This window comes from Apium graveolens, chromosome 9 (genome assembly GCF_009905375.1).
Source record: "Apium graveolens cultivar Ventura chromosome 9, ASM990537v1, whole genome shotgun sequence".
Lineage (NCBI taxonomy): Eukaryota > Viridiplantae > Streptophyta > Magnoliopsida > Apiales > Apiaceae > Apium > Apium graveolens.
In genome coordinates, this window is record NC_133655.1 from 11,772,767 (window position 1) to 11,916,945 (window position 144,179).

General features: G+C 34.5%; 2 protein-coding genes, 2 long non-coding RNA genes and 2 pseudogenes across 4 annotated transcripts; 2 read left to right on the forward strand and 4 right to left on the reverse strand.

Moving 5' to 3' along the window:
* Positions 1-23,007: 23,007 nt before the first annotated feature.
* Positions 23,008-24,761, reverse strand: LOC141682904 (diaboline synthase-like). The gene has a single exon (XM_074487590.1). The coding sequence runs from the start codon at positions 24,537-24,539 to the stop codon at positions 23,175-23,177; it is 1,365 nt and encodes a 454-aa protein (XP_074343691.1). The 5' UTR covers positions 24,540-24,761; the 3' UTR covers positions 23,008-23,174.
* A 4,553-nt stretch (positions 24,762-29,314) lies between these two features.
* LOC141685016 (flotillin-like protein 4) lies at positions 29,315-30,792 on the reverse strand (annotated as a pseudogene).
* A 1,276-nt stretch (positions 30,793-32,068) lies between these two features.
* Positions 32,069-32,697, forward strand: LOC141683704 (uncharacterized). Its single transcript, XR_012560412.1, has 3 exons — positions 32,069-32,136; positions 32,233-32,489; positions 32,575-32,697. It is a non-coding gene; the product is annotated as an uncharacterized LOC141683704 (long non-coding RNA).
* Positions 32,698-33,568: 871 nt separating this feature from the next.
* Positions 33,569-34,869, forward strand: LOC141683236 (uncharacterized). The gene is made up of 5 exons (XR_012560196.1): positions 33,569-33,954; positions 34,033-34,230; positions 34,303-34,401; positions 34,543-34,631; positions 34,737-34,869. It is a non-coding gene; the product is annotated as an uncharacterized LOC141683236 (long non-coding RNA).
* Positions 34,870-38,451: 3,582 nt separating this feature from the next.
* Positions 38,452-41,601, reverse strand: LOC141685017 (protein FAR1-RELATED SEQUENCE 5-like). The gene is made up of 7 exons (XM_074490142.1): positions 41,562-41,601; positions 41,013-41,095; positions 40,700-40,902; positions 39,886-40,162; positions 39,200-39,763; positions 38,903-39,056; positions 38,452-38,678 (listed from the first exon to the last, which is right to left on the reverse strand). The coding sequence occupies exons 1-7, from the start codon at positions 41,599-41,601 to the stop codon at positions 38,452-38,454; spliced, it is 1,548 nt and encodes a 515-aa protein (XP_074346243.1).
* An 11,772-nt stretch (positions 41,602-53,373) lies between these two features.
* Positions 53,374-83,834, reverse strand: LOC141685018 (gamma-glutamyl peptidase 5-like; annotated as a pseudogene).
* Between the last annotated feature and the right edge of the window lie 60,345 nt (positions 83,835-144,179).

Sequence of the window (144,179 nt, forward strand, 5' to 3'; positions counted from 1 at the left end):
TATAACTCTACTGACAAAACCATCACTCTAACCATCAAAGGTAATAATTTCTGTATCAATAGTGATGTCATAAAAGCATGTTTCAAGATTCCTGATGATAATGTAACTGCACCACACACTGACACTGATATTGTCAATATGCTCAATTCCATTCATTATGCACTTCCTACTGCAAAACTAAGTGAAATTAGAAGACTAGGTCTTAGGAAGGAATGGAGTTACTTGTGTGATGTAGTAACTAAAGTCTTTTCTGGAAAAATCAGTAATTTTGATTCTGTGAACATTTCCATGCTTAACATGATATACATGCTAGTTACAGATAAATATTACAATTTCAGTGACCTTGTTGTGTATGAGTTAGGTTTTAAACTAGGTGACTTAGCCAAAAGAGGAAAGAATATTTACTATGCTAGATTTTTTATGCTTTTGGCTAACCGTCTTTGTCAAGAGATTGAACTTGAGAACCCAAACAACAAATTAGCTTGTTGGTTTCAAGAGAGAAGAATCATTGCAGACTTGAACAGAGCCAACCATCACAAGGATGTGCCAATGTTCTATTTTCCTGTAATGCTGACACCTCAGGTAAGTGAGGTAAGTTCATCCAGACCCTCAACTATTCCAATCTCTTCTATTTCTTTGACTTCAGGCATAGCTATGGCAACTGTGACAATGACCAAACAGTTGCCTACCAAAGCTGCCAAAACAACTACAATTTCTAAATCCAAATCAAAGAAAACCCCCTCTGGTATCTCTCAAAAGGTACCAGTTCAAAAATCTACCAAAACCAAAGAGGGGAGTGTGAATGAGGGTAAGATAGGTGAGGGAAGGGGTGAACATCAAAGAAACCCCAAGGATAAGGTTGGAGAGTTGAGTGAATCCCAGCCTAGCCACACTGCAGTTTCCCAACAAACTGTAGTGCTTAAAAAGGACAAAAACTCACTTCTAGCTGCATCCTCCCAAAAGGATGTGGCTATTGAACAAAGCTCTCATCCAAGAGCACAGGCCAAGAGGGTTAGGGACACAAGCTCACACCAAACTTACACTAGAAAGAAGAAATCCAAAACAACTGGGGATGCACAGGGCACACACTTAGTGCAAACTGGTGCTAAAGACACAGTCCCTGCACCTTCTCAAATTCAGATTGATGTGGCTCCAATAAATGTGGAGTCACAGCCAAAATCTCTCATTTTAGAAGCCACTGAAACACAATACTCACCAACTAAGTCACTGGAAGTGGACATGATAAACACTTCAATTCCTGATTCCCCTTCTTTAACTCTGTTGGGGAAGCCAAAATCCAGTGCAAGTGAGCATCATCTTTTAGATAATTTGTTGGCTCACTTGCCGATTCTTTCTGATTCTATTGTGACATCTATGCCTCAAATAACTTCAATCAACACAGAGTCAACAATAGTTTCTCTTCCCACCTCATTAATTTTTACTCTCTCGATGGATATTGCTCATCCGTCGAGTAGTGATTGTATCCCGACGGATAAGCTTAACAGCAATTATCCGTCGGATAGCTTTACTACTCACCCGACGGATATCACTTATCCGTCGAGTGTCTCTGCACAACTTCAAACTTCAATAATTTCAAGTGCAGAAGATTTGGTGATGATACAATCACTCTTAGGACTGAGAGAGGAGAGTGCATTGAGTGAGAGGCTGGGTTGCTCCCAGGCAAAAGGAGAGGAAAAGAGTGAATCTCAGCAATCCATTCATTCAGGATTGGCAAAAGTGAGTGAGTGAGTGGCTCTACTTCTTCAAAATCAACAGACTCAGACAAATCTTCTTATGCAACTGGCTAAAACACAAGGCCTAACTCCTCCACTTGATGATAACAAAAAGGGGGAGAGAGAATCAAGTAAGGGGGAGAAAGGACCAACTGAGGGGGAGAAACTTCAAGTTCAAATCAGCAATGTAATTGTACCTTCAATTACTATCTCCAAGCCACCAGTTGCAGATGGTATAGATCTTATAAATGCAGCAGCAGCAAATTTGAAAGATGCTGATAAAGAAGAGTTGACTCTGATCAACTGGAAAAAGATTGATGAGGAAATACAGAAAAAGTTTCAATTAGTCAAGGAACCAGATCAGTCAGCCATCCATCACTCTCATGTCAAGCCAATCAATGTGAATGAGATGAGCATGAACAATCTGGAGAAAGGACAATCTTCCTGCATCAAGACTACAAAGGCTGAGATAATTCTTAAACCAAGGGCAAACTATCCAAAGTTATCTTTGAAGAACCCTATGGATTCTGTGTATGAGACACCCAAGCCTGATGAAAAGAAGCTTCTGTCAAGATCTATTCTCCTCTACAAAGATCCAGCTGATTCAGCCTCAAGAAAGAGAATTGCAAAGATATTCAGAAATGGGAAGGAAATTTGTGTGGTAGCTGGACATCCACAATTTGCTCATGCAAAGGAAGAAGAAAAAGCCAGATTGAAGTAGGAAAAGAGGCAAGCTGCTCTAGATGCAAAGAAGTCTAAATAAAAGAAAGAACAGTTTGCTATCTTGGCCAAGCTACAGGCTGTGAATTCTTCTCAACAAATTTCCTCTCAACCATCTCAAGCTACTGAATCAGAGAAGAAGATTGAAAAACAGAAGAAATCCCCAAGAAAGAAAGAACTGGCTAAAAGAACAAAAAGAAAGTTGGATGTTGTTGACAAGGAATTGGAAGATCAATTTCCAAAGGAATCCACTCAAGCTGAAACTCAAGCATCAAAGCCCTCTGTGGTGTTTGAAGACATAAGGGTGGTGGACCCCTACAGGAACATACATGGAGAGCCTATTGTGCCAAAGGATGAGCCAATAGAGTGGGATAAATTACCAATTCCTGACTTCAACTTGCCAATTCTTACTAAGCCAAGAAGGAAAAAATCAAGGGCAGTCAAGAAAGTGAAGCTGTCACCTCTCAAATCCAAGTTAATAGTCAAAGCTCAACCCAAGGTCAACAGGGGAGACTACTTGTACTTGTGTGACATCAAAGAATTCTCATATCTAAACCTCTATCTGGAGGAGCTAGATGAGGTAAAGGCAATTGATGCATACAGAAACCTACCTGAAAGGTTGGTGTTCAAGTACAAAGGGGGAAGGGAGATTCAGTGGCCTCTTCATAGGATACTTCAAGAAAGCCAAGTTATGTTGATCAAAGTCTACTCATCCTTCAAGAAAAACTTTGGGTTCAATGTAACTGCAAGAAGATTAGTATTGAAGAAGATTGAAGAGCTAAGGAGTGTTAGAGCCAAAGATGCACTACCCAAAACTCTTATCATCCCATACACAGGGAGAAGAGTGCATCTAAGGCCCTACTGGCTGATGGAATTCAAGGATGATAAGGGTGTGAGAAGATTCTTCAGATTAGAAGACCAATTGAGTATCTCTAGCAATGAGACTCTCTTGGAAATGCAAGAAATGTTAGATCTCTTAGAATCTGATGAATTAGAATTCCACAGACAGCTCCAGAATCAAATTGAAGAAAACAACAGAAAGCTTGGAAGAAGATCCAGACCTTCAAGAATCTAGAAAAATCTGCTCAGACTAGAGGAGCATCTTGAACTGACTGTGAGCCAAACCTTGTACATTTTTGTTTAAATTGAAGCACTTTCAGTTTTATCTGCTTATCTTTAAAGATATATGTTTAGGATGTTTTGTTATCATCAAGTATCTCTTAATTTATGGCTACAATTCCAGTAGACATAAATTGGGGGAGATTGTTGTGAATATGTTGTGTACTTGATGATTACCTAAACAAAACATCTAAGTAGATTTTACTTTGTGAAATAAAGTAGCACTCGACGGATAAGAATTATAGTCCCGACGGATAACTCATTATAGTCCCGACGGATGATTAACTTATTATCCATCGAGTGAGTAGCTTATGTAATAATAAGTTTGTAGCACAGTGTTGTATGCACCTTTGTATAGAATCTGAAGTAGCATATAAGTCATGTTGACTTTAACTAAATATGCAGAATAGGTTGATTAACTGTACATAAGCAATGTCTTGTAATTCTGTATAAGTGAAATGAAGTCAAGTGCCAAAATAGCTACCAACAGATGATTAACAAAGCTTCGACGGATGATCAAATGACTATCAACGGATGTTTAACATAGCAGTCGACGGATGATCAATCAAGTCATCGACGGATGATCTGAAAGTCGACGGATGATCATATCAAGAATTCAAACATCAGTTGAACAGTGAAAGCTGACACACAGCCGTTGAGTTGGATACAAACACACTGTGGAAGCCCATTAACTGGGTAATAGATGACGAAAATCAGCAAAGATCAAGACTGTTAGATTTTATATTTGTTCAGTCTTTTTGACTTTGTAATCTTGGTAATATATAAACCAAGAGAGTAGCAAATAGAAAAACAACTGAGATAGCTAAGAAACAACAACAGAGAAATCTTTGTAAGCACTATCTTTAGCATTTCCTGTGTTCTTAGCAGTTCTATTTTGTGTAAGCAGCTGTGAGCATTTTTGCACACAGAGTCCTCTCGATATATTAAATATATCTCTGGTGGAATTGTTTAAATCCACCAGAAAGTTTTTAAAGACTCTTGTTTTTAATTACTTATGTTTTGATTCATTCAAGTTTACATTCCGCATTGTGCTAATCAAAACAAATATATCCATAATCGAGTTGAACATTTTTATTTCAAGAAAAAGGTTCAAGAATTCCATTCAACCCCCCTTCTGTAATTCTTGCTATATTGTTAAGGGACTAACACACAGCAATCCTTTTCTCCAAATTAATGTCAATTTTCATAACCACCGCCCTAATGAAGTTGATGTTCTTGGCCAATGCTCCTTTTTAGGTGATGTAGTTATTTTGAAGAGACATCCTCAGGACTGCAAGAAGTTCACTGAATTCTTGATCTTAATTTGGTCCTTCTACAACCTTGTTGAGTCTGTTTTCCCCACATCTTTGAAAGAATGAGCTTGGGAAGAACTTTGGCCATGCTGAGTTGATGTGATAGGCTCCTTAGATTTACCAGCATCCTTGGATTGTTGAATCCTAGGTTCTATCTCCCCCTTAGTCTTGGAAACAGGCATGAGTAAGGGAGTTGGTACTTCTGGCCTTACAGCTTTCAGAAAATGAGGGCAATGGTATATTGAGCTTCCCCATGATGGCTCCCAAAGCCACAAAATTTTGTATTTGGAGGTGCTTATGAGAGTCCTCCAGGGTTTGGATGTCTGTTTGTTGACTCTGTACCAAGGATGTGAGAGCATATACTTGTGCACTAAGTGAGTGATTTGAAGTTTGGAGAGAAGACACTTGTTGAAGTTCTTGAATTTGCATGTTAGATGAAGATTGAGATGTGGAGGAAGTAGAGACCACAAAAGTATCCTGCACAACCTTCTTAATTTCTTCCATGAGCAAGGCTGAAGGTGTGTATCTGCTAGAGTGCATCTGATCCAGCTTCAGTCTTGAGTCATTGGAGTGAGTGATATGGTTTTGAAATTGGTCATACAGGGCTACACATGAGGTTCTTAGATTCTTGACACTAGATTCCACTCCACTTATATTAAACCTTGCCATTTGATCAGCGAATATTGTGAATTTATTCTTAATCTCTATCTGTGAGGGAATGATTTGGTCCATATTTTCTCTAACCATCTTCATTATCTTATCCTGATGCCCAGTTAAAGTAATTTGAAGTGCTTTTCCAAAGTTGTGGAAAGCTTTGATTTGAGATTTGTATACTTCATTTACTGCATCATAGATTTCCTGTGGAGATAATGATCTGGCATTGCTTCCCAAGATGGTTAGATACTCCTCCTTGAATTGAGCTAACATAACATCCATTTCAATTGAAAATTCCTTGTCCAGCCATGCATCACAGTTTACATCCTGATTAGCTTCATCAACAATTTTAGCATGTTGTTCTTCAACATCTGGCTGGTAGGATAGCATGATGGTCTGGTAGTCTTGATTTAACATGTTGGATGTGAGAAGCTGCTGTGATATTTGTGCAAGGCCACCAAGTTGGTCAACCATTAGATCATCAACTGTTGAAGGTTGAGATGCAACTTCTTATAACCATTGGAATATGAGGTAAGGTTCTTGTGATTGAGAGGTAGAAGGTTGATTGGTTGGGTGTGAAGGAGATATGGTAACAGAACTACCTGTGACATGAGTCACAATTTGACTCACAGTTTGCACTATGGTTATGACAGGGTGTTGTTCTCCACTTATGGTGGGAACCTCCAATTGAATTAGAGGGGATTTGACTGGGTTACTGTCATGTGGACCAACCTCAAATCTTTGTGCTTCTTGCAGAGCGCTGTCACATAAATGTGATGTTCTTGCCTCTCCCATAACAGGGTCATTGGAAATTGAACTCCTAGCTTCAATTGTTAATATAATTTCAGCTAGGGTTGTGAGGGGAGTTGTTCATGTAACAGGAACCTCCAATGAAATTGGATAGGATTTAGATAGCTCCCCCTCAGGAGTACTACCCTCAAACCTAACAGCCTGTGAAGGCTGATTTGCATATTAAGGTGCATTAGTAACCACCATGGGGTCTTCAGTGAAAACTGATAAATCCCCCATATTTGTGATGGTGTCATCAAGGTCTACCCCATCTAGTAGCCTCTCACCATCTAAATTTGGTGCCTGGGTGGTGAGCAAGGTTTCTTGAATCAAGTCACTTGAGTGGGATTGCACTTAAGAGTTAGATTCAAGTGTTGTGTAAGAAGAAGAAAATTTAGAGATAATAATTTGTTGATCATAAATGCATCTCCCCCTGAATAGATGGGGAGCTTCAAGGTATGTGCTCTCCTTGTGTGTGTCATCCTTGTTTCTCCTTCCATACACTTGAATTACTTCAAGAGATTATTGTACAGACTCATTACATGGTGCACTAGGGAGAGTGCTCTTTTTAATAGAGACACCCTGTTGAGAGGATGCCTCTAGAGTCTGTTTAAGTCCTTGTGTTACAACTACATTATTAGTTTTTAGCCTTCTTTGGTTTCCTTTTAACCAAGGGTGACTCAGGTTCTGTCTGTTCCTCACCACTCTCATTTATAATTGGTAGGTGCCTGCTTTCTCTTCTTTTTACTCAGTTAACCCTTTTAAAAGGATAAAGTGGTTGGCTTCCTAGCAGCTACTGATATAGAAGAAGGGGTCTCAGCATTGGAAGGTCCCTGTTAGTGTTCCTGTGTTTGTACTTCCACATGTTCAGGGACCATTACTATACTGGAATGACTTGTACTAGACCTCATGTCAGGCATATGATAGGGATAAGTCCTAAATTTCTCTAACATGAATGGAGTTAATTTAAGACCAACTTGCACCCTATTCTTTATAGATAGTGATCCAAATAGAATTTTGGACACTTGTTTACAATTTCCTATTAATGATCTATATACACCATCTATCATATGTATGTCATTTACTTTATAGTTTAAAGTAAATATAATGAATCTAGGAAGAAATATTTCCTTACCTCTTGATGCTAATGGCATTGTTAGCCTGGTGCTCAATTCCTCCAAGATGTAGTGTCCTACATTGATCTGTTTGTTGTGAGCCATTGAGTAGACCAGCTTCTGGACAACACTTAAAATGTTATCAAACCCTGACTTTCTGCAAGTGAAATCCCTGATTACTGAATCAATGAGAAAAGACCATTCCCTCCTCAAGTTCTTTTTGTTCATACTTGCCATATTAATCTTTTCAGAATAATTGACGAAGTCCATGAATTCATAAAGTTCATCCTGAGTTGGAACCTCCACAAGTTTGTCAGTAGGTATGCCCAAAGCCATATTGACATCATTCTCAGAGATCTCCACCTGTTGGCTCTTGATTGTATAATTTATCACTATTGATACTGCCTGATTCTCATGCAACACTGTTCTTGTCACTGCTGTATTCCAGAAATCCCCTAGCATATCCAAGTAGAGTATAGGATTAGCAGTAAGAGCTCCCATAAAGTATGTTTCAGACAGAAATTTCACAAAGCTTTTGAAAGCTTCAGGAGCTTGATTTGCATCCAGAAATGCAAGAAAGTTGGTTTCTTTTGGGATAAAGGATACAATAATGTTTGCTGCCATTGAGGAAAGTATGAAGTTTAGTGGGTAAGAAAAATTGAAGAGAAAGAGTTCGAAACGAGAGAGAAATCGGTTTTGATTTGAAAAATTCTAGGTCACTTAGAGTTCTCGAAGGCGTAAGTATGTGTATGTCGAGATGTCTGAGTATTTATAGTAAAAGCAAATGACTTATCGAGAACTCAAAGATAAACGTTTGGAATTTGCTTATCGAGAAGTCATTTTGAAAAGAGAGTACATATCGAGAAGTCATTTTAATTTACTCTTTTAGAGAACTAAAACTGACTTGTCGAGATGTCAAATAAATACCCAGTTTGTCCTAAATGGACTGATTTGTTTCTAATTTTTATTTGAATAAATCAAAATAAAATCAGAATTATTTTGTCAAAAGTATTTTGCCAAGATAATTTATTAAATTAAATTATCTCAGTTATGAGTTATTTATAATTCTAAAATTATACTTGTAGAGAACTCTGTGAGTTAACACTTATAGAGAACTCTACAAGGACTTATCGATAAGTCATAATAAAGCTTATCGAGAAGGCCCTCGAGAAGTCAGAAAATTGACTTGTCGCGAACTCACTCGAGAAGTCTTAAAATGACTTGTCGATAAGTCAATTAGACTCAGTTCTCTATATACTTTTGATCACTTTGATTCTGCCTTATGCTAATTTCACATATTGAAAATGCAAATCAACATTTAGACAGTTTTCTTAGAATTGAAAATTCCAATCTAAATTTTAAATTTTGAAAAATAAATATGCAGAGATTTCTGAAATATTTATAATTCATATTCCAGTCAATTTCCAATTAAATCAAATTAATTTTGATTAACTAGAAACTAATCTGCTACAAAATATTAGCTGAGTTCTTGCCTTAGGATGAAGAATTTAACATTCCAGTTTCACCTACAAGTCTAGTGAAAGTTGCTTCATCCAAAGGTTTAGTAAAAATGTCAGCTAATTGTTTTTCTGTTGGAACAAAAATGAGCTCAATGGTACCATTTGCAGCATGTTCTCTAATAAAATGGTACCTTACATCAATATGCTTTGTTCTAGAATGATTAAATGGATTAACCACAATAGATATAGCACTAGTATTGTCACACATAATTGGAATTTTGTGTAACACTAGGTCATAATCCATTAGCTAATTTCTAATCCAAAGCCCTTGAGCACATCAACTTCCAGCAACTATGTATTCAGCCTCAGTTGTGGAAGTTGACATAGATTGTTATTTCTTGCTATACCAGGATACAAGTCTTTGTCCAAGAAACTGACAGCTTCCACTAGTACTCTTTCTGTCAACCCTGCATCTAGCAAAATCTGCATTTGTGTATCCAACAGCTTCAAAACCAATTCCCTTAGGATACCATAGTCCCAAATTTGGAGTCCCCTTCAAGTATCTGAAAATCCTCTTCATAGCCATCAAATGTGATTCTTTTGGATTGACTTGAAATCTTGCACACAGACATGTTGCAAATATGATGTCTAGTCTACTTGCAGTCAAGTACAGCAATGATCCAATCATTCCTCTATAGCTTAAAATATCTACACATTTGCTCTTTTTATCTTCATCCAACTTTGTAGTTGTAGACACAGGTGTAGATGCAGGTGAACAATCAACCATACCAAACTTTTTCAATAAATCTTTGACATACTTAATTTGGCTGATGAAGATTCCATCACTTCTTTGACTGACTTGAAGTCCAAGATATTAACTTAGTTCCCCCATCATACTCATTTCATATTCACTTTGCATAAGCTTGGAGAATCTTTGACAAAGCTTTTCATTTGTAGAACCAAAAATGATATCATCCACATAAATCTGAACTAGAATCATATCACAACCATGCAGCTTGTAGAAGAGTGTCTTGTCTATTGTTCCTCTAGTGAATCTATGTTTAAGTAGAAAATCTGGAAATGTGTCATACTAGGCTCTAGGTGCTTGTTTTAGTCCATAGATAGCCTTGAGCAACTTGTATACAAATTTTGGAAATTCTGGATCTTCAAATCCAGGTGGCTGTTGTACATAAACTTCTTCTTCCAACTCACCATTAAGGAAAACACTCTTGACTTCCATTTGATATACTTTAAAATTTGAATGTGCAGCAAATGCAAGAAAAATCCTTATTGCTTTAAGTCTTACAACTGGAGCAAAAGTTTCATCATAGTCAATTCATTCCTCCCGTGAGTAGCCTTTTGTAACCAACCTTGCTTTGTTTCTGGTGACAATTCCATTTTCATCCATCTTGTTCCTGTACACCCACTTTGTTCCAATTATACTTTTGTTCCTTGGTGTAGGAACCAACTCCCAAACTTTATTTCTTTTAAACTGATTTAGCTCTTCTTGCATAGCAGATATCCAATCAGAATCAAGTAGAGCTTCTTCAGTTTTCTTTGGCTCAACTTGTGAAAGAAAACATGCATGAAGGCATTCATTTGCCGTTGCACTTCTAGTCCTCACTCCAGCAGTTGGATCACCAATAATTGCTTCTCTAGTGTGACTTCTATCCTATTTTCTGGTGTGAGTTTGTTGACTTGAGTTTTCTGTATTTTCTTCACCATTGGAATGACTTGCAGAACCTTCCTCTCTTTCTTCCCCTAAGTTTGTGCTATCAAATTCAGGTACATGAGATGAGCTTCCATTCTCATGATTCACTTGTTCACTTGACTCTTCATTTATTCTGTGATTTGTGTTGACTTCAGCTTCATCATCAGAATCACTATCAATATTGAGATTTTCCAACTTTAGGGCTTCAACTTCATTTTCACTAAGAATTTACAAGCCCGGACATTTATCATCATCAAAAGTAACATATGTGCTTTCCATGATCTTTTTTTGTTCAATCACATAGACTTTGTATGCAGTTCTTTACAATGAATATCCCAAAAAAATTGTCTCAAAAACCTTGGAGTCAAATTTTCCCACATATTCCGAGTTGTCCTTCAAAATATAGCACTTATTCCCAACACATGAAGATGCTTCACAGTAGGCTTTCTTTTAGACAGGATTGAGTAGGTTGACTTACCAAGATTCTTGTTAATGAGATATCTGTTTTGAGTGTAGCATGCAGTGTTCATAGCTTCTTCCCAAAAACTTGTTGGCAGTTTTGCATCTTGCAGTATTATTCTAGCAGCCTCTACCAGTGCTCTGTTCTTTCTTTCAACTACCCCATTTTGCTGAGGTGTTCTAGCAGCTGAGAATTCTTGAACAATGCCCTTGTCTTTGCAGAATTTAGTTAAGGTTGCATTTCTGAATTCTGTTCCATTAACACTCCTCAATCTTTTCACACAGTTCTGATCTTCAGCCTGCTTTTCAACCTTCTTGATGTGTGGAGTTTTATCTTTAGAGTGCATAAATTCTACACATATATATCTTTAGTAGTCATCCACCATAATAAGTGCATATCTTTTTCTTGAAATTGATTGGACATTAACTGGTCCAAATAAATCCATGTGAATAAATTGCCAAGGTGCACTTATAGAATTCACAGTTTTACTCTTGTGACTTGATCTTTTTATTTTTCCTTTTTGACAAACATCACAGACTTCATCTTGAGCAAATTCCAGATTAGGCATGTCTCTTACTAACTCCTTTTTTATTAGAGTATTGATTGCCTTGAAATTCAAGTGAGATAGCTTCTTATGCCATAGCTTGCTTTGCTCTACAGATGCCTTGGTGTAGAAGCAACAAATTCCATCCTCATTTGCTGAGTCCAAGTCTTCAAAAAAAAGCTTCCTTTCCTTGCTCCTTTCAGAGCAACTCCACCAGTCTTTTTGCTCATAAAAATGCATTCTCCTTTGTCAAATGAGACCTTGAATCCTTTGTCTGCAAATTGACTAACACTAAGAAGATTCACTTCAAGACCAGCTACTAGTGCTACATCTTCAATGACAACATTTTTATAAATCAATTTTCCATATCCCGTTGTGAAACCTTTGCTGTTGTCTCCAAAAGTCACTAATGGGCCAGTCTTCTCCTCAAACTGCGATAGCAAGGCCATATCACCTGTCACATGTCTTGAGCATCCACTATCTATGATCCATATTACTTTCTTTCCTGATCCCTGTACACAATGAGTTTAGGTGTGTTTAGTAACCCCAAGCAGTATTGGGTACTATTCTCTTGTTAACAGATTTGATAGAGGTAGAGTTTGATGATTCAGAAAGAATATAATTCATTGAATGATGTGCATTGTCCTTTTTAGCTCAAGACTCAATATTGATTTCTTTAAGATCAACTCTCAACTTATGGCATCTTGTCATTACTTTCATGTTGCAAGGTATGCAATCAAACTTGTCACATAATGAGCATGTATCTTCAGTTTTTGCTTCATTATACTTGCATGCTCCCACTCCTGGTTTATAAACAACCTTTTTGCAAAGGTGAGTTAGATGATTCACAGAGCCACATTTTTGACATTATTTTCTTGGAGCATCTGCAACATAAGCAAAATTGTTGCTCTTATTTATCCCAATCTTTCCATTTCTATTCTTCTTCTTCTTTCTTGCATCTTCAGTTTTTACTTCCTTGACAGGTGTCTTGGAATCTTGGTAGACCATGGGCTTCTTTTCAGCTTTGGAAGTTGGAGTTGTTTATTCATTTTTCTTCTCATTGTCTTCATAAAAAATTTCTTGCTTTACGATCAACTCTTCTTTACTGAAATCTACTTCACATGCTTTGAACATAGGTGAACCAACCTTTCTTAGCATAGCTGGGACATCTTCATTTTTAGTTGCTTTTCCTTTACCACCTACAGCTTTCTTGTTGCTATTCAAAGCATCATAATCAAGACCAATAGCTATGTTAGCACATGGCTTGTTCTTCTCATGGTATTGACCAACCAACTCAGATGCATTCCTGAATGATTTCAGTTTCACCTCATTTTTTTCAATCTTCTCTTTTAACACAGCTTCAATCTCATTGGCACACTTTAGCTTATTTTTCAAATATTCATTTTCTTGCTTGACTGAATCAAGCTCCACAAGCAGTCGATCCATCTTTTGCTTCTCACTCTCAAGCTTCTCATTAGCTTTTGTTAGTCTACTGACTTTTTTAGTTGCTACTACCAAGCTAGTGTGTATATGAAACATCTCCACACTCATCTTTTCCATAGTCTCCTTATATTGACTAGCATTTAAATCAATAGTGGTTAGAGTTGGTACCTTTGATTTTGAAGTGGATGCTTCTCCATGCTCAAAAGCCATTAGTGCATAGTTTCCAACTTCTTCATCCTCATCATCAACATCAGTATCATCCCAACTATTTCCTTATGCAATATAAGCTTTTCTAGACTATTTTTTCAAGAGAGCTTCATACTTTGCTTCTAGTTCCAAGTAAGCTTTATCCTTCTTCACCTTTTTAGGCTTTCTACATTCAGTAGCAAAGTGACCTAACTCATCACAATTGAAGCACCTTATCTTTGATCTGTCCACAGATCCAGTTTTGTAGCCACCTTTGCTAGCTGAATTGTACTGAGCTTTTGGTTTCCAATTATTACTGTTAGAAGATTATCCCTTGCTTTTGAAAAACCTTGGCTTCTTGACTCTTAATATGGAAAATTTTCTAGCCAAGAAAGCCATGGATTGATCCATTTCATCTAGCTCATCCAAGGTGTAATATTCATCTTCATCCAGCTCCAATACAAATTGCTTCTGAGGTCCTTTGTTCTTTTGTTCCATAGTTTGAACAAGTGGAACTTGATCATCTTGCTCATCTTCACTTTCTTCTCTATCATTCACAATCAAAGCACTTGATCCATCAACAACATGACCATGGTGTGCTTTCACTGACTTTCTTTGAAGCATTTCAAGTTCATAAGTTTTCAAGATTCCATATAGAACTTCCAAAGTCATTCTGCTTAAATCTCTTCCTTCTCTAATAGATGATATTTTCTGTTCAAGATGATCATGAAGAGTGTTATTCCCAAACAATCTAACAAAGAATTACAGAAGGGGGGTTGAATGTAATTATGGTTTCTTTTTTATTTTAAGAACTGTTCTATCTTTAATATAAAACTATGTTTTATTTAGCTAAGGTGCGGAATAAAAATATTGAAGAAATTAAACACAAAGTAATCAAATAAAAGTATTTAAAAACTTTCTGGTGGATTGAACTTTTCCACCAGAGATATATATAAAATCGAGAACTATGTGGTGCAAGATTTGCACACAGCTGCTTACAAGTAGAACTTACAAAGAACAAAGAAATTCTTCACAAATACAGCTCTATCTATTTCTCTGGTAAATTGCTTGCTGACTCTACTCTGTTCTACTTGCTACATTTGGTTTATATATCACCAAGTTACATGATAAAAAACAAACAAATAAGACAAAAATGTTTCTTAGTCTAATTACATGCTTCTTCATTTCTCTATCCAGCATCTTTGAATATCTTCAGGTTAGCATGGAAATGGAAATGCTTCTTTGTTCTCTAAAACCTGTAAGTAGGCTGCCACATTCCATTTGCATCTAATCAACCCATGTGACTGTCAAGTCACTATCAACTGCTATTTGAATTTAAACATCTGTTGAAACCTCATTGAATCATCTGTTGAAACTGTGTTAAATCATCCGTCGAAGCTTCACTAGATCATCCGTTGAATGTGACTTGGGTCATCCATCGAAGCCTTGTAGAATCATCCGTTGAAAGTCTTCTATAGTAGTTAACTCTATTTCACTTATGCAAAATTACAAGGCATCTAATATTTATAATTAACCAACCTATTTTACATATTAATCTAGTAGTCAACATGACTTGAATATCTACAACTTCTAGACTCTTTAAGGCATTATAGTATGCAGAAATGTGTTACAAGACTTATTAATATATAAGCTACTCTTTCAACGGATGTTAGAGTGATCATCCGTTGAAAGCTACAAATTCACTAAATTAAATCTACTAAGGTGTTTTATTTAACTTATCATCAAGTACACAACATATTCCTAACAATCTCCCCCAGTTTAGGTCTACTGGAATTGTAGGCATAAATTAAGAGAAACTTGACGATAACAAAATACCTTATGAATACAGACTGATTTATATTAGATAAAATTAACAAGTGCTGCAATTTATTGAAAATTATATAGAGGAAGGTTTACTGGGAGAATCTCAAAAGCCATTTTCAAGGTGCTCCTCTAGACTGAGCAAATTTAGCTTATTTCCTTAACTGTCTGAACTTCTTTCCCAATTTCTTATTGTTTTCTTCAATCTGGTGTTGAAGTTGCCTGTAGAATTCAGATTCATCTTCATTTGTCTGATCCAGCATTTCTTGCATCTCCATGAGAGTTTCATTACTTGAAATTTTTAGTTGATCTTCTAATATGAAGAATCTTTTGGTGCATTTCTCATCCTTGAACTCCATCAACCAATATGGCCTCAAATGCACTCTATTTCCTGTGTATGGAATTGTTAAGACTCTTGGGAGTGCATTTGGGCCTCTCCAGCTTTTCCTTATCTTCTCAATTTTATTCAGTAGCATCTTTTTGACAAAAATATTGAATCCAAAATTCTTCTTTATTGAGGAGAAAATCTTTACCAGAATAAAATAGCCTTCATTGAGAATTCTGTGAAGAGGCCAAGTTAGCTCTCTTCCACCCTTATACCTGAAGACCAATCTCTCTGGAAGATGCTTGTAAGCATCAATAGCTCTTACTTCTTCTAGCTCATCCAGATATTAGATTTATGTCTGAAAATTCCTTGATGTCACAGATGAAGAGTTGATCTCCCTTGTTTACAGTTGGTTTGGGTTTGGCTAAGGCTTTGGATTGAAGTTTGACAGGTTTGGCCTTTTCTATTGCTCTTGACTTTCTTTTCTTTAGTTTGGTTAGGATTGGGATGTTTAGATCAGGAAGTGGTAGGCTATCCCAATCTATAGGTTCATCTTTAGGAATTATGGGTTCACCATGGAAATTTATGTCAGAATAAACCTTGAATTCAGCTTGCTCCATTGTGGGCATGGCTGGTTGACTTGAGGTGGTAGATTGGGTTGGCATGTTTTCTTCCTTGTCTTCATCAAAATCCAGCTTCCTCTTTGGTCTGAATTTCAGTCTTGGTTTCTTTGTCTGCTTTGGTTCTTCTTGCTTTTCTTCAATCAGAGTCTCAGCTATCATAGCAGGCATTATAGATTTTATGGTTGCAAGCTTCTTAGCTTGGTTTTTGGCATCTAAGGCATCTTTCCTTTGTTGTTGTTTGGGCCTCACTTTTTCTTCTTTCTTAGCTTCTGCAAACTGTGGATATCCAGCCACCACACCGATCAATTTGCCATTCCTGTAGATTTTAGAAATTCTCTTCTTCAAGACTGAATCTCTGGGATCTTTGAGATAGGCAATAGATGTTCCAAACAGCTTCTTCTCATCAGGATTGGGAGTTTCATAGATCAGGTCCAATGGATTTTTGTCTGTTTTTTTGGATAGTTTCTCTTTGGCTAAAAAATCACATTGGCCTTTGGAGATTTTATTGCTGAGGGTTGACCCATTTTCATATTCCCTAAGCTTATTTTATTTACTGAAATTGGTCTCAGTTGAGAGAAATGAGAGAAAACTTTGTCTTGTTTCTCAATTGTACCAAAATTCTTCTCAATCTTCTCTTCAAGCTTCTTCCATTTTTCTTTCAGCTCTAGTTCAGTTGCTGCTATTTTGATGAAGTCAATGCTGTCAAGAATTGGTGGCTTAGAGAAAGTAATTGCTGGAACAATCACTTTACTGACTTGAATGTTGTGCACTTTCTCCCCCTCACTAGCTGACTCTCCCTTGCTAACTGGAATAATTGCAGCTTCACTAACTGAGACAAGTAAATCTTCTCCCCCTTTTTGTTAGCATCAAGTTGAGCAGGGTTGGAGGTTTGTGCAACCACCAATTTCTGAAGAAGGAGTGTATGTTGAGCTTGATGGAGTTGGATTTGAGTGTTGGAAGTTTCTAGAGTCTTCAGCCTAGTGTCCAAAGAATCCACATTGCTACTAAGATCATAGTCTTTCCTGAGTTGCCAGTTAATATCTCATATTGTAGTGTCAGGAAGAATATTCTCCAATCTTTCATTAATGTCCTTCTTGACTTGTCCAATTTCTGTCTTGATCTCTGACACATCTTGATTTTGCTTGAGAGATTAGATTTTTTGCAAGTGAAGAAACTCAAGGTGTGCTTGGAGAAGACTCTTAGTGTTGCCATCTGTAGTAGCTTGAAGAGCTGTCTTTTGTGCATCTGTAGTAACCCCTCATACTGAGAAACCAGAATCCTCCTTTGGTTTGATCTAACTTCCTATATTCCTTTATATAAGATCTCTATTTTCTGCCAGATCTGTTTGGCTGTGTCACAATTGACAATGTTATTGTACATTACAGTGTCAAGTGACTCTATCAAGATCAGCTACAAGATCAGCTGAAAAATACTCCAGTCTAATCTATTTACACTTTTACAGACTTAAGTGATACGATACAAAATGCAAACTTAGATTATCATACAACTTACTTAGGGTTGTCAATTTGACTTAGTCTTGTTATAGTACATGCATGTCTTGCACAACATATGGTATACATATATAGTACTGAACCCACGCACTATCTTTGTTATAACTAGTTTATTAAGCCGCGCTTCACAGCGGCCTTATAAACGTATTTTAATAAAATATATAAAAAATTTATTTGGATTTCTGATTTAGTGTTGGTCACTCTGAAATTTTGAATAATAACTTTAGAGAAGAAATCGCCTTTTTCTAAACTCTTCTTCATTTTTTTTGTGATAGGAACTAAACTGTGTTTTGCGGCAGCCTTATAAACTTCGAATTTTAGCGTCATACTACAATCATCCATCAATTTTACTGACATGCGTGTTAAATGCGTGTTTATAATCACTATAAACAATGAATATAAGAATAAATCTAAAAATAGAATAATAAATCTACTTTACCGAACAAAAGTACCTTAATATAAACTCTAAAATCAGACCCCTGAACTTGCAAGCTGAAATACAAATCACTAAATACAAATATTAGTACATTCACAATATTAAAAAAATACCTGAATATACAAATAAGTCAAAAAGTACTAATCTCGTAAGTGACCGAACCCCGAAAATTACAGTAGCAATATTTTAATCAAAATGATAATCAAATATAAATCTCAAATCACATATTACACTGGCTCCGATTTTACAAATAAAATCGATCCAAACATTAATAAATATTAACATGTTCAGATATACAACCATATAATAATTAAAACATGGACCTGTACAAGTTACAACATACATGCATAATGCACGTATTGATACTTAACTAAAACACTTGCAGTAACTATTTTAAATTATGTACTCACAATTATAATTAACATATTAAATTATAAAAGATATTTTTTTCACATTTTAGTCGCTAACACAAACCTATACATAGCTCATTTGCCAAACCTACACATGTGAGAATTTATATAACTATTTTCCCAACTAAGTCTACAACTCTTGACTAACATGATTTTAATTAATTGTGCAAGTGTCATGTATAAGAACCAAACAAAAAGGATAGTTCAACACATACATAAATAAATAAAATAAAACTTTAAATTGCATAACATGATTTTTAACCAACCAAAACATGTATATTAATCATATACCACCTGTCACACATGGACAAACGAATATTAAAAATCGAAGAAAAAAGAAAAAAGAAAAAGAAGAGAACGCACCTCGTTGAACTCCTGTATGTGTTTTTTCCGATAATTGAATGATTGCATGATTCTTATATATATACTCTAATCCTAATTTTAATTAGGTAATTCTATAAAATTTGCTCCTAAACTTTCTACAACCTTTTTAATTAATACCTTTTTTTCAAAAATATTCAGTGAGCATTAACTTAAATAAAAAGATATCGATCTTCAAAATTATTTACAAAAATTTAAATAAAATATGTTATGGAAAATATATGAGAATAATACGAACGATGATAATATATTTAGAAGAATATAATGTAATTGTAATTTTTGATATTTATTAACTCAAAAAATTGAGAAAATTAGAAAATAGAATAAGATAATTTGAGAGATGTCACATACACGCCCCGTCTTCTCCTTTATATAAGTATATTGATGATTTTAGAAAATTCTGGAAAAAAACCACACATTTCAAAGTTTCAGGACGGTAGGAAAAAGGATTAATGGAGCTTCTGTATTTTGTTTGATCCCCCGCCATAATTCCACAATTTTTGAGAAAGTTAAAAAGTTAGAAGGTAGGATTGAAATGAAGGAAAGATTTTTCTACATGATTTTTGTTGTGTGATGTTTTTTTAAATAATGTTGATATGGATTTTACATATTTACTTATATTAGCTTTACGACCCGTGCCATGCACATATCCTCATTAATATTTTATAGATTTTAATATTTATATTATTTAAAATTATAATAAAATCATATTTTATTTAAGATTATATAGTGTATGATTAATGAGATTTGAACTACCAATGTTAATAGTATGTTTATAAATAATAATATAAAAGTTTGTTGTTAGCGAAATTCCAAACTGTGAATTTGAGTTGTGTATAAATAACAATATTAATATTTGCTGTTGGCGGGATTTCAACCTGGTAAATTGAGTTATGTATAAATATTAATATAAATATTTGTTGTTGGCGGGATTCGAACTTGTGAACTTGAATATTGTATATTTTTTATTATTCGAATCTAACGGTCCTGATTATTTGATTAAGAAGATCTGACAGTCATTAATGGGGATGACCAAACCAACCAAAAAAAGCATACCAAATTATATCACATTTCGGTTATTATAGTTTAATATTAGTATATATGTGTTGTGTACGTGTAAATTTCTGTACCCCTCACTTAAAATAAATCTAATGGCTAATGTTGAGTTACTCACTTACCTCTATAAAATACTATAATTCCATCCCTCCTGTGTGTTTACGAGTAAAGTATATGGAATTCACCTTTTGGTTGTATTCCTCGAAGTCTATCTATATTTTGTAAATAAAATATATTTTAAAACGTGTTATCTTACAAAATATGTTTCACAAATATCATTAATTCAATAAAATCATGCAAATCTCATACATTTACAAGTGCAATATGTATGTTCCGCAATGTTCAACAACATGAACATTTATGTTCTGCAAATTAAGTATATTTTTTATAATAATATATTTTACAATGTCCTCCTTGTAAAATGTATGCAATTTGCAAGATTTTCAATAAAATAGTGATGTTTGTAGAAAATCATTCGAAAAATAATATATTTAGTAATATTTTAAGCTATATTTTACTTGCAGAACATATATGGACTCCGAGGACTCCAATGAAATAGTGAATTTCATCGAACTTAACTATATATATATTAGATGATTTCAGTTTCATGTTTATTATTCTTTTGCATTGATGTGAAAATTTGTTCGATTAATTTTAATATTTTATTGTAGAAAATAAAAAATCATAATTTTGGAAGGATTTTAGCATATATAGCTTATTGAAGCTAAAATACATAAAAATTCAATTTATTCGGCTACACGGAATGCATATATTGCTTAGACCTGTCCCGATTTGGATGATGTTACATTATGAAATAAGTTTATAGAATTATTTTTACGAAATCAAAGTGAAATGGCCTAAAAACAGGAGTCAAAAGTCATGGGTTCAATTACATTCAAGGACAACATTTTTAATAAATTAAATTTTCTATAACAGTAAATTAAATGGCAGAAAATGTCTTGTTGGCCCATAACATATATAATAGATATACAGATAAGTATTTATTAATTTTTGAAATTTAATGGATAATATATTCATTTTAATATTAGTTTGGTTCAATTTTTTTTCCGATTTGGTTGGAAACTATTACCAGAACTGAACCACTCAAATTAATTTAATTTTTAATTTGTTGATTTCAGTTACGGGTTCTAGTTAAGTTTTAGTTTTTTACTCAAGCCTATTTGAACTAGGCCAAAAGCACATTTGACTCGTCTTATTTCAAGAATGAAACAAGATCAGCTGAGATTCTTTACATGCTTTCTTTTACAAGAAATGTATCACATGCAAAGATCTCATTATCCAAATAATGCATTTTAAATAGCTGACCTTGGAAGCAGTTAGGATATTGGAATGTATTATGCCACATTTTGACATATCCTAATTATCTCTAAATTTGCAATATTATTAATTATTAATTTCGATTAATAATTATCATTTAATGCTAAAATTTTATCATCTATCAGAAACGAGGAAAAAATCAATCACAATGAATAAATAACGGAAAATATCTCGGAACGATATCTTTTAAATCAAGGAAGGTATCCCATCACCAAGATTAAATCAAATAAAATCGGTAATTAGCACATTAACGAAACTTATCCCTAAAGTCTCTCAGGGATAAGACCAAATTTTATAGAACCTCGTAGGTTTGATCAAATATAAATTGGTACGCAGGAATCTTGCCAAATGGATCCGATACAACGAGAAAATTTGAGACACCTCCCAAGTCCAGCCACCCTATTTTTTATAAACCATAATCCCTAAAAGCAATCACAAATCGCTCTAATATTCCAGCATCCATCTGATTTCGTGTTGTTACGAAATTACTCCAACAACATTTGGCATTAGAAGGAGGGGGTTAATTATGCAACGGAGAACGGATAATTTTATTAATCATGAGGATTTTGGGTTTTTAATGAAGAGGGGCTAACACCGGTATCTTTGTACGATCATACGACTGTGAAGCCGGTGACCGTACGCAGAACACAGGTGGTTTTAAAGATCAAGAAGTGGTGTCCAACACGATTCGGACGATTGAAAATTTCTCAACATGCGAGGCCACGCGCGCCTATATTTACCGAAGAGAAGACAAAACACCGGCGGTGAAATAAATTTCCAGTACTTCAAACTCCGAACACATAAAATCTCACGGGATTAACACCAAAAACAAAAGGAAACAAAAGGCATCGACAAAGGAAAAAAGTAGAGCCTGCGAAAATCAATTGCCCGCCAGTTTATCGCGAAGCAGGAATTCATTCCGTGAAATCAAAGATAAGTTTTTCACTTATTTTTTGGTAATTACATTGCTAATTACATACACGATGCCATGAACGCATAATATTCATATTTTTTTAATTTAAAAAAACAAATATATGATATATGCGAATGATATACATTGTGCTTGTAAAATTATTGAACGATTTAAACATTAAATAACGCATATATTTTAAAAATATCGTATAAGATATTTATTTTAAAGAATTGTGTATTTTTAGAAGATCGTACGAGTTGCATCTCCCTAAAAAATAAAATATATTTATGCGAGGCACATAATTTTGAATAAAGTGTTTTACAGAAAAACATTATTTTAGGAAAAAAAATATTGCGACATATTTTAAATGCCATATTTATTATAGCATTTGAATTGCGTTCAAAATATTTTTCATATAATGTCGCGATAATACGTATATGTCCATAAATATTTCAAACTTGCGCACTGAAATAGTGAAGTAGGGTAGTCTGACAAACTATAAGTCCTACAACACTTAAGTAAAAAAGTCAGCGACCCACTGGATTTTTAATGTCATGCTCTCCTCTCAAGAGAGTACAGGAACAAACTTATATTTTCAAATGCCCTGCTCCCTCCCTGGTAAAATCTACATTATTAAAAGGTCCAACTCTCGAAAAGGGAGTGTAGGATAGTTTACTTCATTGAAGCCCCCACTAACCAAATTGGGGATTCGGGATTTGACGAAGATATCCTTAGGAGGAATCAACAACTCTTGAAGAGTGTGTACGCCAATTTGGGCTATATACAAAACGCCAATTTGGGCTATATACAAAACGCCAAGGTTCTAACTTGACAATAAAGACCGCAATGGATTTCAAAAAAGATATTACCTATACTCGCACTTTTGAAACCTTGGCAAATTAGTTCTCGCATGATTTCATACCGTCGCTCGTATATGAATTATGAGCACTGTATATAGTTCTTGCAAGAGAATATTTAGATAACAATCAAAGTAACAAGGCTACTGCGATTTGTATACGAATATTTTAATTTAGATAATGGATGAAAACAATGATCCCTATTTGAAAGAACAAAAATACAAAGATTTTGATGATAAGTTTTAACATAAAAGTATCAGAAAGAAGCATGAGCAAGGAGCTCTTTGTTAGCTAGGAAATTTTTCATGTCCTGCTCCTCCAGACTTACAGTGGCCGTTATACCATCTCTACTTGGAGTGTCCATCATCAAAATAGAATTAACAAACGGTGTGTCCACAACAGCGGCTTTAACAGGCCTTCCCCACCCGAAATCCGTCTCATCATAAAATGGGAATTTACAAATGCTGCTAATAGCATAAGCCTTGTAATTAAGTTTTGCATACTTGTCTATCAATGGGAAGGCTTCTTTTCCGACCATACTCTTTGATCCTCTAAGCTGCATCATCCCTTTCCGCATTTGGCCTACCAATGTGTTTAACTTTGTCTCATTCATCGTATCTGTCGGAATGTGATTCCATGTAACGAGATTTCCAACACTTGTTTTTGGCAGTGGAGGATCAATCACAGGGCGCATGTTTACGGCCTGCAACAAAACAGATTTGGTATAGGTCCCAGAGTTTGATGCAGTTGCGGCATTTACAGCACATCTGTAAAGGAGTGCAGTCACAAGTTCGTTCCGTGTGTAAATGTTATTTTTTATCATGCCTTGTTGTTTGTCTTGCATTTCCAGCTCGGCCTTCAATTTGTCTACCTTTGAGTTGGGAAACATTATCTCGGTAGCGATCCAGTTCTTTTCCGGAGTCACAAACTGAGTCGCAGTTAAATCATCAACACTTGATTGTGGTAGCAGCAGCTCGTGCACGAAACAGGGACTACGGTGCACAAGTTTTTCTTGATCGTTAAGGTTGCGGGACGACAGTCTTGCCCAGTAACTTACCATTGTTATAAAACTAAGACCATCAGCAACACGGTGTGAAAGGATCACAGCTATAGCTAGTCCTCCGCAAGAGAAATGATTTAGTTGAACAGCCATTAAATGACGAGAGTGCGGTATATTATGCCATATCGAATCCGGTGGAAAGAGACGACCATAACCTTCCTTTTCATCCTTGACAGGAGGTTTTTCTAAAATTTCAGATAAATTGCATGCTATCCGGGCCTCAAGAAAATGTATGCCTTCGTCATTGCAATCAACATAGGATCCTGATGAACTTAGCTTTCCTGCAAACGGGTAGTACTCAGAAAGTGTTTTTGATAAAGAATTTTTAAGTATCGCGGTTTTACTAGCCAGTGGAGTGGATATTTGTGGATTGGCATAGAAGAGAATGAGTGGCATGTAAAGATCAGGCATCAGGAGATCATGTGAAGGAAGATTGTAATGTTTGAGCTTGAGAGGTGTGGGAGAAGCTGGTTTAACGTTGGTTGTTGATCTGGAGACGACATGCAGTTGCCTTGTCGAGATTAGTGGTGCCTGAAGAATCAGCCCCCTACTAATCTTCATGCCTACTGGCCACTGTTGATGTACGTTGCAAACTGGCGACTGTGGATATGCTAAGTAATTGATTTTGAGATAATAATGAAGCTAGCTGCCTTTAAATAAGTGCCTGATTGTCATCTTGCTGAGGAGAAAATAAGCTCCAATTGGACCTACTAATTATTGATAAGAAGGTCCTTTCTTTGATTCTATTATTATCATACAATTTCAACTGCCCAAAATACGTGTTCTACTTAGATTCGGTCCAAAATACCCAATGACTATTCATCAAAAATTCCGAAATTTCGAAGAGTGCAGTGGTGGAGAACCAAGACTAAAAATGCAACATAAATGCTGCAAACATAACTCTGGTAGCCCACTGTTAGCTGTTTTAGGTTGTCCTCTGGATGGTTTTCTTAGCCGGTTAAAAGAGAAAGTTTACAAAGATATGCTTCTAGAATCTACAATCTAGAAACTAGAATCTGACTCAACTTTTTTGTCCAGCCATTCAAAGTCAGAATGAGTTATTATGACTGCAAATTCATATACATTAATTAATCCGATTGCATTCGTATAATTCACCAATTAAATTTCAACACCCCTGCTCCTAGGTTATTTTATAATTATTTTGTTACAAATTTTAAGTTAATTAGCATTAATTTTTTATAAAAAATAGTATCAAATAGTTTTTAACGTGTTAATATTACAATTTTAAATATTTATGGGAATAATAGATCTATTTCATTCAGATTTTAATGGATAAATAATAATTTATATATTTCTATAAGATTGTTGCTTATATGCGATTTTGTAAAGTTGATATAGAAAATTTAAAGTTGATGTAATATCTGAAATAATTAGAAACATTTCTGACAAACATATCAAAATGCATCCTCCCCGAAAGCAACATCAGAACTTGTAAAGTACACCAGTAAATTCTTAAATTCCATCATTTTATTAAATTAAAAAAAAATCATGAGTTTTTAATTACCACTATTTTAATCAATTTTTCGACATTCAAATTTGACTAGGCCTCAATTTTAAAAGTTATATTTGAATTTAAATAGATTACATCCAAGTTTTAGAAACTTTCAAAAATTAAATTAATTATTCATATTTTCATTAATTCTTTTAGATTGAAAATATATACCTCTACATTAGTTAAAATCCAAATATATCTAATTGAATACATTCCTTTTAAAATTTTAATAAAATTTTAGCGTGAAAAACCCAACAATGTTTTGTTAGAGGTGAACTTTATCCCCTCATATCCTACATCTTAATTCACATAAGTTGAAAATGTAAAAAAGATGGAATGAAAATCACGTTAAAACGAAGTTAAATGAATTTGTGGCTGACAAATGAAAATACTCGCATATATGGTACTCCCTCTGTCCCTAAAAACGTTTCCCATTTGTGTTGGACACGTTTGTCAATGCACACTTTTAATTGTTAATATCTTTAATTTCGTAATAGTATTAAATATAAAAATTTCACTATATTAAAGTATTCAATAATACGAATCCAACAAGATCACTCATAACTATATTTGCTTTTATAGATTAGATATAAATTAATAATCAATCACTTAACATGAACAGTATAAAAAGTCAAAATGGGAAACGTATTAAGGGACGGAGGGAGTAAGATTCAAGAAGTACATTAAGAGGAACGTGCGTGGCTGATGATATTAGAAGAATAGCTTCTAGATGGACCGTAAATGAGTTGATAAATAAAATTTGGGAATAACTCGTTTAAATGAATTTGGCTCGATTTATTTTATTAAATGAGCCGATCTTAAATATGAAAATGAGAATTGAAAGACTTACAATAACTTCTTGATAGGATTAAATAAAATTTTGGTCACTTAACTGTACTACAAGAAAATAAGGGTAAATACAACTAAATAAATACAATTAGATCAAATACAACCATATCTGGTTAAATTTAAGAGGCGGGACTAAATTCAACCGTTTTCGGTTGTAATTGAATTCGGTTGTATGTAGTCGGTTACTTAATTCAACTGAATTCGGTCTATTTTAGCCCTGTCTATATATAATCGAATAATTACAACCGACATCTATTACAACTCTAAATGGTTGTATTTAGCCGCCCCTCCTAAATTCAACTGCCTAAATACAACCGTTTTTAAATATAACTGATTTCAGTTGAATTTAGCCACGCCAAAAAAATTGGAGGGAGTTTTCTCGCCAATGAAATTTTCCTGCCAAAAAAATAGAGTGGAAAATTGGACCCAAATATGAGCTCAAAATTTTAAAAAATAATTTTGTAAAATAATTTTTTGAAAAAAATCAGAAAAATAATATTTTTAGAAAAAAATAAATGTATTTGATTTCCTATTTTAACAGTCAACCAGTAGTTTGACAAGTACTTCTTACTAGTGTTTGGTCCTATACTGATGTTTCAATTTTTTTTAAAATGTCTATGAATGATCTAACCGTAATGATGTTAAGATCTATATATTTTAGTGATATGATAAAAAAATTAGAAAAAAATAAATGTATTTGGTTTGCTATTTTAACAGTTAACTAGTAGTTTGACAAGTATTTCTTACTAATGTTTAGTCCTATACTGATGTTTCAATTTTTTTAAAAAAGTTTTTGAATGTTCCAACCGTAATGATGTCAAGATCTATATATTTTAGTGATATGATAAAAATTTTAGAAAAAAATAAATATATTTGGTTCGGTATTTTAACAGTCAACTAGTAGTTTGACCAGTAGTTATTACTAGTGTTTAGTCCTATACTGATGTTTCAATTTTTTTAAAAATATTTATGAATGATCCAACCGTAAGGATGTCAATATCTATATATCTTATTTCTAGGATAAAAAATTTAGAAAAAATAAATATGGTATTTATGATAAAATTGATCCAAATCATGAATTAAATTTTTTCTTAAAACAATAAGTTCTCAAAAATAAATTTTAAAATTTAAAATATAATAATCTTTGTGAGTTCTCAAATCATGAATATAAGATAATAATCTTTGTAAAAGTTATCAAATTATATAATAATAATAATAATAATAATAATAATAATAATAATAATAATAATAATAATAATAAATTGACACTCCTATATTTAACCGGATGCGGTTGTATTTAGAGCCACATCAGCGATCCGTGTGAATTATATCTAACGTACCAAAATCAACTAGTATCACAACAATCCAACGGTTGGAGTTACATTTTATAACAAATATTTATAAACCAAAACAAGACCAAATTATATAGGGTCGCGCTCCGTTGAGAACCTTTTTTTGGTGAGATATGAGATCTCATCACAGCCGTCCATCTGAGCAAAAAATGCAGTACAAATTTGGTGGTTTTTTTGTAAATAAATCAAAAATCAGTGGCAGTTTCTAACATTTACATTTAAAACAGCGCGCCTATATACACACTTGAACACACGCATTTACTGCCTAACAAACTGATACACAATACACACCATTAACGGCATCTCTCACTAAATCTCTCTCTCTCTCTCCCTCTCACTCTCTCCCCTCTTCTCTTTGTTAAATCATCGATGATGCACTCCGAATAAAGGTAAGAATCGACACATTTTAAGTGATTTTCTGATTTTCCTTCAAGTTTAATAGTCTAATTCGGTACTTATACTCTTTATTTTAAAAAATCGACCCGTTTCTAAGTAATTTTTAGAAAATTATGGATGAATTTCCTGGAGGTATGTAAAAATTAACTTTAACTTATTTTTTTTATTATTAAACCTGTTTTTCAATATGCATGTTGATATTTTTGATTTTTAAAGTAGAGTACTTATTTTTGTTGATTTTTTGTGATATTGTCACTCTTATGATGATTATCCCGGCTTATAGATGCTTTTTTCCAGATTTATTGGTGATTTTATTATTTAGAATTACAAATATTATTTAAGAGTAATGCCTTGATTTTTTGTTTGACTGACACTTGTATGATGATTAGATCTGATTATAGATTATTTTTTGCTTATAATATAGGCTTACACAGTGTTGTGGAGATTTAGTAGTGATTTTGTTAGTATATAATTACGCAGGAGATTATTAGATTAATGTTGTGATTTTTTGTTATATTGACAATCATATAATCAGGTTTGTGGTGATTTAGGATGTTTAAAAAATTCAGGATGTTTCTTATTAAATTTTTGTTTTGTTTTATGGAGCAGCTGTAATAGGGCTTATTTAACAAAGAATTAGGAATAGATTTTTGCAGATAGTGTAATGAGTCCTGAGAGTTGTGAGTCTACAAATTGGATTCCAGAAAAGCTGTATTATGTTTAGTTTGGTATTTAAAAACACTTTCTGTTCTATTTTTCGCATGTATTATGATGAATTGTTGTGTAATTTCTAGTATGGATCATGTATGTACCGCATGATTAAAGTGAATATAAAGGACATCTTCATTTTCTGATTCTTGCTCTTATGTACTTAAACCGATAATTGTAGCCGCTTTAACCTTTTATAGCATTTCTAAAAATACAGATTTATATGGTTAATTTACATTTTGCATTTAACATGAACTTTGAATGTGCTCTGTATTTTACGGGTCGAGATCAGCTTCTTTGTTTGCAATGTCACCTCTATAGCACATCATATGGTCTTGGCTGAACTATCTGATTTGGTTTTAATATTTGTTATGGACCAAATTCATTGACTAATTTTAAATTAATGTGGTGATTTTTTGTTGTATATGATTATGCAGAAGATTTTTAGATTAATGTGGTAATTTTTTGTTGTGTGACAGTCATATAATCAGGTTTGTGGTGATTTATATTGTTGTAATTTATTCTTGTGGTGATTTATTGATGATTTTGTTAGTATGAGTAGTTACGGTTTTAAGAATGATGTGGTGATTATGCAGATGATTTTTATAATAATATTGTTCATGAACCGTTTTAAACAAAGGTGGCAGCATCTTATAAACTTCCCCAATTCCTTTTATACTATTCCCATCTCCTCTATTTTCTCCATTAGACCAAATGCTAATCTTAGGCTGCAATCCTCTCACTGCTTCGCTGTTAACCTTTGCGATTTCTTGGTACATTCCTCCATTAATCATCAAGTAATCTCTTAATTTACTGTAATTGCCTCCCACGGCTTTCAAAAGTATGCTTACATATGTGCCTTGTGCTTGTGATAGCGCGACTAGTCCTTGGGCTTCCTTTTGTTTTGCATATAATTCGCAACTTGTTGTCGGGTATAAAATGTTGCATCGGCTATGGCTTTTTGAACTTCTGCTTCCTTTTCCTTTTGGTATAGAATTGCTTCTGCCTCCTTTTGTTTCTTGTACAACTCCCAGTTTGCTTCTTGTACCTGTGTTTTAATTAAATGGCAAGTGGAAATTACAGTGATAAATATCTAATTATAGATTGAGAGTGATACTACTGAAAATCGATCACTAATTTGTTCTTTTGCAGAAAGAAAATGTAAAAAAAATGTATGATAAGGAATTGTGAATGTAATCATCAAGTAATCCTCTCACTGCTTCGCTGTTAACCTTTGCGATTTCTTGGTACATTCCGCCATTAATCATCAAGTAATCTCTTAATTCACTGTATTAAAGTTCGGAGGTGTAAAAGGTAGGAAACGACGTTAATTGTTAGATTGACAAAGTGATTATGTGCGAAGTAGTTAAATTTTCTACGATTTTAGGCTCTTAAAATTAGGGTGTTATGACAATGGGTTAATATGTATGTCATGCAAGTTTTTAAAAGTTCAATATTGATCACCTTGATTTCATATTCAACACTAGCCTTGCTCAAGAACTCAGCCTTGAGCTTCTCCGTCTGAGTCAATGCATTCATTATCTCCACCTCTTTCTGCAAATCTGCCTCCTGTAGTGCCATTTCCTTCTTTACCTCCACCTCAGCCACATGTGCGTCTTTCGCCCACCCTGGCTTCCTCTTCGCCAGCTACTTCAGCCTCCCTCTAATTCTCAAAAACCTTCACCTCCTCCTTTACTCTTATCTCCTCCTTCCTCCCCTGCCCCTGCCTTTGTGTCGAAATAATCTTCGTCTCTGCATCAATTTTGACATGGTTTGGGAGCTTGTCAATAATACCCTGAACAAGCTCTTTGACATGGTTTGAGAGCTTGTCATGAGGAGAAATGAGCTTGGCATACTTCAAAAGGTTGTCATTGTCGAGGCGCGGGCCAATGGTGAAGACAGTAGGGAGAATCCATGCTTTTTTCGAAATTTTTATGTCGGTGATTCCTAAGCCATGAATGACTAGGTATTCTGGTGCTCTAGCAACTCTATACATGGTAATCAGAAAAGTTGTGGAGAAATAAAAGAAAAAATTGTAAGTTTGGGAAAACAAGATGAATATGAAATGGAAGTAGAAAGTAGAATAGTCCTTTTATAGAACAAAATGTAGTGTAAATCCCTGTGTGGGAGTAACTAGAAAGCAGCTGTTCGAGGCCAATTTTGATTTATTTCTAAATAGTCACCAAGTAATTAATTTTTATGAATAAATTTAGTCCATTGCTCATTACTATAATTCTATATTTTCTTGGTACAGTTTAATGTTTCCGGTTTTGAAACGCAACCTTTTTAATATATGCTGCAAATTCCAAAATATTGTTTACCTGAGATGTGACTTTACGTTTATTTAGGATTTTCCATTTATGAAATTACAAGGAAACTGAAGAGACATTTGGACATAACTATCTAACCGGGATTTACCAGTCCTAAGAAAGTGTCTAATCATCGCTCTTAATTTCTTTCCTGTATGTTTTATGTGTAAGATGTTACTTAGAAAAGATATTTATGATTTACAGCCTTATGGCCTCCTCATATTTGATTTTTTCCATTCGCCTTTCACTGAGAATGTTATCACGAATCGGTCACGTTGCATATAAGCACCTTGATAATGTTATCAGAGGTTGTGATTTATTGATGTTATGATTAGGATTTTGGTGATTTAGTAATGATTTTGTTAGTATGAGTAGTTATGACTTTTAGAATGAGGTGGTGATTATGCAGATAATTTTTTGTTATTCTTACAATTCTGTAATTATTAGTTCTGATTATTGATAATCTTTTGTTTTACATATAAGCTTAGAATTACGCAAAAATGTTTTTATGTATCTTTTTTTGGATATATTGAGACTTATATGATGCTTGGATTATGATATTTGCAGGTAGTATAAGACGGAGCGCACGCCTTATACTACATAAACTACGCAGACCAGTTGCTGGCCCAATTCACATTAATTTGGAAGAAGCCGAAGTTGAAATTATTGACGCGGGAGGCAATAATGTAGAAGATAATATAGCTGTAGAACAAGAGATAGAAAATGATGTTGATAAGGTGATTAGCAATATACAAACTGATGAACCAGCAAGAGGTATTTCCTTATTTCTTCTTGTATAAAATTATTGTCTTATAAATTCATCCATTTTATTAGTACTTGTCTTCTATTACAGTGGTTTGATGTTTGGCAGTATAAGTGTCATAGATTTGAAGAGTTTAGTGATATTTTTTGATATTAAAAGTGGAGTGTGGTTTATTTCGTCGTGTTACTTAATTTTGTTACAGAACCTGAAATAGAAAATGATGCTGAGCAGATGATTATCAATGTACAAACAGATGTTCCAGCAGGAGGTATTTGCTTCTTTAATTTATAAAACCATCCTCTAATGTTTTGTTATAATATTAGTGCTAAACTGCTGAATTGCCTTAAAATATTGCTTTCTGCAGGGGAAGTTGTTGTTTATAATTCAGATGATGATTTTGTAAATCCAGCACCGTGGTCGAAAAAGAAAAATGATGCCTGTGAATCAAAAAAAGTCAACAAAAGACTTGCAGTTAAGGTAAAATCATATAATCTATTGGGTATTAACCAGTTAACTAATTGTCTAATTTTGTAGGGGAAAAATGATGAAAAGCAAAGAAAAAAACAAAGAGGAAATTGCGGGAATGATAAAGAAAAAAAGAAGCTAAGAATCATAGATGAGGTATATAAATCACCTTAGATTTGCAGAGATTATTTAATAGTAAAAAACATTTCACCATTGAATTTATACTTCATATTTTGTTTAGGAAACTGATGAAGACGTTCCCGGACAACAAAAAATTGTAAACAACGAAGCAGAAATGAAAGGAAAGATGAGAAATCTGAAAAAGGTAATTTGTAGCATTTAAAATTTTAGGAGTGAGTTACAGGTGCGTATCTGTGCTGCGCTATGTAGGTTGCTAGCTTACCCACCTCACTGTACTTTGTTGTTCTTGGGGTCTTCATATTTTTGAGAGAGAAGTGATTATTTAAGAGACTTATGGTGAGATTTTACATGAATGAAACTGTGAAAGTGTTGTGTTTATAGGTATGCTAGTACATGAGTGTAAGACTACTCATTTGGTACCATGTGTACATCTGTTTTAGATACGAGACATTAAAAAAATGAAATGATACAAGAAAAATGAAGAAATGTGAATAAAGTGATGGAAATATTTAAGATTTTTTTATATAAAATTAGTGTAGAGAAAAATAGTTGTGAATATAAATGAGTGTAATTAATTTTATATTATAATTTTTTACAAATTTGATAAATTTTAAAAATATATAAAATCGGATGAAAAAAATATTAATATGTTTAATACTTGTAAATGTGTTTCAAGGGGAATGTAAAAGGGAAACCTGAAAGAAGAATAGCGAAAGGAAAAATTGAGCAAAGAACTGAGATTGCAAAGAAGGTACAATCAGTATCCATTTTGAGAACTTTTTTAATTGAATACACATTAAAATCAGCACTATATATTACAATATGTAGAAACGTAACTTTTTACATTGTGCAGGATGATGACATTGCAAAAATTCGCAACTCCCCTAGGTTGCTGACTGACATGATATATGCACTGTCAGATGAACAACAACAATGGGTTAGAGATGCCGATTTTGAGAGTCTCTTAAATTTTGAGTTGGTGGAAATCCCCCAGAGGCTAGCTTATAAGGTCCTTGAAGCATTTGATGATAGAAGTTGCACATTAATACTGAAAAGGGGGGATATAAAAATCACTGAGCAAGCTGTGCACGATGTAATTGGACTGCCATGTAGAGGAGCAAAAATTGAGTTTGGAAACGATGAAATGATTAGTGAAAGAATTGATAATTGGAGATCGCAGTTCCCGGTCACTGAAGGCCAGAGTTTGGTAAAAGCTTGTGAAGTGGTTGATCGCATTAAACAAACAGGGGAGGTCAACGAAATTTTTAAGATGAACTTTCTGGTGGTGATGACAAACGTGTTGATACGATCAAACACTAATAATTTTGTGAGCCAAACGATTCTGTCTTTCAAAGATAACCTTGACAAATGCGCCAATTATAACTGGGCAGCATATTTGATAAAAAGTTTAGTGATCACAAAAAAAAGGTGGCTGCGGACATCTTCATTATTCTATACTGGACCAATGATTGTTTTGCTCGTAAGTTATGTTTATATGTAAGTAGATAGAATTTGAACTTTTACAAAAATTATTTGACGACTTGTTCATTTTTGACAGATAATGTACGTTGATCGAGTATGTTTTCAAGGCAAAAAATTTGTCCTAAGACTTTATCCAGCTTTTAGAGGATGGACAAAAGAGAAATTGAAGGAAAGGGAAGTGATGGAAGCTGAAGACAATGCATTTGGTTCTCGAGTAATTTTGAATTTGTCAACAATAGAATAATTGGAAGAAAATGAGAGATTATTTTGGAAGGTAAGTACAGTACACACATGTGTGTATTATCCAATGTAATTTGTTTCTAATAATTTTTTTTTGCATGTTTAGAGAAAAGCTTATACAGAAAATGAGGAAGAAGTTCTTGAAAATGAAAACGAAGATACAGGATTAAATAATAGACAGAACATAAATGACAAGCCAAATGAGGTATATTCATGCATTTAATTCTTTTTTTTAATTGATCATCACAATGTCACAGAAAACCACCACAAACACACTTAACTATCATAAGACAGATAATTAACCATATAGGTTTATATATGGCTAACTTTTAACATCTTCGTTTAGGAAAATGGTATTTCAGAAATTGAGACGCGAGTGGCCCAAATGGGAAAAGACGATGTAAAGATGTTAATGGACAGAACGAAGCACATGAGGTATATCAGTTCATTTTTTTTATTTAAATACTATCATAGCATTGTCAAACTAACCACCACACACAATAGATTTTACCGTATATAACAATGTGATTTGTTCTTCAGGAGTGGTGGAACACACTTAGTATGAAGGCAACTTTATTGATAGAGGCAAATATGGAACTAATTGAAGCCAAGAGTCAATATGAATCTGAATTGGAAAAAGCAAAACAATTGCATCCAAATGACGAGAAAATAGATGAAATCGAGATGAATATTAAAGGCTTGTTCAAAGCAAATAAATGGATGGATTGTGAGAGTTATGAAGATGATTTTCATAAAAATGACAGCATTCCAATATTTCCAAGTCAAGAAGAGCAAGCTCCCATTGATACATTTACTGGAGTTGAAAAAGGTGAATTACCACCAGATCATGATGACTATCTGGACATTATAGATTGGTTAAAATCTCCTGAAGGGATGTTGGAGATTGAAAAAGATTATGAAGATCAATTTTGTCCGTCATTCTCTCTTGGAATAAGTCAAGTCTGCAAAAAAGTGATGGAAGAACATGGAAGTGACATTGAAAACAAAAACCCAATGCCACCAAAAGAACTGAACTAAAAGACAAAAAGAGAGATCAAGGTGGGACCAGCTTTCCGGTCACCATACATACAGAGAAACATTAACATCAATTCAAGTTACTCTAGGCAAGAAATTACCGTCTACAGGTGGATGATTGATGAAAATATGGATGACACGTAAGTCTCTACAAATCACTACCTGTATTATAATAATCACCTATTGCATTACACTAATCACTTACACAAAATTAGCTAAAGCACCACATGTTAGACATTAATCACCTAAAATAACAACACTAATCACTTACACAAAATTTATTTTAATTATGTAACGATGCAATTAATGACAATGACAAATTCGACTGTTATAATGTTAACCGGCATCTCTTAAACGGTAGTGTTTAACAGTTAGTACATCGAGTCTCCAGATATTCTTCAATGAAATAATATCTTAATGGCACCTAACTAGTATAATCAGTAGTATATTCAAATCCTAGCTCTTAAAAGTGATCTTTATTAAATTCCACTAAATAAATGGTTCATACTAGCTGCATGTCAATTTTAGGTGACATTAAGTGACTCTTACACTCAGGAGCCCATCTTAATACTGCTAATTTCTGTATTAAACAGTCTTTTTAAATGATTAAAATTCTTCTTTTCCGCCACAGTTTTCCTCCTTGTCTGCTAAGTTAAAAGTATTTTATCTTAATCTCCAAGATTTCACAACTAATTTACTTAGAAGTGCACCACAGAGGTGTCTCACCTAATTATCATTTCATCAGTGCCACACCAGGACATGGAATTACTTTTAGTTTATAAATGAGTACTTTTAGTAGGCGGAGATTAAATTTTCTTGCTCATTATTTTCACTGAAAAAAATATATGTCCTAGTTAATAATGAGATATATTATTAAGTAAAGCACTACATGTTAGACATTAATCACCTACTGGAATACACTAATCACTTACACAAAATTAACTAAAGCACCACATGTTAGACATTAATCACCTAAAAGAATAACATTAATCATTTTATTATTTACAGAGCGATAGTTTTTGTCTCTGGGGATTACACATGTTTCGCAGAAGTGCTCAAGACACTAAAGCCAAAAGAAAAGTTGTCATGTGCTGTTATCGATATATGGTCAATTTTTATGAATGCTAGAGAAAATTATAAATCCACAGAATCACCAATGCGTCTTTATATGGATATTGGTCTTTTGGTAAGCATATGTGTATTATTGTTATTTTCTTGAGAGCTTCTGTGATAATTATATTAATGTATTAACTTGATAATCTCAAAAATATCCAGATTGCACCTTTGGATGAAACAAAGACTAGAGAAGCACAATATGAACTTTTTAAAAATGATATGAAGCATTATTTTGAAAGATACCCAAGCAGAAGGATAGAAAATGCTGATTTGGTATGTCTCTGATGCATACAAATATATTCTTTATTTTGGAACTTTTATTTTGGAACTACAGACTTAACTGTTTAACACAAAAAAATATGCAGATATTTTTCCCGGTGCTTGCATATGAACACATGTACTTGATCAGCTTCAATTTAAAGAAACCAGCATTGGAAGTAATTGAAAATATTAGGCCAGGAAGAACTGCTTCAAAGCAGTATGGTCAAAAGCCTAAAATGTTGGTAAGTTGAAGTCAAATTAGATTGTTATTTAAATCAACTCTTTAATTTTACTAATCTTAAAATCGAAAGTGTAACATTAATTATAAAATGCAGCTCCGACACTTTGTTAATTACTTGATGGAAAATAAGCTTGAGTACATTGCACATTCATTGAAAAAGGTCACGCCTAAGTACATGGTAATGCCCTGGCAAACACTAGGCAATTACATGGATTGTGGAATATTCTTGATCAGACATATGGAAACGTACAAATGGGATCCAAAAACCTGGATAACTGATTTAAAAGTTGAAAGTGTAAGCACGTTTTCTTACAGAAACACATAATCACTGTGAGAAATGTCGTATTTTCTTTCTTTAAACTGAAATACTTTTTTCTGGTTTTACTCTTTAAACAGGTTGCCCAATCAGCGCAAATGTTAAAGCTTCGTGCAAAGTACTGTCACGCCATTCTAACATCTTCTCTCAACGAAAAAAGAAACCACATACTGGATGAAGTAAAAAATTTATACAACAAAAAGGCATCAGAGAAAGTGATGAGCATAGTGCTTGCAGCAAGTGAAGGAAAATTTGCAACTATCAACGGAAGGAAAGATATTAAAGGCAAGGTTTTGTTCCAAGATGACGACACCCCAGAAGAAGAAACACCTGAAATGTGAATCAATTTCATATCATTAAAACTACTTCAATATTGATCTGGTTTAAAGATTGAGAAATTAAATTCATCATCTGAGATGTTGACATTTTCTATAACTATGAAATGAAAATCAAAATTTATATTGACTTAATTTTTGTGATCATTTTATCTGGATGAATTAAAAGGATGCCTGATGAATCTCGCTCGTACAGGAAAATCAGGCATCCAATAAGCATATCTTGAGTTGGTACTGAGATAGGATCCCCAATCACCAGGAGAAAGGTTCATTTCACTTTAGCCTCATAAGATAAAAAGCTCTCATCTGTTCATGTTGGAGGAGTTCTAATAATAGGACTTCTGGTCATATATATCTTATCATGTATAAATTATTGGAACATGATATGCTTAAATTATAGGAAAGGTACAAAGAGAAAATTTAAAACATTCTCTCATGGAATGCCACTGTAACACTTGGATACTAAAACTGAAATGCAACAAAATATAATCTCTTTTACTATACTGTGATACCATTTTATTTTGGTTCTGTTGATACCATACTGTGCAAGTTCACCACAAAGATTTTTAAACTTTTAATAATGCATGTCATTTTGGTATTGTTGATTATGACAAATTAGACATAACTCCATAAAATCACCACAAAGAACTGAAATAATCACCAATATTACAATGTACTAAAAACCTATATTAAATGTCAAAATAGAAAGATGTCATTTACATAAGTGACAAACTAAAAAAATGTTCTGCAAATTCAGAAAACTAAATATAGCAAAAAAAGAAATATACTTCACAAAAACATTCTGTTAGAAATTTTTTTAATATACCTATTTTTAATATCGATGAAGTCATTTACATAAACGAAACACTTACAATCCACAAAAACATCTTACGAAAAAATGAAAATTTTTGCTTTCTAAAAATGTACATTAATAGGTCAATGTTGCTCCAATCAAACAGCCAGATGTTTCTTCTTTTTGGGACAAGCCGCAAATTGCTCCCTTTTTGGACAACCTCTTTTATCGTGCACATACGAAAGACATAATGAGCACTGCCTCTTCCTCTTCTTGGCTTTCACTATGGATTTTTCCCTTTCGCTAAGAAGCCTCTTTAGACCGGAACCTTTGTTTTTACATTGGAGAGGTGGATGAATAGTAATTTCTCCATCTGGCTGCTTACCTATCAAAGTTGCCAAAAAATCTTTTTTGGTAGAAACAGAATCATCATCACCCAGAGAAGAATGTAAATCCGTGATTATTTTTCTAACTAGCTCGAGTTTAGTAAGATCACTCCCTTCTTACTCACACACTTATGGAAATTAAACCATATATTTGTCACTTCCGCAGATACAATCTCCATATTCAGAACTTCATTTGAAACATCAGCTTGTGAGGAAGGCTTACTTTCAGCATTTTTCATCCAGCGATTAAGACGAAGTCGCCTAGGTATCTCGAACACTTCAAAATGATTAAGAGCACAAAACTCGTGTCTGCATAAAATGCCGCACAAAAGGAACTTCTTACAAGAACAATTAGCATGTGTCTTACTGACTTCAACCTAAAACACAAAACAAAGAGTTACAATGCAAAACTAAACAAATCATAAAAAAATCACCAAAAGAAATGGATTAATCACTGATAAGAGAAAAAAATTTGACTGGATACAGATTAATCACAAAATAACATGAACTAAAAAATTACCTTAAAAATCATGTCTTTCATTTTGACATCTCTCATTTCATAACACTTAATGCCATTTATCTCCGGGCCAATACTTTGAATTCGCATATCATCACGAGCTGCCACAATTTCATCTTGCACTTTGTAAAAAATTTCACGCGTGTATAACTCTGCGGCATCATCCTCAAGGAAGAATTTAGTAACAGTAATTGGTTTACCAGATGTAGATTCATGATTCAATCTTTTTGTTTCGTTACGTTGCTTATCCATGGCACATTCAAAGCGAATATAAAACTCTGATAATGTACTTCCATTTTGATGAAAATGACTAAAAAAATAATTCTCACTTTCAGATCTAGACGTCGTCCGAATTAAACCATGCATTGGCTTATCACGAAAATATGCAAGGATCGATGACTCTCTCATATCATACATATCAGACAACCAAACATGATCTTCTAACTTGAATTCTTTCATAATTGCTTTCCAACCTTCTTCAAACTCATCAATATCTATACTTGTGGACCATATAACTTTTTTAATCTTTTCCATGAAATCAGTTTCTTTGCACAAGAAGTTGCCTAGCTACAAATTTTTTAAAAATACAAAGATCAAACAAATAAACAACTAAGAAGGACAACCACATCACATTAAACAACTAAATCGCCACTCTCATAAAAAATACAAACAAAGCAAAATAAATATACCTTAGCAGGGAACTTTTCAGTTATATGCCACATACACAAGCGGTGCCTGGTAGCAGGAAGATCATCGGTTGCTTTAAGAACAGCTGGTATGGCCTGCTTCATAGCCGGACATTGATTAGTGACTAGACAAATTGGATTACGACCCATAGCCTTTAAAAATGTTTTAAACGCCCAAGTGAAATATGTTACATCTTCTTTTGAAAGAAGAGTAGATGCCAACGTAACATACTTATTGTGTTTATCAACACCTGTAAATGGAGCAAAAACCATATTGTACCTAGCAATAACAGTAATAAAATGACAGTTAATAGAAAAACAATAATAAATCACTACTAAACTTGCAGCCCTAATCATAATTTAAACATGGTTCTTACTTGTTTGTATTGAATTTTGGATCAAATGAGACCGCATCACCATAAAGCTCATAATTCCTTATTGACGTCGAATCAGCCCAAAACAGTTTGGTAATATGGCCAACAGAATCGACTTCATAGTCATAGAAAAAGAAGGATGTGTTTCTTTTTTCACCTTGAATTTCTCAATTAACATTTGACCATCATAGAGATCAACATAAGATTTTAAATCTCGATAAAAATTACTGAAATCTTTTAACGTAGCTTCAACATTTTCATAACCCCCAACCAACTCCTTCATGAATCTAAAGGATTTACTTTTACCAATGTTCACTTTACTAGCATCAAACACAAAGTTCATTGAGAATGTAGACATTTGACGATTACTTTTCAAGAAATGGCTACAATCTTTAGGAACAAATGGATGATTATGTACTTCAACAAAATTGGAGACATAATACCTCTTTCCAGGCACAAATTTTAGCACCATTTTAGCATCACAACCGCATCTGAAAGACTTAGTCCTCCTCTTCTTAACTGATTTGCTATTATTTTCATTAAAACCAGATTTGTTGCAAAGCAAATACTTACTTATTACAGTACCATCATCATCAGTTTTCTCAGCACTACGACGAACTTCAAATCCACATAAGTTTGCATACACCTTATAAAATTCAATACCAGATTCCAAACTTTCAAACACTTTGTTCACAAACGGTTTCCCATCATCTTCAACGGAAAAAGGAACATAATATTTATGTCCACCGGACTAACAGAAAAACCAGAATCAACTTCTCCGTTTTCATTACCTTCAATACTATGACTAATGTCAGAAGTATTATCAACAAAACTGACCGCTGCAATAAATAATGTACAAACATATTAAAATCACTAATAATCTACATAATAATCAAGACTAATAATCTAAACTTAAAGGTAAGACATATAAAATCACCGATATAAGGATAAAATCAATGAACAATTATAAAATTTAAATCTTGTTAAAAAATTATTGAATATTAAAAATAAAATAACATAATCACTTATCATATACAATAGAACAGAATCCTAAGTCTAAAACACAAAAAAACACCGATGTAAATGAAAAATCACTAAATTATAATAATTTAAAAATAAATATCAGAAAATCAATGTATCAACATGAAAAATAACATAATCACAACTAATAATCACCAAAAACTATAAAAAAACTAGAAAATCACTAAGATTTCTAGAAATCAGATAATGAGAAGATAGATACAACTACGAAAGGTAGTTGCATCAAAACATCAATATGAAGTGAAAGCAAAAGCTTTGATTTACCTTGATTTGAACTAATCTTCAATAAATCCTCAGAAATCATGACTAAAGCATAAAACCGGCGAATCGAAACTAAAACTAAAAATGATGACCATAATGATATCGGCGTTAAGAATTTTTGATGAATATCAGTTTAATCGAAAGTTTGATGGAGCTTAGTGATCAATGATGAAGTTAGAGAGAGAGAAGGAGGAGATGAGAGGAAAAAAACGGTTAGGCAGAGTTAATGAGCGTAATCTTTGTCTAATAATAGTTAATGTATAATAATATATATTTAATAATTGGATGGCTGAGATTTAAGGATTGCACTAAATTTGAATGGCTGAGATCTGATCTCATATCTCATATTAAAAAGGGTTCTCATTTGAGCAAAAGCCTAAATTATATTTATATAAAAATTAACCCTGACCCCCCACCCCCTTAAGCGTCCCAACCCCCCTTTTATCCCTCACGCACTACTCCCTCCCATATTTCCGGCAGTCCTCCTCCTCCTCCTCCTCCTCCTCTCTCTCTCTCTCGCTCTCGCTCCCTCTCTCCATCCCCTTCTCTCTACAAATCCTCAATGACGAAAGTGTACGGAACCAGAACTCTCGATTTCAAGCGCCACCGAGTCGCCGAATATCCACTCACTGAGTCAAATCCTGGTACAAATGTACCGAGTTCAATCACTCTTCTCAGATTCAAAGAGATAAGCTGACTAAAATCGCTGAGGAGAACTGAGTTAGTGGTGAAGAATGGGAGAAAAATAGTGTCGTTACAGCGGGTTATGATTTATTCAACTGATTTCAACATTTATATATGTATGCGCGCACACACTTCTATTATCTTTTTTATTTTCTTATTATAATCGTCCAAGGTGTCTATCAATTTCTATACATTTGCGTAGAGTAATCAGTTCAATTGCTTCTCTACTCATTTATATTTTAAACATTCACTCATGTGCCCTTGATAATTGTACGATATCATTTAGATTTTTGTTACTGGTTATCATTTTTTGAATGTTGATTTATAGTCTATTTGAGGTATCAAATTACTCATTTACACTAATTTATGGACCTAAATTTTATTTAGTTATAGTTCCCAGTTTAAGAATGAGCCAAGTTAATGACATTAGGTATACTGATTGTCCCGAATAATTTCAAATGTACGATAAAAGAATGTAGAGCTTCTCTTTGTAATTTGAATTTAATTTGCTTATAATGTAAGTAGCACTTTTGTTTCTTGTCATTAGCTGGATAGTGTAAGTCGCACTTTTACTTTTAGATATAATTAAGAAATGTAGTTAATTATAGGGACTTTTTGAAACTTACCGGAATTTGAGAATTTTCCGGTGAGATTTTTTTTTAAAATCTGGTGCTCGTTAATCCGACCGCATTCGGTCGAATTTATAACAATGCTTTTAACCATATACGGTTGAATTTATAGTTTAGGCGGACTTTTTAAATTTTTTCAAAAATTCAATTTTTTGGGCGGGATTTTCAAATTTTAGGTGAAAAATAAATTCGACTGCTTTTGGTTGAATTTAAGCGATTGTATTTAGCCGCTCGTATACTAAATACGATCGATTTACTAAATATGACTCGAGCATTTTCGACCGGTCCAAAAAACGGTTGTATTTAGTTAAATACAACTGAATTCGGTTGTATTTAACTAAATACAACCGTTTTTTGGGCGGTTGTATTTAGGCTTTTTTTTGTAGTGCACTTTCAATCAAATTATTAAAAAAGTAAAAAATTTCAATCATATCATTAGTTGTTACCAACGTCAAATAATGGAAAAAATGATAAATCACCATGTTGACTTGGATGATTTTTCTCCAACTGGCATTGGAAGCTCAGTAAATGATATACCTAATCCGATCACTTAACCCTCAACATCTATTTCCCCTTTAATCCTTTTAATTTCATAAAATTCCATTTTTCAGTTCTCCGTTCTTTCTTGTTCCTTATTCCTTCTTGTAAACAAATTAAAAACCCTAATTTTACCATTTTTTTATGTACATCCATACAACTTAACAAAAGTGTAGGAACATAATTTAACCCTAATTAAATGCTAAGATTCATCATCTTCAGCAAACATTTTCTACATCTCGATACTGAAGATTTCATCTTCTTCATCGTTTGTTTGAGTTACACAAACATGTAGGAGCACCTCCAAGAGATATCTTGTATGGTGTAATAAATCAAAAAATTTAGACAATTGACAAAACAGATAGCTTCAACAATGTCATACATGTACCTTAAAATGCTAAAACACATCTTAAATGTCCTATTTTTAAGCATATTCTATTGAAGCCCTATTGCACTTTTAATAATAATAAATTATTATTACATCATTTTTCACCCTTCATTTATCTTCTCTCCAATATTACATTTTAAATATATTATTATTATTATAATAGGACATAGGAAAATAAGAATTATTGTTGGAGTTCATATATACTAACAATGTCCTAAACAACTAGGACACCATATTTTATAATATTTATAGGGCAATTACAAGAATACTCTTAGACTTGATCTAGCACCTGATCGAGTTCGTACCATCTTTGCAATTAGGGTTTATGATGAGTTAGGTGCATTTTTATTAGGGATTTGATCATCAGACAAGTGAGTTTTATAACAGGGCGGTTTTATGATTGGATGGGTAATTTGTGTGATGTAGATACTGATCTATTGCAATTTAACGAAAATTCATCTAAAGACAACCCCAATTAACAGTAGCGAAAGTTTTTACGTATATAACAATTAAATTGAATCCTTCTATCTGTTAGGTGATTCAATTGAAAGTTAATTGTTAGGTGACCCAAATGAAAGTTAGTGGTCAGTTGAGTGACCAAAAATGTCATTTAATTCTTTTATTCCCGTGAACTCAATCTATAGAGAAGCTTGTGAACTGAAGCGGGAAGCTATCTTGAAATAAATTTAGAATTGACTTGTCTAGACCTAACAGCTAATTAACTATTTCATATAAACTATGAATGTTCTTTGGCTTAAATTCAAGTTTCGAAAATCTTGTAACAACATCTTATTTGATTACTTCAGCTCTTAAAAAATAAATCAAGTTCAATTTCTAGCATGGTAGACCTAGACGGGTCAGACCTGGTGATCGTCTGATTCTGATTTAAATTTAGATAGACATAGTCCTCCAATTTATGTATCGTTAAATATTTAGATATTTGCTAACTGAAACATCTGGGATTTTGTAGGGACCTTGTAGGGATTAACAAGATGTAAAAAAATATGAAGAAATACTCTATATCTAGTTAAATAAGCTAAATGAAGTTATAAATAAAATATAATTGAGTCAAATCCTGAGTCCATATCCATGATCCATTAGTTCATGTGAAATTTTGAACAAAAGGCATCAATATTCTTCCTTGTAAGACATGGGGACAAACTTGCACATTTAAACTTGAAATCGTTATGCAAAATGTATCGATCTTCTTCCCTGTTAGACTTGTGGTTGTCGATACACTTTTTACTAAAATTGAAAAATCCTTGATCTTGAATGTGGATAATGCTAATGATAGGGGATGGAAGTACAACTTTCTTTTTGTTGAGAAGAAGACCATTCATGAGGGTACTGAAAATTTGATTGAATACTGGAGCGCTGTAGGTACATGTTTACCATTAATTGTGACACATTTTCATTGTATACGACTTGTTTGATCTTTTACTCATGTCATTATGTTATGTATTGAATGGCGATTGATAACACATGTGTTGTTTAAACTTCTTTGTCATTTACTTCATGTATACCCTGGATTCATATCTGAAAAATGATGTAAATATTTACTACATGTTTATGCCTCGTTTCCATCACACTTGAACTTGTCCATTGTCATAATTCTAAAAATCTCACTAGCAACCTTGAATAGTGCCATCTAGAATGCTGATGTAGCATCAATTAATGTAGATTATTTGTATATTGATCCCAATTTCTTGTGTTGAGACTATTACCATAGAGCCCCACTTTGAGCTTGATGCTGAGAATGTTAAAGTCAAAGAGATTATAATTAAGATGTTCGCTCTCTCTGCTGAGGATATAATATGCCCAAATTGTTTGTTTGGATAGGCCTGTTAGAGTTGTTGTTACTGTTGATGACTCTAGTTTGATGGATAAGGGAAAGGAAATTGTGAAGAGTGAAGCTGATACTATAGACGAAACTAGCGTACCTTTGACTAAGAGTGCTACTCACAGAACTAGAAGTAAGAAGCCCATTCCTATTGTTATCAAATCTGTATCCTCTGCTGTTTGTCTTCTGACACCATGGAAATTTCCAAAGAAAAAAGGATAAAATGATTACAAAGAACTAGAAATGAGTTTCAGTAGGATTATGTCAAAGGTACATGTCATTTTCTCTCCTTTTTGACATACATTTACTTGTTCATGTGTTTATGCATGTTGGTGTTGATGTCAATTGAACCTTACTACCTTATTGTAGAATTCAAGCCCCTGTTATTAGGCATGTGTTGGTGCCTAGCAATGATTTGTACACCAAGTGTGGTAGGGATGAAAAATCTTCCGAGACTGATTCTTCCAAGACTGTCATGATCATGAGCCCCTGGAATAGCTATGTGAATAAGAAACCAAAGCTTAAATTGGCAATTGTGGGTGCCAAGTCTGACACTTCTATGCCCTTGACTGCACATGGCTACTTTGTTGACGGACACGTCCGGACATTCAGTCATCTCCTAGATGATCACTTGATTCCTCAAATAACTGAGGGCCACTCTTCCAAAAATGTCAAACAGATACTCGATTGTTCAGCTGAATACTCCTTCCATGTAAGTGTTCGAATTTTTCCTTTGTGAACCACTTTTCACATATTATAATTGATTAACACTTTTCTCTTGCAGGCCTTCCAAAGTGTGTTAGCTGCTCGCAGATTGTGTGAAGATAAAGACGGAGAGATTAAGGCTCTAGAGATGGAGCATCAAGGATGTGCTCAGAGCTGAGGACATCTCAGGAGTTGGATAATACTTACTTGAATAATGCAAATTACATTCAACCGGAGCTTGATGATTTTGCTCTCAAAGTGCAAGAAAGGAAACGGAAAGTGTCAGAAGAAGCTAACAAAGTTATAACTCAAGACACCATGAAGACCAGGGTGGAAATGATGTTGGAGTACCAGGAGGTTGAATGGAATACATGGGATGTGGCAGATACCATTTGCTTTTATAATGAAGCTTATCTAAATGAAGATTTTTCTATTGACAACTCAGATGATGATGATGATGATGATGATAATGATGGACATGAGTCTCCAAAAGATAATGCTCCTAGAAATGAGTGATCTTCTACTCATTTAGACTTTTATGCTTTGAATAATGATTTAAATTTCTTGTTGCGTCTTTGAACTACGTATCTCCCATTTACACATCGTTTTCTTGTTGCTTTTGGTATTGTTACCATGGTACTTTAGTTCCTATTTCACTCATAGAGTGGAGGACTTTTAAATTTTTATGATGAATAATATTTTCTTAAAATATGTTCGTGATTATTCTTATCATTCCGAAATGTAGGTCGTAGAATAAATGACATGATAATCATGTCAGTTTATTAGGTATAGTATCCCTACCTGTCATGACATAGTCATAGTAATATATGTGCTTAATAAAAAATAGTGTATGTAACCATTTCTCTGGTTCTTATCCCGTTAAAAGAACATGTTGGATGTTTTGTTAACATCAATGTAACAAATAATCTGTCATAAATTTGAATATAACAAGGTAGTGTATTATTTAATGTCATGTCTCACGTTATTGCTTATATAAATAAAATATTTCATACATAACAATATATTGTGCATGCACAGTGTTAAGTAGTTCAAAGGCCTTTCCCTTTTGAAACATACTTGTATGTTATTCATTATCCTTATATATATTTTAAATACTAAGCCCATTATCTATAGTGTGTGTAAGGATATGTGTTTATAGGAATGGATCCTTTATTTTATTATATTCGTAGTAGGATGATCGGTCCTCTTAAGTAATGGAAGTAGATTGTAATGCCCCTTTTCCATAATAAATCTGTTATTTATTTGCATATATGATGTTGATGTTCTAGACTAAATGCAATCATATACAATTTCAAGAAACACTGAATATGATCAGGGGTAATAAGACGTTTATGATAATAAAAACCAAACAATCATTTGACCATGATAAGACAAATACTAAACTTAGCATATGTATAAAGATATTGCAGATCATTGTATAATACATGTATTATAATAAACACGCACAATCAAGCATATAAATTTACACTTACTTGTAAGAGGACATCCAATAGTATTTGCAGGATCAAATATAAAAAATATCAAATACTTGTTGAAATAAAATCAAAGATAAAAATAGTTTAGGGAGGAACATATCGTATTAGAGTTATTGAAAAGATATTCTCACAGGGATGTTACACATGATATGCCTTCAAATAGATCGCATTTCATCTTTCCAGAATTTGTTTCTCGTCCATTACTATAAGGTAGCAAGCTTCTCGTCTAGTTATGTAGTTAATGACATATGGTCCCATATGACTAAGAGATTTCCAACACTTCTGTAAACTATATTTGGGAATACCTTTTTAGGATAAGGAAATCTTGTTAGAATTTTTTAACTGGCATGTTATCGTTGTAACTTTTTATATTTGTTGTGGGTACGAGGACTCTCTTAATTTTTCCATGTCACAGTATTTGTCAATTGAGTCCAAGTCATGCACGAGTTCTACTTTACTACCGTGTCTTCTGTTAATAGAACATAGTATTTAGTTTTCTTTATTCACAAATATCTTTGTAGTAATTTCACATTATTTTATTCCTTACACACTTGTTTCATCTTTATCGATAAGTTGGATGTCATATTTTAAGTAATCTATGACTTGTTGTATTCAAGTTGTCATGTTACTGTCATGTATTGTAACTTTCATGATTTCTTCCAAGGTTTCATCTCTTTTATTGGTTGATTTGGTGACGTCTATGATTGGAATATTGAACATTTTGATATGTCTAAATATTTCTCATATTCCAACTTATGTGTCTAATTATATGTAGGACTCTCTTGGGACTTATTGTATGTCGAATACATGATATCTACCTTGTAGAAATTTGAATTTTTTTGAATTAAGCCATCATCTACCATCTTTTGTTCTTCACATTTATTGAAATGAATCAGGTTAAGTGAAGGATCCCAACTGCATAATTTCATCTTTCAAGTTTCTTGCGGTTCCCAAGACGATATTCAAATGTCATACATGGACTTATTGTTCATTTCCTTAAAATCACAACTGATAAAGTATGCTTTGGTGTCCCCTTGTGGCGATTTTAATACAAGTCCCAATCATGTCCATTGACATTTGCAACATTCATGAATTACTTCACTTTTCCGTTCAGTTGTGTCAAATGACTTGGATTGAAATCAGCCACAAAATTATCAGGACTTGTGAGTTCATAGTTGTCAGGTATGCCTTTAATTGTGTGAAAGCCTCTTCATGTTGATCCATCAAATGTAATCTCTTTTTTTTACATCGTAGAACAATCCACACTTATCTAACGACCTTGAAATAAATTTTTTACATGCAGTTAGTCATCATGTGAATATTTGAACATCTTTAAATGACGTTGGAGATATCAGCTCAAGAATTAGTCAAATATTCGACATGATCAACTGTGTTTCTAGAGTTCATGATGCCATTAACACGACAAGTTGTCAAAATAGTTTACCTTCACTATTTAGCTCGGATGATATGACCAAGTGAATACGAACATCTTTATTTGATGTGGAAGTAGACTTCTCTTAGTATGAAGGCGGAGGTAGTCATTTTGGAGATGTCAATTCTCTTTTATCGTACTTGTCTTCACGTCTCGACATGTTCTCTGTCAAGGAGTCTATTTTGACAAAAACTTCTATTTACATCCTCAATATTGTGCATTCATACATCTTCTGTTCATAGTCTTTAGGAAGGTTAGACTATAGTTCTGATTTCGCGTAGGCTCGTAGTTTGTCACTTTAATGTGACCTCGTACACATCCAACTCATACTTTCTCGCATATATTTTATTTAACTACTCGATATTGTGCATACAATAATTACGTATAATGACATTATGAAATATTCATTATAAAATAATTAATGTTCACGAGCATATTACTCATGACAAAAATATTGTTCATTAATCATAAAACAAGTATATCCGTCAATATAGAAAAAAATCACGAAAATAATAATAAAAATAACATTAGGGACGAAATTTATTCAGTCATAAATTACTTTGATTTGTGCACACATAAACTAATTTATGTTTGGCCATAAGATATTGATTGATTAATACGGCAACAATTAATAGTTATAACGTGATGACATAAATTGTGATCGTATGACCTAGTCATGACACTACAACAACTACTTAAGAATATAAGATGAAATTGACGTATATTAGATACAAGTATTTATGTCACGTTATGTCATGAAAATTGAAGAGGCTAATACATGTTTGTGAAGTTTGAAGGGTAATATAACAAGAATCAACATGACATCATGATATGTGAACAACATTCATCAATGGAATATCCAAAATATAGTTAACATAAATAAATACGTGAATAATATCATGCCAAAAGAAAGTAACAAATTCTACATTATACACGAGTGAAAGATTAATCAGTGTATCGTGGCAAACATCAATCAAACATATAACAAAATTCATCAACGAAGATACACGATGATATTAAATGTATTCAATTTAATTCAACACAAAAGATAGGATTTGAAAGTAAGTCTAAGAAATTAAAGATAACTAGCATAAATATCTAATAATTTATTAAAAAGTAATTGTAATAACAAATAAACCATAGAGAAGTAGGAAAAGAGATTACTTATAGTATAATTTCAAATGGAGAAAAATTCAACTCTTTGGAAACTGTTTACCGTCAAGTCTTGACTTGTAGGCCTCTTGTCAATGACATCATCAGTAAAAATAAGTAACACGTCATATTTTTCTTGAATGTGTCCAATTTTTAAATCTCCAGAAGTTGTCCCATTATACGTCCAGTTTGAGCTTTAAACATCTTGTTGACTAGGTGTTAAAATCTCACATCGAAACTTGTTAAGCAAAATTGCATAACCAAGTAGTATTAGATGCCCCTATCCGTTATAAAATTTGTCTTATCTCATATGGGGTGTGAACTTGAATATACTTATAACCATTTATGAATCTAGAAATGAAAAGAGTTTATATTCATCCATCACGTTGACCATCATGTCAAAAGTTCATTTCTTGCCGTCATATCAATCATCTTGTTAAGAGTTCATGTCCAGCTATCACGTTGATAATCATGTTAAGAGTTCATATCCAGTTGTCACATCGATTATCATGTCAAGAGTTCATGTGCAGCTGTTACGTCGATCATCATGTCAAGAGTTTGTGTATAGTTGTTACGTTGATCATCATGCCAATATGTGGTAAATGACAAGGATCTTTTAGATTCGCTTTGTTTTAAGTCTGTGTGATCTAAATAAATCTCCACTTCCCCATTTTTCTATCCATTTTGAACACCAGACTTCATATAAAATTCTCACTTTAAGTTGATTGTCCACTTCCGCATTGATTAAGTTCCTTTTGTTTCATTTCACTTTGATATGTACGTGGTTTAGGTTGCCATTTAACTTATGCATGATCACATCGTGGATGGTACCCACTGTGTCGTCACGTTCTCAAGAGAAGACGTCCATCATTTTTGTCATAAAATCTATCAAGTTAGACTTTATCTTTGGTGTCACATCTTGTCCAATAACATCCTTCATGTCCCATGTCATCAAGATGAACTTAGCCAAGTGTTTTAGAATCATTATGATAATTAGTGGATGTTTTGGCTCTTGTCGTCATGTTGCTGGTTTCTTCTTATGTGAAGCTTATAATCGATTTAGTTTGGATCTATCAGACACTTTCAGAGGTGTCAATAATTCATTCCCAGTCGTTGTATTGATCTTCATGTCAATATGTAATTATGTCAATAAGGTGATGAAGTTGGACACCATCTCTGTATGTACATCATGTTGGTATATGGACATGTCATCAAAATCTGCATGTCTTTGTATAAAAGTGATGTTTTCCTCTTATTGTTTGTCCCTAGAGTTGCCTCATGCCCATACTCACGAAAGATAATAGCCTCTCAACTCGTGTCTTATCGACTTCCTACTAGAATGATAGTAATTTTCAAAATTTCATGTCCCTCTTCTTCAAATTTGAATTGCACCGTATTTTTGGCTTGCATATTGTTCAATATCATCGTTCACTTTTTGTACTCCCATATTATTGTATCTTAGGACTCTCAAGATCGATAATATGAGTTTCCTCATTATGGTGTTACGGTTCGTCATCGTAGACACCATCCATGTCTAGGCATCATACCACATTACATATGGCCTTCCTTTCCATTTTTTATGATCTAATAGAGTCTAATTTCATCTTGAGTGTCTCATTTCTGAAAGTAGAGCATTTTGAAGCTTCTTAATGGCTGAACCCATGTACCATTTATATCCACGTTAGCATCTTGATTTGTCGTACCTTCATGTCGAGAATTGTCACCCATGTTGAAAATCGTATAGACTCTTAGCTAATTTCTCACAGACGACGCCAAACTGTTTTGGTAAATTTTTGCAGGTAAAAAGCTAAGTCTAATAGATTTAATCATATTAAAATTGTAAAAAGAAAAGTGATTGACATGTGCACAAAATAAATGGACATGAACAATTGGTGACGCGTAAAATCCCCATAAATGGGTAAAAATCGCGGGTTGGACGATACCCAGCCGAAATGATTCCACTATAATGATATCAATATGATACAAGTTATAAATAGATGATACAATACAAGAATAATGGAAAATATGCTTCGGACGTCAAGTTCTTGTGTATATTTATAGAGGTTGAATATATGTGGTGTCTTAGCTTAAGAAGGTGATGTAGGATTGTGTATTGTTGTATAAAATATATGAACTATACTAAATTATATACAAAGTACCGTGGATAAATGAGAAGTGAAGATATTTCTGGTAGAAAATAAAGTTGGGGGCTAGTAGAAGTGTGTATCTCATTGTAGATGATGACCTTATATTATTATTTTCTCCTTTTTCCCAACCATGCACGTTTTGGAGTTGTTATACCACGTTCTCCACTCATTCCTATAATTTAGGGATAAGAAATAACACTCTCCTAGCTTTTAGGACCGTTATTTGACTTATTCTTCATGTTGTCCCGTTCATGTCGAGTTGTCTGACACATGTCGAGTACCTTTACGCCATGTCTTATAAGGTGTCAGTCATCAACTTCATGTGTAGCTTAAATATATAATGTAGAGCATGATTAATTAGCTTGTAATTTGATGATATATTACTCCCTTAACTCTCGTCAGCACATGCCTTATTGTAAGAGTCATATTTTCCGTGATCCTATCTTTTAGTAATAAAATTGTTATCACATCCTATTTTTCAGGACGGTTGATGACCAATTTTTGAAACTGTTACATTCATGTCAATGAATATCGCTCCATGTCAATATAGTTCATCATATTCTCATTAATCATGTTATATCTCTATTATTCCCCGTCATGTCGATCATTAGTTTTCATCTCATAACATAATTAACACCATTCAAAATAGTTATGTTTCACACAAGACATTGATATAATCAAACCAGGTGAGACTATAATAAAGGTATGGATAGTTGATTTAATCATTGAAGTCTGGTGATGCATGTTCTTACATACAAACATATTTTACACTTGTGTTATGCATAAAATCTTTACCTCCCCCCTCTTGGCCTCTTTCTTACAGTACTATTAAATAATAGACTCAAATCCTGAGCACCTACTACTTAAAATGTATCAAAATTTAAACTCTCTGTAGATCACAATCTTCCCTTGAAAAAACTAGTGCACAATTGTTTCAGTGCCTTTCGATCTGGTTCACCTGCGTCCATCCTCGTTTTCACGTCATTAGCATAATCCTCCTACGTACATATAAACACATTAGCTAAATTAGTTTATTCTGATGAATGATGATTCTGTATAGAAGTGCAGAATTGAGTTGTTAGGACATGTATGCATTCAGACTTGTAGCATATTGAGATTAAGTTGCGCTGTAAAAGACGATCGACAAGGTGGAGAAGAATGTCCTTAGTGTACTCAGGATGACCTTAAATGCCCATGATATTATCACCATGTTTGAACATCTCTATCCCTGTCTTATTCGACCATGCCATCACCTCTGCTTTAGGAGGAAGCTCTAACATCTAGTAAAAACATGTATAGTGATCAAGCTTATAAATGATAAATAGTAGTACTCAATAGAATACTAGCCCTGAAAGTAGTATATGGACAGACCTTTCGAGCTACATTTTAGTCATGCTAAATTTGCTTTTTATTATTTAATGAAAGCAACTCTTAACTAGTAGAACATAATATAAAGATCTAGTTAGGCCTTCCTTTTACCTCTTAAGGTTTAGAGTGACTGATTACTTAATATGGTGATTTAGGACAGGCAGGGGTCATATGTTCGAGACAGGAGGGGCAAGGGTCATAGGTTCGAAACATAACTAAATCATACATATAGAAATATCAAATTGGATAGCTCAAGTGGTTAAGAGTTTATCTCTGTCGTCCTAGTTTATCCTTTATCGTTCCAGGTTCTGAGTTCGACCCTCGCTCACCCTAGAATTTCTTAGAATATATACTCATTTTTAAGTCTATTAGTCATATTTGTCAAAAAAAGGTACTCATTTGTAAATACCTCATCCTGATGCCATTTGATCACGGACATTGTAGAAGGCATGTCGAGTGTTGAAGGAAAGACCTTGGAGGACGAAGATGAGGTATGTGTTGGTACCGGATTTTCACCCGTCAGGACATGAAGAATACTAAACATGACGACTACATTACTAACTTGAAATGTTGCCGCTGACACGAAGAAATTGGACATGAAGACTCGACGTGAACTTGAGTCGACATGATGGAAGTGGTGCTCAAAGACATGAACGTAACAGCTTCAAGACTTGGTCAACCGTTCTAAAAAATAGGAGTGATAACCATCCTATCTCTAAAAGATAGGATCGTGGAGAATATAACTCCTACAATTAAGGCACGAGCTAATAGAAGTTAGGGGAGTAATATATCATCAAATTATAAACCAATTAATTATTATCCACATGATATATTTAAGCTATACACAAATCTGATGCTCAACGACTTGGTTAAGGCATGACGTGAAGGTACTCGACGGGAAAGGGACTGCATGAAGAATTAGTCTTAAAACGTTTCTAAAAGCTAGGAGGGGGTTATTCCTTATCCCTAAACTATAGGAATAAGTGAAGAACGTGGGAGAACAATCCAAAAACGTACATAAGAGGTAGAGAGGAGAAAAAACACAATGAATTCATTATCTACAATTTCACGACACACTTTTACTTAGACTACAATTCTACAACTTCATCTTCTACCATTACTCTCTTCATTTTCTCATCTAGCCACGGTACTTCATATATTATCCATCATATTTCATATATTATATACAATTATACACAATCCTACATCACCTACACAAGCTACTACACCTCTAATACTTAATCATACAACTATACACAAGAACTTGGCGTCGGGGATATATTTTCCATAGTTCTTTTATTGCATCTTCTTGTAATCTCTTGTAATCTTCTTCATATGATTATAGTGGAATTATTTCGGTTAGGTATCATCCCACCCGCGGTTTTTACCCTTTCACGGGGGTTTTCCGCATCACCATTTGCTTATGTCGATTACTTTTATCGTTCTTATTTTTACTTTCTTGCTTTAATTACTTAAACGCTAAATCATATTAGACTTAGCTTTTAACCCACAAATTTTGGTAAAAACAGTATGCATTGGCGATGACCGATAGATAGTTGTGATTCCAATGTCCCATCCTGAGGTTGCCCTTCTAATCCTTCCTCCTAATGCACGTCCCAGTATCTAACCAAAAGGCAAATATCAAACCAAATAACGTATTAAATTATACAGCTATATAAACTATACATTTCTAAGTAATCTCTAAATAATTCTAAATACTTTAGCTTCTTCTTACCTAATTAAAGCATTTCAATTTGTATGATTGGCTTGACAGCCCATATGATACACACATGTTACCTAACATTACCTAGAAATGGATAAAATATTAACTTGATTGTAATTACTATGTGATTCTTTTCCTTGCATATTTTCAGGTTTTTAATGCTATGTTCCAAATTTGTTTGTAACATCTGGAGTTTTCACGAGAACAGTCTCGGGTTTATATGAAAATATGTATACGGAAATGAATTATTTACCCCAAGGAGTAATGTATGTGTCATAAACTTTACTTTTTAGTGATATATACATGATCAGAGGCGGAACCACAGGGGGATGGGGGGTCATCTGCCCACCCAAACTTCTCTGTGGTGTCCAGCAAAACTGGAAATTTTATTTTTTTATACTTTGTGTCCATCAAAATTTTCACCTCATATTATATACTCTTCTGCATATTTTTGGATACAGCTTATTTTGATCTTTAAAAATTAAGTGTAAATTGATTATAGTTGGAGATATATACATATACAGAGGATATACTATTTTTATCAAGATTTGACTTTCAAAATTAAGGAGAAAGGAAAAGATAAGTTCAATGGATCTTGTTGAGGGCATTTGATTTTAAAGTTCATACAAGATAATCTACTATTTTTATAATTGTCTGCTAAACAACTTTGTTATAACATTAATTTTAATATTTTTTTTAAAAAATTGCCTCAAATTCGCTCCTCCTATGTTCATTTTCTGGTTCCGCCACTATACATGATGATACGATTATAAAGAAAGGTGCATAGTGAAATAAATTTTGTGAGGTAATGTGTATATTATATGACTTTACTTTCGAATAAGATATACTCGTGATTGGAATGGCACGTAGATATTACATCTAAGAAACTGGACATTGTTAGCTAGTTTAATATAACAAAACTTGGGAGCCGAAAAGCGTTGACATTCTAATATTAAATTAAATTAAGCACAAGTCTTAAAACTGGTAAAAAAAGTTTGTTTTGTTTGTATTGTGAGATTAAAATCCGGTTAAGACGAATTAGAATATATAAACATGTTGTGAATATGTTGTGTACTTGATGATTACCTAAACAAAACATCTAAGTAGATTTTACTTGGTGAAATAATGTAGCACTCGACGGATAAGAATTATAGTCCCGACGGATAACTCATTATAGTCCCGACGGATGATTAACTTATTATCCATCGAGTGAGTAGCTTATGTAATAATAAGTTTGTAGCACAGTGTTGTATGCACCTTTGTATAGAATCTGAAGTAGCATATAAGTCATGTTGACTTTAACTAGATATGCAGAATAGGTTGATTAACTGTACATAAGCAATGTCTTGTAATTCTGTATAAGTGAAATGAAGTCAAGTGCCAAAATAGCTACCAACGGATGTTTAACATAGCAGTCGACGGATGATCAATTAAGTCATCAACGGATGATCTGAAAGTCGACTGCTGATCATATCAAGATTCAAACATCAGTTGAACAGTGAAAGCTGACACACAGCCGTTGAGTTGGATACAAGTACACTGTGGAAGCCCATTAACTGGGTAATAGAGGACGAAAAGCAGCAAAGATTAAGACTGTTAGATTTTATATTTGTTCAGTTCTTTTGACTTTGTAATCTTGGTAATATATAAACCAAGAGAGTAGCAAATAGAAAAACAACTGAGATAGCTAAGAAACAACAACAGAGAAATCTTTGTAAGCACTATCTTTAGCTTTTCCTGTGTTTTTAGCAGTTCTATTTTGTAAGCAGCTGTGAGCATTTCTGCACACAGAGTCCTTTCGATATATTAAATATATCTCTGGTGGAATTGTTTAAATCCACCAGAAAGTTTTTAAAGCCTCTTGTTTTTAATTACTTATATTTTGATTCATTCAAGTTTACATTCCGCATTGTGCTAATCAAAACAAATATATCCATAATCGAGTTGAACATTTTTATTTCAAGAAAAAGGTTCAAGAATTCCATTCAACCCCCCTTCTGTAATTCTTGCTATATTGTTAAGGGACTAACAATTGGTATCAGAGCAAGCTCTTAATCTACAAAGAGTTTAAAGATCAAAACAATTCAGCAAGATGAACAAGAAAGATGTTGGAGTCAAGATTCCTTTTCTTGATAAAGATAATTACCATCATTGGAAGGTAAAGATGCATCTTCATATGCTTTCTCAAGATGAGGCCTATGTGGATTGCATAGAAAGAGGCCCTCATGTTCCTATGAGAGCTGCAACAGGAAATGAACCATCTGTTCCAAAGTCAAGGCATGAATGGTCTGATCCTGATATTGAACAAGTCAGGAAAGATAAAAAGGCCATGAACATTCTGTTCAATGGTGTTGATGCAGACATGTTTGATAACATCATCAACTGCAAGACTGCCAAGGAAGTTTGGGACACAATACAAATAATCTGTGATGGTACTGAGCAAGTAAGAGAAAATAAAATGCAGCTCCTGATTCAGCAATATGAGCATTTTCACAATGAAGAAAGTGAGTCACTCACTGACATTTTTAGTAGATTCCAAAAGCTACTAAATGCTCTTAAATTGCATGGAAGAGTCTATCAGACTAAAGACTCCAATCTGAAATTTTTCAGATCTCTTCCAAAGGAATGGAAACCAATGACAGTCTCATTGAGAAACTCACAAGATTATAAGGAGTTTACTTTGGAGAGACTGTATGGCATTCTGAAGACCTATGAGCTTGAGATAGAGCAGGATGAAAGAATGGAGAGAGGAAAGAAGAAAGGAGGATCCATTGCACTAGTGGCTGAACTGGAAAAGGAGAAGGAAGTGAAGATGGAAGTTGTGGAATCAACTTCAAAGGCCTGTGAAAGCAAGGGTAAAGGGCTAGCTGCAGAAAGTGAAGATTCATTGAGCCAAGATGACATGGAGGACATTGATGAGCACCTAGCATTCCTTTCAAGAAGATTTGCCAAGCTCAAGTTCAAGAAGAACTTTGGAGCTGCCAAGCCAAATAGAAACATGGTGGATTAATCAAAATTCAAGTGTTTCAAATGTGGCTTGGCAGGGCATTTTGCAAATGAGTGTAGAAAGTCAGATTCCAGTAAGAAAAGATTTGAGTCTGTGGATTATAAGCAAAAATACTTTGATCTACTCAAACAGAAGGAAAGGGCTTTTATTACACAAGAGAATGACTGGGCAGCTGAGGGTTTGGATGAAGATGAGGATGTCAGCTATGTCAATCTAGCCCTTATGGCCAAGTCTGATGAAACAGAGACAAGTTCCTCAAGCAATCAGGTAATCACTAGAAACCTTGCACATTTATCTAAAGCTGAGTGTAATGATGCAATAAATGACATGTCTACAGAATTGTATCATTTGCGTGTTACACTTAAGTCCCTCACTAAAGAAAATGCTAAAATCAAAGAAAACAACTTGTTTTTGAGTGAGAGGAATAATGTGTTTGAGTCTCAGTTTGTTGAGTTTGAGAAACTAAAAATTGAGTGTAGAATTGCCAAGGAGGAATTAACTGAGTCCTTGAAAAAGGAAGAAATTTTAAAGAAGCAGCTCGATCGTGAATAGGAGGTGATTAAAGCATGGAAAATATCCAGAGATGTTCATGCTCAAATCACCAAGGTTCAAGGAATTGAGTCTTTTTGTGATGAAGCCTGGAAAAAGAATATGGAGAAACTAGAACCTATTTTGGTAGATGGATTGCTGACAGATGTAGACTCGACGGATGATGAGAACTATCCGTCGGATAACAAAAAGTGTTATCCGTTGAATGATAAAAATCCTCATCTGTCGGCTGTGAGCAAACCCATTAGCAAAGCCAAATTAACCAAGCTAAATGAAAAGTATGGGTCTGTTTCCAAGAATTTTGTTTTAGGAGAGTCAAGTCAAGCCAAGAAAGGGAAGAAGACTAATGTTGGTCATATGACTGTCAAACAGTTAAGTGACAGATTTGAGAAGATAGAGGTAAAAACAGAGACTAAAAAGTAAAACAATAGGAATGGTAAAGTAGGGATTAACAAACATAATAACTACACACCTGACAAATATGCTCCTAGAAAAATCTGTATCAAATGTGGTAGTGTAAATCATTTATCTGTTAATTGCAAATCTGCCATGCCTACTCCCATGTCTGTTCAGCCTCAATTCTCTAACATGAATGCTATGCCTCCCATGCCTGTTAATGTTATGCCTACACAGAACATGAATGCACAGTTTGCTAATATGCCATTTGCACCTAATCCATATTATGCTGCATACAATATGCCTCAAATGCCATTTAGCATGCCTTACTGGAATAACATGTTTGCACCAAGCATGCCATTTCCTGTTAGCCATAACATGCATGATAATTCTGTTGCATCTAGTGGTTTCAAAGGCCCAACCCAAATGACTGAGGAAGAAACTGAAATTCCTAAGTCAAGTGAGTTAAGACCTAAGAAACAGAAGAAGAAAGCTAACAAGGCAGGACCCAAGGAAACTTGGGTACCAAAATCAACTTGATTTGATTTTGATGTGTGCAGGGAAACAGAAGGAATCTTTGGTACTTGGATAGTGGTTATTCAAGACACATGACTGGTGATTCTACCCTGCTCACAGAGTTTGAAGAGAGAGCTGGCCCAAGTATCACTTTTGGAGATGACAGCAAAGGTTATACTGTGGGATATGGCTTGATTTCAAAGGACAATGTCATCATTGAAGAGGTTGCTTTAGTGGATGGTCTCAAACACAATCTGTTGAGTATTAGCCAGCTTTGTGATAAAGGCAACTCAGTAACCTTCAACAAAGAAACTTGTGTTGTGATTAATAATCAAAACAACATAGTGGTTCTCACTGGTGTGAGAAGAGGAAATGTGTATCTAGCCGACTTCAACTCAACTAAAGCAGAATCTGTAACTTGTCTTCTCAGTAAAGCAAGTCAAGATGAAAGTTGGCTATGGCACAAGAAGCTATCCCATTTAAACTTCAAGACCATGAATGAGCTGGTAAAGAAAGAGCTAGTTAGAGGCATTCCTATGGTGGAGTTTACAAAGGATGGACTGTGTGATGCCTGCCAAAAAGGGAAGCAAATTAAAGCATCATTCAGAAAGAAACTTGATTCAGCAATTGAAGAGCCTCTACAACTGCTTCACATGGATTTATTTGGACCAGTCAATATATTGTCAATCTCAAAGAAAAGATTTTGCCTAGTAATTGTAGATGATTTCTCAAAGTTCTCTTGGACCTATTTTCTAAAGTCCAAGGATGAAGCTAGTGAAATCATCATCAATCACATAAGGCAAGTTAACAATCATCCTGATTTCAAAGTTAGAAGAATCAGGAGTGATAATGGAACTGAGTTCAAGAACTATGTCATGAGCGCATTTTGTGAGGAAAATGGAATCTTGCATGAGTTTTCAGCAGCAAGGACTCCACAACAGAATGGAGTAGTGGAAAGAAAGAATAGATCTCTTATTGAAGCTGCAAGGACAATGCTTGAAGAATCAAAACTACCAACATACTTCTAGGCTGAAGCTGTAAACACTGCATGCTACATTCAGAACATCTCTCTGATTAATCAAGCAAGATGCATGACACCTTATCAATTGTTCAAGAACAAGAAGCCAACTCTGAACTTTCTTCATGTCTTTGGCTGTAAATGCTGTATTCTGAGAAATCAAACTGATCAAAATGGGAAGTTTGATGCTAAAGCAGATGAAGGAATTTTTGTTGGATATGCTGTTGGTAAAGCATATAGAGTCTACAATCTAAGAACCAACATTGTTGTTGAATCTATACATGTTGTGTTTGATGATAAAAAGATTGAAGGACTAAAAGATGGAGATTACCATGAGAGCCTCAAATTCGACAATGTTGAGATGGTCAGTGATGAAAGTGATGATGAGAGTGATCAAGAAACAGTGTCTAAGGATAATGCAGACAAATCTACTACAAATGAAGCATAAAACTCAACATTCGTCGAGTTACATAATGCTTCATCCGTCGGAAGGCAATCTGTATTATCCGTCGGAAGACAACCTGCCTCATCCGTCGGTACTCAAAATTCACCATCCGTCGGGTTATCAAAAGGAACAGGAAGTCAAGGCAGATCACCCATAGAAAGCACCCCAATCTCAAATCAAAGATCCACAAACTCAAGGGGAGTTTCTAGCAATCAAAACTCAATCACACATCAAGACAACATTGAGGTCTCTTCATCTAGGGCTAATCTACCTCAACCAAGAAAATGGATAAAAGATCACCCCTTTGAACTGATTATTGGTGATGTTTCATCCAGAGTTCAAACCAGGAGAGCAACTCAAGAAGAATGTCTATACAGCAGCTTCCTGTCCAAGGAAGAACCAAAGAAGGTAGAAGAAGCCTTGTTAGATCCTGATTGGATTTTAGCTATGCAGGAGGAGCTAAACCAATTTGAAAGGAATAAAGTATGGAAGCTGGTACCCAAGCCTACAGGAAAGAATCCAATAGACACCAAATGGGTATTCGGAAACAAGATTGATGAAAATGGCATAGTAGTAAGTAACAAAACAAGATTGGTTACTAAAGGCTATTGTCAGCAAGAAGGAATAGATTTTGATGAAACATTTGCTCATGTTGCAAGACTTGAAGCCATCAGAATCTTCTTAGCCTATGCAGCTCATGCCAATTTCAAGGTCTATCAAATGGATGTCAAAAGTGCCTTTCTAAATGGAGATTTGGAGGAAGAAGTGTATGTAAGTCAACCTCCTGGCTTTGAAGATCCAAATTTCCCAGAGTATGTCTATTATCTACTGAAAGCACTTTATGGACTGAAGCAAGCACCTAGAGCCTGGTATGACACTTTATCAAAGTTCCTTTTGGAAAACCACTTCACAAGAGGTACTGTAGATAAAACTTTATTTTTCAGAAATGTGAATGGCTCTAGCATACTTGTTCAAATTTATGTAGATAATATTATTTTTGGCTCTACAGATGAGAAACTTTGTAAAAAGTTTGCCAAACTAATGCAAAGCAAGTATGAAATGAGTATGATGGGAGAACTAACTTACTTTCTTGGTTTACAAGTTAAGCAAGTTAGTGATGGAATATTCATTAGTCAAACTAAATATATTTTTGATCTTTTAAAGAAGTTTGATCTAATGGATTGCACATCTGCAAAAACTCCCATGGCCACTGCAACTAAGCTTGAACTAAACACTATTGAAAAGTCTGTAAATATTTTAAGTTATAGAGGCATGGTTGGCTCACTTCTGTACTTAACAGCTAGTAGGCCAGATATAATATTTGCTACATGTTTGTGTGCTAGATTTCAGGCTGATCCTAGAGAGTCTCATTTGATAGCTATTAAGAGAATCTTCAGATATCTCAAAGGAACACCAAACCTTGGCATTTGGTATCCTAGAGATTCTGGCTTTGATCTAACTGGTTATTCAGATGCAGATTATGCAGGTTGTAGAATTGATAGAAAAAGCACAACAGGAACCTGTCAATTTTTAGGAAACAAGCTTGTGTCCTGGTTCAGTAAAAAGCAAAATTCAGTTTCTACTTCTACAGCTGAAGCTGAATATATTGCTGTTGGCAGTTGCTGTGCACAGATTTTATGGATGAAAAATCAATTGCTAGACTATGGTTTGCAAGTTGAAAGGATTCCTATTTTTTGTGACAACACAAGTGCAATTGCCATCACTGAAAATCCAGTGCAGCATTCAAGGACAAAGCATATAGACATCAAGTACCATTTCATAAGGGAACATGTAATGAATGGTACTGTAGAGTTACATTTTGTTCCAAGTCAGAAGCAACTTGCAGATATTTTTACCAAACCACTGGATGAATCCACCTTTTCTAGGTTGGTAAGTGAGTTAGGTATGCTTAATTACTCTTGAATTTATCTGAATTATTTTGCAAGTTGAAAAGTAGCCAGAAATTTAACTGATTTTTAGTCTTGGATGAAAATTTTGGCTAAGTCAAAATTTGCATCTCGATGGATGACCATTATCCATCGAGTTGAGTCATCCGTCGATATACAAATTGTAAATAAAAATCAATTACTTTTCTGGAGTATTTTAAAGCTCGACGGATATCAACTTATCCTCATCCGTCGAAGTGTCTAAATCTTAACCGTTAATTCCCTGAATATTATCCATCGAGTATACTTACAGTTTGTAAGCATTACACGACGGATAATGGGTAGAATTTTTACAGTTTATTTTAAAACGGCTATTTTAGATAATTTCTATTGGGTAATTTACTTCTCTTTATTATTTTTATCAGTTGATTTTGAGTAAAGTATAAAAGCTTATTTCATTCTAATCATTTTCTTTTATCATTCTCAAATTCAACTGTATTACTTCATTCTCTCTCAAGCAAAAATCCTCTTTCTCTTCAAGCTTTTCTTCTCTAACAATGGCACCCGTAGTTAAGATCATGTCACAGACTGGGTTCATCTATGAGAAGAACAACTTCACTGCCTTGGTCAATAAGGGGATTCAGCAATCTGAAGACTATCATAAGATGATGGACTTCATGAACAACTGCAAGTTAAGTTTTGCCATGCTGGAATCACCCACAATTTATTGTGAAGTTGTTGAGGAGATGTGGACAACAGCAATCTATAACTCTACTGACAAAACCATCACTCTAACCATCAAAGGTAATGATTTCTGTATCAATAGTGATGTCATAAAAGCATGTTTCAAGATTCCTGATGATAATGTAACTGCACCACACACTGACACTGATATTGTCAATATGCTCAAATCCATTCATTATGCACTTCCTACTGCAAAACTAAGTGAAATTAGAAGACTAGGTCTTAGGAAGGAATGGAGTTACTTGTGTGATGTAGTAACTAAAGTCTTTTCTGGAAAATCAGTAATTTTGATTCTGTAAACATTTCCATGCTTAACATGCTATACATGCTAGTTACAGATAAATATTACAATTTCAGTGACCTTGTTGTGTATGAGTTAGGTTTTAAACTAGGTGACTTAGCCAAAAGAGGAAAGAATATTTACTATGCTAGATTTTTTATGCTTTTGGCTAACCATCTTTGTCAAGAGATTGAACTTGAGAACCCAAACAACAAATTAGCTTGTTGAGTTCAAGAGAGAAGAATCATTGCAGACTTGAACAGAGCCAACCATCACAAGGATGTGCCAATGTTCTATTTTCCTGTAATGTTGACACCTCAGGTAAGTGAGGTAAGTTCATCCAGACCCTCAACTATTCCAATCTCTTCTATTTCTTTGACTTTAGGAATAGCTATGGAAACTGTGACAATGACCAAACAGTTGCCTACCAAAGCTGCCAAAGTAACTGCAATTTCTAAATCCAAATCAAAGAAAACCCCCTCTGGTATCTCTCAAAAGGTACCAGTTCAAAAATCTACCAAAGCCAAAGAGGGGAGTGTGAAGGAGGGTAAGATAGGTGAGGGAAGGGGTGAACATCAAAGAAACCCCAAGGATAAGGTTGGAGAGTTGAGTGAATCCCAGCCTATTCACACTGCAGTTTCCCAACAAACTATAGTGCTTAAAAAGGACAAAAGCTCACTTCTAGCTGCATCCTCCCAAAAGGATGTGGCTATTGAACAAAGCTCTCATCCAAGAGCACAGGCCAAGAGGGTTAGGGACACAAGCTCACACCAAACTTACACTAGAAAGAAGAAATCCAAAACAACTGGGGATGCACAGGGCACACACTTAGTGCAAACTGGTGCTACAGACACAGTCCCTGCACCTTCTCAAATTCAGATTGATGTGGCTCTAATAAATGTGGAGTCACAGCCAAAATCTCTCATAATAGAAGCCACAGAAACACAATACTCACCAACTAACTCACTGGAAGTGGACATGATAAACATTTCAATTCCTGATTCCCCTTCTTTAACTCTGTTGGGGAAGCCAAAATCTAGTGCAAGTGAGCATCATCTTTTAGAAGATTTGTTGGCTCACTTGCCAATTCTTTCTGATTCTATTATGACATCTGTGCCTCAAATAACTTCTGTTAGGTCACACTTTCACTGTAGAGGGGGTGAATACAGTGTTTATTACAATCAAATCAAACTTCAAGAACTTATGTAACAGAAAACAAACTTTATTTAAACAATAAACTCTGTTACAATCTGGAACTGTTATCTCTCAGTGATGAACAAAAAATCACGAGAGCTGCTAGAGTTATATTAAATAATATTCTCGATAATGATAACACTTATAGTGTAAACCCTATGTCTGTGTTTATATACTACACAGTTACAAGATATTCGCTAATTGATATGGAATATAATTCTGCTTCCTAAAATATATCAATCATATATCTTCTATTCCAAGTATTCCATTCTTCACGGAATTCCTTCTTCATGCATATCTCTTCTTATGTTTATCTTGATCTTCTTAACTTTAATCAGCTACTGTCCTTATCTGATCGTCCTTCAGCACTTAAGTTCTGATATCTATCTCCTGATAACATAAGTACTGATATCCCTTAAGTTCTGACTTCCAGTATAAGTACTGATCAGTTAAGTACTGATTTGTTCTATTCAAATAAGATCTGAAATCTAAACATAAAACATATTAGCCATGACATTATCAAATATATCTAACAATCTCCCCCAACTTGTAAATTAACAAAATATACAAGTTTAACAGATATTTGATGATGTCAAAAACATTAAGTACAAATGCATGAGAAATAGACAAGATAACTACAACTTACAGTCCTTAAAGTTTTTACCAATTCAACTTCTGATAACAACTTCAATCTGTATAAATATCAGAATTTAAGCAGTTATAGATCTTCGACTTGGCTTCATCATTTTCTGATCTCTCTGATGTCAGGAGTTGTTCTGAGATAATTCTTCAACAAACATTTCTCAGCATATCTGAGTTCATCAATCATTCTCCGTTTGACATCTTTAAGCTCTGCAGTATCTTCACCAGTTTGAAATATTGCAGCTCTGAGATCATTAATCTTTGCTTTTCTCAACTCCCGATCTAGTCTTATGACATAAGCTTTATTAGACTCTAGATTGAATTCAAGCCCCTTAATACCAAGATATGTTCTGATCTGTGCAGTATTAGGCTTCATATCAACAATATCACCATTGTGATTTCTGTACTTTGGAACATATCTGCTGTCAGACTTAACAGAATAAAGTCTTTTCTGTCTCTGAATCTGTTCCTTTAAGTAGTTTGCAGCAGTCTCTGTTATTCTGTCATCCACTTGAAGTAAGAACAATACATGCTCCAATTCTTCAAAATACTTCAACGGAATGGCATTTTGTCTTATATGATAAACCCTACCATCTGTCATGAAATACAACATGATGTATTCTTTCAAGTAGGTATGGTAAACCATCTGTACAGATTCTAGTTGATTCAATCTCTCAGGAGTTGCTCCAATACCTGGTTCACTCAAGGAAGTTGGATCATCGGTAGTGTTGTGTACTCTTCTTTCATCAGCACTTCCCAATCCAGTTTTATCTCTAGCTTCCTTTCCAGTAACTACTCTTGCTTCAAAACCACTTGAAGTAGTCTTCAAAGATTGAGTCTGTTTTGCTTTAGTGAATCCTGGTAGGAGTGTTTTAGATTTATTTTCTGATATCAAGTTAACTTGAGCACTGTCAGAGGTTACTTGCTTCTTCTGAATATCAGAACTTATAATTTCTTGACTCTGAACAACTTGAGCCATGTCAGAGGTTGTTTTAAGAACTTTTCTTGAAGTCAGAGCAAGATTATCTTTTCCATCAGTAATTTCTTCTTCCTCAGGAGGTACATAAGGCTTGATAGGTTCACCAACCTTTTCTTTACCTTTGGATCTTGGATCTATCTGTGGTTGTGATCTAGCCAAAGTTTCTTCAGTATGTATCCTTTCTTTGATCACAATGCCTTTAAGTTTTGGAAGTAACTTTTTACCAGAAGCTTCAGATTTAGATGTGACTTTCTCTGATTTAAGTCTGGCTTCTTCTTCCTTTAAACTTTCCAAGTCCATCCCTGGATTTTCTTGAAGAAATAACTGTCTTGACATTTCCTCATCAAGATCTAGAAGTTCATCAGAACTTATCCTTTTACCAGCAGCAGAACTTATTCTTTTCCCAGTATCAGAACTTGTTATGTGACTAGCTTGTCTTGATGTAAACCTTCTACCTTGACTATGACCACTACCCATTCCAGAGTTTCCTTGGTCATCTTTTCCATCATCCTTTCCTTGCAGTGACTTGTTGGTTTTGCATTTGGACTTAATTACCTTCTCCCCCTTTTTGGCATCAGCAGGTAATAAAAGAGAGATAAGTAGTTCCACTGAGGTCTGGATTTCAGTAAGTTGCGATTGCTGAGAAGCTTGATTTGTCAGAATTTGATCAATCTGAGCTTGTTGCTTCTCTTGAGTTTTCTCAATATAAGCAACCCTGTCAATGGTAGGTTGGAAGAACTTTTTCTTATCAAGTTTCCAAACTTGTTCCTGTTTAATAAAGTTCTCCTGAATCTTGTGTAGCTCTGCATGAGTGTTGGAATGAAGACCTTGTAGATGTTTAGTACTCAATGCAGTGACTCTAAGCTGGATTTTAAAATCATCAGAATGTAACATTTCATTAGCTTTAGTCAAGTGCTCAGCAAGATGTAAAGCATTTGGAACACATGAAACTGAGTTCCATTCCTTAGTCCACTCCTGACCTGCAGGAGTTTCACTCCAAGGTACTGGTGTATCCCTGATAACAAACTCCTTTAGCAGTTCAGACTTAGGAAGAGTCAGTGGAGGAGTATGTCCTGAAGGACCTGCTGCATCAGCATCTACAGTTGTAGCAGCTTCACCAGTATCTCCAACATTTGCAGCATCAGAACTTAAAGAATCAGTATCTTCTGATAAGACAACTGTATGAGTAGCAATGGAGGCTTCAACATCCTCTAATTGCTGATCTGATACTAAGTTCTGATCAACAGCCATATCCTGATGCTCACCTAAAATCTGATCATCATCTTGATGCAGAGAAGGTGTTAGTGATAACTCAGGAGTTTGAACAGCATCAGTAACAGGTGTTGTGGAAGGATTATTTGCTGTTGGAGCTTCTAAGAAAAGTATGTCAGGCACAACCAAGTTCTGAATATCAATTTCAGCACTTGTGCCTGGATCAACAAGAGATATAGAAGGTGAATTAGCCTTGTCAGATACAGGTTCCTGAGATGGAGTTGATGGAGAAGAAGTGACTGGAGCAAATTCCTTGTCTTGTGAGATCAGAGATTCCTGATCCCCTTCCTTAGCTGATTCCTCCTCATCATCTGAAACTGGCCTCTGTGCCCTCTGTTTCTTGTACTTTCTTGTTGATTTGGATTCCTTGGGAGTTGCAGGAACCGTCATACGTCGAAGCCTCTTGAGAAGCCTAGAACCCCCAATTGCAGAATCCTTCTGAGAAGTTGCCTTCTCAGCTTCATCTATCATAGGTTCTGAAGATGGAATCTGATCCTCAGAATCTGATGCATCTCTCAAAGTAATCCTCCTCTTCTTCTGAGATGTTTGAGGAACAGTCTTTGTTCTCTTTGGCTTAGAGGATGTAGGCTTCACAGTAGGTGCTGAAGAAGAAGGTTGAGCATTCTGTGAAGTGGAGAGATAGGATTTGAGATAAGTTCTGAGGGTAGGTTGAGTAGAATGAGAGGTAGGGACTGAGGTTGATGGATTTTGGTTATGGTGAGTTGGTTTAACATTTGAGTAAACAGATTTGTAAGTAGCTGGATCAGCATTTACCAGAATCTGTTTCACAGACTGAGGAATCTGTAATTGTCTCACCATTGATTTCTTTGTGTCAGCATTTATCAGGTCGTTAAAGTACCTTTTTGCAACCTTAAAAGGTGGGGTTTGAGTGCTGACTAACTGGGGTTCAGCAGTACAATACGTATAAATAAGTTGACAGAATCTAGCAAAATAAACAACATCTCGATCCTCTGTCATCCTATCCCCAATAAAACCAATTATTCCAGTTGCAAAATCAAAATGAGTTTGATGGATAATAGCATACCCGATGTGCTGACTCAGAATTGGGATGGCATCAAAATTTGAACACTTGTTGCCAAAAGCCTTGGTGATGCAATCGAAGAAGAAACTCCATTCTCTTCTGATATTAGCCCGTTTCAACTGTCCAAGTTTCGTCAGACTCTTTTCATATCCCAAATCAGTCATTAACCCCCGAAGTTCTGATTCCTCTGGTATAGAGAAAGTACAATCTTCTGGAAGATGTAATGCTCTTCGTACTGTACCAGGAGTGACTACATAGGAAGAATCACCCACTTGGAAGATAATACTGGGAGTTCCCCGTTTACCACCATCATCATAAACTCCAGTCCTCCAGAACCGCAGAACTTGTTGACTTGAGTATAATTCAGGCTGAGTTAAGGCGTACCCAACCTCACTATGTGCAAGAAGATCTTGCACAAAATGCAATTCAGATGGAGCTTCAGCATGATCAAGAATTGCAGCATAGTTGTTTGGAACAAACTTTGCTCCATCAATGATTAAATCCTTTGGTGCCATGTGAAAAAATATTGAAATTCAAGTATGCCTGTTAGGTGTTTGAGATAATGTCTGTATGAAAAACCAACGTAAGAAAGAATGAGAAAGAGAGTAAAAGTAAGAAGAGAGATAAAGTATTAAGAAAGTAAAAGATTAAAGAAATCTTCTCTCTGTTGTTCTTATACTCGAAGAAAAATGTTACCGTTGGACACCTGTCAGACATGCAGTAATAACGGATAGTTACTGGGCTCGAGAAAACAGGAATGATTACTTATCCAGTTGCCTTGATTCAAGGAAAAACCATTTCAGTTATCAAGAGACACAGTTTTAATTCAAAATTAAAACCGTTAGCACTGATTGAATTATTTTTCACTGCAACATTAATATTCTGAAAATGAATCATGTTAAAAATGACCTAGATAATTTCGATGAATAAGTGCTGACAAAGAATCAGAACTTAAATAAAGACAAAATTTAAATGGTCATCAGAATATCAAGCAGGATTGAACAACACAGATAAAATAACTCAGAGACAAAATCTTGAAGTAAAAACAGGTTTCATTAATATATCAAGTCAATACATATATGAAATAGAAATTACATCAATACAAGATTTTCCCTAAGCTTCTAATCCTAACGTCAACAGCTTTAGTCCTAGCTAAGAAGCCTGACAAAGCTGAGGATGAAGAAGAACAGGAAGAAGATGAGATTAAGTCATCCTCCTCTTCCTATCTTCGACAAACAAGATAGCGAGTCGAATGATTCGCTCTTACTGACGGATAGCTTCCCGCCTTTCCTCCTCCAGGCGCTCCAGATGGCGATGATAATCCATCTCGAAGAATAGAAGGTGAGCCAGCACCTCCTGTGGGACAGAGTCCCAGATCTCCTCAGGAATGGCTGTTATATGCCACTCCTGCTGCCACTCGGCACAACTGAGCTCCATTGTGAAGGTTTGTGTGTTCAAAAACATGTTGTATCGAACCATTGTGTTTTTGACAGAAGAAGGAGGATAAGTGTGTGAGAAGAATGTGATGGAAAGACTGATGTGAAGTGGTTGCATATATAGGCAAGAGAATGCCAAGAGACACAAAGATATTGAATGCAGACAGGTAGAATTAATTCTACCTCGTCTCCCTAGACCTTGAAAAAGAATAACAGTCATTGGAAAAGGAATGGGCACATGTAACAAGAGTGAACTGTTCAAGGACGAGTGCCATTATGTTTTAACCATAGACTATTAATCTTCCACTTCAACATTTCGAAATTAATCTGAGACTGTTACCAAATTTTACTCATAAATAAGTCAAGTAAAGGGTTAGACTGAAAAATCAGAACTTAGACCTATACCAGAACTTAACAGTCATCAGAACATAATGTCTTAACTCGAACAAGGAATATCTATCTTAGTAAATACTCATACAAGTTCTTAGTTATGAACGTCAGAACTTAATCATCAGAACGTGTAACTAGAACTTGTCCTCAGAATTTGTGCAGAAGTGACACAATGACTGTTTATCTAAAATAACATAGACCACCACAGAAATTTCATCATTCATATGGAGTGATGTGTGTGTGCATTAAGCTAAATAACAGACAAAGAGTAAAGTCTGATCTACTTCAGTACATCTTAGAAATAAGTCATAATTAAAATTTTGCTAAAGAACTGTCATTATCCTGAAACCTACTGATAAATGAGTTCATGCATGAGTCCACCTCTACTGTTTTTGTGCTAATTTTATGCATCTTTTGAAATTCTATTTTACAGAGGCTTCTCAGTGTAAGTGAGTCACGACTGTTTATTAGAATTTATGCTATTATCAGAGTATTTCTCCAGTAATCATAGAGTGTGAACAGTCACCAAGAAAAATATTTTGCTTTTCTAATGCATATTTACTTAATACCAGCAATGCACTTGGGTCGTTCCATTCACATTTTTACTCTAGATCTCAAAGGAGTACCTGATATTATTCTTTGATTCTTTTCTTTTTCTTTTGATAAGTGAGGTTTATCAGCACTTAGTACATTCAGCAGTTTTACTAGAATCAGAACTTAAACAGATGAGTAGCATTATTCTAATTTGGGACTTAGTAATAAGATATACAAAGTAAACTTAACTAAGCTCAGTTATCAGAATTTGCTTGTGTCATAAGATTTCCACAGAAATAATTACTTCTTTCATGGGATCATTTGTTTATTGAAGACTAGTAGGTCAGTATCTAGCACAGTTATCCTCATAGGATTGAATAGTTACTGAAACAGACATATCACTTATCAGAGTTTAGAAACATATATCAGACAACAGTCAGTACTTAAAGACATTTATCAATTAATGCACAGAATATACAAAGAGATTAATTCTGTAAATACTGATCATAAAGTCTGATAACATAGAACAAGTTTAAGCAGATTTAGAGAAAGAACCTGAAATCATTCCAAGTTCATTTACCAATTTTGAAAAGGTAGCTTCACACAGTGGTTTTGTGAAGATATCTGCTACTTGTTGATCTGTGGGAACAAAATGCAATTCCACTGTACCTTCATCCACATGTTCCCTGATGAAATGGTACCTGATGCTGATGTGCTTTGTCATAGAGTGTTGAACTGGATTACCTGTCATAGCAATAGCACTTTGATTATCACAGTAAATAGGGATTTTGAAATACGTTAACCCATAATCTAGTAACTGATTCTTCATCCAGAGAATCTGTGCACAGCAGCTTCCTGCAGCAATATACTCTGCTTCTGCAGTTGATGTGGAAATTGACTTTTGTTTCTTGCTATACCAAGAAACCAACCTGCCTCCAAGAAATTGGCAGCTACCACTTGTGCTTTTCCTGTCAATTTTGCAACCTGCAAAATCTGCATCTGAGTAACCTATTAATTTAAAATCTGATTCTCTAGGATACCATAATCCTAGATCAGCTGTTCCTTTAAGATACTTAAAGATTCTTTTTACAGCTGTTAAGTGAGGTTCTCTTGGATCTGCTTGAAATCTTGCACAAAGACAGGTAGCAAACATGATATCTGGTCTACTAGCAGTTAGATAGAGAAGTGAGCCAATCATACCTCTGTAATCAGTAATATCTACTGAATTACCAGTATCCTTATCCAGTTTTGTTGCAGTGGCCATGGGAGTGGATGCACTTGAACAGTCTTGCATTCCAAATTTCTTCAGCAAGTTTCTGGTGTACTTAGATTGACAAATAAAAGTTCCTTCTTCACTCTGCTTGACTTGAAGGCCCAGAAAATAACTAAGTTCTCCCATCATACTCATCTGATATCTTGACTGCATTAGGTTGGCAAACTTTTTGCAAAGTTTGTCATTTGGAGACCCAAAAATAATATCATCAACATAAATCTGGATCAGAAGTAAGTCCTTGCCATGGTTGAGATAGAACAATGTTTTGTCAATAGTTCCTCTGTTGAATCCACTTTCCAGAAGAAACTGAGCTAAAGTCTCATACCATGCTCTAGGAGCTTGCTTAAGTCCATAAAGTGCTTTATCAAGCCTGTAGACATAATCTGGATGTTTGGAATCTACAAAGCCTGGAGGTTGTTCAACATATACTTCCTCTTCCAATTCTCCATTGAGAAAAGCACTTTTCACATCCATTTGAAAGACAGTAAACTTTTTGTGAGCAGCATAAGCCATGAATATCCTTATGGCTTCTAACCTAGCAACTGGAGCAAATGTTTCATCATAGTCAATTCCCTCCTGTTGAGAATATCCTTTTGCAACCAGCCTTGCCTTGTTCCTTACAATTATGCCATCACTGTCAGTTTTGTTTCTGAATACCCACTTTGTACCAACAATCGATCTATTCTTGGGTCTTGGCACTAAGGTCCAGACTTTGTTTCTTTCAAATTCATTCAACTCTTCCTGCATTGCTTGCACCCAATCAGCATCTTGAAGAGCTTCTTCCACTTTCTTTGGCTCAGACTGAGAGAGAAAAGAATTGTAAAGACATTCATTAGAAGTACCTGTTCTAGTTCTGACACCTGCCTCAGGATTTCCAATTATTAAATCAGGTGTATGTGATTTTGTCCACTTCCTTGCAGATGGAAGATTTTCTCTAGAACTGGATGCTCCCCCATGATTCATGCTGTCTTCGGTTTCATTTTCTGATGCTCCCCCTGAAACTATGCTCTCTGAGTTGGATCCTTCAGTATTTAGATTTTCAGCACTGTCAGTACTTGGCTTATCAGAACTTGACGAATCAGAATTTGAAGAGCCAGATGTATGTTCTGATGCTTCTTGAGATGTGATAATATCTTGAGTATGCTCCCCCTGCATTGGTGCATCTTCCTTTGACGTAGTCACCACAGTTTCAATAACATCAGAGTTTAATCCATCAGAATTTACAGTATCAGGACTTAGACTGTCAGGACTTGAGATATCAGAATATGAATCTTCATTTTCAAATCTCAGCTTATCATGATCAATGCAATCTTCAAGTCCAGTGATCTTCTTGTCATCAAAAGAGACATTGATAGATTCCATGACCACTTTTGTTCTCAAATTATAGACTCTGAAGGCTTTTGTAGAAAGTGGATATCCTACAAAGATTCCCTCATCAGCTTTTAGATCAAACTTGGATAGCTGTTCAGGATGAGTCTTGAGAACAAAACACTTACATCCAAATACATGAAAGTATTTGAGATTTGGCTTCTTGTTCTTCACCATCTCATATGGTGTTTTTCCATGCTTGTTAATGAGTGTTGCATTTTGAGTAAAACAAGCAGTCTGCACAGCTTCAGCCCAGAAATAGGTTGGAAGCTTTGCTTCTTCAAGCATTGTTCGTGCAGCTTCAATTAGAGTTCTATTCTTCCTTTCAACAACTCCATTTTGCTGTGGAGTTCCAGGAGCAGAAAATTCCTGCTTTATTCCATGATTTTTGCAGAACTCTTCCATTATCAAATTCTTGAATTCAGTGCCATTATCACTCCTCAAAATTTTCACAGAATCTTTGATCAATTTATCCAGATGTTTGACATGATCAATCAGGATAGATGCAGTTTCACTTTTTGTGTGCAAGAAATACACCCATGTGTATCTGGTGAACTCATCTACTATGACCAACGCATATTTCTTCTTTGCAATAGACATGACATTCACTGGACCAAATAGATCAACATGAAGCAGATAATAAGGCTCAAGAATTGATGATTCAGTCTTGCTCTTGAATGAAGATTTTCTTTGTTTAGCCTTCTGACATGAGTCACAAAGACCATCAGGAACAAACACTGATTTTGGCAGTCCTCTCACAAGATCTTTCTTGATCAGTTCATTTATCTTGTTGAAGTTTAAATGAGAGAGTTTCTTGTGCCAATTCCAGCTTTCTTCAGTTGAGGCTCTACTCACTAAACAGATTGCAGAACCATCAGAACTTGTTGAAAGCTTAGCTTCATAAATGTTACCACGCCTGAATCCCTTCAGAACAATTTTTCCTTTAGATTTACTAACTATTTCACAATGTTCTGCAAAGAAATCAACATGATAACCTCTGTCACAGATTTGACTTATACTCAGTAAGTTGTGTTTAAGTCCTGAGACCAGAGCTACATCTTTAATAATGACATTCCCAAGATTGATATTGCCATATCCCAAAGTTTTTCCAATGTTGCCATCTCCATAAGAAACACTTGGGCCAGCTTTCTCCACAAAGTCTGATAGCAGGGCCTTATTTCCAGTCATATGTCCTGAACATCCACTGTCCAGAACTAAAATATTTTTCCTGTTGCCCTGCAATCAAAAAGACCACTAATTATTAGTTTTAAGGACCCAGACTTGCTTGGATCCTTTGGCCTTTTTAGGTTTGTTAACATTTGCAGCGGATTTAACATCAGATTTTATGTTAACAGTTTTCTTATCAGAACTTATACTAGAAGGAACAACATAAACTTTCTTTAAAGAAGGTTTTATTTGATAATAATCATAGTACAAACTATGATATTCCTTACAAGTATAAATGGAATGCCATAAACTACCACAATGAAAACAAGGATTTTGTGGTTTGTATCTAACAGACTGACTCTTAACTCCTGACTTTGTAGATAAGGAGTTAATATTCTTATTCTTCCTGCAAAAAGAAGCCAGATGGTTAGAACTTCCACAGTTATGACATGCTTTCCTAGGAGCATCAGGAACAGATTTATAGTTATTGCTTTTATTCACACCTTCCTTTCCATTCCTGTTCTTCTTAGGTGATTTTACCTTGTTTGCATTCTTAACATCTTTCAGCTTATGCTTAAGCTGCTTCTTTGTCATTAAGCCTATGTTAACTTCAGCTGTCTTTTCCTGTTTTAGTTTGTCAGAAGCTAATTTCTTTTTAACTTCTGATTTCTCATTTTCGGATTTTTCAGTTACAAACTTAACAGGTTTTAACTTCGGCTTTTGCTTATCAACAGGCTTAATTTCTACAGTTCCTTTTTTATTTTCTCCATAGCCTAAGCCCTCTTTCCAGTTTTCACTGCTTAGCAAGTTTTGAGTTGTTTTGCCAGAGTTAGTCCAAGTTCTGATAATCTCTCTCTCCTTTTCTAACTCAGTTTTTAGAGATTCATTCATTTTTAGCACTTCATCCCTAACATAAAAAGCATTATCTCTATCCTGCTGAGTTTGATGAAACATGACTAACTCTTTTTCTAAGAAATCATTTCTTTTCCTAAAAGCAAGATTTTCAGAAGTTAATCTTTCACATGTTAAAGTTTGATCTCTATAACTAACAAACATGGTTTTAAGATATCTTCTCAACTCATTAATATCATCAGTATGAAAAGCATAAGTAGTCTGAGGTACCTTTGTTTCAGCAGCTTCAGAACTGCTCTCAGAACTTGATTTATCAGCATTTGCCATCAATGCATAGTTCTCCTCACTTTCAGAGTCTGAGGTGTCTGTCCAGCTTTTCTGCTTTGTGACAAGAGCTTTGCCTTTGTCATTCTTGGTTTTCTTGCAATCAGGAGATATGTGGCCTTTCTCACCACAATTATAACATTTAACATTAGCGTAATCTCCTCTGTCAGACTTTCCTCCTCTTCCTTCAGATCTTCTGAAATTCTTCTTATCAGAACTTATGCCTTTCCTGGAAAACTTCTTTCCCTTCCTGAACTTCCTGTATGCAATCTTTGTGATTCCTTTCACCATAAGAGCACACAGCTTCATCATCTCCTCATCAGCATCAGTTTCAGGCAAGCTTTCAGAATCTGAGTCATCATCACTCTCAGAACTTGATGACTCAGTATCAGATTTTATGATAAGAGCTTTACCCTTATCTTTCTTTGAGGAAGGTGGTTTGGGGGATTCCTCTTCAACCTTGAGAGCAACTGTCCTTGACTTTCCTCCTTTCCTCTTGCTTCTTTGTTCCATCTCAAGTTCATGAGTCTTGAGCATTCCATAGATTTCATCAAGAGTTGTTTCATCAAGATTGTAGTTGTCTCTTATTGTTGTTGCCTTCAAATCCCAACATTCAGGAAGAGCTAACAGGAATTTGAGGTTTGTATCTTCAAGATCATACTCCTTATTTACTAATGACAAGTCATTCAAGAGTTTGACAAATCTATCATATACATCAGTCAATGACTCATTAGTCCTAGAGTCAAAGTGTTCATACTCTTGAGTGAGTATTGTCTTCCTGTTCTTCTTAACTGTTTCAGTTCCTTGACACCTTGTCTCCAGTGCATCCCATATCTCCTTAGCAGTCTTGCAGTTGATTACCCTGTTTGACATTACATTATCAATGGCACTATGCAATAAGTGACGTACCTTGGCATCCTTAGCAATAGATGCTATATCTTCAGCAGTGTAATCATTCTTTTCCTTTGGTACGGTCATTGCTGCTTCACCTGCAACTACAACAGCGAGCTTGGTAGGTTTGTGAGGCCCTTCCTTGATTCTATCAAGGTATTCTGGATCTGTTGCTTCCAGAAACATGGTCATCCTTACCTTCCATATGGGATATTCAGATGGTCTCAATATGGGAACTCTGATAGTCTCATATCGACTCTGAGTTGATGTCTTTGATGATTCCTCAGTTTTGGTAGGCTTAGTTGGAGTTTCTGTGTCAGACATGATTGTGTTTGGATCTTTAACTGTATGTGTGTTAACAGATAGCTCTGATACCACTTGTTAGGTCACACTTTCACTGTAGAGGGGGTGAATACAGTGTTTATTACAATCAAATCAAACTTCAAGAACTTATGTAACAGAAAACAAACTTTATTTAAACAATAAACTCTGTTACAATCTGGAACTGTTATCTCTCAGTGATGAACAAAAAATCACGAGAGCTGCTAGAGTTATATTAAATAATATTCTCGATAATGATAACACTTATAGTGTAAACCCTATGTCTGTGTTTATATACTACACAGTTACAAGATATTCGCTAATTGATATGGAATATAATTCTGCTTCCTAAAATATATCAATCAGATATCTTATATTCCAAGTATTCCATTCTTCACGGAATTCCTTCTTCATGCATATCTCTTCTTATGTTTATCTTGATCTTCTTAACTTTAATCAGCTACTGTCCTTATCTGATCGTCCTTCAGCACTTAAGTTCTGATATCTATCTCCTGATAACATAAGTACTGATATCCCTTAAGTTCTGACTTCCAGTATAAGTACTGATCAGTTAAGTACTGATTTGTTCTGTTCAAATAAGATCTGAAATCTAAACATAAAACATATTAGCCATGACATTATCAAATATATCTAACAACTTCAATCAACACAGAGTCAACAATAGTTTCTCTTCCCACCTCATTCATTTCTACTCTCTCGATGGATATTGTTCATCCATCGAGTAGTGATTGTATCCCGACGGATAAGCTTAACAGCAGTTATCCGTCGGATAGCTTTACCAATCACCCGACGGATATCACTTATCCGTCGAGTGTCTCTGCACAACTTCAAACTTCAATAATTTCAAGTGCAGAAGATTTGGTGGTAATACAATCACTCTTAGGACTGAGAGAGGAGAGTGCATTGAGTGAGAGGCTGGGTTGCTCCCAGGCAAAAGGAGAGGAAAAGAGTGAATCTCAGCAATCCATTCATTCAGGATTGGCAAAAGTGAGTGAGAGGAGTCCCACCTTTGTAGGTGAAGGTGAGGGTGTGAGGGTGGGGAGCCAGGGTGAGACCCTGATGCAATAAAAGAGAGAATATGAGAGAAAGGCAGGTACTGGAGAAATAAGGATGGAACCAGCCATTGCTAGTGAGTCCATGATTGTGGATCATGCTGAAAAGAAAAGACAATTTCAGCAACATTACAAAGCTGTAATTGATAACATTTCCTTGGATGCTGACACTTTTACTCACCCTGTTTCAGCCTATCAACTGTTGGCTGCTCAGGGGAATGTGGAGGCAGAGCAGACTTTGAATTTAGTGCACACCACAGAATCTCTTCAAAGAGATAAAGCTGCTGTGAACAGAATGCCTTCTCAAGCTGGAGAGCCATCTGAAGAATTTGGAGTAAATTCTGATGATGATGACTCTGGTTCTTTGGATGGAAGCATGAACTTAGGGGGAGCTGAAGGCCCAAGTTCTGCTTTCAGTTTACCTAAATAGGCATGGGCAAAGGAATTTTCACCAGGGCAATTTGAGGTGTCTTTGGTAAAACAAGTAATAGCTATTCAGCAGGCCCTTCAGGAAGCTTCAGATGCTGGTACCAAGGCTTTTCTTCAAGCTCACCTAGACTCCTTACATTTAATGAAGATCCAACACTCAAGACAGAATCTCAGTGTGGATGAATTGAAAAAGGATATAGCTGACTTAAAGACATATAACTCTGAGAAGCTGGATTCAATAATGCCATATGGTACCATGCATGATCTATTACTAAGGTTAAGGAGAGAATCAGATTCTGACAAGAAGATAGCCAAGCTGGAGAACAGAGTTCAGGTTATTGAGAATTCAGTGGCTCTACTTCTTCAAAATCAACAGACTCAGACAAATCTTCTTATGCAACTGGCCAAAGCACAAGGCCTAACTCCTTCACTTGATGATAACAAAAAGGGGGAGAGAGAATCAAGTAAGGGGGAGAAAGGACCAACTGAGGGGGAGAAACTTCTAGTTCAAATCAGCAAAGTAATTATACCTTCAATTACTATCTCCAAGCCACCAGTCAGCCAGTTGACTCTGATCAACTGGAAAAAGATTGATAAGGAAATACAGAAAAAGTTTCAATTAGTCAAGGAACCAGATCAGTCAGCCATCCATCACTCTCATGTCAAGCCAATCAATGTGAATGAGATGAGCATGAACTATCTGGATAAAGGACAATCTTCCTGCATCAAGGCTACAAAGGCTGAGATAATTGTTAAACCAATGGCAAACTATCCAAAGTTATCTTTGAAGAACCCTATGGATTCTGTGTATGAGACACCCAAGCCTGATGAAAAGAAGCTTCTGTCAAGATCTATTCTCCCCTACAAAGATCCAGCTGATTCAGCCTCAAGAAAGAGAATTGCAAAGATATTCAGAAATGGGAAGGAAATTTGTGTGGTAGCTGGACATCCATAATTTGCTCTTGCAAAGGAAGAAGAAAAAGCTAGATTGAAGCAGGAAAAGAGGCAAGCTGCTCTAGATGCAAAGAAGTCTAAACAAAAGAAAGAACAGTTTGCTATCTTGGCCAAGCTACAGGCTGTGAATTCTTCTCAACAAATTCCCTCTCAACCATCTCAAGCTACTGAATCAGAGAAGAAGATTGAAAAACAGAAGAAATCCCCAAGAAAGAAAGAACTGGCTAAAAGAACAAAAAGAAAGTTGGATGTTGTTGACAAGGAATTGGAAGATCAATTTCCAAAGGAATCCACTCAAGCTGAAACTCAAGCATCAAAGCCCTCTGTGGTGTTTGAAGACATAAGGGTGTGGACCCCTACAGGAACATACATGGAGAGCCTATTGTGCCAAAGGATGAGCCAATAGAGTGGGATAAATTACCAATTCCTGACTTCAACTTGCCAATTCTTACTAAGCCAAGAAGGACAAAATCAAGGGCAGTCAAGAAAGTGAAGTTGTCACCTCTCAAATCCAAGTCAGTAGTCAAAACTCAACCCAAGGTCAACAAGGGAGACTACTTGTACTTGTGTGACATCAAAGAACTCTCAGATCTAAACCTTTATCTGGAGGAGCTGGATGAGGTAAGGGCAATTGATGCATACAGAAACCTACCTGAAAGGTTGGTGTTCAAGTACAAAGGGGGAAGGGAGATTCAGTGGCCTCTTCACAGGATACTTCAAGAAAGCCAAGCTGTGTTGATCAAAGTCTATTCATCCTTCAAGAAAAACTTTGGGTTCAATGTAACTGCAAGAAGATTAGTATTCAAGAAGATTGAAGAGCTAAGGAGTGTTAGAGCCAAAGATGCACTACCCAAAACTCTTATCATCCCATACACAGGGAGAAGAGTGCATCTAAGGCCCTACTGACTGATGGAATTCATGGATGACAAGGGTGTGAGAAGATTCTTCAGATTAGAAGACCAATTGAGTATCTCTAGCAATGAGACTCTCTTGGAAATGCAAGAAATGTTAGATCTCTCAGAATCTGATGAATTAGAATTCCACAGACAGCTCCAGAATCAAATTGAAGAAAACAACAAAAAGCTTGGAAGAAGATCCAGACCTTCAAGAAACTAGAAAAATCTGCTCAGACTAGAGGAGCATCTTGAACTGACTGTGAGCCAAACCTTGTACATTTTTGTTTAAATTGAAGCACTTTCAGTTTTATCTACTTATCTTTAAAGATATATGTTTAGGATGTTTTGTTATCATCAAGTATCTCTTAATTTATGGCTACAATTCCAGTAGACATAAATTGGGGGAGATTGTTATGAATATGTTGTGTACTTGATGATTACCTAAACAAAACATCTAAGTAGATTTTACTTGGTGAAATAATGTAGCACTCGACGGATAAAAATTATAGTCCCGACGGATAACTCATTATAGTCCCGGCGGATGATTAACTTATTATCCATCGAGTGAGTAGCTTATGTAATAATAAGTTTGTAGCACAGTGTTGTATGCACCTTTGTATAGAATCTGAAGTAGCATATAAGTCATGTTGACTTTAACTAGATATGCAGAATAGGTTGATTAACTGTACATAAGCAATGTCTTGTAATTCTGTATAAGTGAAATGAAGTCAAGTGCCAAAATAGCTACCAATGGATGTTTAACATAGCAGTCGACGGATGATCAATTAAGTCATCAACGGATGATCTGAAAGTCGACTGATGATCATATCAAGATTCAAACATCAGTTGAACAGTGAAAGCTGACACACAGCCGTTGAGTTGGATACAAGTACACTGTGGAAGCCCATTAACTGGGTAATAGAGGATGAAAAGCAGCAAAGAACAAGACTGTTAGATTTTATATTTGTTCAGTTCTTTTGACTTTGTAATCTTGGTAATATATAAACCAAGAGAGTAGTAAATAGAAAAATAACTGAGATAGCTAAGAAACAACAACAGAGAAATCTTTGTAAGCACTATCTTTAGCATTTCCTGTGTTTTTAGCAGTTCTATTTTGTAAGCAGCTGTGAGCATTTCTGCACACAGAGTCCTTTCGATATATTAAATATATCTCTGGTGGAATTATTTAAATCCACCAGAAAGTTTTTAAAGTCTCTTGTTTTTAATTACTTATGTTTTGATTCATTCAAGTTTACATTCCGCATTGTGCTAATCAAAACAAATATATCCATAATCGAGTTGAACATTTTTATTTCAAGAAAAAGGTTCAAGAATTCCATTCAACCCCCCTTCTGTAATTCTTGCTATATTGTTAAGGGACTAACAAAACATCTCACTATTAACGGGGTTGAAATCACGTGATAGGATCATATAGTTAACGCTCCCCCTCACTCGAAAGTCCATGAATGCCCCAATAGGTTCTGATACCATGTTGAGTAACCAGCTCATCTAAAACTTTAAGGTATTAGAGGAAGGCCCCAATAGGATCATATAGTAAACAGTAACAAGTGTTTGAGCCTAGGAGGTATATGATAAAAATGTTGACATTTGTATTAGCTTTACAGGTAGATAGATTTACAAAGCCTGTAAACTAGGAACTGATGATATAATAACTGTCATATAAGAGATAAGTACTCGACTCAAGTTATCATTATCACTTAGTTTTTAAATTAATTACCTGGTGTCCGAAACAAATTCCCAGAAGTCTTTTTTTCATGAAATTCAGCTTGTTGATCAGATTAAGTAGCTTGCATATCCAAACATCATTTCCATGAGCATCATTGCAGCTTCCGGTGATCACAAAGCCATCGTAAAGCTCGATGTCCTTTGTTAGGCATTGTTACAAGTTTCGTGTAAGACAGACACAGTAACAATGATAACAAAACTGAGGTCATTGTTATTTTCAGTCAAGATTTTAAGGAGTAAGTTACTATCAAGGATATATTTATAACAATCTAAAATCAAAATCAAAATAAACGTCTAATTAGACAACCTTTAACATACACGTGCAAGACGTGTTAAATTAGCTTCAAATAAAATATTAATTTCAGAAAAATATGAATATACTTGTTTCAGGTCTGGTCTTCAGGATTAGGTATATCCCTAAAAATCGCCCTTTATATTGTTATTTTTTCGAAAATATTTACAAATTCAACTCCAGAACGTGTTTGATCAATGGTGTCACGGGCCAAATCTACATGTACCCTGATGTTGAACTCTTTTCTCAAAGGGCTCATTAGGCCATAACAAATTTGGTATCGACCTGAATGATATAATCATGTTCCTATTACTGAATACGTGATTTCTTAGTCTAAAAGCACAGCCTTACTACTTGTTACTGAATACGTGATTCTTTGGTCTGAAAGAACAACCTTACTGCTTCGGAAGAAACTGGTCCAAGAAAATAATCATTACCAAACCGGGGGCAAACTGAGACATCTGAATACACAAAATTTTGCTTGGAGGAGTGCATACACCATATCCTACTTGTTTAATTTTGGGCACCCAATTGCAGCAAAGAGTATAATTAGAAAATATTCGCAAGAAAATTATACGATTCTAAAGACATTTAAATATTAAAAATTAGTGGTTGAGAATAAAAGAACTCTAATATTGTCCAAACAATTTAATAAAAATGCTACAACAATTATACAAGCATGGTGCTCCCAAATAAATCACAGTTGACACACCATGATAACCTAACACTTCTTCATATATTTTTTTTAAATAACACGTTTTCATAGTTAGATTCATCCAACTTCCCAATGATTCTTAAACCTTGCATGATTCCTTTTAACCTCCTCTTCAATGTTCAGAATAATGCAATATTGTCCATTCACTGCCATTCACACAGGAGCACGCAGACCTTTAGTACCTTCACGACCTGACCTAGCAAGGGGTTAATGTATGTGTACAACAAAAACATCATCTAGCACTAAACTTAACATTATCTAACAGGAGCATACAAAATATACTCAGAAAGATCTATATAATAATCAAAAAGTTTTTTATGCCAATAACATATAGAAACACAAAAACACATAAAAATTCAAAATGGTAAACCGCGCCTTGTCCTGTTTGAAAAAAATTATTAAAACTTCTAATGCTCAGAATATGTTTAGCATCAACAAAATGAAAATTCTACATAATAAATCAGAGAAATAGTTTAAAATATTAATTCAAAATGTATACTTGAAATACTTGCTAGAAAGTAACAATATAAAAGTAGACATAACTATAACACCGGATTTAACATTTAACAATGATAAGTCAGAAACCTATTGAAGGGGAAAAGATGTGATCAACCCTCCTGATATATATTTTTACCAAAATTTGTGGGTTAAAAGCTAAGTCTAATAGATTTAATCATGTCAAAATTGTAAAATAAAATGTGATCAACATGTGCAAAAATTAAATGGACACGAAAAATTGGTGACGCGGAAAACCCCATGAAAGGGAGAAAAACCGCGGGTGGGATGATACCCAGCCAAAATAATTTCACTATAATGATGTCAAGAGGATTACAAGTGATTACAATCAATGAAATATTAATAAAATATGGAGGATAGCTCCTTCATCGGGTATGTAGTCTAGATGTGTCGAGCAGCAGTTTGGACGTGTCGAGCAGCAGACTGGACGTGTCGAGTAGCAGTCTGGACATGTCAAGTGTGTAGTTTGCACGTGTCAAGTGTGTAATATGCTAAATACAATATAAAGTATCATATCCAGATGACTAATGAAGTACATTAAGGGTAAAATATGAAATAATAGGCTTGTATGTATGTGTATGTGTATATAATTTATATCGGAGTAATAGTTTGTCTATGTAATGAATTAATTTGTGTAGATGTAAATGTTAATTAGGAGATAAATAATAGTGTATATATTGAACTCATGGTGAAATACTAGATAGAAGTAGAGAGTATATAAATGAATCAGTAAAAGTATATAGTATTTTGTGTATATATGTAGAGATTGAGTACTAATAGGGTTGTAACTTGTGTATGTGATATATATTTGTTTGTTGTTTTGATTGTGTATGAGTTATGCATAATAATATAGAAAATACAGTGGCTAAAGAAGAGAGTGGATGTAGAAGATCAAGTAGTAGAGTTCTAGCCTAAGTAGAAGTATGTGTAAGTAATGTGTGTTGTGTGTGTGAATGTAGATTCTCCAAGGAATGATTATCAAGTGATATTACGTATATCTCATTTGAGTTACTAACTCAAAGTTATGTAGTAGCGAGAGTGGTAGAATTTTTGTGTAAGTAGGAGTGTATATCTATAAATAATGATTATCCCCCTCTTTTATCTTGTTTAACCACCCTCATATAGCTCCTATGGTTGCTACAATTCAGCCACATCCTTGCTGCATGTTGCTGGAAAATAGGAGAAATAGTTTAACATCCCTCCTACTTTTAAGGGCTGTTATTTGACTTAGTTTAGCTGTTGTTCCGTTCTCGTCCAACTGCCTTGCTCCCGTCGTGTCGACTACAGTTGATGTCAACTGTTCCCGTCGATTCCTTTTATGTCAGCAGAAACTCTTTATGTTGCAGTCGTCATGTTCAGTAACCTTTATGTCCTGACGGGTGAAAATCTGGACACAACAATTGCTCCTAATTTTATTGGGAGTACTAAACACCCAATAAAATTATATTAATTGCATGTTTATCTGAATTCTGATTTTTATAACATCATCTTCAAAGGATAGTTCACTCTCAATCATACTTTAGTGGATTTGAATTCGGATTTACTCCTTGTCTTACCTGGATGCTAAACACTGCATATCAAGTTGCTGCGAAGTTGATGCGTACAACTTCCATACTTGTTCATTCATAGAGAAATGATGTATTAACTTCTTTGGAGTAATCTTGTTTTGAAGATCTGATTTGATAGTCCGTCTGTTCGGCTTATGGCTCAAGTTGTATGTGCATTTTCTCTATCTATCATTTGATGCATTGATCTTCTTAGGTCGTGTAGTTGCTGTCTTGATGTACCTTCATATTGATTTTTATTCCGATAAAATAATCGAATCTTGCCGAGTAGACTTGCAGGTAGATGTGCTTGTTGTTATCGTAGACAAATTGTCCCGCCATTGTACATGTCTCTCCATGATGTGAAATTCTCGGTTGTTTGGAGTTACGAAAATTTGCATCCAAGTTATTGTCATATAACAATGTTTGTTGAATCATCATATGTGTGTACTCTTAGGTTCTTCATTTGTCACAAATTATTGGGCGTTATACTTGTTGCCTCATTTTTATAGTCTTCATGATGTTGTTGATTAGTTGTACTTATTTTTGTATCATTTATATACGCTTTTCAAGATACTTTGCTTGCTCGTCATATTCATCAATCTTGCTTGAAGGAAGCCATTGCTCTTCGGGAATCATATACCAAATGTGTGTGACATATAATAATACTTCATAATAAAGCACAAATGTTCTTCCGTTAGACGATGCTGATAACGATGACAGTGCTCAAAAGTTGTCTAAGCACGGTGATAATGACGAGTAGCTATTTCGTTGTTGTTTTCAATAGTACTTGAAGGTGAAAAATCTTTATCAAATATCATTCGTATATGTATATTTATTTGTAAGTGTCGGCACAATGTTAAGTTATTAAAAGGCATTTTTCTCTTGAAACAAACCTAGTAATATATCGTTTTTGTAATGTAACGACGAGGTTCATAAATGTCACTGGGTGTTGCTCCTTGACATTTGTGTAAATGTGCCGACAAATAATGTTTTTCATATGTAATTCTCGTCATTTTACGTAGGTGCATGCACTGTATTTAATTTGTAGAAACAAGGCAGGCCCTTGTCATGTTATAGGATGATCAGTCCTCTCAAAGTAATAGAGTCGGGATACTATGCCCCTCGTCTATTGTGTGGGGTATTTCCCCGTAGTCATACTCGTCATGTATTTGCATCGTATATGATATGTAATGCAGATGAATTAACTAAATGCAAGACGTAAAGATCATATTATAGGTCTAACATATGTATTAAGGAATTGCAGATAAGCTTATCAGACATGTATTATAATAAACACACATAATCAAGCATACTTTCACATAAGTCATGAAAATAATATATTTACTTGTAAAGAGGACATCATATAGTATTCGCAAAAATACAATCACGTCGCATACTTCTTGAAATAAAAACATGGATGAAAATAGTTTAAAGAGGAACATACTGTATTAGAGTTATTGAAAAGATGGTCTCACAAGGACGTTAAATATGATATGCCTTCAGCTGGATCGCATTTCATCTTCCCAGAATTTGGTTCCCGTCCATTATTATAAGGCAATAAGCTCCTATTTTGTTATGGTGTCAATGATGTATGATCCAGTGTGGCTGTAAATTTTTCAACAAATCTGTTGACTGTATCTAGGAATACATTACTTAGGATAAGGTAATCTTGTTAAAATCTTCTAATTCGTAAGGTATTGTTGTAAGTTTTTGACACTTGTTATAGGTACAAGACCATTCATATTTTTACCATATAATGACATTCATCGATTGTATCCAAGTCATGGACGAGTCCTTACTATTGTCATCTTCTGTCAGTCAACCATAGCGTTAAGCTTGTTCGATTTCCAAACATCCTTATAATAATATCATAGCTGATTTCATTCTTAGCACACTTATTACATCTTTGTCGAGATGTTGGATGTTATTTGTTAAGTAATCTTTGAGTTGTTGTATTCAAGCTGTCGTGTTAGTGTCAGGTTGTAACTTTCGTGATTTCTTCTAAGGTGTCATCTCCCTCAACTGTTGGTTTGGAGACGTCTATGATCGGAATATTGAATATTTTAAGACATCTAAATGTTTCTCATATTCCAGCTTAGTCGTTAAATTGTATGCAGGATTCTCTTGGAAATCGTCGTATATCAAATACATGAAATTCAACTTGTATAAAATTGATTTTTTTATTAAGCTAGATTCTTCCCGTCTTTTGTTCTTCACATTTGTTGAAATGGTTCATATTCAGTGAAAGATCGTGACTGTATGTTGTCAACTTCCTGGAATCCTGCGGTTGTCAACTTTCTGGATTTCTGCGGTTCTCAAGCCGATTTTCAATGTGTCGTACATGTCCTTTTTGTTCATCTCCTTAAAGTCACGACATATAGAGTATGCTTTGGTGTCCCCTTGTGGCGATTTTAAGACAAGTCCCAATCATGTCCATTGACATTTGGAGCTATCATGTATTACTTCACTTTTCCATTCAGTTGTGTCAAAAAACTTGGATTGAAATCAGCCACAAAATCATTAGGGCTTGTGATATCATAGTTGTCAAGTATACCTTTAATTGTGAAGGCTTCTTCATGTTACTCCATTCAATAGAATCTTTTCTTTCGTTGTAGTATGTCGTGGAACATTCCGCACTTACTTACATGAATATGAAATGATTTTTTTCCAAGAAGTTAGTCATCATGTCAATATTTGGACGTCTTTGAATGATATTGGAGATGTCAAATCCAAAGCTTTAGTCAAGTGTTTGACATGATCAATCATGTTTCTAGAGTTTCGTGAAGGTGGGGGTAGTCGTTTCGGAGGTGTCGTCTCCCTCTTATCGTACTCGTTCTCATATCTCGACATATTCTCTATCATGTAGCCTTTCTTGAAGAGTACTTGAATTTCCCTCCTCAATGTTGCGTATTCATGTGTCTTGTCTTCATAGTAATCCTGAAGGTGATATTATATTTCTAATTTTGCGTAGGCTCGTGGATTATCACTTTTAGGTGACATCATACACATCCGACTCATACTTTCTCACATGTATTTTATTTAACTAGTCGATATTGTTGATGCAATAATTACGTACGAAGATATCATGATAAATTCGTTATAAAACAATTTATGTTTAGAAGCATATTACTCATGACAAAAGTATCATTCATTGCTCGTAAAACCAGTACATTTCAATATGACATAACAAAGATAATGAAGAATAAAAATAACATTCGGACATGAAATATGTTCAACCAAAAATTATTTTGATTTGTCATGCACAAACTAATTTATGTTTGGCCACAAGGTATTGATTGATTAATACGACAACATTCAATAGTTCTAACGTGATGACAAGAAATTGTGATCATATGACGAAGTCATGACAGTATAACAACTACTTGTGAATCTAAGGCAAAATTGATGCATATTAGATATACATATTTATGTCTCATTATGTCATGCTTAATCTAATAGTTTAATACATGTTTGTGAAGTTTGAATGAAAAAATAACAAGAATCAATATGGCATCATGATATGTGAATAACATACAACAATAAAATTTTTGAAATATAAGTGCGTGTATGCTATAATTCCAAAAGAAAGTGACGTAGTCTCCTCTCTATTCTACACGAGTAAAACAGGAATCAATGTATCATGGCAAAATGTCAACAAAACATTTAACAAAATTCATCAACGTAACAACATGATGACATTGCAGGCACCAAATGTATTCAATTCTACGCAAAAGATAGAAATTGAAAGCAAGTCTAGAAAATTGAAGATAACTAGCATAATATTCTAATGATTTATTCAGAAGTAACTGGGAATAAAAAAGAAATGACAGAAAAGTATGATAAGAGATTACTTGTAGTATGATTTCAAATTAAGAAAAGTTTGATTCTTTTAAACATGTTTGCCGTTAATTCTGGACAACTTATAGGCCTCTCGTCCAATGACATTCATCGATCAAAATGAGTAAGATGCCATGATTTTCTTGAATGTGTCCAATTTTAAATCTCTAGGAGTTGTCCCATTGTAGGTCCAATTTGAGCTTTAAACATCTTGTTGAGAAGACGTTTAAATCTCGCATCGAAACTCGTTAGGCCAAATGACATGGACAAGTAGCAATAGATGCCCCTATCCGTTATGAAAGTTGTCTTCTCTTCATCTGGAGGATGGACATGAATCTAGTTATAACCATTTATGCATCCATAAAATGTCAAAAGTTTGTATCCAGCCGTCTTGTCAATCATAATGTCAAGAGTTCGTGTTTATCCGTCATGTCGATCATCATGTCAAGATCTCATGTCCAACTGTCATGTTAATTATAATGTCGTCTGTATGATCTATAGCTTCATTTACTAATTAATCTATGTTCAGTTCCTATTTGACATGTAAATCATTTGACTTGTCATTAAACTTGTGTGTGATCACGTCATGGTTGGTACCCTTCATGTTGTCATTTTCCCAAGCGAAAGCGTCCCTTATTTTTGTCAGAAAATCAATCAAGTTGAACTCTATCTTTGGCGTCACACCCTGTCCAATAACGACATTCATGTCCCCCATCATCAAGCAGAATTTGACCAAGTTTTGTAGAATTGTCGTGACGACCAGTGGGTGTTTTGGCTTTTGTCATTGTGTTATTGGTTTCTTCTCATGTGAAAGTTATATTTGAGACAGGTTGGAGCCGTTGGACACCTCCAGAAATGTCACCAAATTATACTCAGTCGTCGTATTGAACTTCATGTCAATAAGTTGATGAAGTTAGACATCATCTTTGGATGTACATCATGTTAGTATGCGGACATGTCATCAAAATATGTATGTCGTTATATAAAATTTATGTTTTCCTCTTATCGTTTGTCACTAAAATAGCCTCACTCACATGCTCACGAAGGACAACAGCCTTTCGACTTGTGTGTCGTCACCTTTACCAGAATGATGGTAATTTTCAAAATCTTCATGTCCACCTTCTTCAAATCTGATTTGCACCATAGTTTTGGCATGTTATTTTCCTTTCGTACTCCAATCTTAGGGTTCTCAAGGAGAATGATAAGAGTTTCCTCTAGACGGCATTGTTTTTCGTCATCGTAGATGTCGTCCACGTCTAGTCTCCATACCACCCTTTGTATTGTCCGCCTTTTTTTATGTGTTCATAGAGCCAAGCTTTGTCTTGAGTGCCTCCTTTTGTGAATGAAACATTTATGTCATATTGAAGCTTTTTAAGGAATGAAATCATGTCTCCGTTTATATCCACTTATCACCTTAATTTCTCGTCATACCTTCATGTGTAGAATCGTCACCCATATTGAAAATCATATAGACTCTTAGCTAATTTCCAACAGACGACGCCAATTATTTTTACCAAAATTTTTGGGTTAAAAGCTAAGTCTAATAGATTTAATCATGGCAAAATTGTAAAATGAATTCTGATCAACATGTGCAAAAATTAAATGGACACGAACAATTGGTGACGCGGAAAACCCCATGAAAGGGAGAAAAACCGCGGGTGGGATGATACCCAGCCAAAATAATTCCACTATAATGATGTCAAGAGGATTACAAGTGATTACAATCAATGAAATAATAATAAAATATGGAGGATAGCTCCTTCATCGGGTATGTAGTCTAGACGTGTCGAGAAGCAGTTTGGACGTGTCGAGCAGCAGACTGGACGTGTTGAGCAGCAGTCTGGACATGTCGAGTGCGTAGTTTGCACGTGTCAAGTGTGTAATATGCTAAATAACATATAAAGTATCATATCCAGATGACTAATGAAGTACATGAAGGGTAAAATATAAAATAATAGGCTTGTATGTATGTGTATGTGTATATAATTTAAAGCGGAGTAATAGTTTGCCTATGTAATAAATTAATTTGTGTAGATGTAAATGTCGATTAGGAGATAAATAATAGTGTATATATTGAACTCATGGTGAAAGACTAGATAGAAGTAGAGAGTATATAAATGAATTAGTAAAAGAATATAGTATTTTGTGTATATGTGTAGAGATTGCGTACTAATAGGGTTTTAACTTGTGTATGTGATATATATTCGTTTGTTGTTTTATTTGTGTATGAGTTATGCATAATAATATAGAAAATACAGTGGCTAAAGAAGAGAGTGGATGTAGAAGATCAAGTAGTAGATTTCTAGCCTAAGTAGAAGTATGTGTAAGTAATGTGTGTTGTGTGTGTGTGAGTGTAGATTGGCCAAGGAATGATTATCAAGTGATATTACATATATCTCATTTGAGTTACTAACTCAAAGTTATGTAGTAGAGAGAGTGGTAGAATTTTTGTATGAGTAGGAGTGTATATCTATAGATAATGTTTATCCCCCTCTCTTATCTTGTTTAACCACCCTCATATAGCTCCCATGGTTGCTATAATTCAGCCACCTCCTTGCTGCATATTGCTGGAAAATAGGAGAAATAGTTTAACCTCCCTCCTACTATTACGTTATTTTCATATATAGTATTTTATAAGAATCCCGGTTTGGATAATTATCCAATACGGGTATCGAATCGGATCGTTTTTGCAGTTACTTTGCGGATAAGTAACTAATTTAATGATCCAAGACGGTCCAAAATGAGCCAATATTCCAAAAATATATATAGCCCTTTTATTATTTCATTTTATTCGTGTAATCATAATCAGTCAGTAAAATCCCGTAAATACAGAGAAAATGTGGAATTAAAACCGTGTTCTTGAAAATCAAACGCACGAACGAAGGCATTATCGAATTCCGATTCGGGCGTGTAACATATCAAAACGAAGGTCTCGAAAAGTACTTTCATAATCAATCATCCGTTTTTATGCAGAAATCAAGATATTTTTCTGATTTAATTATTTTATTTCGAATTAATTATAGATTAAATTTGGAATTTTTGTTTTTGATGTTTTTGATGTGATTTGATGGCATAATCATGTAGATCTTTTCTTCCTGGTCATTTGATATATTATATGTCAAAAACCGAGTTCAATAACATGTCCAAATTGATTTTTGATTCTCTAGAATACCACAATCCTAGATCCATAATTAATAGTCAGGATAAGTGTAAGTAAGTTGGCTTCACCGCCACACTTTTAGCAGACACATAAGGTATTTATACGTGTACACTCAGGAAGAATAATTTAGCTCCATTATATATAAAATGGAGACTTGAGTTGAATTATATGAGCATCGAATAGATTATGATGCCAATAAGAGGCGGTTAAGTAGTGAGTGATGTTGCGAATAAAAGTTTATGAAAAGTTGTAGGGTTGAAAGATCAACCTGAAAAAAAAATGGAAGTGAGATACTTGAATATATCATTATCTGATCCTTAGTATGATTCTGAGGACAGAATCCTTTTAAGGGGGAAGGATGTAACATTCGGGATATCGCGTGTAATTATTTTTATTAATAAATAATTTTTATATGATTATTATGTGATTTTTGGTGAATTATCTGATGATTGGTGTGAATATGTGAATGTTTATACGTGATACAATATAAGTTTGTTAATTTTATTATGACAAGAATAAAATATAGATAATTACGGTATTTTTCTGGTAATTTTTGGGCTGTTAAATGATTTTATATTGATTTATGAATTTATTAATTATTTTCTGAATAATTACAAAATTATCTTATAAAGCCGGGAATTGTCCGACTTCAACCGTTTTTACGTTTTTACAACCCAAAACTCTTCCGAAAACTCCTTCCTAACCTAATCTGGTAATCCCGAACATTTTCCGTGTTTTGGCTTTTCCGATCCGGATTACGGTTTGACCCGTGCGCGGCCCGGCGCAAGATTTTCGATACGATAATCATTTCGGTGAACCAACAAAACCCGTATTTTCGAAAGACGGGATACTATTACGTTATTTTCATAAATAGTGTTTTATAAGAATCCCGGTTTGGATAATTATCCAATACGGGTATCGAATCAGATCATTTTTGCAGTTACTTAGCGGATAAGTAACTAATTTAACGATCCAAGACGATCCAAAATGAGCCAATACTCCAAAAATATATATCGCCATTTTATTATTTCATTTTATTCGTGTAATCATAATCAGTCAGTAAAATCCCGTAAAAGACAGAGAAAATGTGGAATTAAAACCGCGTTCTTGAAAATCAAACGCACGAACGAAGGCGTTATCGAACTCCGATTCGGGCGTGCAACATATCAAAACGAAGCTCTCGAAAAGTACTTTCATATCAATCATCCGTTTTTATGCAGAAATCAAGGTATTTTTCTGATTTAATTATTTTATTTCGAATTAATTATGGATTAAATTTGGAATTTTTAGTTTTGATGTTTTTGATGTGATTTGATGGCATAATCATGTAGATCTTTTCTTCCTGGTCATTTTAATATATTATATGTCAAAAACGGAGTTCAATAACATGTCCAAATTGATGTTTGATTCTCGGATTTTAAAATTAGGATTTATATGCTTGAATGTTCTTAATTAGAAATTAGGCGTTTCTTTGTTAAGGGTTATTGGATAAAATTGATTGTGCAGAATTGTAGATCGTTGAGAGACGAATTTATTGGTATAATTGTGATGAGCAAACGATAGCCGGAAGTCGTTGGTTGGAAAATTGAAGTCAACGGCAGCGTAAACTTTGATCAGTTTTTTCGGCTTGTTCAGGAAGTGTTTGTGATTTGTGTTTGTACGATATTGTTCCTGGAAGCCAGAGCTTTACTTCCTGTTAATTTCAGCCGATTCTGGGTCTGGTTTTAGGTGGCCGGAAAAGCTCCAGTCGCCGTTAATGGCGACTGGCCGGCGGCAACGGCAGCAACGGGGAAGACGATGGTTAATTACCATTTAATACCCCTAGTTTGCAAAAGTTGCAAATTTTGTATTGTTGTTTCAAACTATTGCAAAAACGAGATTGCAGTTTTAAAATTTTATAAAAATTTAATTTCTTTTTATAATATTTTCAGAAAATTATTTTAATTATTTAAAAAAATTCCAAAAATTCATTATTTAATTTCTGAAAATTATTTTTATATAAAAATAAATCTTAATTATTTAATTAATTAATTTTAGTTGATAATTAATTATTTAATTAGTCAATTAATTTAAATATTAATTGATTATTTAATTTAATTAATTATTAATTAATTTTAATTGATTATTTAATTGGATTTAATTATTTAAAATTGATTTAAAAATTCTGAAAAATAGTTTCGAACTTTAAAATATTATTTAAAATTATTTTCAAAGCTCGATAATTATTATAAAATTATTTTAAAGTCAGATTCGGGTGTTCGAACCTTATTATTTAATTATAAATTGATTCGGAATCCCATTTTAATTCTGAAAAATGTTCAAAAATTCGTAATAAATACCTGGAAAATCATTTTGACCCCGAATCTTCTGTGAAAAATTATTTTGATCGAATACCTTATGTGTTATGTGCTACGTGTTCACTGATTGATGCATTATATGCCTATGTGGTTATGGTTTGACTGTTTTATTAATAACTTTCAATCTATATGTCGGATTTGGGTGAAATGAAGGGTAGATAAAAGCTTATGACGTCTATGTGACGATTAGAATAGTACGAGTATGAATAATTGATAGATACTTGTGATGCCTAGCAGAGTCAAAAAGGCATAGAAGAGGAAACCAATGATCCATAAATAGGATTGAAACGTCGAAAGAGAAGGCAAGTGATTGATAAATAGAAGAAAGGCATAAAAAGAGAAGGAAAGTGGTTGATGAGTAAAACTGTTAGATGAATACCAGTAAAGTGGAAATCGTCGGTGATAAGGCAAGTACCTCTGAACCTTTTTCAAGATATATTGCAAATATTTTCGAACTGTTTCATAGTATGTCGCTATTATTCAAAACAACTCCTGTTTTATACTGCAAGCACTTTAAACTATTTAACCTTGAACCCTGATTCTTATTGATCTCGAGCCATAAGCCTTATTCCTCATAAACCATTGATTGTTGAATTTCCAAATACGAGCCAGACACATACGATACTACTCCACAAATACATATCTACCACATACTGATTTATGATATTGAATTGCTTGACATACCAACCCTTATTCCTTGTTTAACAGAAGACCAATTCTTGGAACCCTTGAACCCTTGGTCTTCTACTTTCTGATTCTTTCCTCGATTGAAAGCCAATCTTTTTGAATTCCCTGTTATGCCTTCATGGTGTTATGAATCACCCTATGCTTCAAGATAAATGTTGTTTATGATTCAGCTTATTGATTTACATTGGTTTTCATATTGAATTGTTCTAGAATTGGATGGTTTTATACGTGTGGACCAGATTCGTGGTCAGACCAGATTCGTGGTCATAATAGGCCAATGTGTGCCTTGGATCCAGTATATAGAGAAAAGCTGGGAGCCTTACTCGGGGTTAGTGTATGACTGATCAGCAGCCTAACCTTGGTTTTTAAAATAAAAAGTGAATATCCAATTCTAATCATTGCTTATTCAGAAACTTGATTCTTCTGAATCACTTCAATTGATTATTGATTAACCTCAATTGTTGCTATTATAACTTGCTGAGCTAGTTAGCTCACTCTTGCAAAACTTTTTATGTTTTCAATAGTTGAAAAGGAAAATTTGTTGATAACAAGGATTCCCAGTCCAACGTGCGAGCTAGGATTCCAGGTTACGTTGGATCGAGCTAGAAGGAGCTTATATTGTAGACGAGTTATGTGAGATTGTAAGAATGATATCATTATCAATTGTAAGTTAAACTAGTTGGGGTTTGCTACGATATAATAAAAGTTAAGGTTGTGGCTTATTTTCATACTTTAACCTGTTGCGATCCATGGTTATGTAAAGAAGGGTCAATGTATATAATACTTTATATATAGGTTTAAATATTGTGGTGTGTGTTGTGAGCCCCAAACTTCTGACCCGGGTTTGGAGGGCGTCACAGGTTGGTATCAGAGCTACATGTTATAAGTCACTGAAACAAGCCTAGATTGTCGAGAATGGATAAAGGGTTAGGATTAGGAAATAGAAAGATAGAATGTTGAGAGGTTGAGTGTGATTAAATAGTAGGTTTTAGTGGGATTCGTGATGAAATTCGACATCCGTATCTAGCGACGCGATTTTCAGATGGCGGCGATGGAAGATTCTTTTATCCCTGGATCGACTGATCATTCGGAAGACTATCATCTGATTCATGCCTTGCTTGTCCACCGGTATTCTCCATGTCACCTCCTGTTGCGACGGTTGCACCTTTTCACATTATTGTCTCATTACCTAATACGAGGCTATCTATTCGAGAATCCCCCACATGCTGATTCTGGTTCTACCGGATACTCAACTGTGGGTGTATCGTTTCTGTCTACTCTACATTCTATTCTATAACATCAATTTAAAACCCGTCTTACGAAGTAACAGCACTTATGAGGATGGATTCAAAAGCTATAACATATGGTGAGTACAAGAGGTATTAAGAAATGTTAGAAGAATCTAGAGTGAGGATACGTGTGTTTCAGAAGATAGCTGCTACCAGGTTATATGGAGTTATTAGTAAGTATGCCACCCAAGATTATCTTGTGGAGTGAGCTAGATGAATTTTAAAGAAGTTTGAAAAGATTGGATATCGAGAGTTTTCTCGGAATTAATGATGATGATATGATCAAACATGATACATATAGAAGTAATGTGATATAAATCGACTTTGTGTTATAAAATAAATCTGATGATTACTGGATAGATTTGTTATACTTAGTAACCGTAAGAGATGAGGATGGGAATGTTACCAGTATGGAAAACTAAAAGTGAAGTTACGAATAAGATAGTATGCAACGGTAACTGGAGTTTTGTTGACGAAGAAAGGAAAAATGGACCTAATAAGGGGTAGAAGATATATGGAAAGGAATGAGCTCTTATCTGATTATTTTCCTAACTGGATTCCTTGTGATAGTTGAGAAGGACGACAACCAACTCATATAGTAATGACGACCATGTGTATGATTTTCAAAATTTTAAACAGTCTTTAAAAGAGATTTTTCTTCACAAATTTCTTTCTAAAATTCCTTGGAACAAAACAAGTATTAAAACTTGGTTGTCCAATTACTACTTGAGTTTCTTGTCTGTTATAAGATTCAGATTATCCGGACGAATACTTGTTCTAGAAATTAGTATGGTTTATTTAGAAGGCCAAATGAAACCGCTATTACGAAGAAGATTTTATTGTTCCTAGCAGAAGAATGCAAAAGTTGTTTGATAAGTTCTACGATATAACCAATGTATGGAGAAACTGTTCATCCAATTTCTAAGACGATTAAAGTTCGAAGAACACGTCGATTCACGAAAGCTGAGTATGAGCAAAGAAGATTAAGGAAATCTCTAGACTCTCTAAAGGGAGAACGTTATTAGCAAAAGAGGCGACAAGTTGAACGATTAGCAGTATAAGCGAAATTTGAAGTTATGAGCGTAAATCTCGTAAGATTGCAATTAAAATCGTATATGAATGTGAAAGTGTGATGCTAAAGATACAAGACCTAATAAATGGGAAATAATTCAAGAAAGCATTTCTGAAAACTTTCTAAAGTTGATATACGACTCGACATGGGATCTATTGATCAGAAAAGCGTTAAAGCTTTAAAAAGATAAAATACGGATGGCGACCAATGATATCAATCTTTCTTATCATTCTTATAAATCTCAAGTAAAGTATACACTTCTTTCATGATCAGCTTTATAAGGTGATTGTTTAATCCCTTTCAAATCATTCCTTCTTCAAAATATTATTTTTTAATTGGGACAAGCAGTGTTATGGTGTGACTATTTGTCGAAATGACAAAGAGTCTGGTGGGACGCCACCTGATCATATGATGTGTGCCATATGGTATGAAAGACTGGTCATCTTGAGTACTAATATGGTTGTCTCATTTCTATTCAAATTCATTCTTTCTTCTTAAATCATGATTTGTTGATTCATGAATTTCTCCAATTGTTTCCTTATACTCTTATTCCTTACAGAAAGTTTCCAGTCAGAATTAGATACACAAATCTCTTCTTGTGTAAGATATGTTTCTTGAATATCTTAAAAGGAAGTAAAATGAACCTGTATAGTAAAGAGAGTTATGTGGGCAATGGCAAGCCGAAGAATGGTGGACATTTACGTGCAGAGAAGAATCATTATGCCGATAACGAGATTGTTGCGAGGATATTAAATCAAAGGTGAAAAATTTATATACATGATACGTTTCAAGTCTGAGATTTTGGCATGAATTGGAGTAATTAGAAAACTATATGGGATAAATTAACTAGAGAAACAAGAAAGTAAAGCGGCATGTATCAGATGAGGCAAATGATCGATTGGACAATGAATGAGACTGAAGAAATTCTTAATAATAACCAGATAATCGATTAAAACATTATGAAAATGAAGTATGTCTCAATCGGGTGGGAGATATTCTTCATAAAGATTCAAGATCGAAGAAATGCTAGTTACGGATAAACTTTAAGAGTGTTCATCAAGGATGGTTGGGCTTTCCCACTCAAGAAAGTGAGTTGTGGTAAAATTTACGCTTGTAGCAGGGTCGATAAAGAAGGTTCAATATGGAAAAACATAAGGGGAGATGAAGGTATGGTGGTTTGACTGCAACAATTTTTAAGATGTGAAGCTTTAAATCCAAATGGACTCATTCACAAGATTTTAAGAGTGTTGGTTGAGACCAGGTGTTGGTCATCAGAGGTTGAACAAGTTAATTAATAAGAACAAGTGTATATCGCCAAGGATGGACGAATTGTTAAGTAGAGAGATTTATTTAAAACATGAACTAGAAGAATTCTAGTATAATTTATAATTATACTCAGTATTGATATTCTGTTATAATCAGAAGATATGAATAAGGACATGGTATCATCAGAATCGTTCGCTATAATCCTAGGTTGAACTAAAATATGGGTTGTATTGATTAACATTACATGAGATGGTGAAATGGTGAGTTTAGAAAGTGGTAGTGGATTGGTACACGTAAGGATTGATTCTTGGTTGTTTGATTGATTGTTGGTGTCGGCTTGAGTCTGACTGGTAATCAATAATATAAAGGAGATGTTGCCCAAATTTTCAGAGATTACCCTGTTTTTAAAGATAGAATGTAAACTTTCTTATGTTTTTGATATTCCTGTGATATTCCAAATAAATGTGATATTGGCTCTCGAGGGAGGTTGTTACATCCAATCCGACTATATGTAATTGGTTTTTGATTTCATTTAGCTAGTCATCACCTGGTACAATTGATCAATTAAGTAAGTTAATTGGTTAATTTTACCAATTAATGGTCAGTTAGATGGAAATCGATTCCAATTAGATTAAGCCAAATTTTGATGTGACTCTCAAATCCGAAATAAAAATAATGAGGAATTGGGAAAAAGTAAGGATGCTAGTAGAATTCAGAAATTGCTGCAAATGTGTAAGTTTTTACTTGGATGAGTATGCCCTTCATAATGGACAATAGAAATAAAAAGTCATTTGTATGGACAAGTGAGAAGAATATTTTCAAGAGCTAAAGATTTAAGATGAAGCAACAAGGAGAAAGGAAGAAAGGAGATGGAATAAAGTAGAAATTAATAACTACACCAGCATGGATTTCATTAGACAGCCAGGGAGATGTTATCATCTACAACAAAGTTTTATCAAAGAATGTCTTATTTCCAAATTGTTGTGATAATCATACAATAAATGATTTGTCAAGTATTTCTGTTTTTGATGAAGTGTGAGATACAGTTTTAATTCAGTTTTCCGATTGATGTTGATACTTAGGTTGTTGTTAGATATCGGAAGTGGTATTAATAAAGATGATTGATGTTTACTTCAGAATGGGATATTGTGAGCATCAAAGTTCGTATTTATATCTAATTTGATATGACAGCAAAATGAGTATTAATGTCAAGAGTTCGGTTTTAAATAAGCTATGAGAATGAAGAACTGAGATAGGAAAGGAAGTGGAATCAAAAGGATGATAAAGAAACCATATAAGATGCCAGAATATAGGTAATATATGGGTAATATGAACGACAACGAAGATGGCTGGAGTTGAGCAAGGACTATGACTGCACGATTAACTATCACCCAGGTAAAGCAAACTTAGTAACAGATGCATTAATCAGAAAGGAAAGACCGAACATGTCGACGGTGTCAGAAGAATCATACAAAGAATTTTAAAAGTTAAAATTGGAAGCCAGAGTTTGCAAACCTAATAATGCAAAGATGTATAGTATAACTTTTCAGCCAGAATTGGTAGAGAAGGTAAAGAAATGTCAAAGGAAAATAATAGATTAAGATATTAACTGTTAAAAGAAAATTATATATATATATACTCAAAAAGATGATCAAGGCATTCCCAGATTTTATTTCAGAATATGGGATTCCACCAGTGACAGAATTGAAGAATGGAATTTTACAAGAAGCTCACAACCTAAGATATTCAATCCATCCATAAAGTTCCAATATGTATAGAGATTTAGAGGAAAATTATTGGTAGCCAGATATGAAGAAAGAAATGGTGGGATAGATTATCAAATGTTACACGTATCAAGGAGTTAAGATGGGACATCAAAGACTAGATGGATATATTTCTCCAAGAAACGTCATGGTGATGCCACCTGAGAACCAAAGGTGAGGAAAGCGTTAATTGTGTTATCATTAATTGGTTATTTAAACCTGATCATTTTTATTTAGTAATAAACAGTTTATCCCATAAGTGGGTTAGTTGCTGCTTGAAGAAATGGTGGTACGTTATCAGATCCAGAAACTAATTATAGATGATCAATATTGTCTGATTTAAAATTTGACAATAGTATTCAGAATACGATAAATTATGTCGAACAAGAATGGTATTTACTACTTCTACATGAACGGATATTAAGTAAAGCGGAACTAAAAAGATAGGAATTTGGTTGAACAATAATAACTCAAGAGATTCAAGCTACTCCGAAGGTATGATACGAGACATAGATGTCAAAGAAGACTCTCTGATAGTATGGCATAAAGAAAGAATAAACGTTATATGTGATTAGACGTCAAGGAAAGCATTGCGGTCTGTTTCGTATGAGAACTCCTTAGAATCAAAATAAATGATGATATGGGTTAAAAATATGTCGGTGATGCCTCTAGGTTAGTGTACTTTCTTCAAATTGGTAAGAGATATTCGCTCGGCGGATATACTCAACTGTGATTCAAGGAAAATAAGATATAGTGATAAGTTTGTGCGTTAGTCATATCCAGTCGAGATTTTCGCGCTAATTCTTAACTCTGGAGTAATTTCGAGAATGTTAGAAATCGAATACGCCATGGTTCCAGAATATCAATTGTGGATAGACGAGAAGATTAAAAGAACGATTAAAGAGCCTGGAATGCGATTGGAAGCGATTATGAACTAAGTTAACTGAATAGAGAAACATGTGGGAATGGGGTCAGTAAGTAGTAGCTATTACAAACGTTCATGAGCACGAATTACTAGGATTACGAAGAAAGGATAATTAGTAAGAATTACGCTAGTCCTTTTGAGACAGTAAAATAGTCAGGATAAGTGTAAGTAAGTTGGCTTCACCGCCACACTTTTAGCAGACTCATAAGGTATTTATACGTGTACACTCAGGAAGAATAATTTAGCTCCATTATATATAAAATGGAGACTTGAGTTGAATTATATGAGCATCAAATAGATTATGATGCCAATAAGAGGCGGTTAAGTAGTGAGTGATGTTGCGAATAAAAGTTTATGAAAAGTTGTAGGGTTGAAAAATCAACCTGAAAAAAAAATGGAAGTGAGATACTTGAATATATCATTATCTGATCCTTAGTATGATTCTGAGGACAAAATCCTTTTAAGGGGGGAAGGATGTAACATTCGGGATATCGCGTGTAATTATTTTTATTAATAAATAATTTTTATATGATTATTATGTGATTTTCGGTGAATTATCTGATGATTGGTGTGAATATGTGAATGTTTATACGTGATACAGTATAAGTTTGTTAATTTTATTATGACAAGAATAAAATGTAGATAATTACGGTATTTTTCTGGTAATTTTTGGGCTGTTTAATGATTTTATATTGATTTATGAATTTATTAATTATTTTCTGAATAATTACAAAATTATCTTATAAAGTCGGGAATCGTCCGACTTCAACCGTTTTTACGTTTTTACAACCCGAAACTCTTCCGAAAACTCCTTCCTAACCTAATCTGGTAATCCCAGATATTTTCCGTATTTTGACTTTTTCGATCCGGATTACGGTTTGACACGTGCGCGGCTCGGCGCAAGATTTTCGATACGATAATCATTTCGGTGAACCAACAAAACCCGTATTTTCGAAAGATGGGATACTATTACGTTATTTTCATATATAGTGTTTTATAAGAATCCCGGTTTGGATAATTATCCAATACGGGTATCGAATCAAATCATTTTTGCAGTTACTTAGCGGATAAGTAACTAATTTAACGATCCAAGACGATCCAAAATGAGCCAATATTCCAAAAATATATATAGCCATTTTATTATTTCATTTTATTCGTGTAATCATAATCAGTCAGTAAAATCCCGTAAAAGACAGAGAAAATGTAGAATTAAAACCGCGTTCTTGAAAATCAAACGCACGAACGAAGGCGTTATCGAACTCCGATTCGGGCGTGCAACATATCAAAACGAAACTCTCGAAAAGTACTTTCATAATCAATCATCCGTTTTTATGCAGAAAATCAAGGTATTTTTCTGATTTAATTATTTTATTTCGAATTAATTATGGATTAAATTAGGAATTTTTGTTCTTGATGTTTTTAATGTGATTTGATGGCATAATCATGTAGATCTTTTCTTCCTGGTCATTTTGATATATTATATGTCAAAAACCGAGTTCAATAACATGTCGAAATTGATGTTTGATTCTCGGATTTTAAAATTAGGATTTATATGCTTGAATGTTCTTAATTAGAAATTAGGTGTTTCTTTGTTAAGGGTTATTGGATAAAATTGATTGTGCAAAATTGTAGATCATTGAGAGATGAATATATTGGTATAATTGTGATGAGCAAACGATAGCCGGAAGCGGTTAGTCAGAAAATTGAAGTCGACGGTAGCATAATTGTGAATTGTGTTTGTACGATATTGTTCATGGAAGCCAGAGCTTTACTTCCTGTTAATTTCAGCCGATTCTGGGTCTGGTTTTAGGTGGCCGGAAAAGCTCCAGTCGCCGTTAATGGCGACTGGCCGGCGGCAACGGCAGCAACGGGGAAGACGATGGTTAATTACCATTTAATACCCCCAGTTTGCAAAAGTTGCAAATTTCGTATTGTTGTTTCAAACTATTGCAAAAACGAGATTGCTGTTTTAAAATTTTATAAAAAACTAATTTCTTTTTATAATATTTTCATAAAATTGTTTTAATTATTTAAAAAAATTCCAAAAATTCATTATTTAATTTCTGAAAATTATTTTTATATAAAAATAAATCTTAATTATTTAATTAATTAATTTTAGTTGATAATTAATTATTTAATTAGTTAATTAATTTAAATATTAATTGATTAATTAATTTAATTAGTTATTAATTAATTTTAATTGATTATTAATTGGATTTAATTATTTAAAATTGATTTAAAAATTCTGAAAAATAGTTTCGAGCTTTAAAATATTATTTAAAATAATTTTCAAAGCTCGATAATTATTATAAAATTATTTTAAAGTCAGATTCGGGTGTTCGAACCTTATTATTTAATTATAAATTGATTTAGAGTCCCGTTTTAATTCCGAAAAATGTTCAAAAATTCGTAATAAACACCTGGAAAATTATTTTGACCCTGAATCTTCTTTGAAAAATTATTTTGATCGAATACCTTAGGTGTTATGTGCTACGTGTTCACTGATTGATGCATTATATGCCTATGTGGTTATGGTTTGACTGTTTTATTCATAACTTTCAATCTATATGTCGGATTTGGGTGAAACGAAGGGTAGATAAAAGCTTTGATGTCTATGTGACGATTAGAATAATACGAGTATGAATAATTGATAGATACTTATGATGCCTAGCAAAGTCAGAAAGGCATAGAAGAGGAAACCAATGATCCATAAATAGGATTGAAACGTCGAAAGAGAAGGCAAGTGATTGATAAATAGAAGAAAGGCATAGAAAGAGAAGGAAAGTGGTTGATGAGTAAAACTGTTAGACGAGTACCAGTAAACTGGAAATCGTCGGTGATAAGGCAAGTACCTCTGAACCTTTTTCAAGATATATTGCAAATATTTTTGAACTGTTTCATAATATGTCGCTATTATTCAAAATAACTCATGTTTTATACTGCAAGCACTTTAAACTATTTAACCTTGAACCTTGATTCTTATTGATCTCGAGCCATAAGCCTTATTCTTCATAAACCATTGATTGTTGAATTTCCAAATACGAGCCAGACACATACGATACTACTCCACAAATACATATCTACCACATACTGATTTCTGATATTTAATTGCTTGACATACCAACCCTTATTCCTTGTTTAATAGAAGACCAATTCTTGGAACTAGTTGGGGTTTGCTATGATATAATTAAAGTTAAGGTTGTGGCTTATTTTCATACTTTAACTTATTGCGATCCTTGGTTGTGTAAAGAAGGGTCAATGCAGATAATACTTTATATACAGGTTTAAATATTGTGGTATGTATTGTGAGCCCCAAAATTCTGACCCGGGTTTAGAGGGCGTTACACAATCACGTCGCATACTTGTTGAAATGAAAACATGGATGAAAATAGTTTAAAGAGGAACGTACCGTATTAGAGTTATTGAAAAGATGGTCTCACAACGACATTAAATATGATATGCCTTCAGCTGGATCACATTTCATCTTCCCAGAATTTGGTTCCCGTCCATTATTATAAGGCAATAAGCTCTTATTTTGTTATGGTGTCAATGATGGATGATCCAGTATGGCTGTAAATTTTTCAACAATTCTGTTGACTGTATCTAGAAATACATTACTTAGGATAAGGTAATCTTGTTGAAATCTTCTAATTCGTAAGGTATTGTTATAAGTTTTTGACACTTGTTATAGGTACAAGACCACTCATATTTGTACCATATAATGACATTCGTCGATTGTATCCAAGTCATGGATGAGTTCCTTACTATTGTCATCTTCTGTCAGTCAGCCATAACGTTAAGCTTGTTTAGTTTCCAAACATCCTTATAATAATATCATAGTTGATTTCATTCTTAGCACACTTATTACATCTTTGTCGAGATGTTGGATGTTATTTGTTAAGTAATCTTTGAGTTGTTGTATTCAAGCTATCGTGTTAGTGTTAGGTTGTAACTTTCCTGATTTCTTCTAAGGTATCATCTCCCTCAACTGTTGGTTTGAAGACGTCTATGATCGGAATATTGAATATTTTGAGACGTCTAAATGTTTCTCATATTCCAGCTTAGACGTTAAATTATATGTAGGACTCTCTTGGAACTCATCATATATCGAATACATGAAATTTAACTTGTATAAAATTGATTTTTTTATTAAGCTAGATTCTTCCCGTCTTTTGTTCTTCACATTTGTTGAAATGGTTCATATTCAATGAAAGATCGTGACTGTATGTTGTCAATTTTCTGGAATCCTGTGGTTGTCAACTTTATGGATTCCTGCGGTTCTCAAGCCGATTTTCAATGTGTTGTACATGTCCTTTTTGTTCATCTCCTTAAAATCATGACATATAGATTATGCTTTGGTGTCCCCTTGTGGAGATTTTAAGATAAGTCCCAATCATGGCCATTGACATTTGGAACTGTCATGTATTGCTTCACTTTTCCGTTCAGTTGTGTTAAAAAACTTGGATTGAAATCAGCCACAAAATCATCAGGGCTTGTGAGATCATAGTTGATTAGTATACCTTTAATTGTGAAGGCTTCTTAATGTTACTCCATTCAATAGAATCTTTTCTTTCGTTGTAGTATGTCGTGGAACATTCCGCACTTACTTACATGAATATGAAATGATTTTTTCCAAGAAGTTAGTCATCATGTCAATATTTGGACGTCTTTGAATGATATTGGAGATGTCAAATCCCAAGCTTTAGTCAAGTGTTGGACATGATCAATCATGTTTCAAGAGTTTCATGAAGGTGGGGGTAGTCGTTTCGGAGGTGTCGTCTCCCTCTTATCGTACTCGTTCTCACATCTCGACATGTTCTCTGTCATGTAGCCTTTCCTGAAGAGTACTTGAATTTCCCTCCTCAATGTTGCGTATTAATGTGTCTTGTATTCATAGTAATCTTGAAGGTGATATTATATTTCTAATTTTGCGTAGGCTCGTGGGTTATCACTTTTAGGTGACATCACACACATCCGACTCATACTTTCTCACATGTATTTTATTTAACTAGTCGATATTATTAATGCAATAATTACGTACGGAGATATGATGATGAATTCGTTATAAAATAATTTATGTTTAGAAGCATATTACTCATGACAAAAGTATCATTCATTGCTCGTAAAAGCAGTACATTTCATTATGACATAACAAAGATAATAAAAATAAGAATAAAAAAACATCCAGACATGAAATATGTTCAACCAGAAATTATTTTGATTTGTCACGCATAAACTAATTTATGTTTGGACACAAGGTATTGATTGATTGATACGACAACATTCAATAGTTATGACATGATGACAAGAAATTGTGATCATTTGACGAAGTCATGACAGTATAATAACTACTTGTGAATCTAAGGTGAAATTGATGCATATTAGATATACATATTTATGTCTCATTATGTCATGCTTAATCTAATAGTTTAATACATGTTTGTGAAGTTTAAATGATAAAATAACAAGAATCAACATGGCATCATGATATGTGAATAACATACAATAATAAAATATTTGAAATATAAGTGCGTGTATAATATAATTCCAAAAGAAAGTGACGTAGTCTCCTCTCTATTCTACACGAGTGAAACAGGAATCAATATATCATGGCAAAACGTCAACAAAACATCTAACAAAAATCATCAATGTAACAACATGATGACATTGCAGGCACCAAATGTATTCAATTCAACGTAAAAGATAGAAATTGAAAGCAAGTCTAGCAAATTGAAGATAACTAGCATAATGTTCTAATGATTTATTCAGAAGTAACTGGGAATAAAAAATAAATGACAGAGAAGTATGAAAAGAGATTGCTTGTAGTATGTTTTCAAATTAAGAACAGTTCAATTCTTTTGAACATGTTTGCTGTCAATTCTGGACAACTTATAGGCCTCTCATCCAATGACATTCATCGATCAAAATGAGTAAGATGCCATAATTTTCTTGAATGTGTCCAATTTTAAATCTGTAGGAGTTGTCCCATTATAGGTCCAATTTGAGCTTTAAACATCTTGTTGACAAGACGTTTAAATCTCGCATCGAAACTCGTTAGACCAAATGACATGGACAAGTAGCAATAGATTCCCCTATCCGTTATGAAAGTTATCTTCTCTTCATCTGGAGGATGGACTTGAATCTAGTTATAACCATTTATGCATCCAGAAAATGTCAAAAGTTTGTATCCAGCCGTCGTGTCGATCATAATGTCAAGAGTTCGTGTCTAGCCGTCATGTCGATCATCATGTCAAGATCTCATGTCCAACTGTCACGTTAATTATAATATCAAGTCTGTATGATCTATAGCTTCCTTTACTAATTAATCTATGTTCAGTTCCTATTCGACATGTACATCATTTGACTTGTCATTAAACTTATGTGTGATCACGTCAGGGTTGGTACCCTTCATGTCGTCATGTTCCCAAGCGAAAACGTCCCTTATTTTCGTTAGAAAATCAATCAAGTTGAACTCTATCTTTGGTGACACACCCTGTCCAATAACGACATTCATGTCCCCCATCATCAAGCTGAATTTGACCAAGTTTCGTAGAATTGTCGTGACGACCAGTGGGTGTTTTGGCTTTTGTCGTCATGTTATTGGTTTCTTCTCATGTGAATGTTGTATTTGAGACAGGTTGGAGCCGTTGGACACCTCCAGAAACGTCACCAAATTATAACCAATCGTCGTATTGATCTTCATGTCAATAAGTTGATGAAGTTGGACACCATCTTTGGATGTACATCATGTCAGTATGCGGACTGTATAGAAATGAACGGGACAGAAGGGGTAATTCGTTAACTTATAAGTCTTGCATAAATAATATGGTTACTAAGGTTATTTTATGACAGAAAGAAGAAAAAGAAACATTAATCAAGAAAGAAAAAGAAGAAGAAAAGGAGATCCTCGTCATTGCAGACTTGTGTTTGATAGGTGATAAAGCAACATGAAGTGGTACACGAATACGGCATTATCTGTGCTAATCGCACACATCATCGATGTTTCCTTAATCAGGATATTATATTGTCCCGTAATGGCATAATATCATTGTTTTTCGTATGCATTTATATATGTTCTGACAAATTTCAAGCATAAACAAGAATCGAACCCAAAACATGAGACAATAAGAAATAACATGTTACCGTCGCGCTCGTGTAATGTCATTTGTTAATTATGATTGATATTAGTGATTCTCGGGCCTCTAGCATAAACAGTTAAGAATATATATCCGGTTGGGTCTTCCTCTAACACCTTAATATTTTAAATAAAATGGTTACTCAACATGGTATCACGAAAGGACTTAGGTTTGACTCGACCAAAAAATGGGCTCTCGAGTGACGGGGGTGTTAAAATATATATTCGGTTGGGTCTTTCTCTATATAGTGTTGATATGACATTAAAATTTCATTATAATCAAAATTCTCCCTAAATATGATAGTTCATGTTATTTCATTTTAGTCCCTGCTCTCATAAAATTCGTAAATTTTGTGTTGACAGAAACTGCATGCGATAATAAGAAAGTATAATAAAAAATGACAACTGAAAGAGGGGGAAAAGAAGGAAAAGAAAACTTTCTGGAGGAGAAAAGGAAAGAAGAGATGTGCAACAAATGAACAAGGCGATTAGTGAATGAGAATAGATACATATATCATTTTCTAACCACTTGATTAACCTTTTACATAAATTATGAAGTTTTAAAGCACGTTGAACGTCCACAAAAAGCGGGAAAAAGTGGCATTGCGTGCAACACTAACATTTCATATTTTGATTAGCCAAGCAATCTCTTTGTTTATTTAAATTTGGGTCCTTGACCCCTAGCAAGTATTTAAACTTACCGCGCTTGCTAAATTGGAGGGAAAGATCTGCGCAGCCTGGTTCTACCCTTAAAGTTGGGAACCATTTCTATTTAGACTCTCGGCTTAGTGAATTATGACAAATCTAACCCTAATTGTTAGAATATGCATTGAAACGGTAATTGACCCAAACATCGGGATTTCGGGGGTCTAGTTGCCTAGAGAGTAGTATATAAATTCTCTAGGATATAACCTAAATATATGCCGTAATTTGTATCCCCAAGATCAATAAAAAATTTCTCCTCCGCCTATTTATGTTCTTTCTTTAAGTTTATTATTTTCTTTCTTGCTTCCGTTATAACACCGTTTAAACACAACACTCTTCAATATATCTTCGGCAGCGATAGAAGTATTTCACACTCAATATGATTGTAGACATAAATAACTGCTTCTGCTTGTTTTAACCTTTAAAACTGGAATATGAATGCATAAGAATATAGACATATTAAACTGTATTCATACTTTAAATAGGGTTCATGCATCAAATTCGGGTAGTAATACAATCGATTTATAATTTTTTAAAATAACAAATCTACAACTGTATGATAGTACATTGTCATTTCTTTTGTAGGTTGAGAAATCCCACAAAGAAGAAGGAGATTATTTAGTACACATACTCAGTACATTATTGCTTCTGTGAAGTTGGCATTGCCAATGAAACTCCTGAACCACTTGGTAAATCCTTCCATTGTTGTGTCACAGTGTTGATCTGGGTGTAAAAATTGACTCCAGCTTTGCCTGTGAGTAAATCATCAAATTTTGTGACGTCTGAAACTTGGAAAATCAGGAACATTAAAGAAGCAAATCTTACCATAGAAATTTAGGTTGCCTGTAAAAGATGCCTTGGAACCGATAAATAAAAAAAAAGGGAGAGGGACCGCGATTGGTACATTGATGTCGACCTGATTGTAAGGAAAAATGTTAACATTGTCTTAGCTCCGAAGAATAAGCTTCTTCAGCGAAAAAAGCATTAGCGGTGATAGATTAAAAGGCACTTCAATCAACTGACACAATATATATAACTATTGGTGTATACTTGATAAAATATGGTAGCACTAATTTTCTAACCCAAGAACTAGTGCCAAAATTTGTAATGCAAAAGAAACAACTCAGTGAACTTTTTTTTAAATGTCTTCTGTGAACTTGAAAACATTTGTGCTTCTGTTTAGCACCATAGCACTAGAATAGATTAAAGAATAAGACTTGATGGCAGGGTTGTCCATAGCACTAGAATGGATTAAAGAATAAGACTTGATGGCAGGGTTGTGTCAAGGAACCAGTTACCCTAAAACCTCAAGGTGTTAGAGAATAGCTCTTTCCAGGATATTATATTATTCTAACACTCCCCCTCACTCGAAAGCCCATTTATGGATCGAAGAGTGGATCACGGGCGTCCATCTTTGGGGCATAAATTTGCCTTTCATGTCCCTCATAAATTGTGAGAAATATGGGCGCCCATCTTTAGGGCATAAACTTGCCTTTCGTGTCCCTCATAAATTGTGAGAAATATTGGGGGTGGCAGGGATCGAACCTGAGTCCTCTGCCAGCCTGAGCTCTGATACCATGTCAAGAAACCAGTTACTCTAAAACCTCAAGGTGTTATAAAATGACCCTTTTCAGGATCTTATATTATTCTAACAGGTTGATTCTGTTATATATGATATATCTAACAAAGAGAGATTACATGTCCTGCCTTTATATCAGTTTGGAATTTTCTAGCAGCCACACCAGATTGTGTAAATATAGCAGTTCCATTGCCATATCTGCATAAATATATCTTGTGCATCAAATACTACAAATTTTTAGCTACTCAAGTACAAAGGTAGGTATTGGAGATGAAGTATTTATTTCTGTTGACGATGCTTATTGACTCTTCTAAGCTGTCAGCCTGATACCAGACACAGAAACAAAAGTTAAGTCTTAACAAACATGCATTACAAGATTAGCTAGGCAACATATTTGTTGAGAATATGTTGTGTACTTGATGATTTCATTAACAAAACACCTTGATAGATTTTACTTAGTGAAAAATGTAGCACTGGACGGATAAGGATTATAGTCCCGACGGATAACTCAATATAGTCCAGACGGATGATAATTTATTATCCATCGAGTGAGTAGCTTATGTAACAATAAGTCTGTAGCACATTTCTGCATACACATTGTCTAGATTCTGGAAGTAGTACTCAAGTCATGTTGACTTTAACTAGATATGCAGAATAGGTTGATTAATTGTACATAGATGATGTCTTGTAATTCTGCATAAATGAAATAAAGTCAAGTGCCAGATTGCTACCCGACGAATAATCAACAATGCCATTCGACGGATGATCAACAAGACAACCCGACGGATGATCATGAACTCAACGGATGATCATGAACCCGACGGATAAAGAATTCAAACATCTGTTGACAGTGATAACACAGTCACATGCGTCAAGTGTATGCAAATAGAATGTGGAAGCTTATTCAACTGGGTTTTAGAGAACAAAGAAACATTGCCATTTCCATGCTAATATGAAGATATTCAAAGATGCTGGGATAGAGTAATGAAGTAGCATAGTATTAGACTTGATAGTTTTTGTTTTATTATCCTGTCTTATTACTTTGTAATCTTGGTGATATATAAACCAAGAAATAGCAAATAGAAAAACTAACTAAGTAACCAAGAGAGAAACATTTGTAAGCTGTATTCTTTGCATTTCTCTACAATCTTAGTTGTTGAAATTTGTAAGCATCTGTGAGCTAATTGCTACACAGAGTTCTCTTGATATATTATATATCTCTGGTGGATACATTCAAATCCACCAGAAAGTTTTTAAAGACTTGTGTTTTTAATTACTTGTGTTTTGATTCATTTCAAGTTTTTTTCCGCACTCTGCAAATCAATTCACACTGATATATATATATATATATATATATATATATATATATTTAAGTTAGAACAATTTTATTTGTAAAAAAATTTCAAGAATTCCATTCAACCCCCCTTCTGTAATTCTTGTTGCATTGTTAAGGGACTAACAATTGGTATCAGAGCAAGCTCTTGATAAACAAAGAGTTTAAAGATCACAACAAAACAGCAAGATGAACAAGAAGGATGTTGGAGTCAAGATTCCTTTTCTGGATAAAGATAATTACCATCACTGGAAGGTAAAGATGCATCTTCATTTACTTTCTCAAGATGAGGCCTATGTAGATTGCATAGAAAGAGGCCCTCATGTACCAATGAGAGTTGCAACTGGAAATGAGCCATCTGTCCCCAAGACAAGGCATGAATGGTCTGATCCTGATATTGAACAAGTCAGGAAAGATAAGAAGGCCATGAATATCCTGTTCAATGGAGTTGATGGTGATATGTTTGACAACATCATCAATTACAAAACTGCCAAGGATGTTTGGGATATAATATAGATTATTTGTGATGGCACTAAGCAAGTTAGGGAAAACAAGATGCAGCTACTGATTCAGCAATATGAGCATTTTCATAGTGAAGAAAGTGAGTCTTTCACTGACATCTTTAGTAGGTTTCAAAAACTACTAAATGCTCTGAAGTTGCATGGAAGGGTCTATCAGACAAAAGACTCCAATCTGAAGTTCCTTAGATCTCTTCCAAAGGAATGGAAACCTATGACAGTCTCATTGAGAAACTCTCAAGATTACAAGGAGTTTACTTTGGAGAGACTGTATGACATCCTGAAAACCTATGAGCTTGAAATAGAGAAAGATGAGAGGATGGAGAGAGGAAAGAAGAAAGGAGGATCCATTGCACTAGTTGCTGAGTTAGAGAAAGAGAAGGAGGTGAAGATGGAAGCTGTTGAATCAACTTCAAAGGTCTGTGAAAACAAGGGCAAGGGGCTGGCAGCAGAAAATGAAGATTCTTTGAGCCAACATGACATGGAAGATATTGATGAACATCTAGCATTTCTTTCCAGAAGATTTGCCAAGCTCAAGTACAAGAAGAACTTTGGAGCAGCTAAGCCAAATAGAAACATGGTGGATAAATCAAAATTCAAGTGTTTCAAATATGGCTTGGTAGGGCACTTTTCCAGTGAGTGTAGAAAGTCAGATTCCAACAAAAAGAAGTTTGAGCCTGTTGATCACAAACAGAAATACTTTGAGCTGCTCAAACAAAAGGAAAGGGCTTTCATTACACAGGAAAATGACTGGGCTGCAGATGGTCTGGATGAGGATGAGGATGTCAGCTATGTCAATCTAGCCCTAATGGCCAAGTCTGATGAAACAGAGACAAGTTCTTCAAGTAATCACGTAATCACCACTAACCTTGCACATTTATCTAAAGCTGAGTGTAATGATGCTATAAATGACATGTCTACAGAAATATATCATTTGCATGTTACACTTATGTCTCTTACTAAAGAAAATGCTAAAATCAAATAAAATAATTTGTTTTTAAGTGAGAGGAATAATGTGCTAGAGTCTCAGTTCATTGAATTTAAAAAATTAAGAATTGAGTGCAAAATTGCTAAGGATGAATTAACTGAGTCCTTGAAGAAAGAAGAGATCTTGAAGAAGCAGCTTGAATGAGAACATGAGGTGATTAAGGCATGGAAAACATCTAGAGATGTTCATGCCCAAATCACCAAAGTTCAAGGGATTGGGTCCTTTTGTGATGCAGCCTGGAAGAAGAACAAGGAGAAACTGGAATCCAATTTGGTGAAATGATTGCTAACAGATGTAGACTCTACGGATGATGAGGGTCATCCATCGGATAGCAAAAAAGGTTATCCGTCGAGTGATATAAATCCTCATATGTCGACTGTGAGCAAGCCTGTGAGTAAAGCCAAACTTGTCAAGTTAAATGAGAGATATGGATCAGTTTCCAAGAATTTTGTTCCAGGAGAATCTAGTCAAGTGAAGAAGGAGAAGAAGGCTAATGTTGGTCATATGACTGTCAACCAATTGAGTGACAGACTTGAAAAGATTGAGGTTAAAACAGAAGCTAAAAAGAAAAATAATAGAAATGGTAAAGTAGGGATTAACAAACACAATAACTACACACCTGATAAATATACTCCTAGAAAAATCTGTGTCAAGTGTGGTAGTATAAATCATTTGTCTGTTAATTGCAAATCTGCCATGCCTACTTCCATATCTGTGCCACCTCACTTTCCCAACATGAATGTCATGCCTCCTATGCCTATGAATGTTATGTCTGCACAGAATATGAATGCACAGTTTGCTAATATGCCATTTGCACCTAATCCTTATTATGCTGCATTTAGTATGCCACAAATGCCATTTAGCATGCCTTACTGGAATAACATGTTCATTAATAGCATGTCATTCCCTGTTAATCATAATATGCATGATAATTCTGCTGTAATGAATGGTTTCAAATGTTCAACTCAAATGACTAAGGATGAATCTGATATTCCCAAGTCAAATGAGATCAAACCTAAGAAACAGAAAAAAAGCTAGCAAGGCAGGACCCAAGGAAACTTGGGTACCAAAATCAACTTGATTTGATTTTGATGTGTGCAGGGAAACAGAAAGAATCTATGGTACTTGGATAGTGGTTGCTCAAGACACATGACTGGTGATTCTACCCTACTCACAGAGTTCAAGGAGAGAGTTGGCCCTAGTATTACTTTTGGAGATGACAGCAAGGGTTATACTGTGGGATATGGCTTGATTTCAAAAGACAATGTCATCATTGAGGAAGTTGTCTTAGTGGATGGTCTCAAGCATAATTTACTGATTATCAGCCAGCTTTGTGATAAAGGAAATTTAGTAACCTTCAACTCAGAAGCCTGTGTTGTGACTAACAAGAGGAGCAACAAAGTGGTTCTCACTGGTGTGAGAAAAGGAAATGTGTACCTAGCTGACTTCAACTCATCAAATGCAGAATCTGTTACTTGTCTTCTCAGCAAAGCAAGTCAGGATGAAAGTTGGTTATGGCACAAGAAGCTATCCCATCTAAACTTCAAGACCATGAATGAACTAGTAAAGAAAGAACTTGTTAGAGGCATTCCTCAAGTGGAGTTTTCTAAGGATGGATTGTGTGATGCCTGTCAAAAAGAAAAATAGATCAAAGCATCAGTCAGGAATAAGCTTGATTAAACAATTGAAGAACCTTTGTAACTGCTACACATGGATTTGTTTGGACCAGTCAATGTGTTGTCCATTTCAAGGAAAAGATTTTGCCTAGTAATTGTAGATGATTTCTCAAAGTTCTCTTGGACATATATCCTGAAGTCTAAAGATGAGGCTAGTGAAATCATCATCAATCACATAAGGCAAGTCAATAATCATCCTGATTTTAAAGTAAGAAGAATCAGGAGTGAGAATGGAACTGAGTTCAAGAATTCTGTCATGAGAGCATTTTGTGAAGAAAATGGAATTTTGCATGAGTTTTCAGCAGCAAGAACTCCACAACAGAATGGAGTAGTGAAAAGGAAGAACATATCACTTATTGAAGCTGCCAGGACAATGCTTGAAGAAATAAATTACCAACATATTTCTGGGCTGAAGTTGTAAATACTGCATGCTACACTCAGAATATTTCTCTGATTAATCAAGCAAAATGCATGACTCCCTATCAATTGTTCAAGAACAAGAAGCCAACTCTAAATTTTCTTCATGTCTTTGGCTGCAAATGCTATATCTTGAGAAATCAGACTGATCAGAATGGGAAGTTTGATGCTAAAGCAGATGAAGAAATTTTTGTTGGATATGCTGTTGGTAAAGCATATAGATTCTAAAATCTAAGAACCAACATTATTGTGGAATCAATACATGTTGTGTTTGATGATAAAAAGATTGAAGGACTACATGATGGAGACTACCATGAGAGCCTCAAATTTGACAATGTGGAGATGGTTAGTGATGACAATGATGATGAAAGTGATCAAGAAACAGTACCAAAGGATAATACAGAAAAATCTACTACCAATGAAGCACAAAATTCAACATCTGTCGAGTTGCATAATGCTTCATCCGTCGGGAGACAATCTGCCTTATCCATCGGAAGGCAACCTGCTTCATCCGTCGGTACTCAAGATTCACCATCCGTTGGGTTATCAAAAGGAGCTGGAAGTCGGGATAGATCACTTACAGAAAGCTCCCCTTTCTCAAATCAAAGATCCATTAACTCGGGGGGAGTTTCTAACAATCAAAACTCAATCACACATCAAGACAACAATGAGGCCTCTTCATCTAGAGCTAATCTACCTTAACAAAGAAAATGGACAAAGGATCACCCCTTTGAGCTCATCATTGGTGATGTATCTTCCAGAGTTCAAACAAGAAGAGCAACTCAAGAAGAATGTCTATACAATAGCTTTCTTTCTAAGGAAGAACCAAAGAAGGTAGAAGAAGCTTTGTTGGATCCTGATTAGATTTTAGCCATGCAGGAGGAGCTAAACCAATTTGAGAGAAATAAGGTATGGAAGCTGGTTCCCAATCCTAGAGGAAAGAATCCAATTGACACCAAATGGGTATTCAGAAACAAGATGGATAAAAATGGCATTGTAGTCAGGAACAAAGCTAGATTGGTTGCTAAGGGCTATTGTCAACAAGAAGGAATAGATTTTGATGAAATATTTGCTCCTGTTGCAAGACTTGAAGCCATCAGAATCTTCTTAGCCTATGCAGCCCATGCCAATTTCAAGGTCTATCAAATGGATGTCAAAAGTGCCTTTCTGAATGGAGACTTGGAGGAGGAAGTCTATGTTAGTCAGCCTCCTGGTTTTGAAGATCCAAATTTTCCAGAATATGTCTACTATCTTTTGAAAGCACTTTATGGACTGAAGCAAGCACCTAGAGCCTGGTATGACACTTTATCAAAGTTCCTTTTGGAAAATCACTTCACAAGAGGTACCGTAGATAAAACTTTATTCTTTAGAAATGTTAATGGCTCTAGTATACTTGTTCAAATTTATGTAGATGACATTATTTTTGGCTCTACAGATGAAAAACTTTGCAAAAAGTTTGCCAAATTGATGCAGAGTAAGTATGAAATGAGTATGATGGGAGAACTAACTTACTTTCTTGGTTTGCAAGTTAAGCAAGTCAGTGATGGAATATTCATTAGTCAAACTAAATACATTTATGATCTTTTAAAGAAGTTTGATCTAATGGATTGCACATCTGCAAAAACTCCCATGGCCACTGCAACTAAGCTTGAAATTAACACTACTGAAAAGTCTGTGGATATATCAAGTTATAGGGGCATGGTTGGCTCACTTCTGTACTTAACAGCTAGTAGGTTAGATATAATGTTTACTACATGTTTGTGTGCTAGATTTCACGCTGATCCTGAAGAATCTCACTTAGTAGCTATTAAGAGAATTTTCAAATATCTCAAGGGAACACCAAAACTTGGCATTTGGTACCCTAGAGATTTTGGTTTTGCTCTAACTGGTTATTCAGATGCAGATTATGCAGGTTGTAGAATTGATAGAAAAAGTACAAGAACCTATTAATTTCTAGGAAATAAGCTTGTGTCCTAGTTCAGTAAAAAGCAAAATTCAGTTTCTACCTCTACAGATGAAGCTGAATATATTGTTGCTGGCAGTTGCTGTGCACAGATTTTGTGGATGAAAAACCAATTGCTAGACTATGGTCTGCAAGTGGAAAGAATTCCCATTTTCTGTGATAACACAAGTGCAATTGTCATCACTGAAAATCCAGTACAACATTCAAGGACAAAGCACATAGACATCAAGTACCACTTCATAAGGGAACATGTAATGAATGGTACTGTAGAACTACATTTTGTTCCAAGTGAAAAGCAGCTTGCAGATATTTTTACCAAGCCACTGGATGAATCCACCTTCTCAAGGTTGGTAAGTGAGTTAGGTATGCTTAATTATTCTTAAATCTTTTCAGATAATTTGCAGGTTGTTATGCAGCCAGAAATTTAATTGATTTTTTTTAGTCTAAGATGGAATTTTGGCTAAGTCAAAATTTACATCTCGACGGATGATCTTTATCCATCGAGTTTGATCATCCGTCGGAATATTGCTTGTAAATAAAAATCAATTATTTTTCTGGAATATTTTATAACTCGACGGATAACTTTTTATCCTCATCCGTCGAATTGTCTTAATCTTAGCCGTTAATTTCCTGAACATTATCCATCGAGTATACTTACAGTTTGTAAGCATAACACGACGGATAATTGATGGAATTTTTACAGTTTATTTTTAAACGGCTATTTTAGGCAATTTTCATTGGTTGCTTTATTGTACTTTATTATTTTTGACACTTATTTTTTAGATAGTATAAAAGCCTATTTCATTTCCATTGCTTTTCTTTTATCATTCTCAAATTATCTGCTCTAAATTCTCTCTTTCTCAAAAGCAATTATCATCTCTATCTCTGCAATTTCCACTCTCTAACAATGGCACCAGTAGTCAAGATCATGTCACAAACTGGATACATCTATGAGAAGAACAACTTCACGGCTCTAGTAAACAAGGGGATTCAACATTCAAGTGACTACCACAAAATGATGGATTTTGTGAAGAACTGCAAACTCAGATATGCAATGCTAGAATCACCACCATCTTCTGTGAGGTTGTTGAAGAGATGCGGACTACTGCTTCATACAACTCGACAGATAATACCATCACACTCACCATTAAAGGTAAGGAATTTTGTATTAATAGTGATGTTATCAAAGCATATTTCAAGATTCCTGATAATACTGTGACCTCACCACACACAGACACTGATATAGTTAATATGCTTAATTCCATGAACTATGCTCTCTCTACTTCTAAGTTAAGTGACATTAGGAGATTGGGTCTTAGGAAGGAATGGAGTTTCATGTGTGATGTAGTGACCAAGGTCTTTTCTGGTAAAATCAGTAATTTTGATTTTGTCAATATTTCCATGCTTAACATGCTTTACATACTAGTTACAGATAAGTTCTTTAATTTTAGTGATCTTATTTTGTTTGAGTTGGGATTTAAATTAGGAGAGTTAAATAAGAGGGGTAAAAATGTTTATTATGCTAGATTTTTCATGATGTTAGCTAACCACCTCTCTGAGGAAATTGTACTTGAGAACCCAAACAATAAATTAGATTGTTGGGTTCAAGAGAGAAGAATTATTGCAGATTTGAACAAGGCAAATCATCATAGAGAAGTGCCACTCTTCTATTTCCCTGTAATGGAAGCACCTTAGGTAAGTGAGGTAAGTTCATCTGTCCCTACTATTCCAACCTCAGAAATTTCTTTGAATTCTAGTGTAGCTATGGCAACTGTGTCAATGACCCAACAGTTGCTTACCCAAGCTAGTAAATCATCAAAAAATTCAAAATCCAAATCAAAAAAAGCCCCCTCTGGTATCTCTCAAAAGATGCCAGTTGCAAAATCTACCAAAACTAAAGAGGGGAGTGTGAAGGTGGGTAAGGTAGGTGAGGGACAGGGTGAACATAAAAGAAACCCTAAAAATAAGGATGGAGAGTTCAGTGGTTCCCAGCCTAGCCATACTGCAGTTTCCCCAACAAACTGCAGTGATTAATAACGACAAAAGTTCATTTCTAGTTGCATCCTCCCAAAAGGATGTGACTATTGAACAAAGCTCTCAACCAAGAACACAGGCCAAAAGGGTAAGGGACACTAGCACACCCCAAACTTATGCCAGAAAGAAGAAATCAAAAACCCTTGGGGATGCACTGGGTTTACACACTGTGCAAACTGGTGCTAAAGACATAGTCACTACACCTTCACAAATTCAGCTTGATGTGGCTCTAATAAATGTGGAGTCACGGCCTAAATCATTAGTTATAGAATCACCTCAAACATCAAATTCTCCCACAAACTCTCTGGATGTGGACATGATCAACACATCAATTCTTGATTCCCCTTCTTTAACTTTGTTGGGGAAGCCAAAATCTAGTGCAAGTGAACATCATCTTTTGGATGATTTGTTGGCTCACTTGCCAATTCTTTCAGGAACTGTTGAAACATCTGTGCCCAAAATCTCATCAATCAGCACAGAGTCCACAATAGTTTCAATTTCAAGTTCATTAATTTCTACCCTCTCGATGGATATTGCTCATCCGTCGAGTAGTGACTGTATCCCGACGGATAAGCTTAACAGCATTTATCCGTCAGATAGTCAAACTGCTAACCCGATGGATATTCCTCATTCGTCGGGTGTCTCTGCACAACTTTAAATTTCATCTATTATCTCTAGTGCAGAAGACTTAGTGGTTGTACAGTCACTCTTAGGATTGAGGGAAGAGAGTGTTATGAGTGAGAGTCTGGGTTGCTCCCAGGAAAAAGGAGAGGAAAAGAGTGAAAATATGCAATCCATTTCTTCAGGATTGGCAAAAGAGAGTGAGAGGAGTCCTACCTTAGATGGTGAAGGTGAGGGTGTGAGGTTGGGAAACCAGGGTGAGACTCTGATGCAACAAAAGAGAGAACAAGAGAGAATTGCAGGTACATGAGCTATAAGGATGGATGTCATTGCTAGTGAGTTAATGAATGTTCAGGAAGCAGACAGGGAGGGACTATCTCAGCAACCTCAAGCTGTTATAGATTCCACCTCCCTTGATGCTGAGGCATTTACTCACCCTGTTCCAGCTTATCAACTTCTAGCTGAACAGGGCAATGACAATGCAGAAAGGATGCTCAATTTGGTGCATATTACTCAGTTAATGCTAAGAGCTAAGGATGCCATCACAGCTTTGCCCTCTACAATTGGTGATGTTGATTATGAGACTGGTGGTTCAGCAGATTTCTTTGGAGATGAAGGTGGAGATAGTGAAGAAGAGCCATTGGACATAGGGGGGAAGTAGGTTCCAGTTCAAGATTAGGCATGCCATCATGGGCATTTTCCAAACATTGTGATGAACACTACTTCAATATAACCCTGATCCAACTCATAAATCAGACAAATTTTGCTCTTCAAACCACTACAAATGCAAACACCAAGAAGCTCCTTCAAGCACATCTTGCCTCTCTGCAACTATAACAGATTCAAGGCTTCCAACATGCTAGAGATGTCAACACCATCAAGGGTGATATTGATGAGATGAAAAAGGCTATTTCTGATAAGATGGACTTTAAGCTTCCAAAAGCTACAATGCTTGACATCAAGAGACAACTCAGGAAAAATTCTGATCTTGCCACAAAGATAGATGCCTTAGACTCAAGAATGTTAGTTATGGAAGCATCTCTAATAGCCATTCATCTTCATCAAGCTCAACAAAAAAACTTGCTTCAGAAACTGGTGGCTGCACAAACCTCCTCCTCTACTCAACTTGATGATAACAAAAAGGGGGAGAAAGGATCAAGTGAGGGGGAGAAGCTTCAAATTCAAATCAGTAAAGTAATTATGCCTACAATTGCTTTCACCAAGCCACCAGTAACAGATAGTATTGATCTGATCAGTGAAGTAGCAGCCAATTTAAGAGCAGCTGAAAAGGAGCAGTTGAAGCCAATCAACTGGGAGAAAATTGATGAGGATATACAAAAGAAGTTTGGGCTAGTAAAGAAGCCAGAAAAGTTGGTCATTCATCACTCTCAAGTCAGACAAATCTCTATGAATGAAATGAGCATGAACTACCTGGAAAGAGGACAGCCATCCTGCATCAAATCTCCAAATGTTGAAATTATTCTGAAGCCAAGGGTGAACTATCCAAAATCATCATTAAAGAACCCTTTGGATATAGTGTATGAGACACCTAAGCCTGAAGAGAAGAAGCTTCTGTCAAGATCAATTGCCTTCTACAAGAATCCAGCTGATTAAGCTTTAAAAAGGGGAATTGCTAAAGTTTTCAGGAATGGGAAAGAAATTTGTGTGGTGGCTGGACATCCTCAATTTGCTCAAGCAAAGAGAGAAGAAAAGGCAAGATTGAAGCAAGCTATTCTAGATGCCAAAAAGGCTAAGCAAAAAAAGAGCAAGCTGCTATCTTGACCAAGCTACAAGCTGTGAAACCAACACAACAGATTCCTGCTCAGCCATCTGAAATCACTGAATCTCAAGATCAAAAGAAGCAAGTTGAACCATAATAGAAGAAATCTCAGAGATACAAGGAATTGGCCAAAAGAACCAAAAGGAAATTGAACTTTGTTGGTAAGGAATTGGAGAATCAGTTTCCCAAGGAATCCACTCCAACTACAACTCAAGCATCAAAACCCTCTGTGGTATTTGAAGACATCAAGGTGGTGGATCCTTACAGGAACATTCATGGTGAACCTATTGTGCCTAAAGATGAACCAATAGACTGGGAGAGCCTACCAATTCCTGACTTCAATTTGCCAATCCTTAACAAGCCAAAGAGAACAAAGTCAAGAGCAGTCGAGAAAGTGAAGTTGTCACCTCTCAAATCCAAACCTCTAGTCAAAGCTCAATCTAAAGTCAACAAGGGAGATTACATGTACTTGTGTGACATCAAGGAATTCTCTGATCTAAATCTCTATCTAGATGAACTAGAAGCAGTGAGAGGGATTGATGCATACAGAATCTACCTGAAAGGTTAGTTTTCAAGTACAAGGGAGGAAAGGAGATTCAATGGCCACTTCACAGGATCCTTCAAGAAAGCCAAGATGTACTGATAAAGGTTTATTCATCCTTCAAGAAGAACTTTGGATTCAATGTAACTGCAAGAAGACTGGTTCTAAAGAAGATTGAAGAACTGAGGAGTATTAGAGCTAAAGATGCACTCCCAAAGACTCTAATTATTCCTTTCACAGGGAGAAGAGTGCATCTAAGGCCCTACTGGCTGATGGAGTTCATGGATGACAAAGGAGTTAGAATATTTTTCATATTAGAAGACCAATTGAGCATCTCTAGCAATGAGACTCTTTTGGAGATGCAAGAAAAGCTAAATCTCTCATAATCTGATGAACCGGAATTCCACAGACAGCTCCAAAATCAGATAGAATAAAATAACAGAAAGCTTGGAAAGAGATCCAGACCTTCAAGAAACTAGTTAAATCTGCTCAGGCTAGAGGAGCACCTTGAAAATGACTGTGAGCTAAACTTTGTATATTTTGTTAATAGTAGCATTTTACAGTTTTATCTACTTACTTTCAAAGTTGTATTTTTAGGGTATTTTGTTATCATCAAGTTTCTCTTAATTTATGGCTACAATTCCAGTAGACATAAATTGGGGGAGATTGTTGAGAATATGTTGTGTACTTGATGATTTCATTAACAAAACACCTTGGTAGATTTTACTTAGTGAAAAATGTAGCACTCGACGGATAAGGATTATAGTCCCGACAGATAACTCAATATAGTCCCGACGGATGATGATTTATTATCCATCGAGTGAGTAGCTTATGTAACAATAAGTCTGTAGCACATTTCTGCATACACATTGTCTAGATTCTGTAAGTAGTACTCAAGTCATGTTGACTTTAACTAGATATACAAAATAGGTTGATTAATTGTACATAGATGATATCTTGTAATTCTGCATAAATGAAATGAAGTCAAGTGCCAGATTGCTACCCGGCGGATAATCAACAATGTCATTCGACGGATGATCAACAAGACAACCCGATGGATGATCATGAACCCGAGAGATAAAGAATTCAAACATCTGTTGACAGTGACAACACAGCACATGCGTCGAGTGTATGCAAATGGAATGTGGAAGCCTATTCAACTGGGTTTTAGAGAACAAAGAAGCATTGCCATTTCCATGCTATTATGAAGATATTCAAAGATGTTGAAATAGAGTAATGAAGTAGCATAGTATTAGACTTGATAGTTTTTGTTTTATTATCCTGTCTTATTACTTTGTAATCTTGGTGATATATAAACCAAGAAGTAGCAAATAGAAAAACTAACTAAGCAACCAAGAGAGAAATATTTGTAAGTTATATTCTTAGCATTTCTCTACAATCTTAGTTGTTGACAATTTGTAAGCAGCTGTGAGCTAATTGCTATACAGAGTTCTCTTGATATATTATATATCTCTGGTGGATACATTCAAATCCACCAGAAAGTTTTTAAAGACTTATGTTTTTAATTACTTGTGTTTTGATTCATTTCAAGTTAATATTCCACACTCTGCAAATCAATTCACACTGATATATATATTTAAGTTAGAACAATTTTATTTATGAAAAAGTTTTAAGAATTCCATTCAACCCCCCTTCTGTAATTCTTGTTGCATTGTTAAGGGACTTACAATTTTGGGTTGAAGTAAGCTAGTGAAAGACTGCAAACAGACCTGCATACAAAGAAGAACTGGGCCAAAGATTTCTTCCTGTAGTAACACCCTCGCATATTCATTAAATGTGCCTAAATATAAGGTTCACACATCTACTTTTTATAGCTAGAGATATATAAAAAGCTTTGTGTACCTTGTAACATTCCATATCAGCGGTCACACCAGACAAGATTGTTGGACCAATAAAATTTCCTTGTTCATATCCTGGAACCTATCAATCATCAACAAAAGTTGATAGTGGGTCAAATTATGACATAATATTAAAAGGAAAGAATACAAGTTGTCTAGCGATCAGTTTTTTTATCATGCAACTTTATATTAGAAAGAGATAAATTGACCATAACCTTCTTTTTCATCCTTGACCGGTAGTTTTTCCAGAATTTCAGATAAATTGCATGTTATCTGGGCCTCAAGGAAATGAATGCCCTCGTCATTGCAATCAACATAGGATCCTGAAGAACTTAACCTTCCTGCAAAAGGGTAGTACTCAGAGAGTTTTTGAGTAGATTTAATATCGCGGTTTATTGGTAATACAGAATGCTGATGTGTCATTCAAGACAATACTATCCAGCTATCTTACAGTGAGTGCAAAAATAGGTGTTTCCATATTTCTGAACATGTTTCTTAGTAAAAGAGTTAACACTTTGATTTTGCTTCTGAAAATTTCCTGGTCCATGACCTGGTCCATGAAATTTAGAATTTTACGAAAACCTCTCATCTGCAACAAATGCAAGATTTTCAATCTGAGAATTTGACACTTGATAGAATTCTTTATGGTTCTCTTCCTGAGCAACCATTTTGTATACCTGATTTAGATCAGGTAAAGGAATCATCGTCAAAATGTTAGATCTAATCATGGAATACTGATCATTTAGCTTCATCAAAAACTGCAGAACCCTGCCATTTTGTTGCATTTACCTAAATCTCCCAGATAAAACACATATGCACTTTTCACAAGTACAAGTTGGCAGTGGATTAGCATCATCAATGGAATCCCAGAGAGTTTTAATCTGAGTATAAAATTCAGATACAGATTGATCTCCTTGCTTCAGTTCTGATAACTTCTGTTTTAGTGAAAACACCTGAGTAACAGATGTGTATCCTAAGCGATTTTTAAGATCTAACCAAATTGATCTTGCTGTCTTTAGAAACAACACACTTCTGGCGATACATTCATCCTGATTAAACAATAACCAGGATATTACCAAATCGTTACATCGCTCCCATAACTTGTAATCAGGATGTGTCACATCTAGAGTTTCAATTGTACCGTTAACGAATCCTAGCTTCTTTTTAGAAGATAACGTAAGCATCATGCCTCGTTTCCAATTATTGAACCCTCAACATTGAATTTAACGAAAACTAATTGATTCGAGCTTGAATCAGACGGATGTATGAAGTAAATGTTTGAAGGATCTTGTGCAATACGAGTAGACATTATAACAAACAGATTGAAGACAATCAACAATATCTATAGAGATTAATGAAATCGAAGTGTTTAACTATGTATTTTCACATGAAATTTGCATAAATTGCAGAAAACAGAAGAGTTTCAGTAAACGAGATCAGAAAACACCTGAATCTCAAGAAAATTGACTGAAATTTGCGATTGCGATCTAAATTTAGCGAAGCTGAGCCATCTCAATGCGTGAATTTGCGGAATGTTGATCGATCATGCTCTGATATCATGATAGTTTATGTATCTTAGATCAATTTCTCATCAATGTGTATTGTGTATTAAGAAGGAAATGATATTATCTAACTTTACATGTTTGTTGTGTACAAGATGAACAAGAATGAAAATTAACTAACTAACTAACTGACTGCTTCTCTCTGATCTACTATATATATAAGCATTGGAATGTTTAGTTTGTTATGACAGTTGGTGGTTTTAGAATGACAGCTGGATAGTATTGTCTTGAATGACACATCAGCATTCTGTATTACCAATAACCTATTTTTGCACTCACTGCAAGATAGCTGGATAGTATTGTCTTGAATGACACACCAGCATTCTGTATTACCAATACGGTTTCACTAGCCAATGGATTGGATAATTGTGGATTGGGATAGAAGAGTATGAGTGGCATGTAAAAATCAGGCGCCATGAGATCATGCGAGGGAAGATTGCAATGTTTGAGCTTGACATGTGTGGGAGAAGCTGGTTTAACGTTGGTTTTTGATCTTGAAATGACATGCAGTTGCCTTCTCGAGATTAGTAGTGGTGCCTGAAGAATTAGTTCCCTACTAAACGTCATATCCACTGGCCACCGTTGTAAGTTACAACCTGGCGACTATGGATATGCTTTAGGAACCTGCAGGTTATACATTTTAATATAGACTTAGTAATTCAACAGTTGTGGATTGGGATAGAAGAACAGGAAGAGTTTAATGTTTGAACTTGAAGGGGTGAGGTGTTGCAAATGAGCTTGTACTTGCCTCAACCTCAATTCATATCCCTTATATTATATCAAAAGACAATTGCAATTAAATTTTTAATTATGTCTTGGCATAAAAAAAATTTAGAATTTATGACACTTTGGCCTTAAAATATCATCCAAAATACACAAGAATCTTATAGTATAAAAATGTACCTCGTGTCATTCAAATATGGCTTTCGTACTGATAGACCCCATCTCCAATGAACTGAGTTAGAATTTGTATAAGATGGTTAGGGTCAGGGGTAATATCAAAATCTACGTATTATTTTTTGTCTATTGATATGGTCATATCACTAACATGCATACATTTCTTCATTTTTGAAAATTGTGAAGACCCAAAATAATGGAGGCTTGTTATTGTCGTTGGATGAGGAGTGTCGTGTTAAGAAAACTTCATGAACGGACTTAAATATGGGAAGGAGAGAAGAATTTGGGGATACTCTCTCTATATGGTAATATATATATATAGTACTGAACCTACACACTATCTTTGTTATAACTAGTTTATTAAGCCGCGCTTCACAGCGGCCTTATAAACGTATTTTAATAAAATATATAAAAAAATTATTTGGATTTCTGATTTTGTGTTGGTCACTCTCAAATTTTGAATAATAACTTTAGAGAAGAAATTGCCTTTTTCTAAACTCTTCTATAATTTTTTGTGATAGGAACTTTTGATTATAACCCAGTGTCCGTAAATTGTGTTTTGCGGCGGCCTTATAAACTTCGAATTTTAGCGCCATACTACAATCATCCATCAATTTGACTAACCTGCGTGTTAAATCCGTGTTTATAATCACTATAAACAATGAATATAAGAATAAACCTAAAAATAGAATAATAAATCTACTATACCGAACAAAAGTACCTTAATATAAACTCTAAAATCAGACCCCTGAACTTGCAAGCTGAAATAAAAATCACTAAATACAAATATTAGTACATTCACAATATCAAAAAAAAATACCCGAATATACAAATAAATCAAAAAGTACTAATCTCGTAAGTGACCAAACCCCGAAAATTACAGTAGCACCTAAATAATATTTTAATCAAAATGACAATCAAATATAAATCCCAAATCACATATTATACTGGCTCCGATTTTACAAATAAAAAAAGAATCAAACATTAACAAATATTAACACGTTCAGATATACAACATACATGCATAATGCACGTATTGATACTTAACTAAAACACTTGTAGTAGATATTTCAAATTGTGTACTCACAGTTATAATTAACATATTAAATTATAAAAGATTTTTTTTCACTTTTTAGCCGCTGACACAAATATATACATAACTCATTTGCCAAACCTACACGTGTGAGTAATTTATATAACTTTTTTTCCAACTAATTCTACAACTCTTAACTAACATGATATTAATTAGTTGTGCAAGTGTTATGTATAAGAACCAAACAAAAAGGATAGTTCACCACATACATAAATAAATAAAATAAAACTTTAAATTGCATAACATAATTTTTAACCAACCAAAACATGTAGATTAATCATATACCAGCTGCCACACATGGCCAAACGAATATTAAAAACAGAAGAAAAAAGAAAAAAGAAGAGAACGCACTTCGTTGATGAACTCCTGTATGTGTTTTTTTCCGATAATTGAATGATTGCATGATTCTTATATATATACTCTAACCTAATTTTAATTAAGTAATTCTATAAAACTTGCTCCTAAACTTTCTACAACCTTTTTAATTAATAGCTTTTTACAAAAATATTCTGTAAGTATTAACTTAAATAAAAAGATACATATCTTCAAAATTATTTAAAAAAAACTTAATAAAATATGTTATAGAAAATTTATGAGAATATTACGAACAATGATAATATATTTAGAAGAATATAATATAATTGTAATTTTTGATATTTATTAACTCAAAAAATTGAGAAAATTAGAAAATAGAAATAGACAATTTGAGAGATGTGACCCCCCATCTTCTCCTTTATATAAGTATATTGATGATTTTAGAAAATCTGATAAAACCAAACATTTCAAAGTTTCAGGACGGTAGGAAAAAAGATTAATGGAGCTTATGTATTTTGTTTGATCCCCCGATGTCTCCTAGTTCAAAAGCCACAATTCCACAATTTTTGAGAAAGTTGAAAAGCTAGAAGGTAGGATTGAAATGAAGGAAAGATTGTTCTACATGATTTTTGTTGTGTGATGTTTTTTTAAAAAACATTTATATGGTTTTTACATATTTACTTATATTAGCTTTACGACTCGTACCATGCACAGATCCTCATTAATATTTTATAGATTTTAATATTTATATTATTTAAAATTATAATAAAATTATATTTTAGTTAAGATTATATAGTGTATTATTAATGAGATTTGAACTACCAACGTTAATAGTATGTTTATAAATTATATTATAGAAGTTTGTTGTTAGCGGAATTCCAAACTGTGAATTTGAGTTGTGTATAAATAATAATATAAACATTTGTTGTTGATGGGATTTCAACCTGGTAACTTGAATTGTGTATAAATACAAATATAAATATTTGTTGTTGGCCGGATTCAAACTTGTGAACTTGAGTATTGTATATTTTTTTAGTATTTGGATCTAACGGTCCTGATTATTTGATTAAGAAGATCTGACGGTCATGAATGGGGATAACCAAACCAACGAAAAACGGCATACCAAATTATATTTCATTCCGGTTATTACAGTTTAGTATTAGTATATATGTGTTGTGTACGTGTAAATTTCTGTAGCCCTCACTTAAAATAAATCTAAAGGCTAATGTTGAGTTACTCACTTACCCCTATAAATTATTATAATTGCATCCCTCATGTGTGTGTATGTGTATATATATATATATATATATATATATATATATACGAGTAAAATACACAAAAATTTAATTTATATACGGAATGCATATATTGCTTAGACCTATCCCGATTTGGATGATGTTACATTATAAAAGAAGTTTATAGAATTATTTTTGTGGAATCGAAGTGAAATGGCCTAAAAACGGGAGTCAAAAGTCATGGGTTCAATTACATTCAAGGACAATATTTTTAATATATTAAATTATCTATAACAGTAAATTAAATAACATAAAATGTATTGTTGGCCCATAACATATATAATAGATATACATTTAAGTATTTATTAATTTCTGAAATTCAATGGATAATATATTCATTTTAATATTAGTTTGGTTCAAATTTTTTCCGGTTTGGTTGGAAACTATTACCAGAACTGAACCACTCAAATTAGTTTAATTTTTAATTTGTTGATTTCAGTTTAATTTTTACGGGTTCTAGTTAAGTTTCGATTTTATTTCAGTATTTTACTCAAGCCTATTTGAACTAGGCCAAAAGCACATTTAACTCGTCTTATTTCAAGAATGAAACAAGATCAGCTGAGATTCCTTACCTGCTTTCTTTTACAAGAAATGTATCATATGCAAAGATCTCATTATCCAAATAATGCATGTTAAATAGCTGAGCTTGGAAGCACCACATTTTGGCATATCCTAATTATCTCCAAATTTGTAATATTATTAATTATTAATTTCGATTAATATTATCATTTAAAGCTCAAATTTTATCCTCTCCCAGAAATGAAGAAAAAATCAATCAAAGTGAATAAATAACGGAAAATATCTCGAAATAATATCTTTTAAATCAAGGAAGATATCACAATGCCAAGATTAAATCAAATAAAATCGGTAATTAGCACATTGACGAAACTTATCCCTAAAGTCTCTCAGGAATAAGCTCAAATTTCACAGAATCGCGTGGACTTGATCCAATATAAATTGGTACGCATGCATCTTGGAAAATGGATTCGATACAATGAGACAAATCGAGACACCTCTCAAGTCCAGCCACCCTATTTTTTATAAATCATAATCCCTGAAAGCAACTACAAATCGCTCTAATATTCCAGCATCCCTCCAATTTTGTGTTGTTAGGAAATTTCTCCTACAACATATGGTGTTAGAAGAAGGGGGTTGATTATCCGATGGAGGACAGATATTTTTATTAATCACGAGGATTTTGGGTTTTTAATGAAGAGGGGCTAACACCGGTATCTTTGTACGATCATACGACTGTGAAGGAATTTACAAAAATAGCCAATTTTTTAAAAAATTTAACCAAAATAGTCATTCTAAACAAATGGCCAATTTTAGCCAATTAAATACTCAACTGTCAGTTGAGTATCCCAGTTTGTATAAGATACTCCACTGACAGTTGGGTATTTCATATATGGGATTCTCCACTGACAGTTGGGTATCTCATATAAAGTGAAAATTCCACTGACAGTTGGGTATCCCATCAGCTAAAGTTGACCAACTTTTCAGAAATTGGTCATTTTTATTAATTTTATATAAAAATAGGCTAAAACTGTCCTTCACCCACTGTGAAGTCGGGGACCGTACGCAGAACATATGTGGTTTAAAAGATCAGAAAGTGGTATCCAACACGATTCAGACGATTAAGAAATTGTCAACATGCGAGGCCACACGCGGCTATGTTTACCGAAGAGAAGACAAAACACCGGCGGTGAAATAAACTGGCAGTACTTCAAACTCTGAACACATAAAATCTCACGGGATTAACACCAAAAATAAAAGGGAAACAAAAGGCAGCGACAAAGGAAAAAAATGGAGCCCGCGACAATCAATTGCCCGCCAGTTTATCGCGAAGCAGGAATTCATTCCGCGAAATCAAAGATAAGTTTTTCACTTATTTTTTGGTAATTACATTGCTAATTACATCGCGATGCCATGCACGTATGAGAATCATGTTTTTTAATTTTAAAAAAAAATATATGATATATGCGAATGATATATATTGTGCTTGTAAAATTATTGAGCAATTTAAACATTAAATAACGCATATATTTTTTAAAAATATTGTACGGGATATTTATTTTAAAGAATTCTGTATTTTTAGAAGATCGTACGAGATGCATCTCTCTGAAAAATAAAATACATTTATGCGAGGCGCATAATTTTGAATAAAGTGTTTTAGAGGAAAACATTATATTGGGAAAAAATAAATATTGCGACATATTTTGAATGCGATATTTATAATAGCATTTAAATTGCGTTCAAAATATTTTTCGTATAATGTCGCGATAATACGTATATGTCCATAAATATTTTAAACTTGTGCGCTAAAATTGTCAAGTAGGGTAGCCTGACAAATTATAAGTCCTACAATGCTATACACTTAAGTAAAAAAGTCAGCGACCCACTGGATTTTTAATGTCATGCTCTCCCTCAAGAGAGTACAAGAACAAACTTATATTTTCGAATGCCCTACTCCCTCATGAGAACAAGGATAAAATCTACATTATTAAAAGGTCCAACTTTCGAAAGGGGAGTCTAGGATACTTTACTTTATTGAAGGCCCCACCAACCAAATTGGGGGCTCGGGACTTGACGAAGATATCCTTCGGAGGAATCAACAACACTTGAACAGCGTATACGGCAATTCGGGCTATAAACAAAATGCCAAGGTCCTGACTTGACAATAAAGACCGCAATGGATTTCAAAAAAGATATTACTTATACTCCTACTTTTCAAACCTTGGAAAAAAGATATCCTCTATTTTGGTTCTCGCATGATTTCATACTCTCACTCGTATATGGATTATGAGCACTATAATGCTCCATATGACTTACTGATCTATTAATTTTAGTTTTTTCCAGCGAGTCAAGAAATTTGGAAGTATGAAGAATTTTTAGTTCTCCACTGCAGCAAGTTACAATGTTAGGTCACACAATACTGTAGAAGGGGGATGAATACAGTGTTAATACAATCAAATCAATTTAACACAAGTATGTAACAAAGATCAAGTATATTGAATAAACTTTGTTATAATAAGAACTTTTGTTCTCTCTCAGTGATGAACAAATATCACTAAGAGCTGCTAGGTTACAATGTATAATCTTCTCGATAATGATAACACATATAGTGTGTAAACCCAAAGTCTGTGTTTATATAGTACACAGTTACAAGATAACTTTTAATTGATATGGAATATAATTCTATCTCCTAAAATATATCAATCAGATATCTTCTACAAGTCTTCCAGTCTTCTAACTCTTTCCATGCATATCTTCTTTTATTTTAGTCTCGATCTTTTACTGTAAATCAGTTTCCTTCCTTATATGAAAGTCTTCCCGCACTTAAGTTCTGATATGATCTGATATTAAGTTTTGACTTCTAGTAAGTCCTGATTTCAGTAAGTCCTGATATGACCTGTTTGTTAAGATCTGAAAACTAAACATGAATCATATTAGACATGACATCTCAAATATATCTAACAATCTCCCCCAACTTGTAAATTATGCAAAATATACAAGTTAATATATTTGATGATGTCAAAAACATTTAAGTACAAATGCAAATAAGAGTTTAACTAGATAACTAACTACAACTTACAGTCCTTGTAGCTTTTACCAATCTTACTGAGTCAATCTAAATCCATAATGATTCTTGACAAAACTTGATATCAGCTTTTCTTCTTTAATCCTCAGGATTTGAGACATTGTAGTCTTGACTTGCTTCATCTCTTCATTTTGACTTCCAATCTGATAGATTGCAGTCCTTAAAGCAGAGATATGGTTTCTTTCTAAACCATCATTCAGTCTTATTACCCTAGGATGAGAAGAATCTTCATTGTAGCATAGACATTTCTCTTTCAGTATCACTTCAAGCTTAGCAGAATTCTTCTTCATTGGAATTTCACTTCCATCATCTTCAACAATATTAGAAATGAATTCTGTTATTCTTGAACCATAAATTCTTGCTTTATCTCTGATAGTCTTCAATATGAAGTTTGACCATCTCCTGGTAATATCAGACTTTACCTCTGAAAGGTAATGAAAGAATTGAAGTTCTTTCAGTGATTTATTCAGCACATCTGATTCTGACATCTGATATGTCCTTCCATCTTCAAGAAATGGAATTAGATTTTACTTGACATTGTGCTTGTCATGAGCATCCAGTACCACTTGAACAGAGATAACCTTATCAAGGTGATTCTGTGTAACATCTTCAAGAGGTCTGTCAGTCAATAGAAATTGATCTCTAGTAGCAACTTCAACTCATGTCTTAATCTTTGCTTCATCAGAACCTAGTCCAGTCCTGTCTCTTGGTTCTCTAGCATTTAACCCAATAGTCATGAAAGTAGACAGCAATTGGCTTTACTTTGGATCTGATGGTTTGACATTTTTCCACAGAAGTTTCTTTTTATCAGCTACTTCCATTTTGTCTAAATCAACTTGAGCACTGTTAGAGGTTGACTTGATGACTTTATCAGAACTTGTTGTTTCTGTTATAGCTTGCAATTCTTCACTCTGAACAACTTGAGACTTGTCACAGGTTGTCTTTGATTCTTCAGAAAACTTCTTTCTTTTCAGAGTTTGAACATCTTTATCTTCAGCAAGAATATCATCAGTAACTTGAACCATTTTGCACACTGGCTTTATCAGGATTTGAGGAATTTTCGTCTCCAGTGGCTTGATTGGTTCATCAATGTAACGTTATATATACATCTCACGATATATACTTATCATACAACATCGCTATATTATGCGAAAATTCAACAACTACGTATCATGGAAAACATAGTATTTATGCAATGATAATAAAACAATCCTTTCACAACACAACAGTAAAATGGAGTTGGGTTCGTAAACTTGCTTGGGTATCTCGAGGTGGAGGATGCTCTAGGTTCCGCTTGGAAATCTATAACCATAAACACAATTCGTTAGGTCCCGTTCTATTTTTACGGTGACTCGCACTCACGCGCTACTTATTATGCACCCTCTCAACTTATACTACACTTATTATTCCTTTAAATCCTTATCCACATCATGGTCGCTTCATTTTTCTAAGTATCTTAGGTTCATTCTCATTATCGATGTCGGCCCCGCTTATGGATTCTTACGGTTTTTACTCGCACGATCTTGGCTCCGATATTTTTATAAAATTGAAAAATCATTATTTTCACTTAAAATTTTTATGAAAATTAGGAAACTCAACCCTCTGTAAAAATTTCATGATTTATGAACACTTTTAAGTCAATCCTTTATATTTTCAAAGTTCGTGATTTGTAGCAGTTTTTGTCACGTAAATCACTTTTACTAAAACGACCATAACGTTTGATCGGTAAATTGGAATCAAGCAATTCAAGCGCCTAAAAGATCCTTATAACATTTCCTATCATAATCAAGGGTTATTTTTCAAGAAACTATAGTTTACAACTTCAGGACTTTCTGCAGAAACTTAAAGTTACGATTCGTTGGTTTTAACGGAGTTACGTTTACGATCGGGGTTTCGTTTACGCCCTAACTCTTAACACAACCACCAAAAATCATCATTTCATCATCAACACACAAACTCCTCTCAAGAACATCATGTTCTTGAGGCAACAAAAATTAACCTTAAATCTACTTAACTTAAACTTCAAGATCTCAACAATACCACTTCTTAAACTAAGTTTTCTACCACATACTAAATGGATCTTAAAAATGAATCTTAAATAAAGTTGGGCCAAATATTTTTACCATTATTGAAAGATTGAGATGTGTTCTTGAGGATGGTGGAGGCTTGGAAGTTCTTGGTATGATTTTTGGAACCTGAAACCACCATTGAAATCAAGAAACCAAAGATAGGTTACTATTCATACTATTCACTAGTGAGTTTCTTGATTTTATTTCACCCATCAAACCTTGATAAAAAGAGATGAAAGAATTTTCTTACCTTAGTTTAATTTCTAGGAGGCTTGAGAATTAATGGGATGATTTTACCATGGATAGATTTTGAGATTTGAAATTGAATTCCTCATTTTTCTTCAAGGGGGCTGAATGGAAGAATGTGCAGGGGGGGTATTTATACTAGCTTCCCTAGGTTACTTAGCTTGGTTGCTTTGCTAGGTTGCTTCTAGGAAATGGGGTGGAAGATCTTGCACTTGATTTTTATTCTCCTAGGTTGAATCCTAGGTTTATTCTTGTTGCAAATCTTAGGGACAAATCTTTGTAGCTTGCTAGGTTACAAGCTAAACTACATGTGTTAGCTTCCTTAGCACACTATTTTGCTAGCTAGCTTGATCATCCTATGGTTAGCTCACTATTTGATGAAGTAACCATGGTTACTTTTTTACCATGGTTTAGTTAGTATGTTACGTTTATTTAATCGTTTACGCGTTCGCTCGGTCGCTTAAACGTTTTCGTAATACCTATTCGTAAATGGTTCGTGACGTAATTCCTTTAGGATTTATTCCTTATATTTTTAATTATCATACTTGAATATAAATCCGTAGGGTTTTAATCTCGTAATTATATCGTGATTCCCGTAATCCTCGATGATTCGTAAATATGGTCATTTTTCAAAGTTCGTTTTCTTCGAAAACTAATAGCGTTTACGTACACTCATTTGATACGTATAATCGTAATATCAACTCCGAAACTAATTTTCTCATGCACTACATAGTGTGAGCTAAAGAGTTTTCCCCTTCCGTCAGGGTTACTATTCATTAAACGTTTTACAAGATCTCAAAAATTCAAGTTATTATATTACTATTCATAAAGGTCTTTTACCGATGTCAAAAATTTGGGTTCTTACTGTCTTTCCCCCTTAAAGGGATTCCGTCCCGGAATCAGTTCAGAAACAGGTAGGGATATGCTTCTCGCATGACAACCTCGAGTTCTCACGTTGACCTTGCAGTATTTGATCTCTTCATAAAATTTTCACTCATCCATCCAATATATTTTCGGGTACTCGCCCTTGTAGTCTTATGACCTCATACGCTAAGTATGGCTACGAGTTTATTAGCTCATTTTTAATCATATGTTTGGTTTTGACGGTTAAATTTCCTAACCTCGATTCGTGGTACTTGTTATAAACTTGGTGACCGTTCGATGATGGTGCTAATTTATAAGTCAACTTTCTTAGTCCTTTAATCCTTTAACTGGTCCAGTAAATCTTGGGTTCAAGATTTCTTCCCCTTTCGAATATCATCACTCCCTCCTCAGGAGGTATTCTCAACAATACTTGGCCCGCTACTTCGTACATTCTGTCTTTATAGTTCTGGTCCGCATACCTCAATTGTTCATCATAGGCTGCCATTATCCGGGTTCTGATAAGTTCTAGGAATTCCTTCGGTCTGTTGACTCAATTATGGTCCAGTACCCTCCACTTACCAATTTTTTCCCAACCTAAGAGAGAACGATTCTTTCTTCCGTACAAGCTTTGTAGCCGTTCCAATGCACGTATGATAACTCGTTATTGTCGATAATTCGATTAACATCAACTGGTCGTTTCATTTCCTTTAAAATCTATGATATGGACGATTAGTGCATCTTGTTTAGAATCATCCTTCAACTTATTTGTTTCCCCTACATCGCTCCTACTAGTGCTAGAGTTTCATTCCTTAGTGTTTTCCCATTTTGGTGCATCCTCTCTGTCAATTAAGTCATGTAAGAAGTTCTCGTCGCATTTCTACACGCTCGTCTCCTGCTACACGCTTAGCGCCAGATTTAACATTTCTTCCCGTAGTGACGTAAAGCACATCCTCGTCCTGTTGCCATCTTGAAGGAAGCACTATTTCATATGCAGTTGATTGACACGTTTTAGGATCGTGGAACGTTTAGCTTTCATCATCGGTCGGACTTCTTTAATCATTCCCTGTATAATTTCTATAGTACTACGATACCTTCTAGGCCATACTTGTTATTCTCTCTAGCGCCTTAGACGTATTCACGTTTATTGGTATCTACTACCAGTGGCCTTTATAAGGCGTGTATGATCTTCTTTGCCTTTTATCAGTTCTGACATTGACATCCTTCATTTTTTCACGTTGCCCTTCGTAAGGGATATCGGCGACTATTTTCTTTTGTATGCTAGCGTGGTAAGTACATCTACACGAATTATCTGTCAACAATAGGCGATTCCCCAAACCTTTCCAAATAAAAGGTAAGCCGCTAGACGTATCTCCTATGATCAGGATAGTCCTCTCGTTCTACTTGTCGATTTGAGAATTCTAAGTCGTGCCTCCGTCCGTCCTTTTTTGCAAAATATCTTGGGAAATAGTCTCGTTGATTAAATCTTGGGTCCTTGCGTGGCGCAGTCGTCACAGGGTCTCTCTGTCCCAATTATCTCTTCTGCGTTCATATCAATTTTGTAGAGTGGACATCTATCATTTGCATAATAAAGTACGCGGTCTTATTTAATCTATCACTCAAAATCCTCAAATAGCACGACCGCTAACTTGGTTCTTGATAATCCTCCATCAAAATTTATTATAATTAACTCTTAACCCTATTTGGGTCATCTACAAGTCGTAATCGCCAAAATTTTAACCCTCTCATTTCCGTTTTCATTTTCCAACTATATCGAATACTTACTTACCTACTCGATGACATCCCCTTTCATATCCTGTCACGACTAATATCCGTTTATGCTTTTAGGCATCTTTAAGTCTTCTTGTTAAGTAATAAAGCGTTCTTTTCATGCGATCCTTCTCATCAGTTATTCTGAGATTTGTCATCCTCAATATATCTTTTCCTACTTAAAGTGTCGGCCACCACATTGGCCTTTCCTTGAGGATAATAGATTTCTCAATCATGGCCTTTGATCAATTTGACTATAGCCTCTATCTCGTGTTCAGTGTAAAAAAAAATTCCAAAATTTTCTCATAAGTAAACTCCTTGTCCCTTTCAGTCTGAACCTTATCACAATTATTCTAGATTATTATTAGAAAGCCTTATGTCACGATCCTTAAACTGCGTAGACATATCATTAGAATTTACGCAATATCCTATTTTTATCGTCGAGTAATTCTAGCACGGGATTGCTACTAACTTTGCCTTCAATTCTTGAAAATATTATTCCTCAAATTCATACATACTTGGTTTTTCCCGAATTTATTAGCACATTTCCCGATAATGTTTCATAGAAGTGTACCTCACTAATCACGCCGTATCCCTATTCTCGTTCTTCTATAACCATATTAAAGATACTTATGATAATAACTAAGCATGGTATTCTTCTTTTTTTAAAACAACTTACTCCTCACGATGCTCCGATTGCACCATCATAGCACTGGGCTTTCAGTTTCATATTACAACAATCGGTTCTCAACTATACCTCTCTTTATTGGGGAGGCAATTAGCCTTGGAAAAATATTTTCACGATATCGATGAAATTTAGACAGTCTTAACAAGGTTTCAAAATCTAACATCTGAACAAATAATGAGCTCTGAATAAAAGAGTCGCAACACTCAGAAGTTTTATAACTTGGAAGGAAAAATATAACAAGGATTATCCTTCCATGTCCTTAGAATTCTATATTGTGATATTTTGGAGAATATCCATTGAAAGCAATGATTGCTGAATAATAACATCATACGAATGATACTTGTAAGATTTTCCCATTGAAAGAATACTTTTCTTCTCGAATAATGAAAGAAATATCGAATGACATCCTCAACCAAAGGTTAACCATTGAGGTCTCCAAGAGGTGCTATTTTGAAATAAGGAATTTTATCCAATGATTAATAAATAAGGAAGTATATTGTTCTTCAATCACTTTGTAATTTTAATTAGATATTCGATATACAAACGAATGAATAAAAATATTTAATGAACAAAATATTTCATAAAACTGAATATGAATTCTCGTTTGAGTGGACGACCTACTTAGGTCTCAATTAAATCATTCTTTGAAAATTAAATCTGGCATATATAATGTACTATGGAATAATCAAAATTTTATTGGAAGTGGAACTTAGCAAAATAATAACTAGTCCATATCAAGCAATATTCTCCACTGGCTTAAGAAAATGGCCAGCACAATTGGTTTGGCCCATAGCAACTAGCTAGGACGATTAGCTAGGCTTTTGTCGTATTAATTAAAATTTTGACTAGTTAGGACAATTAACTAGTCATTCATGAGAACATATGCAACTAGGCATATTTCTGTTTGTTTGTAAAAAAAATCTCAACATCATAACCATTGAAGAAATTGTGGCTACCTGGATGACGAAAATAAAGAGTTTTTAAATTTGGGCCGAGAAAGACAATTATAACTCTAAACCAAGTGGTCTTGGCATCGGAACAATCGATAGCCTCTTATCAAATATTTCTTTCCAAATAAAGGGTACACTCATAGGTGCCCTAGTCCACATACTTTATCAGATCTTTAAATAGACATGAATCGGAATACCAATATCAAATTGATACCCTTACTATGATTTCAAAGTTCAATATATAATTTTATCACGATTAAAAGAAAAGGTGTAATAACCCCAATTTTTGGGAAATTTTTGAAACCCATATGAATAGTGTTTTTGCTGAATGAGAAAACTTTTCATGCCACACTATGTAGGGGTTCTGATATGGATATTCTGAGATTTTATTAGTACTTTATATGGGATATAAGTGTATGTAAAGATCGTCAGAAATCCAATTCCGAACACTTAGATTTTTCCCGGAAATCCACTGGATACGGAGAGAATTGAGTATAAGGTAACAGGATAAAAAGGATTTAAATTAAAGGATTATAATAGAGGATCATAAAAAGGAATATAATGTATTGATAAAGGTTAAGGGAACCTAAGTAATAAGATCCCGGGTATGATCCCTCAAACGATAAACGAAAACGAAAGTTAAGCGAACCGTATAACAGATCAGCGGTCATTAGGCAAACAATTAGGAAGTTAATCAAAGGGATTAGAGAGGATGATGTCACCCAACCAATGAGAAGAGGACAAGGAGGGGAGGATGACATCATGAGGATGACACAAGCATGACATAGAAGGGAAGGAAGTGTGGTTGAATTATAACCACACAAAATCAAGGTTAATTAAGTAATTAACCAAAAACAACACAAAAATCAACCAACCAAGCCAAAACATTTCATTTCACCAAACAAAACACAAAAATCTCTCTTCTTCTTCTTCATGCTCTCGGCTTCTTTTCTTAAAAATTAAAGATCCAAGCTCCACCACTTACTATTTAGCAAGGTAATTATCTAAGCTTCCCCATGGATAGTTACATACTTCCTATAAGTTTAAGCTTCTAATTCCAAGCCAATCTTTTTCTATAAATCATGAAAGAAGATGGTGAATAGTGTTTTTCAAGAACTAAAATTTGTGTTCTTGAAGTTTTGTTTAGATTAAGCTTGGATAAGGACTTTAAGGGTGATTCCAAGCTATTCTCTTGATTCTCCACTCTTCAAGGAAGGTATATCATCTCCAAACCCTAGATTCCTATGTATTATAAGATGATTTTGATTAGTAGGGTGATATTGTAGCTTGATGTTTGTGAGTTAGAGTTTGGGATTGAAATGGTATTGAATCGGATTGGTAAATGTTATTGTTTTGATTAAAAGAACTTAAGCATGGTTAAAGTTAAGCTTAGGCATAAGTATGAATGGTAAAATTGAATTGGTTGGGGTTGTTATGATGTGATAAGGATGGATGTTGGTTGTATGTTGGATTTGAGGTTGAATTTGTTTGGTTTTGAATGGTTTAAAATTGGGAAATCGCGTAAACATAGCCGTCGTAACGTCCGATTTTCTTTAGACTGTTTTTGTGCATAACATTAGGACCCGAGAACCCCCTGCTAGATTATGACCATTTCCATGTTTAGATAGCTCATGTTACGAGCTTCGTTTTGATATGTAGTTCGTTCGATTCCGATGCACGGTTTAGGAGAAACGACCGTTTCAAGTAACGGCGTTTCGCGAACGAAACTTTTCCCCTCGCCTTACTTTGAAACATAGGTTAAAGACCAAAAAGGGTTAATTAATGTATGAAACATTTATGGTAAGTGTGTTAGGCAGTTGGTAAGACACTCGCGAAGGAATCGCCTTAAAACTCGTAAAGGTTAAATTATTAAAAATGGTGGAGCCGAGGGTACTCGAGTGACTTAAGAGAACCAGCGAGCGCAAAATAAGCGTTAGAGTCTAAGTTAGTTAAAGTATAGATTTACAAGTGACTTTGGTTTAATTCCAACTTACTTGTTGTTTATAGGTTACCAGACTCGTCCCGAGCCTTTTATCACCCCAAGTCGCTCAGGCAAGTTTTCTACCCGTTATAACTGTGGTTGTGATGAACATATGTATATGCATTATCTTGCGATAGATGCATGTTGGTTAATTAGCAAATGTTGCAATATATTGAAGCATGCTGCTATGGTATATATATATATGTATGCCTGTTTCGTATTCTTTCCATATATATCTGTTGATTCAGTTGATAATACCTATGCTAGAGGATAGCGGTAATTTGCATATACCCTTAGTATAGGGACCCAAAGGTGAAAATATTTTCTAAAACCGGGAGTCGAGGATCCCGAGTAGATTTTGTATATATGGATATAAATATATATATATATATATACTTATATATATATATGGTCATAGTTTTCAAAACTATTAATCGAATAAGGTTTATTCGATAACTTTAACTTTATTTTATTATTGAATATTATTTCAAATATTATTCGAAGGCGTATGACTCCTTTATATTAAATGAATATTATTTTGAATATTCATTCGAGGACTTATGACTCCTTTTATTTTATTATCTGAATATTATTTGAATATTCATTCGAGGGCTTATGACTCTTTCATATTATTTATTGAATATTATTTGAATATTCATTCGAGGGTTTATGACTCAGTTTATATTATTTAATGAATATTATTTGAATATTTATTTGAGGATCTATGACTCCGATTATTTGCTGAGATATATTCTTTATTTTATTAAAGAATAAGGTGTCAATAATCAAACTTATTTTCGATTATTCAAATAAAGATAGTACTTTCATATAAGTATATCTTTGGTTATTTAATACTCGTTTCAAGTATAAGTTTTAATACTTCTACTTCAATTATTTTTATAAAGATTATTCTTTATGGGAATATTATTTAAATAATAATATTCAGTCATTTTCTAAATATTCTGGGGACTGATTTACTTCATTAAATCAGCT

What these genes read in the sequence shown, in the direction of transcription:
- LOC141682904 (XM_074487590.1), bottom strand. Translation starts at nt 24,539, where the DNA reads ATGAAGATTAGTAGGGGGCTGATTCTTCAGGCACCACTAATCTCGACA.
- LOC141685017 (XM_074490142.1), bottom strand. Translation starts at nt 41,601, where the DNA reads ATGATTTCTGAGGATTTATTGAAGATTAGTTCAAATCAAG. An exon ending in AAGTTGATTCTGGTTTTTCT is followed by an intron (nt 40,903 to 41,012) that starts GTTAGTCCGGTG and finishes GAATTTTATAAG; the next exon opens with GTGTATGCAAACTTATGTGG. An exon ending in AAATTTGTGCCTGGAAAGAG is followed by an intron (nt 40,163 to 40,699) that starts GTATTATGTCTC and finishes TGTTATTGCTAG; the next exon opens with GTACAATATGGTTTTTGCTC.